This window comes from Gymnogyps californianus, chromosome 13 (genome assembly GCF_018139145.2).
Source record: "Gymnogyps californianus isolate 813 chromosome 13, ASM1813914v2, whole genome shotgun sequence".
Taxonomy (NCBI): Eukaryota; Metazoa; Chordata; class Aves; order Accipitriformes; family Cathartidae; genus Gymnogyps; species Gymnogyps californianus.
This window is the reverse complement of record NC_059483.1, coordinates 586,648-724,311: the sequence shown is the minus strand read 5'-3', so window position 1 is coordinate 724,311 and position 137,664 is coordinate 586,648. Positions and strand designations below refer to the sequence as shown.

Genomic DNA, 137,664 nt, shown 5'->3' with positions numbered 1-137,664 from the left:
CTTTTGATTTCCTTTCACAGTCTTCCTGTTAGGAAAAACAGGCCTTATTTCAAAAAGAAGACCAGGACAACTCAACTTGGTCCCAGCAGAGCATGGTTTGTGGGCTTTTTGCTACTCTCCCCTCTTCTGTTTAGTAATGAAGATATTATCGTCATCCACTTCATCTTAGAAACCTGCCATTCTTTACTATCAATTACTCAAGCTTCACTTAAGTTCTTGTCTAATGAATCACTCACATTTACAAACACAAGGGAAGTTAAGTGACTAGCCAGTGAGTCACTGCTGTCACTCTTAAGACCTAAATTGTTTGATTCCCTCCGTGTCAGAGGCAGTGCAAACTGTACACATCTCCACTAAACCGGCATGGCAGTGCTCTATCACCTCGTGGCATACGACTACACAAAATGTCAACCAAAGGAAATGTTTGTTCATTGCCCTCTACGAGGCCCAGTACTTCTCTGCTGCCAATTTGTTACTTCTGCTCTCTCATACCCTAATTAGTATTATTCCTATGTCAGACTTTCTCACTGTGCAGAATGTCCCCTTCTGTATTTTCATCTCCCCTCCACACTCCCAGTCTCACTGTGGGTATTATTATTGCTGTTGCTGTTGTTGCAGAGAACTTTCCTGTTCCCAATAAGCAGCTACATAAAAATTACTGATAGCAATGACTGAATGCACACCAAGGCTCTCCGCAGCCAAGGAAGGGATGGAAAGCACTGACAGGTTACATGAAATGTAAGGAACTAGAGTCCAGTAACATCCAGAATGTCCTTCTCCAAAACTGGCCCAGCTGTGTTCCCAAGTACTAGAAACATTTATGGATGTGAAGCAATAATCGAGTTTTTCCTCAGGTTTAAACTTGTAATCTGATCAGCTGCAGGAGCTCGAAGAAAGAAATCTCTCTGCCACGTGTCAGGGCCTGGCGATATATTCATATGGGGAATGAGAACAAACATTCTGCTGTTTCAGATGTTCCTCTGTATAGAAGATCTGAATTACCAGGGCCAATAACCTGATCCAGTATAAGGAATTCTGCAGTCTTAATCCAGGGGGTGGCTTTTCTGGCTGGAACATTCTCCTTTTTATATAAAATCACTCCTCCAGGAGATAACTTGGACTCTGCCCAGCAAGACACGAGAAAGAACTCTGCTCCAAAACTTTGGAAAGTAACATCAGGCACGCGCTGTATTTAACAGACCTATAAAATACTGGGTCCTTGTAAAAAAGCAGTAAGAATAATTAATCATGGGAGCAGTTTAACTTGCATGTGAAGGATTCTCTACCAGTTGATGGTTTTATGTAAAGCTCATTTTTTCAAAACTAAGCTATGGGTAAACAGAAGATACAGGCCGGATGCAGGAATTATTGAGTGAAGCTTCATGTAACAGACCTGACCAGAAGTCACAAAAATGGCTCCGTCCTTAAAACTGAAGTTCAAAGAATTTTACATTGTTTTTAACATAGTATGCCAAACCCACACAGTCGTAAAATATATCAACATCTCATCTCAGTAGTGAAGGAACTTAATTTTTGTCTAAAAGATCCCACACAGTTCTCATTCTCAGAGTCACTAAGGATCCCGATAAAAATAAATGGCTAAGGGATCTATTCTGTCAGAACACAAACTGGAAGAACCTATTCTCTTACATCCATACCTTGAACTGTCCTTCCAGCATTAGGCTGGTGTTAAAACCTACTTTCCAGCTAGCTAGCAAGAGCCCCAATTAGGCGGTTTGAGGAGGAGCACGCTGTGCCAGTTTCTGACGTCAGTAATGGACCAGTGTAGGTGTTGCTTTGAAACAATGAAAAGCCCAGCTCACACTACCTATTTAATAGCTTCAAGCTGTTAAAACATAAATATATTTTTAAAAAGCACCCTCTGGAGCCAGGAGACAGCCCTTTGAGACATCACATATGGCTTCAAGAGAACAAATTTGGAGCCACAGATGATCTACTCTGTATTTCTGAAAATTATCTCACTGAGGCCAATGGTTACAAGTCCTCAGAGATGGATTTGGTAGCACTGGAAATCAAACTCACCTTCTCCAAGTTCTTCTAAATTCCTGTGCTTGTTGAGGACTGAGCCCATAAACCAACAGCCAGAGCAGCTCAGCTCCTTCCTCAGGTCACAGGTTTATGGTGAGAGAGCACGCAGGCTGCCTGCAGTAGCAAGAAAGGAAAAACTGCTAGGAAGCAGAATACAATGTTTGGCATTAACATTTAGGAAAAGAAATCTACTAAATTACATTTGAAACCGCTGATCAAACCCCATTTCATTTCTGAAATTTCTTCCCTAACTGGTATTGTCGTGCTTTCCATTCCCAACAAAACAAGCCTGATCCAATTAAATCCAGTCCTATTACCAGCTAGTGTAATTTTCCCTAAGGGAAGTAGGAAGTATCCTTCCTCCTGTCAAAGCTGAATTCATCTCAGTGGGCTCTTCACCTGCTAATCATCAGATCCTTAGTGATGAATAAGTGGAGCAATTATCATCTGACGGCTGTTACATTAGCGTAATTGCTGAGTCTTGCTGTGGATGAGCCACTCACTGAGCACAGGGAAGTGCCACCGCCGCTGCTCCGGTGCAGATCCCAGGGATGGGTGTCCGTACAGACTCCAGCACCTCCTGAGAGGTCAGACGCTGTAGGGGCACAAGGATGACCCTGCAGTGCCTCCCCTCAGGGCACACCTCTCCTGGGGGAGGACTTCAGATCAGGGTTTAATATAAGGCTCTGCAAGAGCACGAGCTCAGTTAAACGCTCCAAGTGTCGTCCAGCCGAGGCGCCAGTGATTCGCTTGTAGCTTCAGACTGCACAGAAAGGTAGGACATGTGGAAATCATAGATGTTCACGGGAGAGACCCACGGCTGCTTTGCCCTAAATGCCAGCCATGGGTGGCCACCAGCTTGTTGGTTGAGTTTTATCAGGGTGCCTGGCATCTCTGGGCTGCTCAGGGTTCAAACACACAAAAGTTGCTGGTATAGTTCAAACACCTTTTTGCTCTCTTTCTCATGGGGTATTTATTTATTTACCACAGCATTTGCATGCCTCATAGTTTCACTGAATTTCTCACAACTCCTGAGGTAGAGGAGTGCTATCTGAGACATTTTGTCGCAGGTGGAGCACTGCGACAGAGAGGATAATATTTTCAAATAGGTCCAAATGGCATAAGAGGCTAGGCTCCATTTACAGTGTGTAATCACACTGGAGCTCAAGACTCTTTGAAAATCACTGGAATTTGGGCTTTAAGTAGCTTGCTTTATTACGGGGTGCGGTGTAAGTGCGCAGTGCTTTGCTGCTGGGGGGATCCACAGCTCAGACAGGGGCATGCAGACAGGTTCCTTCACGGTGCCACAATGGAGGGGAATGGTTAAATACTCAACAAGGGATCTAGAAAGCCATCTAAACCTAAGCTACCCAGCAGGAAATGCAGAGAGGGGAGGTATGGTTCAAGCCCTAAAGCAGTTAGACACTTCTGAGTTTTCACTTGAAATTCCCTGCCTAGCCTGTGGCATGTAAGACAAATTATCTTTTCCTGCAGAAAAATGGTTTTCCCCCCACCCCACGGGCTGGATTAGACCACCTTGCCCTGCCAGGTTTGGAGGTGGAGCTGGAATCCAGGTCAGCTTTGTCTCGGGGAAGCACCTCAGCTCCCAGGCCAGACAGTCAATGGCCCAGTAAGTACTGACACCAAGAGGTAACTGCAACAGCAGAGACTTAACCCCCATGCAGGCTGAACAAACAGCTAGGATACCCAAAAAGAAGACTTCTTCTCCAGGTCATGTGGAAGAGGAGCTTTGACGGACCCTCTCCCTCCACTCGATTGACAGGACAAAAGAGAGCCCATACAGCTAACCACAAAAGGTCTCAATATCTTTCTTTCAGGAGGGGTTGGGGTGGAGGGGAGATACGCTTTGATTTAAGCAAGAGATTGATATGTCTGCATCAGTTTCCATGGGAAAGTTGGAGAAAGAGAAGGTCTTGTCTGAGAATCCTCCCAGGCCTTGGGCACGAACTGATGAACAGCTTCAGGAATCAGCAGTTATGTTCACGTCTGCTGACAGAAATTTAGGTATCCGTGGCTTTCAGGTACCTACAAGATTAGGCAAGACTTTTCAGTTGCTGGAGGTACCTGACAACTGGATTCAGAAGCCTAACAACTGACTTGTGCACATTCACAGAGAAGGAAAACAGTTGCTCAAGAATTTGAGACCAAGTGGCTGGAGCTGGGAGCTACCACTGCCCTGTTCTTCTCTGAACAAAAGACCAGCCCAGAAGCAAAAAATACAATCGAGATCTGTATTAGCTGAAATAACAGGCAACTGTTATCACATCCTGAATGTGCTTTTCAAATAATTTAATTTTCTAAAATATATATTCATTCAAAATCAAAGGAAAACTTAACAATAATGGGATCTTGCTCGTCCATCCTCAAATAAGGCTTCAGGCTTGAGCTACCTGTGACTACAGCTTTTCAACCACCCCTCCTTTTTACCCTCTAACTGCCAAATGGAGCAATAGTCTACGAAAATCTGCACAAGTCTGGAATACCTTGGGAACTCGTTTTTAGCAACATTCAGCGTTACACGAATATTCATTTTGTTGGCATTTCTCTTAACAGCCATGCACACAGTGCGGTAATTTCCTGTCCATGTGCAAGACCCATATATAGTGCTTCATTGGTGGTTTGCAGTGCATCAGTTTTCATTAACGGTAAGCTGATATGATCTCTGATATGGAGATCTAAGCTCACCAGAGGGAGAATGCTTTATGAATGCAGGAAGAGATGTAAACAGAGCAAAAGACTACTATTTCTTGAGTTTCTTCTGATTTTGATTACCACAGTGAACACAGGATTACCTTGAGATGAGGCTCAAACGTGAAGCCGATGAGGTTATCCCAGAAATTAATTCGCTCTAGTATTTTCATATATATTTTAAAAGAAGCTATGGCTAAATAAGCAGAATATAGAAAGCCAGTCATTCTTACATAAATGTGTGATTTTCTTCATATCCACAAGAAAATGTGTGGAACTGTGGTTTTGCCATTCATGAATTTGGATCTAAAATGTTTTGTCACCACAACCAAGAGATAATCCTGCTCTGTCCTGCAGTGTGGCATGCTAGTACAAGGACAGAGAGACAGATGGAAAATGTTATGTATTTGTGACTTGCCAGAAACAAAAAAGGTCTCATGCAGCACTGAGTTGGAGGAAAAAACCCATGCAGAATAGACTTGTGCTGAATCCAGGTAAGATCTACACAGCTTCCACTGTAGCACTGAATAAAGGCAACAGCGTGGTGCTAGTGCTAGCAGTGCTGATTAGCATGCTGCTTCTACAGGATACAAAAAAGTCCTTTGCAGTTAGCTGGTAATTCCCAGAAAGACAAGAGTGCTGACTGTTTGGAGAGTCCTGATCCTACCTGAAGTCAGTACTTCTAATCTGTTTATGTTTTCCTTCCTCACTGTCTAACTGGCGTTGTTACTGTGGTTCCTTCTCAGCCGTTCTGCCAAAGAATCATTTCTAGGATGGTTGAAATGCTTCTTTCCATTCAAGGACATTTCAGGTAATCAACTCCAATTTGGATTAATGGTGATGTTTTTCAGTCCCAAGTAAAAGTTGAGATGGTCTGAAGCAAAATTCAGAGACTGAAAAAGATCAGCTGTCTCACTTCAAGGGTTTTCTTTGATGCGGATTTCCTAGGATGATATATCATGGATATTAGATCTTCCTATCCTCCAGCTTTTCCATGATGGCCTTGAATATTTAGGGATCCCAGCACTCCTTAATGCTTTCTTAAAAAACTGGGCTGCTCCAAGGAGCCCCACTTGTGATTTTCTCCTCGTGAAGACCAGTCTCCTCCTTAGGCATGTCTTAGGAGGCACAGGCTTTGCAGCTCTATGTTGAGGAGCTGATTTGGAAGAAAACATATTTCCTTGCTCAAAGAACTTTAACCCTTGCAAAACCAAATGCTGGATGGGATTTAGACAATACATTCCTGTTACTGCAAGACAAACCATACTGGCTCACTCCAAATGAATTCTACAGCTCCAAAATTAACTCAATATAAGCAGTTTCTGCAGGCAAGGCAGGTGCAGGCATAACTTTGCGCTTCATCATTGGAAATTCAATGCCACCTCTAAATTTGTTTATGCCCTACCAAATTAATTAAACCAATCCAAGAAGTTAATTTCAGTTACTCTGGTCCAAATTAAGCAAGATCTTTGAACACTTTTCACTGCTTTCATGAAACTGTTAGTGGTGTAAAGTTCTATGTGCGCATTAAGGTTCTTGCCAGATGAGGCTCCATCAGCAGAGTTTTCATTTAACAAACCTTACAGAGGACAAACCTTGGTTTCTCTGGGCAGACGTGTACGTGACCCAGTACTGAATGGCTTGATCGGTCCGACATTTTAAGCACATCTTTTACATTTTGTAGTATGAGCTTCTCATTCTTGTATCACCTTATCACTCATCTGACTTTCCAGAGCACGCAGCTCTGCAGCCACCCGTGCTGCCCATACAGAAGTTGCTAATTGTGGCTTATTTGTTCATGTGTGAAATCTACCGGGGACAGGAAAGGCGGGACGGTCCCCTTGTTAACAAAATACTTCCAGTAATAAGGGTTTGCGATACAATTTCTCACTTTAAGTTGTTAATCATTTGTCTTGGCTTATCACCTGCTAGCTTCAGTTCACACCTCTTCTGACTAAGGCACAGGGCTCAGCAGTGCTACAATAAATACTGACTATTTCTCCCCCATCCGGTAACCATTAAGTTGCCAATTCTCTTCTGATCTCTGGGTTTCGAAATAACATTACTGTATACTTCAGCTGGAGATGCCCAAACACTATACTATATTATCTTTGTCTCCCACAGATGGAACTAGTAAAACTCGAGAAAATTAAGTAACTCCATGAAGAACGCTGCTGCTGAACGGCTTACCAGTTCTGCCTCCCAGCCCACTGCTCTACCAGCCTTGTGTGAAGAGGAAGAAAAGCCCCGGGGCCTCAATACCCCAGACCATCGCTCTGTCTGCCGCACTGCCCACGACTCCTCTTCTCAAGAGCTGGCTCTTGCTCTGGCACACTAGAAGGCTGGCACTGCAGTTTCAAGCTGCTCCAAGGGTAAACTGAACTGTGCCAGCCCCTCACCACCGGCACAGAGGGGAAGCTGCTCTTGCAAGCTCTCTGACTGACAGCGGTTTGCAAACACACCGTCATTTCAATCCGTCACAGTCCATGCTAAAAACTCCTCCAGCCCCATGTTGCTTGCTGAAATTTGACTTGCTACAAGTGCATCTTGTCCCAACACAGTGCATCCTTCTCACATTGCCCTACAGCCAACCAAGGATTCATTTGCTCGATTTTTACTTTTGAAATTCAGGACTGTTCACCAAAGGACTCCAGAGACTTTCTGGAGAAAACTCTGATTCCTGCAAAATAGGGGAATGGTGCTACAAAACCAGTCCCAAAGTGGCAATGGAACTTTTGAGAAAGGAAAGTACTTGGCTGAGTTGTTTGAGGTTCTTGGGGTTTTTTGTTTGTTTGCTTGCTTCGCTATCTATAGTCAAACATCATTTTTGGAAAATCATACATTTCTGAAAGATTTGTCACCCGAGTTGCCTTATTTAGGTATGAAAGAATCCATCCTGTTGTCTAACAGGTCACCTTCAAAAAACCCCAAACACCCAAAAAGACAGAAACCCAGAATTTTCTCATGTGGAAAGCTAGTAACAAAAATTAAAAGAAATCCCCAACTCATCATATCCATCCAAACCATGCTTTTTAAAAACAAATTTGCAAATTATGCTTAAGCGACTCTTCCAAAATCACACAGCAAGTCAGTGGCAAACTAACCGTGTAGCTGCTGTGCAGTCATATGCCTATTCTGAGGCACATGACGACGCAAAATCCAGATTGTTCTTTTTTTAATATTCATCCTACGGTCCTAATTATAGGATAAGTTACTGGTTTTAGTAAGTTAAGTTTATTGTAAATGTTCCTCAGTTATGTGCCAGTATTATGAGACAAATACTTTACTCCAGTATAATATTAGCACACTTTCTTTAGTTGGATGATTGCTATTTCCATCATTCTGTTGATTAACCCCGAAGAGCAAGAGTGAAGAAAACCACAGTCTCCTCTGGGATACAGCCTGCTATTTGAAGCGTGCCTTCCAAATGGACAGACCCCATTCACCCGGCATACAAAACCTTCCAGACAAATGGACAGCGATGTTCTTCTTCAGGTATGTACTAAACCAGCCGTGAAATCGATGCTGCCAGCTCATCAGGAACTGCTATGGTCTGTAAACGAGTCTAACAGATCTACCCAGCCGGTACCTTCTCGCTTTAACTGAACGTTTCTTCTTCTGGGAACAAATTTGATTTCTTGGCTCTGGGAAAGGGGGTTCATAATGAAAATAGAACTCTGGTTTTGTCTTGAAGACAGTTTGTCATTTTTTCTCTCCTACGAAAACAAAGGTCCAATATTGTCTATATGGAAAAAATATATTGGCTGTTTGGATAAATGAGAATACGTATGCTACTACCAGTCTGACAACGTGCACTGACTCCCACAGAATAGCATGGCAAGAGTTCCTTTTTCCACCTAAATTTGCGACACTATGTCCCAGCTTACGTATTTATGCAGCACCAACTACCAGCATATCTATGGTCTGCTTCTACAGAAAGAGATACACATAAGATAATATACAGTTGAAAACCAGGGTTTTTTATCTCATAGTCACTCAAGAAGGCTTTGAAATACACAGGAGCCTTCTATAATCAAGGGTTGATCAAAGAATGAGAATTAAAATACTTAGATTCCATGGAAACCGTTCTGAGTTTTGCCAGGGTCAGCTCTCTTCTGTCTATCCATAAAGTGCTGAGCAGATGCCGTCACTGCAGTGCATCACCACGTTCCCACTGAAAGCAACTGCAAAATTCTCATAAGGGTTCAACAAATACAGCGATTTCAGTGGCAGCCAAGGACACTCAGAGACTCACACGGCTGAGTCTGCACCTTTCAGATCACATGAGAGGACTATCCTCCAATTCACTGTATGGGACCCTTCTCAAGATAAGATCTTAACAAAAATGTTAACGCAGTTTCATGTATTACACTGCCAGTGTGCCTCCCACATAGGAGGGTTTGTCCTGGATCCTTAGGTGACAATTTCTCCTTGCCCCCACTGTCACACATTGTGCCAGGCGGTGCTGGTCTAACTGGTTTTGCGTCTGTCGTTCATAAAGGTAACATCTCCACCTATTTAAACTGAAAGATGCTTCGGCTCTACTTTTACGGAGCACGTCAGGAGTTTTTAGGAGGAAAGCTGCAAGCGAAGTGTGGTGTTATTCTAAGAAGCAGTCTTGCATGGGTATTAGACAAACAGATGTCCTCAGCTACTGTAGGATCTGGCCACTGGCAGGAAATAATTCTGCGAGTGGTGCTTGGACAGGTTTCAAGAGCTGAAGCATAGCAGGCTGATTACCAGTTCTCACCTTTCAATCTGAGACCAACTGGGAAAGGTCAGAGCTGCTGCTGATAGGCCAGACATATGGAATTAATTTAAGTGTCTGGCAAACACCTTCACCAAAATATGCTCAAAATTCTGCTATTGAAAGTAGCTCAGCAAGCCGAGTTCATTATCCCACTTGAATCACAAAGCTCTCCCTTGCTATAGGCGTTGTTGCAGCACAGAGCTAAGCAAAATCTGTAAAATCGATGTGAGCAGCAAGACACACACCCGGGACCTGGCCGCTTGGGTTCCCTGCTGCTGCCAGCGAGATGACTGCCGGGAGCTGCACTAGCCAGGTCAGCGCTGCGCGCGGCATGCCCACGCTGCTCTGCAGGCACGGAGCCTGTGAGCGGGATGCTCTGTATTGCGCTAGCCGGCAAACCCCGCTACCTTTATCTTACAACTGAGAAAATACTGCGGTCAAGCTGTAGAGTCACGGGCTGCTTCAGCAGTCGCCAGGGGCATACCGCACGGGGATATAAGTTTGTGCAGCCACCATCACAGCCCGTATCGCAGCACCCTCACCGCACTGAAAAGATCTTGCAGGGTCCCAGCTATGGTTCAGAAGAAGATGCAAACGTGCCCCAGTGGTTCTCTCTGCTTTAGCTTATTTTTAAGTTCTCATCAAAGAAGCCACTTCACAGAAACTTTCTCCAGTATGTTTGTGACCCAAATTCCATGGTTTTACTTCTATATTTTCAGGCTTGAATCACAAGTTAAAAATAAACTGATGGTATAAAACCCACACCTTCCCTCACTGAGACACACTCTCACACACACTTCTCATGTGAAAGCAAAGCGATGCTTCAGAAGGCTTAATGGCAAGAGCAGCGCTCCAGGCATCCTGCTTGTTATTAAAATGTCACAGCGGAATCAGAACGTACGTAGGAAAACGAAAACAAACAGTGCTGCCGCCAGTACGCGCTGCAACTGCGGAAGGAGCTGCAGGGACAAGTTGTGTTTACATTTATAAATCCAATGCTGGGAAAAGGTAAAGACCATGGGATTGAGGAAGAGAGGAGGGGAAATAGTGCCTCTTCAGCTTCACGCAGTTCACACTTTTCCATATGGACACAGCCACGGTCATGGAAGACGTTTAGGGTGGCCTGTCTCCCTTTCTCTCTGTGCCTTCTGACAGAACATTTAGCAGCTAGTTTTTTATTTAAAAATGAGTTCTAGTGCTGGAAAGACGCCAAAGACAATAGCCACATCAAGGAAATTCAGTACTTTTTATAACAGGGGAAAAAAACCAAAAGGAAATGGCCACCCGTGGTTTGCCACCCAAAGGCAAACGAATTCTCGCGCCAGTCGCGGCTCACATGCCGGGTGGGTGAATTTTTCCTGGGCGACAGGCACCGGCACCGACACCGGCGACAGCTGCTCCGTTAACGAGCCTGGGCAGAAACAAGCGGCCGGCGGAGGGGCCACGGCGACCGGCTCCTCCGCGCCGCCGCAGTTCGCTCCTAAGGCGGCGGTCTGGGCCGTGGCCCCCGGCCGGGCCGAGCCCCCCCCCGCCCTCGCTCGCTGCCGCCGCCGCCGCCGCCGCGGGGCCGGGGCGCCGCCTCCCGGCCGCACCGAGCAGCGGCGCCGCGGCCGGCGGGGACGCCCCCGGCGGGCAGCAGGGGGCGCTGTCGCCCTGCCGCCAGCGCGCAGCCGCGGGCGCGGCGCCCGGCCCGGAAGCGGAAGGGGCCGGGCGGCGGCGGCGCGGCGCCGGTTGAGCGGCGGGAGGACTCGGCGCTGTCCCTGCGCGGCGGTCGCCGTCCGCCGGCGTCCCTCGGCGGCGGGGCATGGCGGAAGCGGAGGCGGCCGGCGGCGCGGGGGAGGGCGCGGAGGCGGGTCGGGGTCCGGCCCCGGTCCCGGCCGAGGAGGGCGCGGAGCTCGCGGCCGTTATCGGCGCCACCGTGCCCACCGGGTTCGAGCTGACGGCGGCCGAGGAGGTGCAGGAGAAGCTGGGCTCGGCCTCCCGGATCAGCAGGGACCGGGGGAAGATCTACTTCGAGGTCCCGGCCCGGGGCCTGCCGCAGGTCCGCGCGGGCTGCCCGCTCCCGCTCCCCGGCCCGCCGGCGGGGCCGTGGCTGGCGCCGGGCCGGCAGGGGCGGCTGTGTCCGCCGCCGTGCCCCGGCCCGGCCCCGCCCGGCGGCCTCGCTGCCCGCGCAGCTACGGCTGTGACTAGCGTAGCGGTGGTTTTAATGGGAAGGACGGGATCGCAGCGCGTCCCGCGCGAATGCTTTGGCTGTAAAGGCTTTCGGCAGGAAAAACGCTCGGGAATTCTGCTTCGGCTGGCTTGGTTTCAGGAGCTGTATCCAGATTTATTTTGGTTTTGCGAGGGTAGACGAAGTCAAAGATGGGGAGCGTAAATCAGTGCAAAGCAGCCTGCCTTCTGGCTTTGCACGTAAACTGATAACCCCCGTAGAAACAAAAGAAGTGGAAAAACGCGGTCTCTTAAACCCAGATGTAAGACGACAAAATTCTGATTACGAGGAACGCAGTCCCCTAGACATACACGGTTAGTAACCTGCCACCGTGGTTTCTCGTTTCTTCTAGGTCCATCGTCTAAGGTCAGTGGATAATTTATTTGTTGTTGTTCAGGAGTTCAAAGACTATCAATTTAAAGAAAACAAGGTGAGTTATTCCTCATTTTTCAATCAGTTCTGGGTTTTGGAGGGTTTTTTTTTAATTTAAGACTAGTTTCAGAAAGTATTCTGTCTCATGAACAAGGTTTGGGTTTTTTATTTTATTTATGGTAGTATCCCAGTCCCTCTTGGCTGGCTTGTAAAATGGAAGTGCAGTCGTGTTGCCTAACGTAATTTCTTCAGTTAAATACGTTGCATAGGCAAAATCCAGGATGAGAGCCGATACCGTGCTTGTAGGTCACACTTAGACACAGGACAGTAAAGTATCACTTTGGCCATTTAATTTGGTGTTAGCTGTTTATTTGACATGATAAATGATGAAATACTATGGGTCCTGTGACTTTAAGTGCAGTTCAGTTTAGTTATGGCAAAAATGACACAAAAAGCTGTAAGCTTTGCTTAAATGTGTAGTGGGTTACGTGTTTAGGAAAATAATTTGAGAGACTTAAAAAAAGGATAGTTTTTAAAGGGATGGAATGACTTCAAAGCACAACTTTTTTTGTCTTTTATAGGAAGATGCTCTAAAGGATTTGGAAGATTTGGTTAAAGAACTGCCATGGACCGATCCGTTGAAAGTTTGGGAGCTGAACAACAGCTTAAAAAAGAAAAAGACAAAACGCAAAAAACATAATCTGCAGAGTACTGCAAGCAAAGAGAAGTTGAATGACGATGGAGAAGAGGAAGGAACAGATCAAAAAGACGCTAGTAAACAGGAGGACTGTGCCCAGAATGCTGCAGGTGTAGAACCTGCTAGCAGCCAGGATACAGAAAAGACACCAGGAGTGGCATCCCGAAATGGTGGGGGGGAGGAGGAGGAGGAGGATAATGAACAATCAGATGCTAAAGATGAATTGCAGGCGGGTTCTGGGGGTGAGACCAAGGCTGGTGACGGTAAGACAAGCGAAGGAGAGGCGAAGGTGTTGAAGTTCCGTGTTACCTGCAATAGAGCAGGAGACAAGCACAGTTTCACGTCAAACGAGGCTGCAAGAGACTTCGGTGGAGCTGTGCAGGAGCACTTCCAGTGGAAAGCTGACATGACTAACTTTGATGTAGAGGTATAGTGTTGTGCCTTGGAAATACATACATTTCTATTGTAAAAATTCTCAGTTCTTAATTCTGATGCTTAGAGATCTCCAAAATGCCTTCAAAGGATTACTCTGGAACCAAAAACTGGTAATGCTGAAATCATGGCCTCCTCAGAAGCATTCCTTTCACTGGCACGTTATGTGCATCCTCAGATCCCACCGCTTGCTAGTGCTTTGGCTATCCGTAGCAATAATCTTTTTTGTGGCCCAGTGTGGGCACCTCTCCGCTTCCTCGGGTCCCTCTTTCGCTCTGCAAACACTCTTGTCTTCTCCTCAGGTTAGCTGATGAACATCACTGCACCCAGCGCAGCTGAGCTGGTGCTCAAAAGCTTTCCGCTCTCCCTCAACCACAGCAAAAGCTCTGGTACCGAGTGTTACCTCCTCCTATAGCATTTGGTCTCGTTCATATTTAAATATAATGTAGGTGCCTTCTGCTTTACTTTTACCCTCGTTAAATCTTTCCTTAATCTATTGTTTTACATCGGTGTAAGTTAACAGAAGATATTCCATCTAGAAGCTGTAGTTTTACGGGTGAAGGGGACAAAAAGGGTTAACTTTAACTGTCCAGTGTTTTTTTCTTATCCTAGGGAAAGCAGAGATGTGGAAAGGACGACCAACAGACATGGTCCATCAATGGTGCGGGACCGCCATTTTTGAGGGGCAGAAAAACTTAAGTTTTTCTTGCAAGTCTGTTAAGGGCTGGCCCACTGTCCTGTAACAATATTTTCACCTTCCAGATTAATAATGGTGGAGGGGACCAGGAATATGATTTTAATTGCTGCTTTGCAAATGCTTCAGTGTGACTTGCAGGCCTTACCTGACTTCTCCCCCGTACTTATAAGACAAAACTTTTTTGAAAGTCAGCATAATGGTTATAGCACTTTTTGAAGTCTTGTGTAAAAGATTCTGTGTGAATGAGAAAATGTGTGAATGCTCTCCTGAATTTTGTCCATTGTTGCCGTTAAAATGGTGCTTTGCTTTTCTGCCAAGAATGCTCTTTTATATGTAGTTCCTGGTTTTTAAATTACCATCTAAGATTCTCATAAATATTTACCAGGCATACTATGGAAAACTTCTGTTACTCCTGAAATTTAGTTCACGTTTTTTCTTCAGGTTCTTCTGAATATTCACAATAATGAAGTAGTTGTGGGTATTGCATTAACTGAAGAGAGTCTTCACAGAAGAAATATTACACATTTTGGACCCACAACTCTTCGTTCAACTCTCGCTTATGGCATGCTTAGGTCAGTGCGATTGCATAGTATTATATTATTCTCAGTTAAAAGTAATTTTGTTTCAGAAATTAGATCCTTTATCCCCCCCACTGCTTCCTCAAAAGCCATTTCTCTTAATTCTTAAGAAAAAGGAAAAAAAAGGGGGAAAAAAAGCGCATAGTTGCTGAAACAGTGTGCTTTGTAATTAACAGTGGATGTTTTCCAGCTAAGTAAATGTTTGCTGTGTTAGCCAATTTTCAAAATACTGTATCACATTCTTGAAAGTATTTCACTATATTGCTGCTTATAAAATGCTATAACGAATGGAAAAAATAATCACATAGAAGTTTTTTTGTTAGAAGGGTAGAATCAGAGTGATTAAAATAGTTCAGTTTTCCTTCCTTACAGAAATTCACGTTTTTAAGACTTTTCTCACCGTATCTTTTTTCTGTTCTTCAGACTCTGTGATCCACAGCCAACGGATATCATAGTTGATCCCATGTGTGGTACAGGTGCAATACCAATAGAGGTGATTCTTCCTTTATTTTTTAACTTAATGAAACTTGAGAGTATCTGCAGTTGAATGATACGTGTAAGTTTTCTTGCTAATAACTGAATAGCGAACTCCACAAGTATCTCACCAACTTTTAAACAGATACACTTTTTGTAAATGACCTCATTTTCCTTCCCAAAGCTGTAGCAGTAAGAAACTAAATCCACAAGTATTTTGAGCTTTGAAGGTGCATAATACCTATAACAGGTATCTGTTACAGAATTTTAAAATCATTGACATCCACTTCCAGTTGCTTTGTTGTATTCTGTCATATTTGAGTAATTCTTATGTTTGTTTTGTTTTAAATTAAGCAGTATTGATGCTAACGTTGTTTATTATCAATATTTCCCCCCAGGGAGCTACAGAATGGCCTAGCTGCTACCATATTGCTGGTGATAACAACCCACAAGCTGTAAAGAGAGCAGCAAACAACATCTGTTCTTTACTAAAGAAAAATGAGAATAAGGAAAGGTGAGGAGAGTACAAGTGATTTTCTTTTCCTGTTGTATTGTATGTAAAGAAATCCATTTTGCATTGATGCATTTGACTATCTTGTTCGTATTTTCCCATTTATTCTTTTGCTAACATTATAGACCTCCTCAATTAAAAAATATTCTCAGTAAACCATGTCTGAGATAAATGTCTTTGCACTTGCAGCAGTACTTCCCTGGGCATACCCTTAGACATCATTCAGTGGGATATTTGCAATCTCCCTTTGCGGACTGGTTCTGTGGACATTATTGTGACAGACATGCCATTTGGAAAAAGGTGAGGTATCACTGGTAAAGTTACTGTGCTTAACTGCCGCTACTGCATGTGCTTCCTGTCCAGGGTTTGGGTTCTCTCTAGTTAGTTATTTAACTGGGCCTAATTAAGAAGTATTGATGTACTCTATATAAAAAATGCAGGATGAAATTGTGGTCCTGAATGAGCTCACCCATGTCTGAAAGGCCAACAACAGTTAACTATTTTTCAGTGATCACAAAGGGGATCTTAATTTACTTTGCAGGATAGGGTCAAAGAAGAAGAACTGGGATCTCTATCCAGCCTGCCTTATGGAGATGGGCCGGATCTGCACACCGGGGACAGGCAGGGCTGTGCTGCTTACGCAGGACAAGAAGTGTTTTGCCAAGGTATGTTCTGTGAGAGAAAGTCAAACCTATTTACACTTGAAAATATCTTGAGGAAAAAATTGTAAGCTGGCTTCATTACAGAAGATGATCTGTTTTTATAGCAATAATTAGTAACATTTAAACGCAGTTTTGGACCTGAAGAGTCATTTGACGTTGCCATCAGGTGTGATTTAGAATAATCAAAAACAATTTCTAAAGCAAATTTACTCTTATTATCTTATCTTGAAGCCGCCACCACTCTTTGGCTGTTTTTTCGGATTGTAGGCCTTGTCACGAATGGGACACATCTGGCGCAAAGGTCAGACTGTATGGGTGAACGTAGGCGGACTTCATGCTGCAGTGTATCTTCTGAAACGCACCTGGGAAAGAGCAGAAGAAAAAAGATCATTCTGGTAACCTGCGTGGAAGATAAGAGACACCTCCAGAATTTGTTGAATAGCAGTCTGGTAAAGCAGACACCTGGGAGCACAGGTCTGTCAATTCCTGAGGGGAAAAAAAAAACCAAACAACCTATGTAGAAATTGTGTAACACAAATATTAAACCAAGGATCAACTTGAGAGCTACCAGTTGTACTATGTGTTCTGAAACCTTGTTATTTAAATCACCTCTTTCCTCTCTGCCACCCAAACTGAAATTCAGTAGTGGAATTAGTAATGCTTTCCTTTGCCTGAGTCTTCTCTACCGTGTCCATTGTATTTTTCAGTTAAATGTTTATTTCCTCTGCTTATAGTAGAAAACATGTTGAGGCAGCTTTGGAGGTAACAGTTAATTTATTTCCCAAATCGTGTATGTGTCTTAAAATGACTAACAGGACTACTAAGACTGTCATCTTGAAGGGTTTAGAGGTAGTATCTCTAACGTAGGATTTTTCCAAATTGAAGTTTTCTAATTTATACTACTGCCCAAATGTAAACTAAGATGATAAACCAGTATCTGTTTTTTATGGTCTGATAAGCAAATGCCAATTAGTAAACAATAAGCTGATGCTGCTGGTTTTTTTTACCTGTTACCTCAACTTAGTGCTTATTATTAGTAAGTATCTAATCCACATTTTAATGTACCACTGCCGTGGGTGAGGGGGGTAACACACACGCAGCCTTAGCAAACTGTCTGTAGTTACTATTTGACAACAGAGATACTTTTAGCAATTATATTAAAAAGTTCATGTTTCAGTGTCTGCTGTAGACACATCAATGTGGCAATATGTTTAAATTTATTAGGTGATTTAATTGCTGTAGTTATGCCACAGTATTTACAAAAATATTACCTGTTGAATAACTTGAAGTTGCAAATATTTTTTTCTTCTGTGAATGTACTGCGATTTCTCAAGCCTCTTACTCTTTGCCTATCAGAGGCTGAAAACACTAGTTACCAGTTTGCCCTTTTCATTATTAAAGTGTATTCATGCTAAGTATGTGTAAGTGTTTAGAGGTGAATTAACAAGTATTAAAGTTTTAGAAGTTTTGCATAGGAGAGAAGTCTTAATTGTGTTCTTTTTCTGGTCCGTGTCCAGTAAAGGATAATGCAGCCCTTTATTTACAACACAGTTGTCTTTCTGGATAAAATAGTGCCATAGGAAACCGTAAGTTTGAAATCATTAAAGAATGCAGGAATGGGAAGATGTACAGTGATATATGTGTATCTCTGCTCTCTTGTAAATGTAAATGTACAATTTAAAGCAGTTTCTCTTAAAGATTGTACTTCTGCTTTTATGGAAGATTGGTGCCAGACACTGAGGAATAACAGCTTTTTTCAAGTCAGACAAGCAGCCTCATTGTTTATATGTGCTGTGTAATCCCACAATCCTGCACACAGTTCCTTACAGTATCAGTAAGTATCTGAAATACGTGCCCCTTCCACGATGTGAATTTACTGTTTTCCTCTCGTAGAAGGAAAGCTGGGGAAGGGCCAGCAAGCAAGCCTCCCCGACAGTTCTGACATGTGGAAAAAAAAATGTAACTGATAGATGATGGCTTCTCTTGTGCCATGCTCTACCAGTTTACATACTGGTCCCTCAAAGGCTGCTGGAGGGACAGCACAGAAATTACAAAAGTCTCGTTGCAGAACGTTAAGTATTCTAAAAGGAAAAGCTGGTAAGAAGTGTTGAGACATACAAGTAAAAGGCACTGTCTTCATACTTCCAGCGCTGTAACCTGCAACGACTGTGGAGAAAAATGTGCCGAAATTGCTGCTTTGAGGAGTGTCTGTTGTCACACACTTGAAAAAGCAAAACATCATCTGAGGAAGTTTACCCATCCTTCCAGAAAGGCTGAAGGCCTTTGGGGTATAGGAGACTTAAAGCCCTCGGTGCTTCAAGTCAGATATTTGTTAAAACGGTTTGGCAAAAAACTCCGGCCCTGGCTTTCCTCGCAGAATGCCTGGGATCGCGTCTGTGAAGGAAAGATCGGGCCTCATAAGGATTTTCTAGCTCTAACTGACGTGCTATAAGCACGTCTCCCTCTTCTCCAACGTGGAACAAAATTCCCCCGCTAAAAAACAGCATTAAGGAAGCAAATCAAGGCCCTTGAACGCCGCACCGGCAGCCCTGCAGCTGTGTAACCGACCTGCCGCGTTTCCCGCCACACCGGGGTTGGCTCCCCGCCGCGGCCGCCCGGCGACGCGCATGCGCGAGGGCGCGGGCCCGCGCCCTCGCGCATGCGCGTCGCCGGGCGGCCGCGGCGGGGAGCGCCATCGAAGGGATGTCGCCACCGGGACCGGGACCGGAGGGCGGTGGGCCGTGCCTGCGTTCCGCTAACACGCGCGAACTCTCCGAGGTCGTTTTCAACAACCGTAGCCCCCGTTCCGTCCTCCCGATCTGGGTGGATTTTGAGGGCAGGCCGCGTTACTACCCGGTTCTACAGCCTCGCACCGGGAGGATCATGCACAGTTACCGGGGTGGGTGCGGACACCTGGGCCGGGCTGGGGCGGGGAGGGGGGGGATCCGCGGCCTGCCTTCAGCCTGCGGGCACCGGTCGGGTGAGCTGGCGGTGGCGGCGGGCCTCCCCGTGGGTGCGGGGATGAAACGCCGGCCTTCGGGATCACGGCACGGTAGTCCCCGGAGAGGTTGTCCGGGAAGCAGAGGCCTACTTTCCGTGACCGGGGGTAGCAGCTCAGCTCGGTTCTGGAGGCGAGGAGAGAGCAACGGTTTCCTTTCCTCTCCGCCCCCCCCTCCTCGGTGACTTCCCCCGGTCGCTCAGGTGGTCAGGGCCGCGGCAGCGGTGGTCTCTAAACGGGGAGCTCGGCTGGAGAGCAGATCGGTTCCTTACGGTTGCCCCTCAAAACCGCTGGTTAAAAAGGGCGATAACTGCTGCATTTCCACCTTGTTCTCTCCCAGGTCACCTCTGGCTGTTCCGGGACGCGGGGACAAACGATGGACTCCTTGTCAACCAGCAGGAGCTGTTTATAGCGGCTCCCAACGTGAATAAAGCAGACATCACGCTGCCAGGTAAAACAGAACAGGACTGTGTATGCTGTGGAAACGGATGAATTTTGTACTTGATCTCTTTGGACTTCAGCATAAGGATCTAGTTAGAAATCAAGTACTTGAATCATAAAATGTGCCTCAAAAATAGGAAGAGATCGTGAGGGTTTCTAGATAGAGCTGTGTTGTTGTGTTGAACAGAGCTATTGACAGACCTCTCATTTTAAAGATGTCTCTGACAGGTTTCGTAGGGTGCCTCGCGACAGGAAACAGCAAGTTCTTTTCCTCTCTTTCTAGTGAGTCTAGCGTGTTGTGAATAACGCTGCTGTGTGTTACGTTCTGTATGCGCGTACTTGGAGCCATACTGTCTGTGTTAGAGGCAGCAGCTAATGAGAGCCCGTGTGATGAGGTCATGTGTGTGTGTGTTTGTTTTTAACCTCAGTGTTCACCCTGAAAGAGAGATGTCTCCAGGTTGTTCGCAGTCTGGTCAAACCGATGGACTACAGGAAACTGGACATTGTTCGATCGTTATATGAAGAGCTGGAAGATCATCCTGATATTAGGAAGGATCTTCAGCGGCTTTCTCTGGAGAGAAGTGAAACATTGAGGAATGGAATTCTGGAATAACATGATTACATGATTACACTCCCGACTCTTTAAGTAGCAAACCACTGAGTTTAAGCAGGGACGGTCACCGCGAAACATGCCAAGAACTAATGTCTGCATTTTGAGTTCTGAAACACAAACTCAGTTAAATTGTGGAAAACTTGCTGTGATGGTAAGTCAGATCCAAAAGACTAACCAGCACGTAGAAGTGCGCCAGGTTCCTGATGGTTCAGTTCTGTTCTTCGTTGCGCATGTTGCAAACCGATGACTCTAGAGGCCCTGCACGGGTGAAGCTCAGAGAAGTTTTATTTGGAACACTGCACAGGGGCGGAATATGTGTTTGTACTAGAAAGTAAATTACACCGAGGATTAATTTAATCCAGACTCTAATGATTGTAAGTGGCAGACCAACACCAGTTTTGCTTGAATAATTTTCTTTTGATGGAATTTCACTCTCATGCTTAGTCTAGATTTGCCTGTGAATTGCAAAGCGTGGGGCGTGTTTGTGTATGCGAGGGTTTCCATCACCACCTTATGAGGACCTGACCTGAAACGTTGTGTTGGTGGACAGATGACATGCCTAAATGCTTGGGTTTTTTCTGCCTTTTACATTTGCATTTATAAACCCATGTCATATCAACTCTGAGGCTGACACATTTTTACACAGATCATACCCGGAATGCCTTATTTGTCCTTCATGATTGAATGCCTAGTTGATCTCAAGGTGATCCAACCTAGCCAGCCATATAGACTGGATCCCAGTTTTGGGACACCTTTCTCCTCCGCAGCTGCTTCCCCAGCTGCCTATGCAGGCATACCAAGTAGCGTTCCTAGAAGGTAGATGCTCCAAGTCCTGCCTTTTCCATCACAGTGCAGTAGTTCAGGTCGTAGTGGGAGGCCTTTTTGGGGAGCATGGACCACTCAAGCTGCGTGTGTCTCCTAAGGAACAGACAGCAGACTGTATCAGCTCCTACGGGCCTGTTGCTAGATCCAGCTCACAGACAGATCCGTGCTTTATTACAGGCCAGACAAGCAGAGAAAATATTTCTTTACCTATATTCTGTTCCCCCCGTACCTCAGTTAGAATGTGTATTTGTGTGAATGTACACATGTAATTCAAAGCAGCATAGTTTTTGGCAGGTACATGAATTGTCCAGCAAGTAACAGATGTAGTGCCGTTCAATGTTAGAGGCAGATCGATAGGAGATTATAGCAGGTTATTTCTGTGGCATACGTTTCTTTCCAGTTTTACATTCTAAGAAACACAGCTGTGAAACTGAGAATATCAACGTATTCTGTAAGTATGAAATGTCTCCCCTTTTTGTAGACTTGTTTTTCTTACATATTTGAAGTGTATGAATTGATCTTTGTCATAAAAATGTAAGTCCATGCTAACTTTTTTACTCTAATTCTGTCAAATAACTTCACAGTGCTTGTGACTGTATGCTTGTATTCCTGCAATACTCCTGAAAGTTGTTCTAGTTGATCAGTAACAGATACTTTTACAGTATCAGCAACAGACTGAGTTTACAAACTGTTCAGCCCCCTGTTGCTGCAGGACTGCATTGTGGCTAACGCTGCACTGTTATCACAACTTCAGGCAGTGTCTGTGCGCAAACGTAGCTACATTACAATTTCTGCTTTTGCCACCTTTTGCAGATCTCTGTCAGAGAAAAGTGAGCCCGTGCAGGCCTCGGGAGCAGACATCGGGAAGTCACCCAGCTCCTAGGGAGCCCTTTGGTTAGAGGGTGCTGCACTGTGCTCCTGCAGGTGGGGCTCCTGCAGGTACCTGAGAGGAGTTTCTCTCCTGACATCCTTGTGATGCTGAGCGTTACGATTGACGTGGCAGTACTGCCCGCCAGTTGCAGAAAACTGGCCTGCTTGACTCGGTAGTTTTTCTTTTAATGTAGTAGGTATTAGGTTTAACAGATCTGTACATATCACGAACGTTCTGTATATTTCCGGTTTGTGTGGGATCTGTAATCTCTTGTGTTGCTTATTAGAATGATTTAAATCTATTCCATTAGTCTGTGACTTCTTCCAATATACAGCCAGTCGGTGATACCTCCTTAGTACAATGTTTATCACTGCTAATGGATCAGATTCCTTGGATTCCTGCGTGTTAGCAGACAGAAAAGCATGCTTACGTATCCGTGACTTGCCAAAAACAAACATGTGAAAACTACCTCACGATCTCATCGCCCATAGGAGTATCCTGTCTTTGCTTAACTTTTAGTAACATCTGCTGAATTCCAAGGCAACTTAAATCCTTAGCTAAAGAGCAGCTCCTGATGGGCAACAATTAGTTGTGGCTGCTTTGTGTTAATTTGCTGTGGTTCAGCCCATTTTCTAAGGGACATTTTCTTTCCACTCTTTCGAAGATTGACTTGAGGGTGGTTTGTTACCATGTAGAAATGAACCAAAGATCCATCAGTCCCTGGACAGCCTGACTGATGAGGCTACACCCAAAGCAGGGAGCGTTGGATTGTTCCTCAATGACTGTTCCATTTAAATTGCATAAAAATGCAGAAACAATTGTCAGGGTAGAGACCATCCTTCAACTATGTGCTGTCGTCTGCAGTCACATATCTACACAGTCTGTCTACCACCTTTCCCTCATCAATTTGCATTTTAAAATTGAAACTTACTTAATTCTTTGCAAGACTGTGTGCATTTACCCACGAATCTCAAGTAGAAGGTGGCATTTCCCTGAATCCTTGAGGTATGAGAGTCCTAGGACAGGAATTTTACAAACCCTGCTTCAGTTCTTTAGCTTTAGCATTTCATTTCAGCACAGATGCTGTCCTTGCACAGCTGGCCGGCTGCTCTCGATCCCCTCCTGAGGTGGCAAATGCCTCATTCACAGAACAGAGGCCAGACAGGGACTTTTGGATTCCACACCAGGCAGCTGTCTCTAAGTTAGGCACTGTAGCATCTGATTTTTAGTACCAAAGTACGTTATTTGGATCTAGCTTCGCAACTTTATACTATCATTTCATTCTGCCAACAGTAGCTGACTACTCTTTGCATGGCCACTAAAAGTGGGAAGTGCTTTATTTTTAGAATGATGATTGCCTCTTGCTTAATGTATAGCAAGAGGCAATCCATGCTTGAAATCTTATACTTTCCCTAGACAAGATAACAAAGGAAATTCTGCTTCCATTTTGCAGATGAAATGGAGTTTTCCAAAGTTATGCAAGAAGCCTGGGAGAGGAAGGGACTGAACACAAATATAAAGTCCGATGCAGAACCTTGTTCACGCAGCTGCCTCCCCTATTCCTCCCACAGCTATTTTCTTGCAATGTGGATACATTTTCTTGCGATATGAATTCTGTAACTACTTAGCTAATTTTAGCTCTCACATATCATCTAAGTGTTGATTTTCCTGTTGACAAATCATGAAATACCTTTTTTTTTTCCCCCATACATCAGGTTTAAAAACTTACCAACTTCCTCTCTAAGATGAGCAGCACTTAAAGACATCTCTCACAAATGGCTGACGAGGCTTTGTTTTTACAGACCGCTGTGTCACACCTGATGTTACATTTGATCCTCTTGACACAGTCTGACGGTACTGTTACAGGTCTTGCTGGTTCCGTCTTGTCTTTTTAACCAACATGGCAGTGATTGTGAGCATGTTAAATAACACTTCCATTTAGCTGGGCTAGTTGTAAGAGTCCAATTATCAAATGCTCACAAGACCCTACCATGGACTGGTTTAGTAATAACATCAGCCCAGCTGCATATCTTATTTTTTTTACTTAGAGGCGTTCTGGCATAAAAACAATTTGATTACATATTTTCTGTCACTGGAATGCAATAGCCCATAATATTTCTGGTATCATTTGGTTTTCATTCTTCAGCCAAACCCACGGCACAAGTATTTATTCGAATTGCAAGGCACTGACAGATGTAGGGAAGTAATTGACATAAAAGCCCCTTCAATTAGAATTGTTAAAGCAGGTGCATAAATGCTGTACTAGAAATTTTTGGTCAGTAAAGAACTCCTATTGATAAAATATGTTTTAAAAAAAATAAACAACAAACCCAGGTGTTATGGATAGGTAAAATTCTGGAGAAATGCTCAGCATATGCAAGAAAGTGTATTTCTTCTGTTCTGGAGTGCTCCTTTGGGTCAGAATAAAAGACTAGAGAAAACCCCAGCTGGCTCTAAGATAGGAACATTGGAAAATGGAGCCTCCTACTTGTTACTCAGCTAGATGAGTAATAAGTGAAAGTTGTCATTTACTTGTGACAACTACATTAAAAATTTGGGTAGTTTTCAGTCGGAGTCATAGCACTGTCTCATTTGACAGTCACGGGAGCAGCAGTAAGTTGAGCGAGAGAGGTCAGGACCAGACTGAAAGTTCCCGCTCCGCACAAGTGCTGAGTGGGGGGCGGTGGGAACGCGCTGCTGCAGGAAGTGGCTGGTCACAGCTGAAGGTGAAAAACAGAAATACCAGAGAAATAACCAATTATTCTGACATTCGTTTAGTGTCCGAGGCCTCAAGGAGAGCACGCAGCAGTACAGAGTCCTGCCTGATACCTCATTATTTGGAAGTGAAGGCTGAACAATGGGAATATATAGGATCATTCTAGTCTCTGTTTGAAAAAGTAAATTTCAGTTCCCTTGTAAAACCTTTTATTACAGATAATGTTTAGTGCGAAACTGAAGCCGTACGCAGAGTTAGATGCATTCTTTCCCCTCGTTTTCCCATGAGGCAAATAGTCCAAGAGGTTGCACAGGTTTTTTCCCAGTACCCAAGGGAAAGAAGTGTCCTTTCTTCCTGCTTTTATCCAATTCTTTGCAACACAAATTTTAGTCTCATCTTACGTGACTGTCAGAGATGCTCTGATCATCTTCCCATGACAGAGAATTTAGGTATGTGTCAGAGGGACAGTAAGCAGGGAAAAGGGAGGGGAAAAAAACCATAAATTTAACTATTATTGTTGAAATAGTGCTGCTGCTAAAACAGCTAGGTCCCAAGGCAATCTTTGAATTGTGACATTTTAAATAATAATATGCTTTGGATATTTTTGTTTAGGTTTTTTTCTGTCTTTTGACCTTGTAGCTACATTAATATCACATTTTTCAGCTTTTCCTTGCCACAGTGGGGGTAAGAAATTCATTGTTACTTTAATGGTACCTGACAGTTTCGTGATTTCTGAGGCAAGAAGTATAGAAAATGCCAAAGCGTGAAAGTTTGATACTGAAAACAAGAGTTAGCTGTACTGTAAAATATATGCAGATTATAAAGAAATAGTAAATTAAAAGCTCTCGAAACTTACAGTACTGTTTGCAATTAATACAAAAGACCTAGGGCTAAATATGAACAAAAAGAACAGAAAGAGGAATGGGTTACAAATATGTATTGCAAACTGTCCCATGATGGCAGAGGTACAGCCATAAGGCTCTCCAAGTAGATCATTTTGCCAGAAGTACTTGTAGTATGTGCACTGGCAAATTAATTAATTATACATTTTTATCAAAAGCAGGTTAAATACAAAAAAAGGGAAAAACTAAAAATTTAGAAAACAGGTTGACTTTAAGAACATATTTTAAACCTAATCCTTGACTAGCGAGACCTGGCCATCTGACCACTTTTGGTGGTTTTTACTTCTCGCTCCCTGCATCTGCTACCGTACTACATAGAATAAGTGAAATCCTGTATGCTGCAATGATTGTAAAATCCTGGCAACAGTCAGACTGGCAGCAGGATCACTGCTCAGTATTACCTGGCCGTGCTTTTTGCTGCCCTCTCTGTTGGCACGCGTTTCTTCCTTAGATCTTGTGCGATCTTTGAAAAACCTTCTCGATCCCCAGTTGTACAGCACCCAACACGGTGGGGAGCATGGCTGGTGTAGCTCTTAGGGGATCTACGTTTAAACACGCACACCCCATCTGTGCCCATATGGGTGAACAAACCACTAGCTGACTGCCCTGGCGATGTGGCCAACGTCTGGGCTGAGCAGGCAAGCCGGCTCTGCCGGGCGCTGCTCCTGACCTGCACACATCTGGCTTCGTAAGCAGCTGTTGCACAGCCTGTCGGCAATAGCAGCTGGGCGTAACATGCAGGAAAGCATCTTTCACCTCCGTCACGTGAAACTTGTAATTTGGCAACCAGGCTGGAGCAATAAGCACTCATGGAAAGGAAAATCTGATTTGCATTTGGGGCCGGGGCCTGACGTCAGCCGGAGCAGGAAGCAGCGGAGTGTGGTCTGACCCTGCCAAGAAACGCCTGCCTGTGTCACTCGGCTCTTCCCCCGGCAAAGAGCAAGTCGGCCCGGGCTGGGGACAGGCTGCCAAGGCCAGCCCCTTTGAGAAGAGGAAGCTTTTGGAGAAAATCAACCCTCCGCAGCACGCAGAGGAGGCAGAGACCGGTGAGCGTCACTGCCTGTAGCCGTAGTCCCTGCCCCAGGCGTGCACCATGCGTAGCCGCTGCTGATGGCTGCAGTGGGGACAAAGGACTCTCCGGAGAAGGACTGCGAAGCAATGACCCTGCAGCAGCCGTCCCTCCCCCTGAAAGGGGGCTCCCCCCGGGCTCTCTACATTCACAGCATGCCTGCCTGGGTGCTGGAGGATTTCTGCCAGAAGATGGACTGCCTGAGTGACTACGACTGGATGCGATTCGGTGAGAGGGGGACGGCGGGGCAGGTGGGCTGGCAGCAGGGCTGGCACTCCCCGGGCCGATGGGGTGGCGATGGGGGCACAGGGAGCAGCAGCGCCTTTAGGACGTGTGGTGGAAGGGCACGAGGTTCGGCCGAGGTACGCAGCCGTCCCCAGGCAGGGCCTCTGGCCGCGTCGTTCCCCAGCGCTCAGAAGAGCACATCCTGTAGACAGGGAATTCCCGTGCACCGATCTGTTTTCGGGATTAAGCGAAACTTCTGATTAATAGGTGGAATTCCAGACTTCCGTGTTCCCTTGGCTTCTTCTGGGCAGCCAGGCTCCCTCCCCTCGCTCTCCGCTATCTTTCACACTCCCGTCTCCGTTTGCACTTTATCTTCTGCTACTTGCTTGCCTGTTTTCACATCCCTCACGTGTGCTTAGATGTTCTATTTTTTTCTTTCTTCCTTCACTTCATGTATATTCCCTCATTCTTACTGCCCCTATTTTTCTCGGTCCTGGCCGTGTCCAGTTAATAAGTATAGAAAATGTAGTCCCCGAGTTTTTTATTCTTTTTTTCTGTATCCCAGTCCCAACAATTCTAACCTGAATCTTTTCTTAGTTGGCCTACTTTCCTTTAACATGATTTAATTTCATTCGAGTCTTCACTAACTCTGCTGAGTAAACTCTTACCGCAGTTAAACTTGATGACTTAGAGTGGGATTCATCTCCGCTGTCTTCAGATGCATAAAGCTGTACATCTGATGTCCTTCTGAAGCCAGCTGAGGTGTGAACTCGGGAATCTTTGTTTCCACACGCACACCCCGCGGTCCCCAAGCCTCTCTCCTTCAGGCTAAGCAAGCAGCACATCAGGTGCGGGTCAGCTGAGAGGGGCTGACTCAGACAGGCACTTTTGCTGGGTATCTCCACCGGCCCCCAGAGACCACAAATGAGCACAGCTGAATTTACACAAAATCCCAGGACGGAGTGACAAGGTAACCGTGTGTCACAAACCGCTGTTTCAGTGCACTTCGTCCTGGCTTCTCTCCCCCGACCCTCTGCCCTAAGGAGCTGGGGCTGCCGCCTCCGGTCCCGCAGACCGCAGCAGGCAGCGAGGGGGCTCCCCGGGGCGGGCAAAGCCTGCTGCTGCCGTCCGGCAGGCACTGACGGATGGGGAAGCTGTGACGTAACCCCATCCCAAATACGGGGCCGTTCTTAGACACGTTTGTTGTTGTGCCATTCTTGCTACCTCGCCCCCCTCCAGCCCGTGGTGCTGGAACTAGCGCTTATGCTGTGGCCAGGCGCGTCGGATTTAGCGGGAGCTAAATCAGGGGAGGTGGATTACGTGCTGGTGAGCCAGCCGAGAAGAGTACAGAGGGGTAACCAGCATGCTGGGCGCGTTCAGGAATCGGTACAAGTTATATAGGGTCAGCTTTAGCGCGGTATCTCCTGCTCTTAAAAATAGCTGCGTTTCACCGATAGGTTTATCTGACTGTAAATAACACCCAGGTGATGCAGTTACTATTTGGCTTACCATAATACTGGTATTTAGTAATGTAGACAGGAGGGAAGTCTCACCACTGACTTCTGTTACCTGTTTTGGGAGAATCATACCAGGAATTTAATCTGAACTTATTTTGGTACAAAGTATTAAGGTGAAGGAGGATTATGGAGAAAATACGCTGAAAAGTGTGGCTGGGTTTTCTTTTTGGGTCTCTGATATGACAACATTTTTTCCAGAATAGTCAAAGGAATAAAAGGAGTATCTTACTTCAGGAACAGAATTCTCTTTATGTCCACATAGATAATGTATTGTGATCCTTCCTTTTAAAAGTATGCAAATGAAAAAGCAAAGTGTGTCTTGCACCTTAGCTTTCCCTGCTTGCACTCGCTTGTTTTTTCTAATTTCTAAACAGAAATATCCATTGTCTCCCACTAGCCTCCTACGTGATAACTGATCAAACAGAGCTACGGAAAATCAAGTGCATGGAGAAGACCGGGATCAGCATAACAAGAGAGCTCATGTGGTGGTGGGGAGTGAGGCTGGCGACGGTGCAGCAGCTCCTGGACCTGCTGCAAGGACTGCAGCTCTACCGAGCGGCTCAAGTCATTCTGGACTGTGAGTAGCTGCTCCTTCCTCCTGCGGGGAGTCTGTGCTGCTTCTCTGAGCACCCAGACCCAATCCAGTAAATCTGTCTTGCTAGCTGAGGAAACTTTTTGCTGGGAGTCTCATGTTCAAATTCTAAAATTTCTCCACTGATTCTGATTTTCTGCTCTCTCAAATAAAATTTGTGGTGGGAAAGGAAGAGGTGACGTAGAGGAGGAATCCCTGGTCCCTCTAGTTCATCATCCCACCATTGTAGTAGCCATCTTAGATGCTTCGAGAGGTGCCAAAGAGAGACTGGCTGTGCTCTGAACCAGGGGTGGTACTTTCATGCATCAGACAGGGTTTCAAAACAGAGCTTAATTATGAATGTTTTAATTCTTCATACATTCTTGTTTCTCCATGAAATTTTGTCATTATACTCTAGTTGTGAACAAACTCAGAGTAGAAGAACATATAATCAGTTTTGCCTATGCAGCCTGCTTTCCTGCACCATAAGAAAAAGGTTATGAAAAGGAGAAATGGTTTATCGACTCCCTATGTTACTATTTCTTTATCCCACTTTGTATTTTCTCTATTCCTATCATATGTTCTCCTCGATCCCTCCATAAATTAAACAGCTGTAGTCTTTTCTAACTCTTTGCATGTAATTCTTCTCACGTATCTCCAGTTTGCTCTAGTTCAGATTTGTCTTTTTTGAGGTAGGATGACTAGCGTTTGAACTCAGTGTGCCTAGTTAAGGTAAACCATTGCCTTATAGAAATCACAACACTTTTAAATACAGTTTTCCTTTCCCTTTTTCTCCATTGAAAATTACATTTAAATTGCAGCTGTCCATTTTTGTAAGCCGAATTGTACCGTAATCCAGTTCTACCACCAAATCTGTTGAACCCTGGACAACATGCTGTCTTTCTGTATTGAGTTGCCCCAAAAAGTTGAGTGGACCACGTTCCCCTTTTCACACATATTCCCACCCAAAATCTACTTTCTGGAAATCAGGTGTTTGTATGAATTTTGCCAGTTCTCCATAGACAATTACTAGAAAGAAAAATTACGGATTTTTTGTTATGTGGCCAGAAATGCTCGGAGAAGTGCTGTCCGGGTGCAGATGGGAAACGGGCAAAGCTTATGAGGACGTACGCTTCCACAGGTGGAAAATGTGCGGGAGCACCGTCCGCTCTTCACCTTCTGTGACGGGGAAGCTGTCGGCGCCGGGCGGTTTTGAGTTACGTGGTGAGCGGCTGTTGCGAAAGAGCAGCCTGCCTCCCCAGGGCCAGCGCCAGCAGGCAGAGGTGCAGCTGGCACTGGCCGCACGGCAGCTAGAGGCGTTTCTCATGGAAAGTCCGATAATGCATCACGGGTTTCTTGGCCCAGCATTTCTTTGTGCAGCGCTGCTGTTTTTCTGTAGTTTCCTGGCATTAGCGTGACTTTTAACCTTCATTTTGGTATGGCAGAAAAAAAAAATCTTTAACGATGGTATTCTAAATTTCTATTTTCTTTTTTTGAAAAAAAGGACTATTAAGTACTACAGCACAAGCAGCCGTCAAGCAAATTCTGTCTCAGTACACCAAACACAATAACCACAGACCCCAACGAGAGCGTTGCTCAGTTAAAATAAGTGATTTTGGCATCACCCGTATGCGGCCTTTTGATTCAGCAGATCCACTTCCTGACTGAATTCAGTCACAGCACTCAGGTTAGGAGCCTGTAACAATCCTTACTCCTCATTCCTCAGCAAAGCAAACAGAGCTACAGGAAAGTGAACTCAAATCTGTTTTAATTTGTGTATCAGTAATCCAAGTGTTAATTTAGTCACCGTGACTGTGACTTCGAGGGTCCAGTCTGAGTGGGCAGGATTGAAAACAAAATCTTGATGTATTTTTTTTTTTTAATCTATACATTGAATAAATCTGATCTAGATATCACCAATGCAATAAGCCTGGCTCCCTGATAATGGTATTTTTATGGATACTCTGGAGTAGAGGGTGACTTCCCTGATGTGATGACACTTTTGCTCTGTGCCTGTTCAGTATTTAACACAGTTGATTCCTAGTCCATAAAGAGAGTTTCTGGGTGCTCTTATATAACACAGTATAAACTACCACACCTTAAACTCGAATTAGTTACAGTCCTTGCCTTCTTTCCCCGTGACAGCACATTCTGGGGCCCACCTTTTTTTGCGTCTGGCTTATTTCAGGGCATTCCCTTACAGAGTTCATTGACATTTCTGTAATCCTGCTTTATACATTGTGATTTAATTTAAAAAAGCCTGCTTTCTCCTTCCGGGAAACAAAAACTGAAATTGAAAAATTACTGAATGTTTTTACTACTACATAATATCAGCAACAATTTTCAACATAATTTTTATCTGTCATGGAAAAGGCTGGTTTTGTTCAGTTAGGTATGATGCCTGTTCTTTCCCATGTGGGTTAATTTTGCCATTTTTGCAAAAGCTGAGTTCAGAGAGCTTAGAAAAATTACTTGTTATAACAACTGAGATGCTGCTGCTTTTACCCCAAGGTAGAAGGTCTTCTCTTCTCTTACAGGCCTTTAAAACAAGACGATGAGTAGATTTAAAACTGAGGTTAGTTCAGCACATGGCAGTGGTGAATCACTCCAAGAGAAGCATTATATATTTAATTTCAGAGAGCTATTGCTTGCAAACCACAACATTGTTTGATTCAAGCTGATGTATAGCACATTCAGTAAAACGACCCCCTGGAAACCCAGAGGCTGCACAGAGGATCTCTGATCATCTGTGTGCAAGGGCCAGAATATGGCACTGGATCAAATCCTGAGAGGCAGCATTTTAAAGCCCCTGACAAGATTGCTTACACAAGAACCAAATAAGATTTGTCTCTCTGATTATGTAAAATGCAAAGAATCAGGCTTCCAGTCCAATCCAAGAGCAGCTTCCAGCAATATCGCCGTTAAAAATAAAGGTACAACACAGACAAAAGTAATCATCATCACTGCACAGAAACATTCATCGTCCTTCTGTTTGGCTGACTGGTCTTCTTTTAAGTGGTATGTCAATATCGCTGTAGCTCGCGCACTACACCTGACTTCAGCCTCTGGTACAAGAGGGGGTTACCTGCTTTCTCTTGTGCTGCTGTGATTGACCTTTTTTTTTTTTTTTGTGAGCTTTCTCAAAAACATTTCTGAGACTTTTTGGACTTCACTTGCCACAAGCTGCAAATACTCAGGGCTTTCCCCCTGTTAAAAATAAAACCCAATCAACTTTCTCCGGGCTGGAGGAGTACACTTTGTGATTTCTAAGGAAAAGCTTGGTTTCTAAAAATTGCAGTTGGCTGATGCAAGTAAACAGGGGTCTTTATAATGAGTTCTGCAGGCTAGATAGTAAATAGGGAAAGTAAATATTAAGAGATCATGGCAAGAAATGGATATACTCAATTCAGCTCATTAAGACACTGAACTGATGTAATAGATCTAACATACCTTTGTTTCTCTGATTTCCTTTGTGACAATGGGTGAACTATGATACTGGACTGTCCATGAAGGGCTTCATAAAGAGTAAGAAGTGATTTCGGTTTTGAGACTGAATTCTGTAAAGCAACGTGAAGGCTAGATAAAGACGGTTTAAAAGAGGATGGAAGAGACAAATCCTGTGGAGTGATCAATTTTTAGTTATGTTTCTGGATGATCAATATTAATTTTTGTCCCAGATCAATTCAAATGCAATAAATTACAAAACTACAATGAAATTATCTTTTTAAAAAACTTCTAATAGTTGTCTTTTATATTGAAGTCCATAGCAAAACTCCATACTAATTTAAGTGGCATAAAGTCTGGATTATTTTGTTGTTCTGCCATGTGGAAGTAGTTAATGTTTTCTGGAATTAACCCAACACAGGCATTCCACTGTGTGCTCAGTCATAAGCAGAAGTGATTTCTAGCAGGGTCCTTTCAGGTTTAGACAAATCTTTGAAGTCTTTACCCTCTATTTCTGCTTTTTTATCTATATCTGAATATGCTTACTCAGGCGATTCCTCTTGGGCAGATATGGAGAATACATTGCTTGTTCTGTTGGGCACTTTAGAAAACTAAGTGGTCCTTATATCACCATAATTCTATACATTCTGACTTAAAGGAATCAGATGCAACAGACGAGTAGATGTTTTGCTGGCAGATTACTTCCAGAAGAGTTCTACCTCCCTTCAACAATTTCTTGCAATACTCTGGTCCCACTTCCGCATGTCCATAATAATTTTTTTTTTTTATGTCAGTCCTTTAGCTTCAGTAGTGACCTGTTTGTCTGATGTGCAGAAAGTTGCAAAATTCATGAAAAACCCTGAAAAACAGGTTGAAAGAGAGAAGTGATTCTAATTTTAGAGACTTCTATGTTAAAGTACAGGAGGGAAAAGCCACCAACTGCAAAATACAGGGACTGTCAGTTTTGACTAAAGGCCTGCAGACTGTTTGATAGCTAATTTCAAAAACACATAAAATTTGGGATTTCATAGCATTCTGACACAGTAATAAAGAAACATACCTGATTTTTCTGAGGTTTAGTTTGAAGACCTAGTTTCATTCAAACCTGCATTCATAGGTGACATTGAAGAAAGTGGGTACAAACCCCAAACAGAGGCCAAAGGAAAAAACTTGCCTGACATGAACATGCCCACTTCTACCATTATCGCTTTTCATATACTCCTACTCTTCAACCTTTAGTACACTGAAACTGTTATAGCTTGTCTTCTCTTAAGCAGTTCTACTGAATCTTGGTTTATTGTAAGGAGCACAGATTATAAATGAAACATATCGCTTCCTGCGTGTTTCAGATGCTCCCAATGCTTTGTTTGTACAAAAAAAAGAACACAAAGCTATTGTCTGATTTCAAATGCAAACAGAGGCTTGCGGCTTTTGATTCCAAGATCACCACCATGCTTAAGATACAAAGCTGATAAAACAGCGTGACAAAAACCCCTTGTACTAATACTTGTGCTTATTTTCTTTTATATAAAAATAAAACATTAATTTTGATTTTTAAGAAAATGCTGAATGTACTGCTGATAAAAGGTGCCAGGTAAAACCAAAAGTTAAGAACTACAACCAGGAAAATGTTGTTATCAGGCAGGAGAAAGTCCTTATATCAGCCCTACTGCACCCTGGGCATTTCCAAGCTCCTTTTCAACCTCAGTTTTAACTGTGTTCACAGATAAGAATTCAGCTGCTTCTTCAGGAGATTTTGAGAGCCTTGTATATCACAGTATCTTGAACTTTTTTACTTTATTTTTCTCCTATCCTAACTGCAGCCTCATCTAATTTCAATAATTCCCTCTAAGATGTACATATTTTTCAAGTCCCTGTACGCTAAAAGCATCTTTGTACTTCATCTAACCAGACTTCAAGCTGCTTTTTCAGGCCTGATTCTGAGATTTTGCCAAGCTGTATACAACATAAGATCTTTTAGAGCTGTAGTGAATCAATAATTTGGCTTTTAGTTTTTCCTTATATATCAGTAAGTCTTGACCTTCAACCATTTTTATGTTTTCCCTAGATTGTCTCCAGTTTGTTTCTTTCTGTTCATAAGTATGATTCTTTATTGCAAATAGTTCTATATAGGAAGGTGTTTTCTGGGAATGAGCATGGTCATGACACTAAAGCCACACAATTGAAAATAGTCCTAAAATATTTAACTGACTAAAACCAATACTATTCTGTCAAACTTCCTCTCAGTCCCATGACAATTAACAAAGAACTAGATGCCTTCTTTAGGCTGGGAGATATTTGTGATTTGAGATCATTGGCTGAAGGATGTTTTATAGAAAATGACAAAATAAATATAATATTATTGCTAATTTCTTATTGTAAGAGACTATATCTTTTGCGTAGTCATCACTGGTATTTGTTGGAAGCTATCACTTCTTATTAATTTTCAGTAGTAGTTAATGTCATGAATATGGTCTGAATTTAAGTACCAATAGTATTCCAGGAATTTAACAATAAATTGCTTGAATGTTCATTTTAATGTTCATGTTAATTTACGGTCTGTTTTCCTGACTAGGATTATGTCCTGGTAACTGATTAGAGTCAGACTCTGTTTTCCCTGGTTAATCTTCATCCTTCCTTTGTTCTCTTTTGAAGGGACATCAGCCTCTAATATTACCCACTCTGGAAAAGAAGAGCTGGTAGAGCTGCCTAAGCAGGAGAACATATCTTTAACTCCCACAGAAAACAAAAAGAGAGAGAGAGAAAATGAGATAAGTCTGTTGCCATCACCAGACTCTTCACATGTGGGAGTATCACCAGCAGGCAGTAAGTAAAGTAATAGATTCTGAATTTGCTCTAACATTGAAATGACCCTATGGACAAGACTGCTTCCCGTTTGCTTTCAGTGTAGTATAATGAATATATTGCTCTTCAGAATGGCCACATTTTAATATTTGCCTTTTTCCTAGCACTGTTGTCTCCTGAGCTGTTTATTCCTAACTTTAGCACATGGCCTCCTGTTCCTCCTTCCTATAGCTCTCTTGGCCTTGAGAGACGCTGGCTATGTCTATCCTGTGGGATCTCAAGGCGTTTCCCAGGTCTCTGTGAACACCCTGGTCCCATCCTGGCTCCATACTAAGACTAGATCAGTGCATACATTTCTTGCCCCACATCCCTCTCTCCATGCAAAATAAATCTAGGCCAGAAGAGAGCCGTGCGCGGGTCAGCAGGCCCCTCTGCCTGGGAAAGGGAGGGAGCAGAACCACAGGACATACTGAGGAGAGCATCTGACCAACAGTATAGGCATAGGGAGCTCTGTGTCCCCAAGCCAGGACTGGAGAGGTCTGCGTAGTCATCTTGCAAAGAGGAACCAGGAAAACAGCTCCCCATCTTCACGCAGTATTTTACATTTTGACAGCTTGTCACAGATTATCCCTGGTTAGGAAATTCAACAAAATACCCCAGACATTCATAATTAGTCACAAGCTGTGGTATTACAAAAATAAGGTGTATTTTCAATGCCGTTATTTCAATTTCAGGTGCTGTTTCTGAAGGAGCCTTGTATTCACTCCCCTCTCCACCACCTCCCCCAAGAGACCTTTTGAAATCCTTACAGTCAAATCCTCCTGTCTCGTCAAGTGTGAAGGTAAATCCCTTTAGTACTCATTGATTATAACAGTGAAAATTGTCTTTATGACATTCTGTGTTTTTTCAGTTAAAGTTTAGCCCTCTACTTGTATAAATTATAGACCTAGTGAAAAAGTGGGGCTTGATTACAATTTGTTTGGACTGAATATAATACTAATGCTTCAGTTAGATTACTTACGGCTTACATCACTTTTTTTGCCAGTGAAGGACCAGTGAGGGAAGAAATTAACAATATTGCATACTGCATAGCTCAGCATGGATAACATGCCCATAAATAGCAATTCATTTTGAAGGAATTTCCAGTATAGATTTTGCAGAGGACATTTCTGGTGTGATCGTAGGACAGTGCAATATATACCACTGACTAGTCAGAATGGCATACTTCTTTTAGTTAATTTTATACTTAAAATGTGGTTTCTGCTCAAAACTGGGCTACTATCAAATTTAAGTCAGGTTGCCCAGAGCCTTGTGTAGCTGACAATTGAAAATCTCCAAGGATGGCGGTCCCATCACCTCTCTGAGCCCCTGTTCCAGTGCTTAACCATCTCACTGTGAAAAGTTTTTCTCATGTTCCTAATGATTTCAGCACACAATCTCCTGTTCCTTCCTCCCTATAGCTCTCTTGTCTTTAAGATAGTCCAGCTAGATCTGTCCTGTGGGTTCTCAGAGTGTTTCCCAGATCCATGTGCACACTCTAGTCCCATCATGGTTCTGTCTTGGCTCGTTTTCTTTGGTTTATTTTGTTTGATTTTTTTAAAGAATATTGTGTTTTAAGACTTTAAACTTTTCCAAAATAACATGGTTCAAGAGTACCAGCCAAAAGAGGAGATTGTACAAAGAATGCGGTAGTTTCAGAGTTTCTTGAGAGGGAGTTAGTGTTTTGTTTTCTCAAGTCTGGAGCACATTAAGGTTGTGAAAGCTGCATGATTAGGTTACAGTGGAACTGTAATAACAATTAGCATTAGGGCTTGCCACACTGGAAGCGACAAATTCTTGTGCAACCGACACCAGGTGCTTCAGAAGTAGATGTGAAGTTCCTACTGGAACATAAATACATTATGAGGGACTCTGCTTTCTGATCCAACTGTTTCTTAATATGTGCCCCAGCCATAAAGATTAGTATTTTTTGTAACTTAAACTAACATCACTTCAAATAAATATATGGACTTTTAAACAAAACTAAATCCCTAATCTGGGAAAGGTGGAAATGCAAATTGGTAATTGTTTGCAAGTGTCTTCTACTATGCAAAATTTTTTGCATCAGCAAAACACATCAAGACAGGTATTACAAAGGGAAACCCTAACGAGTGATTGCACAGTACCTTTCACAGTTTCTTTCAACAATCACAGTGATTGCTTAAATCATGGAAAAGAAAACATGACACCTGAAAGAAGGAAAAAGCATAGGAATTTTCATGAGATAAACTTGTTTCTTCTACAAATGTGTAGCCTTGCAGCTCTTCTACTCCTCAGCAGGAGACAATGACTGATCTCCCCAGCGGGAGTCTTTTGTGGACCCAGAGGGAAGTTATTAATGCCACAAACGGTTTCAGTGACCAGAGCAGAATTTGTGAAGGTACTTTTGCGGATGTCTACAAAGGTCAGAGGAACAACATAGTGTATGTCATCAAAAGACTGAAAGAGGCAAGTACTCCACCTTTTCTTTTTCTTTGAAGGAGGTATGTTATTAGTATCTCTTGAACTTTAGCAGTTGTTGTTTAATGTTGTATGGGCAAGGAACCAGACCGGCTACACAAGAGGAGAGGTAAAAAGGAAATGATGTAAAGTAAGTAAACCTAGATTCAGCAAACACATATGAGAGCTACTTTACTCATGTGAGTAGTTTTATTAACTCTATCCATGGGAGTAGCCTGCAATGTAGCTACCTGCATTGATGATTGGATCAGAGGTGTCTTTACACTGTTTTTTGTTCTAATTTTCAATTAATTGTTGCCGTTGACACAAAGTTGCCATCAGTGATACTTGCTTATTTTCTAAAGTCACTCGTCGTCTAGAGACTGAAAGATCTGTATAAATGCAACATCTTAATAATTATTATTGACATTCTATTGCATGTTTTCGTTTTTCAGATGGAATGCACAAGCCCAAATTCCACCCAAAGATTCTTTCACACAGAAGTACAGATTTGCTTTCGGTAAGTGGTTGGCTTTCAAATGCAGCCTGTGCGTATCCTGCGTGTGGCCTGTTGCCCGTGCGTTTTGTTTAAGACCCATGTGTCTGTCTCCCAGGCACTGCGCTGTTCTGGGGACGAGGGGGTTATGCGCTGCCTTTGCAGGAGCCCTGGGGAAACAGCGTGCTTCCTGGTGGTGCTGCAGGTCCCTGCTGAGCAAACGCAGCCGCTCTGCCAGTCCTTGAGATGGTGAGGAAGCCGTGCCTTCTGGAGCTTTGTACCCCTCCTACCTGCTCAGAACCGGGCTGCGCTATAACGATCTCTCTCTTTGCTGCTAGGTTAGTTAGCCTTCTGCGGTTCCTGCTCAGGGCCATTCTGTGTTTCCAGCTGCAGGACACAATCCCCAGTTGCCTTGAATTTAGGAATTTATTCCAGCTCAGGAGTGTGTTTTTCTGTGTTGCTCTTACTTCATTTGCAAATCGTTGTTGATCTGTGCCTGCAGGTGTTGTCATGTCAACATTTTGCAGCTGCTGGGTTTCTCAGTAGAAGCCGGATTGCACTGTCTGATATATCCATACCTGCCTAATGGATCACTACAGAACAAACTTCAGTGTCAAGTAAGCAAATAACGTGGGTCTATTATCTGTCTGTGATTACAAGTCCTGTCCTGTTATTGTATGAAAAGCAAGTATATCTCTTTGAATTCTGAGAAACAGCCAACAACAACAACAACAAAGTGCCCAAATATCTTGACTGCAAGTACTAGAAAGGCTGCAGCTCTTTTCCAGTTTTTCTACTGCAGAGCAGATCAGGTCAACAGGAAGTTTCTGCTGTGCAGCCTTCAGATTTTTAAAGTAACAAGGAGTCTGCAAAATGTGTCTATTCATATTGTAATATTTCATTGGATTTGGGAATGTGTTTCTGTAGAATCCATCATCGTATTCATTGGCATAATGTGCTATGAAGTTTTACAAGGGCTTAAGAGGGAACAGCTTGAGATGTTCACACCTACTGAAAGAGCATTTGCAGAGGAGATCTTAGGGCAGACAAACTTCAGGAAAGCCATCCGTCAAAACCAGTGCTATGCCTCAGTAATGGCCAGTACTTGATGCTTTGGACAAGCGTGATCCTTGCTGTAGCCTTATCTCACTGTGTCCTATGGCAGACAAAATGTGCAGCACAATATATAAGAATAGGTTCCTTCCTTGGCCTAAAATCATCAGTTTCTGCCTTAGACCAAACTTTTGATTTAGGTCAGCAGGAGTTTTGCTGGGGACTAAAACTAAGTCTTTGGTTTTCAAAACTACTAATGTCTTACAGTTTTTTATTCTATAAAATACCATTTTTTTCCTCGCTTCCTTGCAGGATGATTCTGCTCCACTGACCTGGGAGATGCGAATTAGCATTTCTATAGGACTCATCCGAGCTGTAGAGTATTTACATAATTTTGGAATTCTTCATGGGAATATCAAAAGGTGAGGGGTTTGGCATATCAGCACTTCCTTGGTCACCTGTTAATTCCAGGATTTCTTTAAGAATAATGGCTGAAAGCTTACACAATTTTGAAATCCATTTGCAGTATCTTTCTGCTGTCTCTTCTTCTGTAGGGTGTTTACCATTTTATGCTCAATCTGTCTCTTTTCTAAGTGATGGAAGTATATTCTTTTGAAGTAATTTTTGGAGTGCTTGTTCTTCCCCCTCCCCCTTCCTACCATTCTTTCATTCATACACAGCAGGCCAAATGCTGGAAACTTTCAGCGCTTAACTTTAAAAGTGTAAAACTGTAATTCTTTACCTCAAATTAAAGTAATTGCTTGACCAATATTGTTATTTGTCTTTCTTTATCACAGCTCAAATGTCTTGTTGGATGAAAACTTTACACCAAAGCTTGGACATTCAGGCCTGCGATTGTATTCTGTTGATAAAAAATCAGAATATGCTATGATGAAAACCAAAGTCCTACAAGCTTCTCTTACTTATCTGCCGGAAGATTTTATCAGGCATGGGCAGTTAACAGAAAAAGTTGATATATTCAGCTGTGGTGTGGTACGTTGCCTTTTTTCCATGTTCTGTTGCATTCTTTGGCACTTCTAGACAGGAAATTGGATATAAGAGCATGTGCCTCATACAGTTGTTTCGCCGGCAATTTCATATCATAGTTGCTGACTATATGATGTGTTGAAATCCTGTTTTTAATTATGTTCACACTCCAAATATACTTCAGTTTGTGGCAAAGTGAGGTGAATCTTTTGAACAACAGAAACAAAATTGTTTCTTGTTGCAAAAAAATTATTACTGCTGATCGTTTTTAAAAAAAACCCAAAGAGTAGCAGAAAGACTGCAGTTAGGTTCTCAGAATCCTTGCAGATTTGCTACATGAACTGCTACAAACATCACCTGTTAATTTGGAATTTCAGCTAAAATAATTGATTGTCTGTGATGTCACCTGTCTCCAGGTGTCTCCATTTAAATAGGAAGTTACTGTGTTCAGTGTGATTTCTTACCTAGATTTAGAATGACTTTCTTCTCATCCTTTGTTTCAACAATATCTGTTGTACCTAACTATAAAATTTGGACTTGGCTCTGGAGGTAGATCTGAAGTGTCATAAAGATTGCCCAGATCTGGCATTGTTAAGCCATCTGAAGTAAAAATATAATTTCAAAATGTCCTGGTCGTTCAATATTTCTTTAGTTACAAAACTAATTTTTAAAAATTGAATTAATTCTGAACAAATGGTTTTGTCTTTCAAATATACTTTCTAGGTCTTAGCAGAGATACTGACAGGGATTAAGGCACTGGATGAAGGAAGACACCCTATTTATCTGGTAAGAAAAAGCAGGAATAATGAATACCAACACGAGTGAATAGGGTTGCTGTCATAGAATGAATTTTCATTTTATATAAATACAGTTTGTTATTTGCAGTCTGCTGTACACATCCTGAATGTTTAGAAGCCATATCCTGGTTCCATTAACATCAGTAGCCTGCCTGCCTTTAGATAGAAGCAGAATATTTATTCCTGTTTCACATACCACACTCATGAGTGCTGGCCCGATTATTTTAGGAGATACTCCAGAATAATTGGTGTTTAAATATATGCTTATTTAAGAGACAAGGCTTTGTGCTGAAATGCTGCTGCCTGCTTTTTATGTGCCAGAAAGAGGTGTTATGAGGCAAACTGAATGGGGAAACCTGGGTAGGCGGTAACTGCAGTTGCTCATCATGATCTTTATCAGGCGTTGATGTATTGCACTAGAGTCTGGAATTTATATCCTGGCCAATTTGCCCAAGCTGTGGTTAGAACTACACAAACTACTTTCACAAGCAACCAGAACTGGCCAGGCTCACTGGATGCCATTAACACCATCTCCATGAGAACAGACTCCACCTATATTCCTTCTGTGGGATACGCTCCCTCTGATTTTCCATCTTGTTGAAGCCTTTGAGAGGAGAACGATAGTATTCTTACTTAGTATTTACAAGCAATTCAGCAATGTTCAAGTGGGTTTGGAAAATAAAGGATCCTAGGTTTCTGATTTCTTTAACAAATGTTTGAAAAGTCCTGTGCAAGAATGCTGCTATATACAGTGTTGATTATTTTTCATTCCTATAAATGGGCATAAGCCTAGAAGAGCTGGATCTGCTTCAGTGAATTTGACATTAGACATGCAGAGAAAACCTTTGGCCTTTTCTCTCCTGTGAAAATTAACATTTCTGTCAGTTGCATGAATGGAGATTCTTAAAGCTTTTAGGCCTGTAAACCAGCCATTAAGGAGCAATAACAACAAATATATGGCAAGACTCACATTCTCAGTGATTCAGCTAGAAATAAATGTTTGTGTTAATTTTGCCTTCACTAATTGTATCTCTTTCCTTTGAACAGAAAGATGTGATTGCTGATGAAATTCAAATAGCAAAAGAAAGCTCATACCCCAAAGTAAAAGATTTTGAAAAGCTAGCTGCCAAGGAAATATGCTGTAAATATCTAGACAGGAAAGCAGGACACTTGCTGGAAGAGGTTGCCCTTGATTTTGCCTCAGCCATCTGCCTTTTTCTGAGAAAGAAGAATTCCAACATAGCAGAGGTAATATTTTAAATACATGACCAAGATTTTAGTCTTCTTGACAGCAGGGTCTGAAGCTACAACATTCATGCCTTACTTTTGAGTGTTGACATAGGAGAATATGTGTAAGCAGGGGTATAGCAATTATTCTGCATTCACAGGTTTTGTTGTTAAAAACAGGTGCTTGAAATTATGGAAATGGCTGAAAATAAATTAAGAGAGCATTACATCTGTGGAGGCAGCACTTCTGGGTTCTCCATGAACACTCCAGAAGAAACTGATGATGAGACAACTAGTCTCAGCATGGATGTGCCTTCTGCGGGGGAGAATAAAGAGGACAGCACACAGCCAGTGAGCCTGACCAGTGCCGGTCCGTGCACACGTTTAACAGGAGTTGTGTCACCTGACCTTTACTGCGGACAAATGTCAAGGATCCCTTGTGAATCGGATGAATCAAGTAGTTTTATATGGAATCCTTCAGAAAGATCTACAGATGATCTATCTAGCAACAGCTGTAACAATTCAGAAAACATGGCAGCCTGTGATTACAGGATCAAGCAGGAAAAACCTGCAAACGGACTCCAGGAAAGAAATGCGGCATGCGCCAAAAGTGATGACGTCTTGGAAACAGCGTCTACTGCACAGAGCACCTTTCAACAAAAAAATGCAGACCTTGACTCTTCATGTTCTTCACAAGGTAAATCGAGAGAAATCTGAAGGGTGCACACAGAACACTCGAATGCACATGATCCTCAAGCTGTTTTGGCAAAACTGCCCGTGCTCCTGTTATGATAACCGGTGTAAAAGTGCTCTAATATTATAATAGTAGGGACAAATTACTCTCTTCTCCAGAATTGCTTAGGTTCTTCTTCCTACTTCTAAACACATTTCAGTAAATCTTTTCTCCTTGGTAATGATTTTACCAATCTACAAAATGTTTTCTGGTTTCTATCAGATTTTTTTCCTAAGCCAGGTTTGATGGTTTTGGGGTTTTTTAATTTTAAATTATCATCTATTCCTTAAACAATGGATGGATTTTTTTCTCAATATTTGGGCTTTTTTGTTTTTCAGCATTAGCCAGAGAGACATCATGGAAAATAAAGATAAATGATCAAAAAAAGAAGCTCATGGAAAATATTTTGCTGTATGAAGAAGACAAATTAAACAGTTCTGAACTTTTTGAATCATAAATTGGATGGATTTATTAGCAGTGGCCAGCTCAGGAGAAGAAACAAGGACTGTCTCTTCATTAGAAAGATGGGAAAAGTCTACCTTTCATCTAAGGTTAAGTAGCAGATTTGGATCAGAAACATTAGCCCTGACTGAAGAAAACAAAAGTGATCACGCTGAGAAGAAACAGAAAATATCTGTTCTAAAGTAGATTAAAGCACGGTGCCACTCTGTAAACAGAAATGCCGCCTTCCTTTTCATCTGCAGTGTAAAAAGATATGGCAAACACAAACAACTGCCAAAATAATTTAGGATCCTTTTGCAGTGTGTTTCAGAAAGCATCTACATATAACGTATGTCGTATTAAAAAACACAGTCCTAGAAGTGATGGGGCAAGCACTGATCAGCAGCCAGTTAGCAATACCCTTCATTGTTATCCCACTGTGTACAAGCAGACAGAAACCTTCAGAGATTGGAGTAGGTTTCAGTTTCCAAATGAATCTATCCTGTTCCATATAATCTTAGTCCACATACTCAGAAGCACTGCGTTACCAGAGAGGGGAATTTTTATGCAAGTTCTCAGACGTATTCTGCATGACTCAATCTCAATTTGAATTGCACTGAACATAGTCGTAAGTAAATAATTTAAGCCACGTTAGTCTACTCTATGAGCTGCTCTACTACATATATACATGTGACACCATTTGAAGTCTAACCTTTAAGTTTCACTGTCAGGAGCTCTAACGCAGTGTTTAATACTTCATAAGAGTATTTTTGGAAGTTAATTTTTTCTAAGTGTCATTTACATGTTGTTAAGGTTTCTCATTGTGTTTCACATGATAACTGTTGTATATTTTGGATTAGGGACAAGATTTTAATTTAAAATATCTTTAATGTTGTCATAGGTCACTTGAAATTTGATTTGTTGTATTTATTTTGGCAAAAGGTTAAAGAATCGGTGAAAGATGAGCTCGTAAGTGGACCTGTTCACGGTGCCACGCTCACCATGTGTTCTCAGAGAGGAATTGTTTTGTGTGTCCCTTGGCTTACCCAGCATTAGCAGGCTTGGGGTCAGCCTCGGTGATCACGCTTAAAAGAAAAAAAATAGAAACTTGTATGCTGTCATATTTATTATCAAGTGAAAGCCCCCTTAAGAAAGTGTCACTTTTATTGTTATGACTATTTATTATTTGTAATATTGTTAGCATATTCCACGCTTGTGCAGTCTTAAGGAAATACAGGTTTATTATAAACAAAAAGAACTATCAGAACATGTAGCTCAGCTTATGGACAGGTGACTGCTGCCTCCTTAGCATAGGTAATAGGGCGTGATGCACAGAAATGGCTAAAATTCACAATGGACTTCAGGGAATATTTAAAAAACCCATGAATTTATATGCAATTCTTTTCACTGGAATTGTGTAATGGTATAGTTTTCCTAGCTTTACACGAAGGTCTCCGAGTAAGGCCTCATATCTTCTATATTTGTACAGTACCTAGTTCATTGTAGGTACTATTACGAGCAAGTAAAAGTATTTTAACTAAAGACCTGAGTATTAGAATCATCGACACATTTATCACATTGATTTCTACACTAAAAACTGGTAAAATTCCTTAATTATAAGTGCCTTGGATACTGTCTGTATATTTGCCAGTGTCACTTTTTTTATTTTACCAGAATCAAACCAAGAAAACATTGGTACTGACATAAGAAACATTGAGTATATTCAGATTGGTCAATAACTGCTTAATTCTACATGAGGTTTAATTGACATACTTTATGGTGCTGAAAATTTAATATTAATTGTTTTTCATGGGTATATTTTGGGAGATCAGTGGTAAATACCTCAGGTCTCCTCCAGGAAGAAATGCACGTAGACACAGCCCAGAGCTGACTGGAAAACCTAAGTTTTTTTAAATTGAGAAACATAATTTAGACACAGTTCTGTTTCACAAAAATGCTTTAAAGGTTTTGTTCTCCTGTAGTCACAAAATGAAATTGCTATTCTTTGCCTTGTTCCATGTTAGTTGTAAAATATTCTGAGGTGATATACGTGGTCTTGTAGTGTTACATAAGTATATAATGTAACATATATAAGACACTGCGTAGTCTTACAATAATGGTACTCTGTTACATAACTTGGCTATTCAGTATAATGTATGTTCTAATCTCAACTTGGCAAATTTATACATTACCATTTACTAATACCTTTGTGAATAAAAAAACTGAAAAAAATTCCTTTATAGCCTGCTTTTTCATGATTTATGGCACAGAAAAACGTGTCTCAATCCACCCTATTTAGGTAAATTTGTGTTCATAGGGAAGCAATTCAAGGTCTCTTTGCACACACTTAATCATTAGTAATTCTTAGTACAATCATGTTTACTCAGTCTTCATTCACTGTTAAATAGCTGATTTAATAGCTGAGAAAAGGCTTGGTACAAAAGCCCACAGGAGACCCCCGGCCGCTCCTCGAGCGCCTTCTCTGCGCTTCCCGCCCCGCGGCAGAGGCTGGAGGCCGCGCCTCACAGCTGCGGGCCGGGCCGGGCTCCTCAGAGGGCCGAGCCCGGAGCCCGCGGGTGGCCCGGGTGCCGCAGCCCACCGCCCAGTGTATTTCTGCCCGTCCCGTTGCCACCGACTCTTTCCTGCGGAGCCGCCTGAGCACGGCCGGCCGCGGGCCGGGGATGGCCGCGGTGGGGCTGAGAGGAGCGAACGGCGGAGCGGGGCGGGGCGCCCTTCCCGCCCTTCCCGGGGTGCCCGGCACAGCCAATCGACGCCAGCGGTGGCTGGAGGCTGCCCAATCGACGCCAGGGCTGGACTCGAGGTCCCGCCTTCGGGGGCGGGGCTGTCTCCTAAGAGGCAGCGTCCCCGCTCGCCCCTGAGGTGGTGCGGGGTGGGGTTGGCTCCGGTGTCCCACAGCTATGGCCGGGGAGCGGCTGCGGAGCGGCGGTGCTGCAGCCCCCGGGAGCCGGGCCGGCGGCGTGAGGGGTGCAGGGCACCTAGCTGGGCCCAGGGCTCCCCGCCCAAGCATCGCCAGCTGCCCGGGGCGGGGGGGGCCACCCTCGGGGCGCGCCCTGGGGTTGCGCAGTGAGCCCGTGGGGCTCAGCCCCGCAGCAGGGGCTGCACGCCGCGATGCGTGGGGTGTCCCTCTGCCTCCGCGGCTCTGGGGAGCACGGGTAGCTGATCTGAAGGGCTTCTTCCAGAAGCGCACTTAGGATTTGAGGATGAGAGAGCGAGCTGCTTTAAAAGGCAAATGCTCGTCGTGGCTGGAGGAGCCAGGGTGTAGGAGGTGAGTGCAGGAATCCTACTGCTACAACAGCATTAGTAAAAGCACCTGATTATTTTTTTTTATTTATTTCCCCCAGGCTTGGGTTGGGATGGAGTGACAGAGGTTTGTCCTATAACAATATGCTGTTTCTTGGCTGTGTTTTAATGTAGTCGTCTGAAGTGGGACATCTGTTGAAAGCAAATGAAAGTTGTTTGCGTCCTGTTTCACAAGGAAATTTTAAATGTGTGGCTGTCATGTTTCTAGCACTTCTTATAGAGTACTGGCAAGTGTTGGTTCTAAAAATAACTTGTGAAGTGTGGGAATGGGTTCACGTTCTTCTTTATTCCCTTATGATGAATAAAGTTGTTTCTGTAAGAGCAGAAAAGGGAATCTGACGCTGCTTACGTTCTCCCTGGGAATTGCTAAGACCAAAGGAAGAGCCATGGTCAGATTGCCTTGCCTGACATCCTCATGCCAACAGTAAAGAACGCTAATGCTTTAAATTTTTGTCTGTGACTCAAACTTCTTGCTAAACCCTGTCAGTTAATGGTTGCCTGTGTCTAAAAGCACAAAGATTTAGTCATAGTCTTTAAACATATATATGTATACAATTATGTAGTGTCATTGTTTGCCATCATTCAGGCCCGCAAAACTTCTGTTATCGGTGATATCTTGTAGTCTTGAGTTCTGTTATTGAAAACAAGCCTGTAGGTGCACATGTAAATGAAAATTTCAGGTTTCAGACATCACTTCCTTTTTTCCAGTTAATAACTCTTGGAGGGCAATCTAATGTCATTTGTTCACTTACTTTAAAGACTTCTAGTGTTGTTCCTGTCACTCCTGTTTCTAGTTATGAAGTAATGTTTCATTGTGGAAGTCTTTCAAATCTTGACTTCCTGTTCTTGTAACAAACTGCAAGAATGAACATAACGGATTGAGAAAGTACTTCACTTCATAATTACAAAGCTGATGTAAAAATCCTTTGTTGCAGCACAGCTTTTTTTTTTTTTTTTTGCTTTGCTTACTGTAGTTGGTTGGTTTTTATAGACCCTCAAGCTTTCTAAAAGGCAGATTTTATCTTAACAAGTGAGGCTATGAAACCGTAACATTCATTGAGTTTGTGTTTTGTGTTGACCAAGACCAATTGTATTCTCTTTAACTATTTACCCTTTTTTAATCTGTATAATTCAATAATGTTGTCTGAACCTCATTTAGTATCCTGTGATGTCTGATGGTCATTTAATACTTCCATTCAGGTAGACAAATACTGACGTGTTTTATTGTAAGCGTGTGATGAGAGCAAAACTGTAGGGAATCCGACTACTCCATTTCCAGTTATCGTACTGGCTAGCTGCAGGGTTTTGTAGCACCTTCCCCTTTCTTGGGAGGGGGGGAAGTTCTCATCCTTTAGGTTGTTCTTCTCCCCTAACTCACATACTATCTGTTAAGTTGTTCAAAACTGCTTAAACAAGTTACTAACAAATAGACTTTTTTGTTTATTATCTAGCTTGAAAGTAAACCTGAGTGTGATGAGGTAAATATCGTGCAAAGAACAGAAAATAAGTGTGAGTTGAGAGAACAACAGACTGGAGATCACAGGAAGAAGAAGAAAAAGCATCGGTGATCTACAGTAATACGTTTTAAGGCACTCCCAAGTGTGTTCCGAAAGTCTGTAGGGGGAACGGTCAGAAAGGAGGTGTCTCCACCAAGTGAAGTTGAGGCTGATAGCCCGCAGTGTAGAAGTAGTCTTGTAAGATGGGTTGCGCCTCAAGAAGCATCTGTGTCGTTCCAAAACTTGAAGAAGGCCGATAATTGCAGTTGTGTTCAGACAGACAGAAAACAAAAGCAGGTGAACGAACCTGCAGCTGTCCAGTTGTTCAGCATGACTCTGAAGGACACGCTGTGACTTGTCGAAGCACAGCCACAGAAGCAGCCTCTCCAAGTCTGCATTTGTGGATGAACCAAAAAAAAAAAAAGATGGTGAGTATGTCTTTGTTGAATGGATGTCTTGAAATATTTGTGGGATCTTAATGGTTAGAATCTTCTTGAAAAATTTTAAATTAAGAGGATGAAATGTTTTTAGTCTGTTTCTTACTTCAGGAGTTTCCTGGTTTTGTAAAGCCCAGTCTAGTGATGTACCATTACAGAGGGGGGGGGGGGAAAAAAAAAAAGAAAAGCATTAGATCATTCTTTAGATTGAGGAACTATTACAACTGAAGTGACCGGATATATCTAGATCTAAATCTATAAAGAATTAAACACTTAAAGTCATTATAAAATACTAGCTGCTTATTTTGAGGGACTCTTGATTGTTATTTCTCTAATGTGATGTTACTATCAATTTTTTTTAATTGCATAGGAACTGGGTTGATTATAGCTTAATTAGTCACCTTATTTCATTTTCACAATTGAATAATCATTTCAAATTAGTGGAGGAAGACAACTTTTACTTAAAGGTGTTGGAAAACAAAAGTAATACTGCATTCTCTTCAATGTAGGGAGATTGATTACAGCTGAAGGTGAGTCCCATGGTAGCTGCATTTGCCTTTTCCTAATGTGATTTTTTTTTTTGTTTATATATTTTTTTTTTTTTTCATTCATTACCTCAAATTATTAGTAAGAACGAACCACAAAGAAATAAGCAGATTCAGCACTTAAGTAATACTGGAATGGTGACTGATCCCAAAATAGCTTCTGGTTAGGGAAGTCCGGGTGAATGACTTGGGACTAACACAGAAGTGCACTCTTCCCTTTCCTCCTCCCCTGCCGCCCTCCTATCCAAATAAAATTTAAGGACATAATCAAATATTTGTGTAACTTTGTGGATGGCTCCAGGTCACGTAAGAGTGCTTTGTCATAGTGTTACTGAGTGCATAAAGGAATATTGTTTTAGGCGTTGTTTTGCTTTTCAACGCTGCGAGAATCCATTCCTTTTGGTTGCTGAAATCTGAGGAGAAAGATGAGTATGGTGAAGTTCTTGACTTTATTGGAAACATTATTACCAAGTGAATAGAAACTGGATCTGGGTTGGCAGGGAAAAAAAAAATGCTTTTACTTTGGCTTTTGATTGTGAGGGGTTTTGTTGTTGTTAAATAATTCCTTGCATCTTGGCTAGGTCGCCTTGGCATTCATTGTGTGCAGTATTTGGGTTAGGACAAACAGTTGTCGTGAATACCCAGGTAATTACCCAGCTTCTGTTAGATGTTTTTACCTCAATGGCATTGCTCAGAAATAAGATAACGAGAATGCCAGTTTTGACATTATCTGTACTGTGTCAGAGGGTAGAGATCTAGCTTATTTTTTCAAATAGATTGCGTAGCTGTTCTGGAAAAAACCTAGAGCAGATATCGTAGGAGTAACAGGTTATTTTATACTACCCTCTTGAGGCTGATGTCATATTTGCAAAGGAGAAAATACTGCACACATTTATATGTCCAAAGTTTTTTCTCTAGATCACCAGGAAACATTGGGGTGTTTTTTGTGTTGCCTGCCCCTTCCCCCCCCCCCCTTTTTTTTTTTTAAGACAACCTTAGAATGTTCTGCTCAATAAGCTGCATAAGCAATACAGCATAATAGCCTGTGCCTCAATTTTTATTCTGTAGACTAGCTTAGCCATATTTTTTCTTCTCGGTGAGTAGACTGCATCCTACACAACTCCGTCAGAATTTTAGAAAGAGCGATCCTAACTACAGTGCTTCTTATTTTAGGAAAGGATTTATGCAGTATCTCTGGCTGACAGTTTCCTGCCTGTACTGTTGAGCAGCTTGTTGGCTGACTATTTGCGTGGAATATGCTTGGAAAACATTAAGTATAAAAAGAACACAAGCAGTAGATCTGTTGTGGAAGTGATGATTAGGGTTCAGCATAATAAATGTGACTTCAGTGCTCTTTCTGACTCTTTCTGTTCATAACACTTCTGTAGGTTTCAAAAAGTACATGTCCACATCCTTATCCTGGGCTAGTCTCCTACGAATTGTTTACTCCTTTTTAATCCGCTTCCCCCTTCACTTCTAATTCTCATTTGCCTTCTGGATAGTATAGATCAAAGGGATCACTTCATTTAGGTGATTAATTCTGTGACAGGAAAAGAGAACGTGTCTAATAAAAATTGCAGTTGTATTTACATTTACCGCATTAGCCTGTTAAAGAGTACTTCATAGAATGTCTTCAGGAGGAAATTCTAGAAAATATTCATGGATTATCAGGTGTCCATATGGGCTGAGGTACAGAAAAGAACATGTACTGCATTGGGGCACACTGGTTTATGCATTTGAAGGCATGAAAAATTACCTTGTACCTCTGATGTATGCATCAGTATGGATATGGTTCTGAATCCAAGCAAGTTAACTGGAAAACTAATTTTCTGTTGTTTTTTTGTTGTTTGTTTTTGTTTTTTTAACTGGAAGAGATATTAGATTGTTTCCTTGATAAGATCAGTATTAACAAATCCCTTGGCAATTAAGCTAATTTGGCAACTGAAAGTTGAGTCCTTGTCCATCTAGTTTGTGTAGTTTATTACAGGAACTATCTAGTTTGAGCTACTCTTAAACAAAAAACAACCCCACAAGCAACTGCAGTTTAAGCATAAGCTTTATTCTCTATTATAGATGTGTATAGAAGTGTAAGAAGAGGTTTCCACCAGTTTTAGAAGTATTCATATAGCCTTCAAATACATCATTTAGAGTAATCACTATATTTACTAAGGAAAAGAGATAAAATAAGAAAATAAGCCTACATGTCAGCCTGTGATTTGCCCTTTATTTTTGGCTCTAGGTCTCGTATTCTTCCTTAAAAAGTAATCCGTTCCAAAGTCTGTCAGGGCAAACTGTTCAGGTTCACACACTTCTTTCTTCTTTAGAGTTGTGAAATCAGTAATAATTTAATTTTAAAGTAAAATTTAAAACAAATCAGGCCATCTAGTGCTGTCTTTGTCCTTCACCTTGTCTCAGTTTTTCATCTGAGTTTCTAAAAAGGCAAAAGATACAGATTATTTTGATAGTCTTAATATTTTTCTGAAAATCCTGTTTTGATAATCTGTCTAAAAGTTCTGCAAGTGCTCAGCTGAAGGCAGAAGATAAGGTGGCTTTCACATAGTTACACGTATGTTCCCTTATAAAATGTAAGACTGTCTTATTTGTGAAATGGCCATAGAAGTAGCCCTTCAGAAGGTATTATGGAGGGAGGAGCTTGGGAGAAATCTTAGGAGCCTGAAAAGCAGGGTGAAAGCAGAAGCATGAAGCGATTTGTAGTTGGAATGTGTAACACAGATGTTAAGTCTGACATAAACATTAAAACAGAAGATTCATAAAGATCAGTTTAACATGGGTGAGTGCAAATGAAGTATGACAGGCTGTAAAGGTAAAAACCAGACAGCTTGTGGTGGGAGCTGGTCATTAGAACTTTAGTTACCAGTGAACCAGCTAGAACTATCTTAGTTACAGTAATGTTTTTAATACTTTTCACCATGAAAATTGTGAAGGCCTTAGCTGAGAAAACAAGGAAATGCTGGGATGTGAGGGCAAGGGGGAAAAAAAAAGATTGGTAGGGTAAGGAAAGGAAGCCTTCCCCTTCTGCCTAATATACTTTAATGTGATTTTTTTTTCAAAGTTCAGCTAGCCGTTTCTGAACATCAGATACTGTAGTGGTTCTCTTAGTGGTAACTTAGTCCCAATCACTTCTGAAATGATGCTCTGAATGTCTTACATGACAAATTAGATGATGAGAGTTGTTTGGTTTGTGGTGTTGGTGTTTTTGTTTGGTGGTTTGTTGTTGGTTTTGGTTTTTTTTTTTTTTTAAAAGCTCTGCTTTTATGACTTTGACTTGGTTGGCAGTACCTTTAGCATTCTCTTCAAGCATGTCCCCTAGCATCTTCTCCAGCGCTTGTCCATATTCTTGATACTCTTCTTCTGTTATCTTGACACTGATTTCAAAGGGAACATTAAACTATAAAAACATTAAAAGACAGAGTTTAACAGATGAGTTGTGGATAAGGACACTGCAAGTTAATTTTATTCATGGGAATGATGATAAGCAAGAGGTATAAAAAGTATTTCCATCTATTCATGTACTAGTGCTGAGACATGTAATCAAAATCTCAGAAACAGGATGTATAGCTACTGCAGACCAAACTGCACAATAAACTGGAGGAAAGAAAACTTTACAAGAAATTTGCATTATTATATGTTAGTTCTGAAATGTAAGTGAATCCTAAATAGGAGACTGTGATCTGAATTACTGCAGCTAATTTTAAATCATTTCATACCATCAATGCTGGCAGTTTTCATGTGCCCTTTCCTATTTGCGTTTCAAGTTAAATATGATTGTAGTTTTAATTTGTACTGCCTCCTGTGACAGAAATTGTGTTACCCAACCCCACCCCTTAAACTTGTATGGGAGCATGAAGAATAAATACAAACCTTAATTTCAATACTGTTTCTGTCATCTTCTGCTCCTGCTTCATCTGTATCCCAAAAGCCTTCTGTGCCTCGACGATGTAATTGTGCTGTGGGTTTTTTTGGATCCCTTTGCTAGAAAGCAAGCAAAATTATATCTATATATTCTTTCCATAATCAAACTAGTCTGTAGTGGGGAAATTAGAACCTATAATTAACACAGATGCAGCAAAACAGCTGAAGGCATCATACACTTATGTACGTATGATATGTAGCTCTATAATAATTGTACTACTATTGCTGTATTCACTTTAATAGGTATTTGGTTTAAGGGTTCATTAAAGAACAAGCACCTTACAGTTAACTTCCAAAGAAGATGCCAACAAATTATTTCAATTAATGCTTTCTCTTCAATTGTTCTTTTTTTCAGATTCTTAATTCTTAGTGAATGAGATTAGATACATATTCTCATAGCATGAATACAATGCTAATGGTTTGTTACAGAAGTTCTCTGGAATAACTCCTTCCTCTTCCAGAACCTGTATCTTCTAAAAGCTTCTCTGAATGCTGTAAAGAATATTGGTTTTAAGGACTTACAGAGGAGGATAATCTTGAGAAATTATTTTTCTGAATTTTTTACCTGTGTTTTTTTATATTCAGGGCTTAAAAAACTAGAGCCAGCCAGAGTAGTTTCTGTCCAGAGGATGCTGAACAGAATAATTCCCAGCAGAGTACTTCTGAGAAACATGATTATCTTCCTGAGGCAGGATGTTGAACCTGAAAACATAGGTTGAAAAATTAAACATATTTTACAACCTCTGCATTTAATTGAATCCAGATGCAGTGAAAATATTTCTCCTGACTTGAATGACCTGAAATTATTTCTGAAGATGCATATAAAAATTATGTTTGCTTTATACATACTAAAGGTAAAATATCCTGTTCAAAAGAGACTATTGATTACTGTGTTTTCTTCTATAACTAAGATATAGTAACTGGAACAGACAGGTTAGTGGAGAGGAATTACACAGGAAAACCGGCAAAAGCTGAAAATGCTCTGAAACTTTACCTGGTTAGTTTCGTGGCTTCACCAAACAGCCTCTTTCTGAAGCACTTTATATATTGAGTGGAATATTTGTTCTGCGCTACAGTATTCCTGGAAATGCAATCTGATATGTATTTAAATTCCTTGGAAACTTGGGCTGCTTGTAAGATAACAAAATCAACAAAAAAGTGAAAACAGTGCATAGATCTGTTGCTGTGCTTATTTTTATGTGTAATGAAATTGTGTAGGAAATTAAGTAAGAGTTTCCTTTTTTCCTGTGGCACTAACAGTGTTCCTTTTAAAAATTAATTAATAGCTGTAACATGTATTTTTCAAAATTTTCATGTTGTGGCTTTCTGGTTGAGTATTTCAAATATTGTGCAGTCCTGCTGTAAATCAGATTTGTGAAAGGATCCAAATATTAAAAGAAAATCACTTCTGAAATGTGTCTGGTATCAGCTGAATTGGTAAAACTGAGGAAGCTAGTAACTGTGATAAGGGAGCTGAAAACAAATGGAGGTGTTGGGCCAAAAAGCCCTCTAGCAACAAAGCTAGGTTAAGAAACTCTGATAGAGTTAATCTTCATCTTGGCTTTTATCTGAGGGCTTGTTAATAAAAACATTCGATAGCACAAAGAAAGCAGGCAGAGCTTCTGGATCCTACCAGAAACAGTAAGGAAGCAGAAGCCCCTTGCATTTTCATAGTACACTGTGTTTTGTTCTGGGCTGGCCCCAGAATCAAGCTATTTCTGCATTCCCAACACAACAGGGAGATGTGTCCCCTGTAGCTTCCAGGAGCTTGGTCTTTGGATCAGCATCTTCTGCTTTATTAGGGCCTGTCAGCACTCCAAGTAGTGTGGAAAATAGAAGTGTAGGATATGAATTTAGATAGGCTGTTGTACAAAACAGTAGTTTTTGTTTGTTTTGTAAGTTTCAAGTGACCATGTTTGCCATTAAAGACAGCCTAGTTACCAGTGTATCAGTAGGAGAGATGCCAGAAACTTCCTAAACTTAACCATGCAGATTGTATGTTAGAACTTTTTCTTATGTGGAAACTCCTTTCACAGGACACAAACTTTTCTTCTCAGGCTAGATAGTGAAAGAGAAGAACGATAGTGCACTGTGGGCATGGGAGAGACCATGTTGGCATTAGTCAGACTGAGTAGCAATTTTAAGTTCTTCAGTGTGAAACAACATGTTGAGTATATTCTTCTTCTCTCTTTCTTTTCCCCAGTCCTGATCCCAAGTATGAGAAGGAGGGGATTAGAGATACAAAAACATGAAGCTCATTCTCAAGAGCAACTGAAAAAATTTCACCTAATGCTTATATTTGCAATGAATAAACTCTGTAACTCTTAAATAATCTTTTATCAATTGTAATTACTGGGGATACTTTGATCAGTACTTGGAACCTTTTTTAATACATTTCATCTTAAGTATAGAGGAATAACAGGCTGAACTGGGACTTGCTGCTAAGTACGTTTAAATTCTTAAGTATTAAAACTCATAAAATATAAGGATAACTTTTAACATGGTGAATTGTGAAACCTAATACCCCCACAGGCAAAAACTTTTCTTGTGTACTTAAGGAGTTAGTGCCCTTTTTCCTTAGAATGAAGTGTGGTAAAAGCTAACTAAGAATGAGGTGTCATTTTTGAGCCTTTTCATTGGAGCTAATGTGCTTGATTTCAAGTTTGTATAGTTTCCACAGCAGTTAAAGCCAACCCAAAAGCCTCGTAGGTGACCAGGTACTCTGTATCAAAGAATAAGAAGTGGGTATGGTACTGGGAATGAAAGGCTGCCTGTTCAGCTTAGCGGTTATGATTATGATCTTAGTAGAAATGGAAGACAGCTTGAAAGAAAACAGTGCTTTGCTGCATAATTTGAAATGGAACTGTTTGAATGTAATGCTAATTTCTAGATGAGTTGATTCATTTTTTGGGGGGTAAGGCTACAGTGCATTTAAACAAGAACAGGAATGTTGCATACTTCTGTTGGTATATAGAGAGGTAATTCATTTACGTGTCTCTGTGACAGCAACTAGGATATTATTTGGTTAGTATAGATAACTATCATAAAATGAGGTTTGTTTTTCTAGAAAAGGGGGCATATTACCTTGACTATGCCAAAACAAAGAGCATGCCTAGGTTCTGCTACCTTGTAGAAGGAGGAAGGCTCTGAATTGTTCACTTCTGTTGCTTCAGTGCAACAGAATAAAGGGAAAATGTGACCTTTCCCTCTTGTAGGAGAGGAAGAGTGCTTCAGCTTTTAGCTGAAGGCATACTGAAATGTGGTTTGTTTGAGCCCAATCTACTTGCCTGAAGTGCAATGGCACATAAGTTTAACTGAAGGCAAAACTTTGTTCTTTCTTACACTATATACAGTGTTAGTCTCTAGCGGACTAATACCTTCCCAGCTATTGCAAAGCTGCTACCATGGATGGGAGGACAATGTGACTGTGGCTTGACTGAAGGTAGACTGTAGGCAGCCTTGACAAGGCCCCTGTAAAAAGATTATTAAATACAGCACACCAGGCTTTAATCAATAGGACTTTATTCTGTTGGTATCTCAACAAAAAAAACCTGAGGTACAGTACAGAAGTGTGGCTAAAAAAAATAATCTTCAAATTATGGTTTGATTTATTGATGTTGGTTAAATAACCAAGTTTGAGATTATTAAAGCAAAAGACATATGCATTCCACTACTCCTTTTCATCTTCAGGAAAGCACAGAGACTTTCACCTATCCAAGCACATTATTTTCAGGAAGATGTAAGCACCACTTCACTGCTATCAGAAGGTCATGCTGTCATCTAATGCCAAAAACTCCACCAGCCCTTCCCCTCACCTGAAACAAAGTTCTGGCCTTTGAAGGGACAGAGTATTTGTCCCTTTGCACAAAGGAGTTCACACCTCACCACTTTAATAGCCTCCTCCTGTTCTTACTCAAGTGCCTGAAGACTGACCACAGCACATCTAATTAAATTTGATCCCTAAACCAGGAAAGCAGGGTACTATTTCTGCAGCATCAAGGAGTAGTATAAGGCACAGTACTTTGCTATGCTTTTTACCTTAAATTTAAGGGAATGTCAATTAAGGCTGATTATCAACATATTGTAGCCTCTCAGTAATAGTTATAGAGTGCTCATAAAATTGGATAATTGTTTCACATGTTCATGTCCAGTTTAGATAAAATCAGTTCTCGTCCGGTTCAAGAAACATTGCAAATCAGGTATGGCAATCACTTCTTGCAGCTGGAACATTCACTGATGCATCACTGCTCATTCTGCTGCCCCTCGGTAACGGCAGACACCCCTCCTTGGCCCTTGTTGACATCGCTGATACATGCCCACAGTCCGTCTACTGATTCCTTCCATAGCGTGACCTCAAAAACAGACCAGGAGGAAGTTTCAGCCTTAATACACTCTCAGTTTCCCATTTCCTCGCAACTGTCACATCACTAGTTTGGTGATGGTCTACAGTTACAGAAGTCAAGTGTGGCAGCATTGTTCTAAGTATCAAGTTAGTTGTTGCTGTATACTGAATAATCATCCAGTGGTAAAGGGAGAGTATGTGAATTCTGCTGTTAGTACCCTACAAAATAAAGTCAAGCCTGCATTTCTAATCTCCAGTGAGGACCAAGAATGCAGCGCAAGTAGTTTGCCAAAGGTGAAGGTCCTCCTCCCCTCTTGATAAGTAAACAGAAAAAAATTCACTATTGCAGCAAAGGAGAATCTACAACAGTCTTAACTTAAACAAAAGTGACAATAGCCTATCTCATCTCTTCTGAAGATATGGCATGCAGGAGTAAAAGCCAAGGCAGCAGTACTCACTTTATTGTCTCCTCCAGACACTGCAAGAATATTTGCAGTAATGGACCAACTCACATGCCAGACAACATCATTGAACTTGTGCAGCAACTTTGGTGACCATGAATTTCCAGAGGCATCATCACATGTCCAGATAAACACTCTGCCATCCTACAAAAGCAAGCAGACCGAGTTGGTTGGACCACAAGTTACAACACAGAAAAAACAACCTTGATTGCACTTAGAGCTACACTTCCAAATCACAGCTCCGACATGAACCCTAGATGCGTTTACATGCATTTTTGCTCAACACAGCAAAGGGGCTGTTTTCTTACTATAGCTAAAAGCAAGACAGGAGTACAGCTCTCTGATGAGAAAAACTACACACAAAAGGTGACTTGCAAACACCAGAGAAAAGCTCCCAAAATACATATATATATCAGCTGAAATTTTTTCCCCAGAATGAGATTGTGCTTCCCAGTCACATGACAGCAAGTTAGGAGCTTACTGAGTAGTCTTCTTGATATATATTAAAAAAAAAAAGCATTTACACAATTATTAGCAACAAGAACACTACAGTCAATATGAAGGTTGAGGACATCAGAGCTGATTAAGAATGCCAGTTATTAGGAAACAGTATTTTTAGCTGGAAGTTCAGTGAATTTGATCCAGAGACATTAAAATACGACATTAGTTTGAAGGTCTTCCTCATGGTGAGACCATCCTGCTCATGATTCTCAAAATAAAAGATAGTCTTTGGTACAGACCCACACACGCACAAACCTTTGTCCAGAAATGCTTCTATTGGGCTTCTGAGTTTGGGAGGAACAGGAATCAAAGGCTCTTATGCACAGACCCAGATACAGCAAAGGATTGCCAAGAGGACCTGTTACCGCAGTTCTATCCTTACTATTCCTTTACTAAAGGCGAAGGAAGTAAATGGAAGCAAGGGCATTGAGAGCCTGCCTCCATCGCTCCAACAGAAGCCTCACCTGTGAGCAGCTAGCAATGGTACTTGTTGGCAAACCTATGGATGGAGCCCAGGCTACATCTCGAACCCAGTCACTATGAGCCTCCAGCTTCTGCTCTTCTTTCCACTGACCATCTTCTTCCCTGAAAACACATTTATACAGTCAGAAGGGTGGCAGCAGCAGCCATATTTCTCATCTCCTGCTCTGAAAGGCTTTCGTTTTGTAGCTTTCAGACTCCTGGTTTATCCAGATAACAGAAAGCACAAGCATTCCCCACTCTTCTCCAAAAAGCTTAAACTGACAAAATCCCTTCCAAGGGACAGAAAGCAGCATTGGCAAAGAGTGTTTGATGTTCAGTTACTGTGCAGAAATCTGCTATTGTCCAAGTGACAGTGGTAATCAAAGACAATTAGAAAGCCACTTTCCACGACAAGATGAAGCAGAGCTGACACAAATTGCTATAACCATGTGAGAGACTGTACATCACTAAGATGTTTCCATTTTTAAAGCACTTCTCTAAAACGATAATTCAAAGATGAAAGCATAGAGATGCTGAAAATATTACTTGAGATACTAACAGGGACATTCAAAGACTATGAAGGGTATCAGGTTTTGTAAATTCTTAAGTCTGGCAACAGAGCACTTACTTCCAGATCTTGACAAGGTTGTCACAGCCACCAGATGCAAATCTTTTGATGTAGTTTGGTTTTTGACCAGATGGTTGTTCTATAAGGCTTCCTGGTACAACAGCAGGAGCCCAGCTAACTGCATTACATCCAATCTATTTAATGAAAAAATATCATTATTAGAAGTTGCTTACTTTAAATAAATAAAAGCTGCTGAGGGGGCAAAGGACACCTAGCATACTCTCTATTGGGGGCAGGGGGAATAAGCCCATCTTAGCAAAACAGGAGTCTTGCACAATGCGGGATGGATATCAGATGAATAAGAAATCCAGATACGGTGTAATCTCAATGAGGCGCTTATTCAGAAAGCCTTAGGTAGCTAAGTAACTGCTTTCTGTGCAAATATAATCTTGTATATGTAAACAGTGGAGACAGAGATATAAACTGAAAAGACACAAGACATACACAGTTGCTAAGATTTAGGAATGCAGGAGCAGAAGGAACCTTTGGTCCGGAGCCCAGTTCCCTTTTACTGAGAGCCACTGCCATTAGCTTATGAAGTTCTGCTTAAGCAAAAATCCCCACTAATTTGGGAAAAACATGACTCCTGCAGTTTTTCCAGCTTCAGCTTATTCACAGTCAGTTTGTACAGGTGTTCTTAGTACCAAAGCCATTTCCTACCAGGTAACTTCCAGCACTGTGTTTAACAATAATGCTTAATAAACAGGTATTATTAGTGCTGTTTAGTAACCTTCACATGTCTTGTTTTCTACTTCATTTTAGTGACTACAAAGTATACCTTCCCACTCTGGATTAATTTAAACCAAGTTATTCTTGATTCCGGAAACTATGTCACATCATTCCATTGTATTTCAGTATTTATCTAGTCTACAAGTTCTTTGAGGCGTCAACTCCATGTTTATCTGTAGCTCCAAGAACTCTGTGCTGCTCCAAAGGAGCAGACTTACCGTATGCGCATTGCTGATCTTTTTGACTTCCCATTGTCCGTCACCCGTGTAGCTCAATAACGAAATGGCCCCATCAGAGCTCCCGCAGGCCAGGATCAATCCATAGTCGTGTGGTGCCCAGCAGACAGAATTCACTGTGAAGGGTGAGACAGACTGGATTACAACACAGTGACTACCTAAAATTGGCTAACCAAATCACTGACTAATATTAGTGGAATAGTCCCTAGAAGCGAGCAGCTCTGAAAGCGAAGAATAAGAGTCTTAGCATTCGTGAATTTCAGCAAAGCCAGTCAATTAACATTGTTTACTGAATGACAGAAAACTGCCTTTATTTGTGGCACCGTTTTAGAATGAGCGCACCAAAAGACCACTCTTAATGAGAGATTAAAGACTCTGACTATCCCCTGCAACAGCGAAGAGTATCGCTGACTCTAGAACAAAAGCTGAATGGCAGGCATAGTATTTAAAGTCTAGATTAGTAACACAACAAAGCTGGAGACTTCTCAGATCTGCATGTAGGAGGACCAGTCATCTGAACAAAATGGTTTCCATTGTGAAACAAAACACAGCATGCTCAAATCCACCTTTTTCCTTTCCTCCTGTAGTGGACACACACGATATTTTCCTCAAGGATTCAGTACCCTACCATCTTGTTTATTTGAAAGCTGATTTATTTGTAAAACAACTCCTACGCAAACGTCATATGAATCAGGACAGGAGGTTATACAGCAATATGACATTACATAAACGTTCTGTTTGTGCTGACTAGACTTACTGTCTCTCTACTAATTTATCCCTATCTGTTTGATACAGGCTTTCTTCCTGAACACTGATGGATTTATTCCAATCTTACCGAATCCTCTCATATCCCCAGTCTCTCTTCCCAGCTCCAGACCCCACATACCTGAGGAATCATGCCCTGTGTACTCATATGTCTTTTCCCAAGTGCCATTTTCTTCCTTCCAGATAATAACCTTCCTGTCATAGGAACAGGAAGCCAAGATATTTCCATACATAGGATGAGCCCAGGCAACCTGCCACACGGGACCTTCATGCCTGCAAGAAACAATGTTACTTGGAAAAGCTGAGAGACCCATTCCAGCTGCGGCTGTTTCACAGCCATCATCATTGTAAATCGGTGTTCTGTAAGTGATTAACGCAGTGAGATGAAGAATGAGTAATGCCAAGATGAAAAACAGCATACAGGACCGTCAGACAAAGCCACTGCCATCGAAAACAGTTCCAAACACTTATCCTCATCTTAGCAATTAAGATTGTGAGCTTACTTCTTGAAAATTGTAGGTGTCAAGTATTTAATGAATGAAAAAGTCCCAGTGTTATTTCTAACTGGCTCTCTGTCCCCCCTCACAGCTCTGAAGAGTTGTTTAGCAACAGCCAGCCAGAGTAATTATTACCTTGGAGGAATTTACTATGCATCTTACATTACCAAAAGGCAAAATGACAAGATATTAAGATTTTCCAGAGAATAAAATCTTCCGTTTACGACACTTTACCCTCTCAGGTCCGCAATGAGGATTTGCCCTCCATTCCGAACATCAAAGATTTTCACGGATCTGTCTGAAGAACAGGTCGCTAACCGCGTGCCATAGTAATCCATCTGAGCATCGTGCTGCAAGGCGACGGAAAAGCTGCTGTCAGCGTGTGCGAGTTCTGCTTTGTTAACAAATCTTACTGCATTTTAGAAGTGGCTGTAAGGATTGTGAACAGATGACTGAGTCCCAGCATGACAGGTTAAAAAGGATAGTTTTTAAACAGTCCAGACAAGCCACTTAAGTCATTTATTTCCCCAGCTGTTGTTTTTGCTAACTACACAAACGTTACACAGAAATAATCTAGGGAATGCAGAGCAGTAATGCACAGCATTTCCAGGAGAGGACAGGAAATTAGTGCCACTGACTATAAAACCTTGACCAGTTACGTATTTTTGTTTCTTAACGTGTAAAGTGGGTGTAAGAGTACTGACACCTCTTGTTTATGTTCAAAACTTCATTATCTAACTGGGCTCCTTGCTTCTACAAATTACTTGGAAATGTTTCCTCCTACCCATACGTATACATCTGCTCCCGGAAACATCCACGTAAAGGAAAATCAGTTCCATCTGCTGAAGCTCTGTGCCAGTTAGTATAGGCATACATACTGTTTCACAGAAACGAGCAGAAACAAGCCTAGGCATGAAAACTAAAGTTTTAAATCATTTCCCCTTCGCCCGGTAGCTACGTTTTCCTGTCCACACAGTACAAAACAGCGCTATCAGAATTTCAGCCAGCATTCTCCACCTAATATCCTACATGCATCGTATTATACAGGTGGGTACATTGTACTCTTTGTCACCCCTCATGAGAAAGCGCCGTAACATGGTTCTGTCAAAACTGGAGCGCCAACAGAGCCGAGCGGTGGTTTTGTTACAGAACAACAGCCCCCAGCACACTTACTATCATGTCCTCGTGGGAGGTGTCCACCGTGTTAATTACCGAGACCTGCGGGGGGGGGGAAGGGGAAACAAGAACAAGTACACCGCACGTCAAAGCCTGGCGACTGAAACGGCAACGCGCGGCCGAAGGCGGAGAGCCTGCCTCTCACACACGGCGCAGCAGGCCAGCCCCGGACCCCGGAGCTCCCGGGCCGCCTCCGGTCGGCCCGGCCCCACCAGGCCGCCGGAGGAGGAGGCGGCGCTGGCCGGGGCTGCCAGGCAGCAGCAGCCGGGCGCGTTACGGTTTGTGCCATGCCCAGGTGCGGCGCGGGATCCACCCGGCCCGGGAGGCCGAACCCGGCTGCGCTCGGGCCGAGCACCGGGGACACCGCCGGTTCTCCTCCGCGCTGCCCCCGCCACTGCTCCCTCCCGCTCCGACGGGCGCCGCGGGGAGGGGCAGGGCGGCCCGGAGCCCCTCCAGCGGCCGCCCCACGGAGCTGGGCCTGAGCCTGGCCTGCCCCCCCCGCCTCCGCCCCGGGCCTACCATGGCGGCGGCAGCGGCGGACCCCGCGGCGCTCCCCGGCAGCGAGCGGCCCGGCTTGGCCTCCGGCCGCGCTCCTCAGACGTGGCACGGCGGTCCGACACCCAAACGGCCCCGCCGCGGTGCGCGCCCCGCCCGCCTGCGCGCCGAGGTTCCGCCCGCGCCGAGGTTCCGGGGGGGGGGCCGGGGCGGGCTGCGCCCTCGCTCCGCCGGCAGCGGGCCCGTGCCTCCGCACACCCCCGCTCGCTTTGCGTTCCGCGGAGCGCCTCGCCATGCCTTGCGGGCAGGGAACGGAGGGCTGGCGGGAGGCGGCCCCAGCGCCGGCTGTGCCGCAGGCCTTCCCCGGCGGCCCGCTCCCGCCTGGGACACCCATACCGGCACACCCGCGGCCGGACCGGGCCGTGCCGCCCCTTCTCCGTGCGTGATCCCTAAGCTGCCCCCGCAGTGCGGGGGACCCGGCGTCTCCCCGCGGGGCCAGGGCGAAGCGCAGGGGGCTGCCCCGTCCCGCCCCGCCCGCCGGTGCGCAGCCCACTGCCGGGCCGGGCCTTGTGCAGCGGGGCAGCCCGCGGCAGCGGGGAGAGGCGGCGGCCGAGCCCGCGGACACAACCTGCGGGCTGCCGCGGGCCCCGCCGGCAGGGGCCGCCTCAGCCCCGCGCCGCCGCCCCGGCCCGCCCCCGGCCGGCGGGGCCCCTCGAGGCCGCCGCCCTCCGTCCCGGCCCGCCGCCTCGGGGGGGCGCCCGGCCGGCGGCGGCGGCGGCAGCCCTGAGGGGAGCGGGCGAGCGGGCGGCGGCGCGACCCCGGCCCCTGCGCCCGCCGCCATCTTCCCGCGCAGCCCCGGCGCCGCCGCGATGGCCAGCGTCTCCTACCACATCTCCAGCCTGCTGGAGAAGATGACCTCCACGGACAAGGACTTCAGGTGCGGGGCCCGCCGCCCCCGGCACGGCACGGCACGGCACGGGCCATGCGGGCGGCAGCCACCCCGGGACGGCGCCTTGGGGCCCTGGGGGCCTGCACGGGTGGGGGGCCTCCCACTGCGGGGCGGGGGGGGGGTGTCCCTTCGCACTTGGGGGGTCCTTCTGCGTCGGGAGCAGGCAGGGTGCCCCCGACCCTGCTGGCAGGTAAAACCCAACTGCAGGTGCGCGGGATGTTTCTAGATCAGAGGAATTAATCCTTTTTATATACGCTATCTGAAGCCAACTGCGTTCTTCTGGCTGAGGGGGGGAAGCGTAGAGAAACCAGCAACGTTCCCCTCCCTTGCCGAGATTGCTGCATCATGGAAGTGAAGGAGCAAAGTGGAAGGGGGAATAAAAGTCTTGACAGCTAGACTTTAAATTCTTATTTGTTTTGCAAATGAAGAACGTCGTAGCAAAAATGCTGAAATACTTCTTAGTTTGTTTTTCCGCTAGAAGGTGAGATGGTCAGTGCATTAGAAAGGCTCAGGGACACCAGTCTGAGCAGCCGTGTCACCCGGGTGATGGACGCTGTGGATACTGGCTGTGCTCAGATTGCTTTAAGAACTATTGCTGTGCAGTGGGAAAATATGCCTCCCTAACAGGAGTAAGATGCTTTTATTCTCTTTATGTCAGCAGAAAAAATTGACATCTTTTTAGGGTTGGAGCCGGTGGCTTGATACTTAAGGTGCTCTATAAAAAATTGTTAAAACTAACAAGCATGAAAGATTTCACCCATGGGCATATCATTCTCTCAATATCAACCTGGAAGGTAACATTTGTGCCAGACTTGATATTTTGAGGTCTTTTAGAAGAGAGGGGTTAGTAATATCTTGAAAGTAGATTGATTTTTGCAGAGGCTGCTGCTGTTTTTCTGATGTTAAAATAGGTACTTCTTTTAAAAGAAGTCAGTGATGGAGCAGTTGCACAAACAGTTTGTTCAAAGAATTTACGGTTAATACTCCAAACAAGATGTGCCCAACACAGGGCATGTGTCATGTTACAGAGGTATTCCAGGGCCGTTTCCTCCCAGCACCCGGTCAAACGTGAGCCTGTTGTCTGTCTTCAGCTGCACGACCAGTTATAGGACCAGGTTTCACGTGCTTCCCTCTCACAAGTGGATCTGTGTGCCAGTTTCCGAGGTCCTGTGGGCAGGATGGCAGCAGGTCGCGAGTCGAAAGCTGGATGTGTTGCTGTAGAAGACTCTGCTCAGCCTGTGGCCATAATTGGTCATGCTTGTTCTACGCAGACGTTGAACTGCAAGTGCAGCTTAATAGCTCTTGCAGAATCAAAAACAGATTGCATACTGTTAACGTTGCAGGGCAGAGTCCCTCTTTTTTTCTCATTTTGGATTTCAGGCTGGCTATCTAACACCACAGCAGTCCCCCGTTCCAGACGTACCTAGCTGCTACTCAAGAACGGGCTTGCAGATTGAGGACACAAATGTTGCCCTGGTACATGAGGGCTCTTACATGCTGAATGAATTACATCACAGCCTAATTTAAAATGGAGGTGTCATTTGGTAAATGAGAGCAAAGAGCTTCTCTGTGGTCCCTTTTAGACATCCGTCCCTGTGCTGGGGCTAACATTAGAAAGCTGCTAATATGCGATAACCACACTTGTATTTCTCAGAGCCTCAGACTTCTATACTAGTACCCTTTACATTTCCTGCTCCCAGGAAAATAGATAGTTCCCAGAACTTCTCAATATCCATTTTGACATTGTCCCTGTTGGAAAATTATATTGACTAACAGTCAGCTGGGAGTTTGTTTTTCCTTCTAAGCTGGAATGATAAATACTTGCTTGGTTTTGCTCATAGCAATCTAAATATAGCCTAGGGAACTTCTAAGGTATAGTTTGCATGGATTCATGACTTTATTTTTCATTTTTGAGCTTGATAGGCATTCTCCATGTGTGGGATCATACTATCAGTGCTAAATAAGCCAGAAAGAACAGAGCCAGGTGCGTTCTTAGACCCTGGACTGGTTTTCCTAGGCCGGGCAATTCGTGAAAAAAAACCACCATGATTTTTTCTAGCACAGTTAACCATCTTGATTTAGTCACTGAGAAAAAATGCACAAGCTGGATTCCAATTTTAGAGTTTTAGTTTACCCCATCTCTGTTATAGATTTTAAGGAGAGGAGAGAACCTATATTTCTCATTTTCAGAGATTCCTTAGCTAAAGCCTTTTCACCAGCTACCTCTGAGCTTTCCACTTGTAAGATAGTCGTAATTCTTTGTACCTTATTTTTCAGGACAGTGTAAAGGGTTGTGAGTTACTCTTTGAAAGTGTGTTTTCATACAAGCACTAATTGTCAAGTTTTGTTGTCCAAAGTGATGCGAAGGAAATGTATTTGTGTCTGTATATCAGCCAATCCACTTTTGCTCTATGTTCTTTCAGGTTTATGGCCACCAACGACCTGATGATGGAACTGCAGAAAGATTCAATAAAGCTAGATGAAGACAGCGAGAAAAAAGTTGTGAAAATGCTTCTGAAATTGCTGGAGGACAAAAATGGGGAAGTACAGAACCTCGCTGTTAAGTGGTAAGAGCCTCGGCAGTAATTACCATATTCCTTGGCAATAATAAAGCTGCCGCAGACTGCAGAGAGCGCGTTAGAGTGGAGCCTGGCCCTGCAGCGTTGGCACCTTAGTCAAACCTCCCTTTGTAGGGGCTTTCCCTCTCATGCCAGGCACAGCAGTTTCTTTCTCTGTTGGTATTCAGAAAGGGTGAGGATACAGCTATCTTTGTAGAAGCAGTAGGTCATTTTGGAAGTAGTTCAGTGTTTATATTATGAATCTTACCATACTAAAAGTAGCATGCCTAAGATTTTATTCCTTCAGAGGGAAGCCCAGTTTAAAATTTTGGTCATCAAGTTCCTCTCCTTTCTTGGGCTTTGAAATCCAGTGCTGAATTTCCCAGTGGTCCGGTCTTTGATAGAGACAGTACTAAACATGTATAGCCCTTCAAAAATGGCATTTGAGTTTCAGGTCCGAGTCCTACTCTTCAAGGGCATTTTCGTTAAAGTTTATAATGCACTCAGGTTTTTTCCCTGCTTTGACTCGAAGCGTAGCCTGTGCTGTTGCTTTATGTTTGACCATTTCAATATTTTTTTTTAATCCAAATGAAAAAGGCAGAAGGTTCCTTTATTACTGAATCATCTGATGAAGCAATCCTACTGCTGACATGTTCTTTCCTGTCTCTTTCCCCCAGCATGTCTAAATGGGAGTGTTCATTCTAGAAATGAAATTGAATGGGTCAGTTCACGCACAGGGCTCCAGAAAGGTGGGCCATTTAAAGACAACTTTGGGTTCCTGTATTTTTCCTACTGTGAATCTTACTCATATTCCCTTCTTTTTAACCATATATTGCTTCTGTCCCTGTACTTTCCCTGTGACCTTTGGCCCTTTCTTTTTGATTCCCACTGTCCTGACTTTTTCTGGCCCTATTCCTGTCTCTGCCTGCTTTGGGTTTGTTTATTCTGTTTTTTAAAGCAAAACGGTTGGGCACTGAACAGAGTACAAATTTCTTTGCCTGTTTATCTATGGTTGCGTTACCAATAAGTCCATACTCGTTACAATCTCTAATTCATCCAGAATGTGATAATGAGAAGGCCTCAAAATGGAACCGGTAATAATTCCTTTTCACACTTGAGGAGGTGCTTATAACAGTTAATGTCCAGTCAGTTATTCCCAGCCAGGTGGCAAGGATCTCTAAGAAGGAGAAATGTGACGGTTTAAAGGACACTGGCAGTTGGATTAGGCCCAAGTGTGGATCTGTGCAGCCCACATCAGGATTCAGGAGTAAGTTAGGAAACTACTGAGAAGTCTTGCAGTTCATTTTATCATCTAAAACCATGATCTTATTTCTTCAGAGGAATGCTGAAATCATACTTCACACCCAAAAAACTCACAAATTTGAAATCCATATAGAAACTTGCCCTGTTTCTTGTTCTGTGATTTTTTTTTTTTCTTTTTTCAATTTAGATGAGTTCCTTAGCTTCTCTGTGCCCCAGTGTCCCGGCCTGTAAAAGAGGGATAACCATTGGTTCTTTTCTGCATGTTGAGGTGTAAGATTGAACACTACTTGCACTTGCACAAAGTCTTACTATTTAGTAGTTCTTTTCTAATTCTTGTGTTTCAGAGTAGCTGCTCAGACTGTAAACAGCTATTATTGTCCTGATTGTTGAATTTAGGAATAGTCTTACACAGAACAGGCTGAGCGTGAGTTTGCTTTGTGTACTCTGGGAAACACGGCGCCTGTAGCGTTTGTTAAGCATGCTGTCGGGGTAATTGTGGTGTGCCAGCAGGGAGACAACTACCTGTGCATAGATGTTCCACACAGTTTGCATTACTGGAGCTATGCCAAAAGGAAGAGAGAAAAAGAAGACAGAAAACGCATTTTTGTACAAGGATTTTATAAACTGTGTCCAGCAGTAAACATTGTAGAGTGCTAGCACCATGTCTTCTCATACAAGCTCTTAAGAAAATGTAAATCATCGAGGCCGATGTTTTGACAGTCCTGTTCAGCTCCCACTGAAGTCAGGGACTTTTACCACTGACTGTCAGGAGCAGAACCTCTCCTGTGTGTAAACTGCAGTGAAAGAAGGGTATGTTGAAAGCCCTACACGTCTCTCTGTCTCTTTTTTGTACTCTATAGGCAACTGGTAGCCTTTCCTTTTGAGCTGTATGGACATGTAGCACTGATGCTAGTCCCCAGGGATCAGGGACTATGCCCTAGTATTATGCGGCATACAGAGCCAAAACCTCTAGTCCCTCTTTTCTGTATAACATGTAAAAAAAAAAGAAAAAACAAAACTCCGAAGAGGCAGATTAGTCCTTTCCTTCACTCCATTTTCTGTTTTCACCTGGCTGTGTGGACAGCCTACTGAGAGAGGGGAAAAAAAGAACTGTGAAACCTTCAGGAACTGGTTATTTCAATATATTTTTGCTCTGGAACAGCAGCATGATGGTATTTTTAAAACTCTAGAACCCTGTTTAGAAAAATGGTTGTGCTGCACATGAATCACAGGGAGCTGTTCAACTCTCATATGGTTTTTGAACCAAAAGGAAAAGATCTATGTTAGTCAGCTCAAATCATTCAGTTTTGACTAGTCCCCACAAGAAAGGGAACAAGGAAGCAGCGACTAACATTTTGTACCTGGCACAGAAATTGCAGCACAGCCACATGACTGCTACAGCAAGGAGCTGCTTCTCTGCAAGGTGGTATCGAGTCATGGGAAATAGAAAAGTACCTATAGCGTCTGTCAGGAGTCTCTGCTCAGGCCCAAATCCTTCCAAAGTAATTTCTGGATTTGGGCATGAAGAATTACCTGGTGGTGTTAATCTGCAAGCTCGGGCCCCAGTTCTTCATCTGGGCAGACCCTTCAGTGAGAGAGGAGGGGTGGCATAACCGCGGGGGTTTGGGCATGGATCTCTGCCACTGGTGGGTCACGGAGCCGTGGGCAAGCTCACTCAACCTGTACAAGAGTGACACGGTGTTAGCACTGAAATTGGGCTCAAAGTATTTTCTGTGGATGTTCACTAAAACAAGAAGATGGAATTTTCTATGCAGTATGATGTTTCCACTCATCTGTGTTTGCCTCTCATGAAAATTCTAGCAACCAGATTCGTCAGCTAGCAATTTCTTAGTAAGGGATACAGAATATTTATGGGAAACAAATGCATTTTGAATTCATTAGCTTAATTCAAAGAGTTAAGTGCAGCTGGTTAGGGAAGGAAAGCCGTAAGAAGTGACTTGCTGAAATACAGTTAATACTTTACATTTTAACTAGTGACCTTGTAAAGATGCAAAAATAAATAGTCGCAAACAAATGCTGACAAACGCTCTGTGCACAATTTTGAATACAAATTTACCAGCAGGAAACATAGGTTGTTAACAGAAAGTTTTTTATAATAATAATAATAATAATAGTTAAAAAAAAGTGCAGGGGAAAGGGAGCGGTCTTCCCTCTGCTGTAATTCTGAGCCTTGGCTCAGGTAGAGGTTTTCACACATGTTGCAGAGGGCAATAGGTAGCTAATTGCTTGTGAAAATTCATTTGGCATTTCCTCATGAAAGTCAGTTTTTGATGGTTGGGTTGGTTTTGGGTTTTTTCCCAAAACCTGACTGTAGATTTTACCATTACTCTGTGTAACATGGTTACTTTGGTTCAAATTCATTGTCTCGTAATCTCTGAGCTGCTCTGTCCAGAAAGATCTTAACTGGCCTGATGTTTGCAGTAGCTGATGTGAAATGTCCTCCTACAAATCTGATCTCAAATCCACTGAAGTCTGATACAGAGTTAACTGAGGCAACAGTGCAGGGTACGTAAACCTGGGGACACAACGTGCTGCAGGATATTGGTACTCGATAGTGATGTTTTGGTAATATTTGCGCTTGTGGCTGAGCTGCCTTTAAGGAAGAGTGAGCCTGAGCGTGCCTTTTGATGGTGGAAAGCACCCCTCTTCCTCTTCATTCTGACTGGCTTCTCCTCCCGCAGTCTGGGCCCGCTGGTTGGCAAAGTGAAGGAGTACCAGGTGGAAACCATTGTGGATACGCTGTGTACAAACATGTTATCGGACAAGGAGCAGCTGCGGGATATCTCCAGCATTGGACTGAAAACAGTTATCTCCGAGCTGCCGCCAGCTTCTACAGGTAAAATGTCTGTCCCTGTTTGTCAGGCTGAGGCAATAGGGAATCACAGCCTTTGGGAAGCAGAGGAAAATGTGCAGTTCAGAGCCTAAAAGTTACAGATTCCTTATTCGCCTGCTAGAGGACGACTAATGAAATAAGGAGGAGAGACAGTAGAAGCTGAGACACCAATGTGATTAAAGGTGGGATGAAATGAAAGCTTGAGCGGGTCACCCTGAGGATACTTAAGTCTGAAACTGCATCTGAGTTCTTGGAGAAATCCATTGTTGTTTACGGCAATCCTAAAGCATTCGGTGTGCGTCAAGATATTGCTGTTCGGGCAGTCTGGCAGGGCCGTTGGTCTCCACGTCAGCAATGCCACTACCCTCTGCGAGCTCAGCAGTGCCAGCACTGCACCACCTCCTGTCCGCAGCCCGGCTGGACCGAGTCTTCCAACTGCCACAGCTACCCTGGCTGCTTCTGCTGCGTTTGGAACTACGTATCCCAAAAATGCAGCAGCTATTCAGGAGATACCCGAGGCTCCCAGAGATTTAAGTTTCCTCTGCAGCCATCTCATGTAACTGTTGTTCCTTCATGGCGGGTGGCTGTGGCAGCGCTGTCAGGCTGCTGGATTTTAGGCTGGGAGGAGAACTAGAATTAGTATGCAAATACTTGCTGAACTCCTCTCTCAATTTCTGCAAAATGTTAAGCTCCTGCAAGCCGTCCTTTCAGAATTCTTTATTTAACATAGATCACATGAAATGAAACTGTTTTAGGGTAGCAACAGATAAGTCATCTCCTTAAGGGTTGGGATTGACACTGTGTGGGTAGAAGGCAGCAAAAGCAGCGTGGGTTTGCTGCAAAATGGAGAGGGTGGACATCTCCCCCTGTGCTTTCTTCACCCTAAGGCCCACTCCGTGTGGTTGCTGTTGCTGTGGTGCTGTCTGGAGCAAAGGGAAGGTTTGAAATAATAGTCCAAGAAACAGCGTGTGCCTGAGGCAGACTCCTTTCTCAGTGTTGTACAGCAGTTAATGATGCTCCTAGGATGCTCCGCTTCTGCTTTGGCTCTCTTGCACCACGGAGGCTGTTCAGAATGGTGTGGGAAGCAATTGTCCCTTCCTTTGAAAGTTTTGTGGAATTTGAAGCTGCTTATGCTTTGCACTGAACCAACTGGGAAAAAAACCACAACAAAAATCAGTGTTGGGACAGGCACACCCCAGCGTGAAGACTAAACTGGTATCTAGACGTTGATCTGGACTGTAGGAGATTGAGGTTCTAGACTCAACACGGTTGTAATCTCAACACGTTCTTGAACCTGGGTTATGTGTGTTGAGACAGATTTATCTACTTCTACCCTTAAATTTCATCATGGAGCTGAGAAACAGTTTCTGTCGAGACTGCTCTGCCTACCTTGATTTGTTGAAACTGAACATTTTCGAGTTAAAAACAGGAAAAAACATGCCAGAAACTTCCCACCCAGCTCTGCTCCCTGCATTGCATGGGCCTGGGAGCTGCCTGGGAGACAGCCAGGGCGTTTTAGGGTAAAAGACACTCTCCGAGAAGAGAAGCTTCTTCAAATAGTTCATGCATCGTATCGCAGGGGGAGATACCTCACTGTTTGCAGTGTGTATCCACCATCTCAAACAAAAGCTAGTTGACTGCTCTTCTGGTTAGGTCTCCCAGTGGTGATTTCTTTTTTTAATGTAGGAGGGATTGAATGGTTCTTAGCAGTAAAAAGACTTCTTTTTAACTGACAGTGGGGAAAAATCTCTCTCTTGCAGGCTCCACCATGACAGCAAATGTGTGCAAAAAGATCACAGCCCAGCTGACAGGAGCCATTGGCAAGCAGGAGGATGTGTCTGTGCAGCTGGAGGCTCTTGACATTCTGTCAGATATGCTGAGCAGGTACGAAAGGATTTCCTTCTGGCAGCTATGTATGGCAGGGGCTGCGTGTATGTGTTTGCTTTTGATTTCTGTATTTCCCTAATCCTACTATGAGGACTTAAAAATAAAAGATTTGGGTTGGCTGCCGTGGGGGAATATCTCAGCAGAGCAGATTCCCCAGCAGGGATGAGAGACGACATGCTGAGCCTTTCTGTGCTCGGGAATAGCGGTAACGTTGGTGATGGATCCCACAGAGGCTCAGTTCAAACAAACGTAGGGAGGGAGAGGGCAAAGCAGGGAAGTTTATTTTAGCCCTGCGATCTGATCGCACATGCATTTTTTTTCCTGGCTGCCTCTTTCTCTTGTTACATAAGTCAGAGTGACAGTGTCATATGTCAACTGCATGCAGGAAATCATTGACAAACCCCCAGGTCATCCAGAAGGACACAGTCAAAATCAAACTCCTCCATGATGGAGACAGATAACCTCTCCCTGGGTTTTACAGAAGTCAGTGTTCAGACCAAAATGACATACCCACCCTTTTCCTCTCCCTCCCCACAACACGCATGAAGTCTTCATAGCTGAAGGATTTTTACATTTTTTTGCTGGCAAGAGGGCTTTTTCTCTGAGGCTTTGACTTTCAACTTCTGCGTTGTTCTGTTGATTGCAGGCTAGGGGGAACACTCTACTCTTTCCATTCCTCCATCCTGAACTGCCTCCTGCCCCAGCTGACAAGCCCCAGGCTGGCAGTACGTAAAAGGGCCATCATTGCCTTGGGTCATCTTGTCTTGACCTGCAGCGGAAACATCTTCTCAGAGCTCACAGAGCATCTGCTTGCTGAGCTGAAGAGGAATGAGTCTACTTCTACTACCAGGACGTACATTCAATGTGTCGCTGGCATCAGTAGGCAGGCTGGACACCGCATAGGTAGGATGAGTAGCTTGAAATGAAGCTGGGAAACGTGCATGAATTTTAGAGCAGCTCCTTTTAGTCGTAAAAGAAGCGTGCTCACTCTGTTCCTAACGTATTAGCGGCTTGTGCTTTGTGATTCCCTCTGTGGTCCTGACCTGGCTCTCTGATCCCCACTTGGAAGGGAGGAGACACACCAGAGTAACTCTCTGGCTGCCCTTCTGTAGTGATTTCATCTCAAGGTCTTGCAGCGCTTCCCTGGTCTGAATTAACACCTCTGTGAATTAGGTCAGTGGATTCACCCCATTTTAAATGAGAGGAGAAATGGAGGGCAGCATATTGTATTACTTGTCTAAAAGATCTGCCAGAGCTGAGATTAGGTCCTAGAAGATCTCTAATCACAGCTCTTTCCATGACTGAAATGCCAACAAGGGGCTGAAGACGGGGAGCAGGGGTCGCCTGCTGAAAATCCCTGCAAGGCTGGTCTTTGGTGGGCTGCTGGCTCCTTGCCGATGAGGTCCAGGGGAGGAATGCTCTGCCAGACACACGAATGAAGTGGCGGATGGCTGAGCTGTTCGCTGCTCGGATGAGTGAAGGCTGGAGTGATATTTCACTGCTGCTTACTTTGTCTTTCCCAGGAGAACATCTGGAGAAGATAATTCCTCTGATTGTTCAGTACTGTAACGTGGAAGATGACGAGCTGAGAGAGTACTGCTTTCAGGCCTTCGAGTCTTTTGTGAGAAGGTGTGTGCCCTTGAGGAACAACTGTGCACCATCCTGTGCATCAGTGTGCTCCTGGTGTAAATATCTATACGTTCCTACATGCATTCCTGTCGGGAAAGACAGTTCACAAATGAAATCTCTTCTTCACATGCAGAGTTGGGCTTGAGATATGAGCTATTTTACTTCAACGTGTGAGAGTGTGTTTCTGTATTAGTTTTGCAGGAGTGGGAGTTTTCCTTGTCCTTGGAGGATTCCTCAGCAAGAGGGAGCTGCCTCGCTCCTGGTGCATGGAGGGAGCGGGAGGCAGGAAGGGGCTCAGGGAGAAGAGCTGCTGAGCTGCAGCTCTCCTGTTGTTTGGTCAAACGTTTACTGCTTGTCTTGGAAAAGGAGCCCTGCAGAGCTGCTGAGGTTTTCTCCCATGAAGGGAGGATTCAACCAGGTGGTGAAGGCAATTTATTTATTTTTTTTCCTTATAGAAATCATTGCATCCTCCTCAGGGGAATGTGGTCTTACTTCGTGCACAGCAGGAAGGAGCAGCTCTGGTTTAACTCATGTTAACAAAATGTTCATATAGTCTGTGAAGCATTTTGGGATCCTTTTGAGATTAATTATATTATTTGGATGTTTAAAATAGCTTAGTCTTTAATTTATTAACTCTTAGGATTTTTATTTGTCGTGATAGGTGCCCAAAGGAAATTGACCCTCACATCCCTAACGTGATGGGGTTATGTTTGAAGTACATCACCTTTGACCCAAACTACAACTATGATAATGAGGAGGAGGAGGAAGAGGAAGAGATGATGGAAACTGAAAATGGGGAGGATGAAGAGCAAGGTGCCTGCTTGTGAGGATGGCTGTGCTCAGCAGAACACTGGGTTAACATTTCTCCCCTTCCTGCTTTCTCACTCTCTGTGATGTTACTTTTCAGATCTGCTTCAAGACAGTCAGTGCTTTTAAATGGGTTATTTTAACTTACCAATAGTAATAACATAGCTGTACGTGCCAAGTTCCAGCAGTAATTCTGAGTTTGTTAGTTTTATTTTTTTCTGACAAGGTCCTCAGATCTCTGCCTGCCTTAGGCGACTGTGAAAGCACTGAAAATTGAACTCTGAACTAGTTCAGAGGAGAGCTAGACCGAGGAAGCACTGTTTTTCCTGTGCCTGCTGACTGCAGGAGTTCCTTAGAGCACAGCCAGCAAGCAGCCAGGCTTAACGCCTGTTAATCCTGAGGAGCAGCCGCTCTGCCATCCTGATTGTTGGAAGCGCTCCCTTGTGCTCCCAAAGGTGCCGGTGCTGCTTGCAGCCTGCCAGGCAGACCTCAGACCCCTGCTCCAAGCAGTTGACTTCATATGCATGGGTTGTTCTTCAAGGGGAGGCGTGAATGCTGTTGTTCTTGCATGCTTTCTGGCTTGTCCAAACTTCAGTTGGTGGCACCAAGCGTTTCAATGCAGCTGTAACACCGATTCCTGTCTGTCCTCATAGTTTAGCTCTAGTAGGCTTAGGCTCGTGTGAGAGAGATGGCTCCTTATGGGGTCCTGACAACATTTCTTGAAAAGGAAGCTGTTACAGGCAGATCTAGAAATTGCAGTTAAACAGTTGCCCTCTTACTGCATCTCCCTGGGGTGTTACGCAGCGTGACCTTTTTTAACTGGGCAGCTAGCCAGCATTTGTAGCCTACTCTGGTTAGAAAAGGAATCAGAAATCTTTGATGTGGTCTCACTTATTTACAAGACTGGACAAGCAGGGGGTCGGCCGCAGGGGAGGTCAGGCAAGCAAGCAGCACTTCCAGGCTGTGGCAGCCAGCACCCCTGCCAGGGTGTGTCAGAACGATGCTGCTTTGTCAGGCTGGAGCTTTCTCTTGGTTTCTGCGCTGCTTCCTCTTATCTCTCCATCTCCTAGGCTGTTTGCCACACATACACACTGTTCCTGGGCACAACAGCCAGCCAAAGCTCGTCTTTGCAGTCACCTAGAGGCTGCAGAGCCTGTACTTCTGCGCTGGTGCCCCTATTTGCCAGGCGGGTTGCTTTTTTTTGCAGGAAGAGGTATATGCTTGACTGCTGTTTTAAATGAAAGCCTGCAATTTTGATGTAACAGTTTCAGGGCAACGTAACTCAGCCTACAAACATAGTAGTCACACAATTACATTTTTAGTATAAGGTAGCTATTTTTTACTACTTTGTAGCAGAAGAGAGCAAAGCTACCAGCCTGAAAGTGCCACCATTAAAAGCATCTTGGTCCACCACTAAAAACATCTTAGTCATCAGTGAAAGCAATCTGGTACTGTCTTCAAAAGAGGCCTTTCATTTATTTTCTGAATCGTGTTTACTTTGAGGTGAATGTTGAGCCTTGGTCAGATAGGAGAGGTACCTTTAATGCCTGTTAGCTCCAGACAACATTTCATAATGTCTCTATTTATAGCTGCATACAGTGTGGCAGCTAAGGGCAAAAGTTAGAACAAGTTCCTTGGAAGAAAGGCATTTTTGTTTACTTTCATACTAATTGGGGTAAGATCCTGGCCGGCTTCCTGGAGAATATGTTAAATGTTCTGCCAGTAACAGTAAATTGTTACGCTGTTTGTGCCATTCAGGAATTGCTAAGACAAATATTTACATATTTCTGGCTTTAAAATCTGGGAACCTCATTCTCCCTTCAAAACAAAAGCCTTGATGCCTGAGCTGAAGCGGCCAGTAAGGGTGGTAACATTAAGGTTTATCCTCTGTCAGCTCTTACTTGGAACAGAAGAATCTGACACAGGGCAGCCCTGGGTCATATTGGCTGGTAATGACGTCTGTAGGGACAGGCTATTCTGGACAATTCCGTGTTCCCAGATATGTGTGAGTTACTGGCGTCTCTTTGTCTGGTCAGCTGGAGAGGGAAGCTCTGAGGATCGAGTGATCCTCTAGCTCTGGTTTTCTCATAATGTTTCATCTTGTTTTCCCTTGTCTTCTTTCCAGAAAGCGATGATGAGTACAGCGACGATGATGACATCAGCTGGAAAGTCCGCAGGTCTGCAGCGAAGTGCCTGGAGGCCATTGTCAGCAGCAGGCATGATCTTCTTCAGGACTTCTACAAAACTCTTTCCCCGGTCTTGATAAGCAGATTCAAAGAGAGGGAGGAGAATGTCAAAGCTGACATCTTCAGCGCTTATATCTCCTTGCTGAAGCAAACGCTGCCCATCCAGAGCTGGCTGCATGCTTCAGATGCCTCTGGCAAAGATGACGTTCCCCTGACAATGCTTCAGAACCAGGTGTGTGAGAAGATGGCGGGCTGGATTAAATCAGAAAGCAATGAAGGGAAGTAGGTACCGTGCCACCGATGAATATGCCTAGTAGTTAAGCTTGAGAACATAGCTAGCTGAAGGAGCCCTGGGGCACGCAACCAGAGGGGACCAAATCCTGCGGCTGACCGTTTACTGCTTGTCTCCCGCCGTTCCCGGGGAGAGAGCGCTGAGCCAGTGCAGGAGCGCGGAGGTATAACCTGCGTTGCCCCCCTCCGCTAGCCTCTGGCACGTGTCTGCAGACTGTGCCTTTGGGTGGAGTGTCAGTCTGTTGCCTTACAGTTACTCCAGCTGCTGCTCAGGAAACTCAGTGAATAAATTGGGGTAGAAAAGTACCGGAGTAAGCCATTGGAAGCTCAGAAAGGTTTGGATCTGGTCAGTAGGCGTAGGAGAGCATGCAGCTGGGTTCATTATGGGAGAACAGCCAGTGGCTTCCAGGGTAGCTTGCTGTGGTTGTGCACAGTCTGCACATCACTGCTGAGCAAACAAACAATAGTGGAAGCAATTTTTCTGATGCACTGCTTTAATTCAGAAATATGCTGGAGTAATTACAGTCAGAATAATTTAGCCACGCATGCTGATCAGGACTCTGCCTAGCCCAGGATCCTTGCTAACGCTGTGGTCCACACATGCCATTTTAGAAGAAGACAAAAGAAACATTGGCAATAACCATGTTGTTATAGAATAGCATGACCATGAGAGCAGCTTTTTCTGGCTGATGCTGCTACTGACTGGTGAGTCCTTGAAGCAGGAGGGTTAAAATCCCTGCCAAAATGTAATTACATCACTGATTAATCATCTTATATGTATAAGATATTTATTTAAGTAACTTGCACCTCAGCCCTGTGATTTGTTTTTTCATTTCACTGAAACTTTTTTGATTTCACTGAAACACTGGCAGGGTGTCCAAGTTTAAATATGGTGATGGGGCTAGATCCTTAAACAGCAGACCAGGAAGGAATCATACAACTCTAAGCTCCTTTAGCAGTGTGTCCTGGTCTGATCATTATGTTGTGTTTCTTTAAGCTTCTGTGTTAGGGGATAACGCCAGCTTCAGGAGTCTGTTTGTAGAATATGGAAAAGAAGAACTTCCCCTCCCGCTCTTCTGTTCATGTATCTTTTCTTCCCGTGCACTGTCTTGCAATCTATCCCAAGTCCGTTCTCCTCTGGTGAACGGGTGTGCTGTTGCTTGCTGTCCCCCTGTTAGTTCTCTTGCCGTGCTGTTCGTGCCTCCGGCCCAGCTGAGCAGGCTGCTTTGGTAGCGTAGCTCTGTGCCCTGGAAGCTGGGATGACTGATGTGTCTCTTTCTGGTTTTCTTTTCCAAACTGCAGGTCCCCAAGATCGTCAAGGCCTTGCACAAGCAGCTCAAAGAAAAGAGCATCAAATCCAGACAGGGTTGTTTCAGCCTCCTGACAGAACTGGCCAATGTTCTTCCCGGTTGCCTGGCAGATCACATCCCTGCACTCGTCCCTGGTAAACTTGTCCGTGGTCTGGGGATGAAGGAGCAGGGTTGGCTCAGTCCATTCCTAACACGTGTGCTCCTTGCCTGCGTGTTCCAGTTTTATTCCTGTGTATTATTCTGCTCAGCATCAGGACGTACGCATCAAGTTCTGCTCTGTGTTGATGTGCTAAACAGCTCCCGGATTCTGTCTACCACTGAAAGCCAGGATAAGAATATCAAGTTGATTTCCACAGTCCCCTGAAGAGATGCTTTTAGGAAGGCCTATTCCAGCCTCCTTTGAAACTAGCTGGAATTATGCTGTTAGCCCGCTGAGATCAGTAACACGAGTGACATTTTCTTTTACAAAATGCAGTGGCATTTTAAAAAATTATTTGTATTGACTGGTTATTTAATTTGCACCGCCACATTTTTCTCTGAGCTTTCCTGCCTGTAGGCTCATGAAACATCCCACTGCTGAAAGGCTCATAATACTAAGGCCCTGCCTTTGCTTTTGGTGTGGCTGTATAGTAAATATAAAAAAAGCCTCCTGTGGTTGTCCCTGGGCCAGATCCATGCACCTCCCTCTGACGAATTAACAGATTGGAAAAAAAACATTCAAACCAAGAGTCAGGCGTGACTTTAGGGGTGGCAAGCAGTACTGTTGTAAATGTTTCTCATTAAGTCTTCTGGGAAACATACATATGTGCCACAGAAATGGGACTTGGAAGTACCTCCCTTCTGCAAAGGCAGTCCATCTTTAATGGTCCACAGTTACGTTCCAAACAATACTAACAGAAGTTGTAAAACTAGATAGACATAGAGCCCCTGCTGCTGCTTTTTTTTTTTTTTTTTTTTTAAAGACTTCTGACAGAAGAATGAAGGAAAAACTCATGAAGGGGCATTCCTGCTGCCTGCAGTGCCTGTTGTTGAGACTAGGCTTTCCCAGTATTCATTTCATGCCATTTTGTCATACTTATTTGCACTTGAGTAACCGTCCCATCTCGTCTCAGCCCAGGATGACTTTTCGAATTAACTTCTTAAAAAGTTTTCGTAGCCAGCCGTCCAGGACTGCTACAAAGACCAGTTATGTCTGAATTGCCACTTCTGGAAAGCAGAAAGACAGCAAGGAGAGTAGCTCTCTCTAACGGCATGTATCTTTTGGGTGGGGAGAGGAAAGAAAGAAAACCAATTCCAATTGTGTCCTTCTTTGAGGGGGAGAGGGCTGTGATAAAAACCACTTGATGAAATGAGACGGCAGTCATTCTTGTCTCTTCTGCACAGGTATTGTTTTCTCCTTGGCCGATAAGTCCAGCTCCTCCAACATGAGGATTGATACGCTGTCTTTCCTTCATGTTCTTCTTTGCAACCACCAGCCGGAGGTATTCCATCCTCATATCAAAAGCCTGTTACCTCCTGTTGTGACCTGTATTGGAGACCCCTTTTATAAGATCACTTCAGAAGCTCTGCTGGTTACTCAGCAACTTGTGAAAGTTATCAGGCCTTTGGACAAATCTTGCACTTTTGATGCCAAGCCCTATGTGAAGGACCTTTTCCCAGGTACTCTGAAGCGCCTGAAGGCAGCTGACATCGACCAGGAGGTGAAAGAGCGTGCTATCTCCTGCATGGGACAAATTATTTACAATCTGGGAGACCATTTAAGCACTGATCTCCAGCCAACCTTGAAGATATTTCTGGAGAGGCTCAAAAATGAAATCACCAGATTGACAACAGTCAAAGCATTAACCTTAATTGCTAGTTCTCCCCTTAAAATAGATTTGAGACCCATTCTAGGGGAAGGTTTCCCCATTCTAGCTTCCTTCTTGAGAAAGAATCAACGTGCCTTGAAACTGAGCACTCTGACTGCTCTGGACATCCTGGTGAAGAACTACAGTGACAGCCTCAAGCCCGCCATGATAGAGTCTGTCCTAACGGAGCTCCCTGCTTTAATTACTGAGAATGACATGCATGTTTCCCAGGTGGCTATCATGTTCCTTACTACTTTGGCTAAGGTTTATCCATCCTGCATCTCTAAGATCAGCGGTTCAGTTCTCGCTGAAATCTTTCAGCTTGTCCACTCGCCTTTGCTTCAAGGAGGGGCGCTGAACGCCATCATAGACTTCTTCCAGGCTCTGGTTCTGACGAAGACGGCCACCATGGGTTACTCGGAGCTGATGAAGCAGCTGACTGCGCCTATTTACTCCTCGGGTTCAGGCGGAGCATCAGTGACGTTACACAAACAGGCGTATTACTCTGTCGCAAAGTGCGTGGCAGCCCTTTCCTCAGCCTGCCCGAAGGAAGCCCCTGCGATAGTGAACCAGTTTATCCAGGATGTAAAAAACCCCAAGTCCAGCTCTGCTGTTAAAGTGCTAGCTTTCCTTTCACTGGCAGAGATGGGGCGCACCACGAACCTCAGTGCTCAGAGAGAGCTCAAAACCGTCATCCTGGAAGCATTCACTTCCCCCAGCGAAGAGGTGAAATCCGCCGCTTCCTACGCGCTGGGGAACATCAGCGTTGGGAATCTTAAGGAGTATCTTCCCTTCATGCTGAAAGAGATCGGAAGCCAGCCCAAGAGACAGTACCTCCTGCTGCACTCCCTAAAAGAAGTCATCAGCTCCTCCCCGGCCGATGGCCTCAAACCTTACGTGGAGGATATCTGGGCTCTGCTTTTCAAGCACTGTGAGTGCACAGAGGAAGGGACGCGCAATGTGGTGGCTGAATGCTTGGGGAAGCTGACTTTGGTGAATCCTTCTGAGCTGCTGCCCCGCTTGAAAAAACAGCTGTCGTCAGGTAACGGGAAGGGCGATGGTGAGAGTGGGAAATACCTTCTTTTGCTGGCAGGTCCTCTCGTAAACTGCTGGTGGATACAACAGGGAGCAAGGCCAGGCTGCAGAGGCGAGAAGGAAACAAAAGGGATCTCTGCAAGGGGGGGTCAGAGGAGCACGGGTTTGCACGGGGGGCAGGAGGGTGTTAGGAACAGGGACTGCACATGGAGATTGTGCGGGAGCAGGATTTAAACAAGGAGGGTGTTAAGACAAATCCTCTGTTCTCTTATCTCTTCAATGCGTAATGTGACCAAGAGCAGAATCTGTACTACAAAGTTACAGCAATGGTTTTGTCTCTTGATCTTTCACTGTTTTTTCTTTCCCTCTTCATCGCAGGCTCTCCACATGCCCGCAGCACGGTGGTAACTGCAATCAAATTCACAATTGCAGACCAGCCTCAGCCTATTGATGCTCTCCTGAAAGGCTGCATAGGTAGGCTACTACAAACAGCAGCGTGAGCTGGGACCGTGAGATGTTAGGTGTCATTAGCAGCTCAGGGATTTTTCACACCTCTGTGAACCCCATCTAATCCCTTTAGTTTTTATCTGTGTTTCTCTGCTTAAAGAGCAGCACTGTCACGTGAGTCCTTGTTAAACGCTCAGATGCCTTCCTCTTGGGCATGTTCCATTGGTGACAGAGTTTTTTAGAGAGCGTAAGTTCCTTCTGCATTTAAACTTATGATTCCAGCATCTCACGACAAGGAGCTTGGAAAATATAACCTACATTAAAAGGGTCTTATGTCTGAGCCTACCTCTTATGATATGAGCCTACATCTCAGATCGGTTGCATAAAACTGGGCCTTCTGTTTCAGGGAAGTCTGAGCAGATGAGATCTGAGCGAGAAAAAAACAAAACCCAACTTCCTTGAATACCAAAGCTTCTCATTTGACTTTACGATGGGGTAGCTAGAATCATACGGTTTGTTTTTATGCCCAAATGCAGGAAAGTCATGTTTCTTCCATTTACTATATCCCAAATGAAGGGAGGGAAAGCGTCTCGAATGCCTCTGTTAGACTGTGCCCCTAGTTATTTTACCATAGGTGCTTTCATAACCAGGCCCCTTGAAATACACTGCGATATACTTTCAAAATGCTTTAAAAACACTGCGGCAGGACTGACTGGTGTGTTCTTATCCCACAGGTGACTTCTTAAAAACTCTTCAGGATCCAGACCTGAACGTTCGACGTGTGGCTTTAGCCATGTTTAATTCTGCTGCTCACAACAAACCTTCTTTAATCCGAGATTTGCTAAACGCGGTTCTCCCCAGCCTGTATAATGAAACGAAGGTCAGGAGGGAACTCATCCGGGAGGTATGTCATTAGTTCGGCTTGGGTGCAATACGGCAGCGACTCAGTGCGTGTGGAGCTGAGATGAAGCTGTCACCCTGCCTGCTGTTAGGTGACAGCTGTGGTTTGGTTTTTTTTTCCCTTGTTTAAGGTAGAAATGGGGCCATTCAAGCACACAGTGGATGACGGCCTTGACGTGAGGAAAGCTGCTTTTGAATGCATGTATACACTGCTGGAAAGCTGCCTTGACCGCCTGGATATCTACGAGTACCTGAACCATGTGGAGGATGGACTGAAGGATCACTATGACATTCGGGTAGATGCTGGGCCTTAACTGCTGGAGGGTGGTGACGTCACTGATGTCACTCGTTCTCTGGGGGCCTGGGCTTGGCCTGCGCTGGTGTGTCACCACAGCACTGTCCCTGCCGTGCCGTTTCCTGTCCTCTGCAGCTGCTGCAGCCTTTCATCTGACATTGTCTAGCTCGAATTTGACCGTGGTGGCCTTGAAAACGCAACCCTGGTGTAGCTGGTTTTACAGGAAATTTACCAAAGTCTAAAATAAGTCCCTTCCACCTTTAAACTTAGGATTGTCCCTTGCTCAGTGGGGCCAGTGACACTGTATTAAAAAAATATTAGCATTGTCATTGTCGATGGCCTCATAGCTTAATAGGAAGAGCTACATCCTTGTCATACGATTATTTGATTTACCTCCACTTAGACGTGGGTACAGCGGTGGCACGGTCCCTGGGCTGAACGCCGCTGTTCCTCTCCAAGGCTGTCAGCCCTTTACAGACACCCGAGAGCAGGGCACCACGCGCGCCTGGGACCAGAGCCCAGCTGGGCAACTCTCGGCCGCTGGCTGCCAGCGGGCGCATTTCTAACACGACCAAAGCTCTTGCTAAAACCCCTTGCACAAGCGTGAAGAACCTCACCCCCGTGGGTGCAGCACAACACCGCGGGGCGAACGACCAGGCGGGCTTCAGCAGAGAGGATCCACGCTCTAAGCCTGGGGGGTCGGAGGGTGCGGCAAAGCAACTCCTCTTTTGTCTTTCCTCCTTTGTCTAGATGCTGACTTTCATAATGTTGGCTCGGCTGTCCACACTCTGTCCCAACGCTGTGCTGCAACGGCTCGAGCGACTGATTGAGCCGCTCCGGGCGACTTGCTCCACAAAGGTAAGATCAGGCAGAGAGCGTGACGCACTGGGGCTGGGTTCTGCCACCAAGCCACCTCTGCCGTTAGCCTTCGCTGTCACTGCTGCTGAGCAGCCCGCTCCCCACTCCCCACACTCCTCCGGCTAGAAAATAATCTGCTCGTCTCCGTCTCTGGCGTGTCCGACTCTTTGTGCCTGCACCGTCTTTTCTAAACGCCAACTAAAAGTGGTGCTTTGGGTTTGTAGGTAAAAGCTGGTTCCGTGAAACAGGAGTTTGAGAAGCAGGATGAACTGAAGCGGTCCGCCATGAGAGCAGTAGCTGCTCTCCTGACCATCCCTGAAGTAGAGAAAAGTCCGGTGATGGCCGAGTTTTCATCTCAGATCAGATCCAATCCTGAAATGGCGTCGCTTTTTGAGAGCATTCAGAAAGATTCCGCTTCCCTACCCACCTCAGAGTCGATGGACATGAGCTAAGAAAGATCTGCCCCTTTACTCCGCCACCTTCCTGCCCTCGCAACGCATTAACCGAATGGAGACGCCACAGACGGGCCAAGGAAGAACGTCATCGAGCTGGTCTCTGCTGCAACGGCCGCTTGCAAGTCACTGGGCGCCGGCAGGAGAAAAGGGCTGGTTCCAGCTGCGCTTGCAAGCATCAGACACCTCGCTGAACTGCAGCGCTATGTCAGATACGGGAAACGCGTCCTTACGTAGGGGAGGGCTTGGAAGACGAGTATTCTGATTTTTCAGCAAGTTTTTAAGGGGCGTACAAAGCAATCAAAATTGAGTGTGGTTCCATGAAAAATGGAAACCACTGCCTATTTCCTTACTGCAGTACAAAGAAAAATAGTTCTAAAATGGGTTTTTTTAACCACTGCACATGCACTTTCTACCCCAAATTGCCTGAAGAATATATTTATATTGTTTCACTAAGTGACATGGCTAAAAACTAGGAGTCACGTACTTCGTTAGTGATGAGCATCATACCCATAGGCCCCGTTTCAGAACGAGGAGACGCGCACTGCCCGAGCTGCCGGAGCGGCCCGGGGCTGCCGGGCTGCCCAGACTCCCCGGCTTTCCACCTGGGGCTCAACTCACCGAACGGGCACCGACAGTTTGGTGTTTCTGCGGTGCCTGGGCGATACGGCGCTATCTTGCTTGACTTCCCTTTTTACGGTTTTGACTGCAAAATACCTCAACCAGCCGTCTTCCAAAAGAGGTGATTACTTGATTGCATTACAGTAACAAACCTTACACTATGCTTTTCTTTGCATTTAACTCTGGCTTGTCTTTCCCCCTTCGAGCCGCTCGGTGTTTGTGTTGAGCGGCCAGCCAGAAGGCACCGATCTGCGCTCAGCTCTGGTCACTGAACAGCAGCAGACGGTTGCAGGAAAGCTGCCATTCAGTATTTCAGTGTCACACAAGTAAGAGGTGAAAGTCACCGGCTGGAGGTGTAAGCACACAAGCAGCCCACACTAACCCTTCTGTCATTTGAAAACTCACCCTGTAGTGGCTGTTGTGTTCAAATCCTGCTTTGCATAGGGGGAAAAAAAGCCTTAAGAGACAGAGGGGATGTAACAGCACATTGGAGAACGAGGCCACCATGACACACTTCTTGTAGCCATGGAGCTGTAATAAGCTTTCATTTCTCCTTTTTTGACAGAGTGGTTGATGTGAAAAATATTTACAGTGCTGTGTGAAAGAACATCCGTTGTTTGAGTGGTATAAAAAATAAAAATATCCTTGTGAAGCTGCGTGCACTCCTGAATTCATTAGCTATCACGGTGACACTGCAAATCACTACCACAAGCAAGCGCGCTGCTTCAAGTCCACCCTTGGAGAGCTGGGCTCACGCAGTGGCTGCACCGGAGCCACACCACCGGCTGCTGAACCCCAGCAGCAGGCAGCCGCCCCACCTGCCCACAGGCACCAAGCCAAAGCCCTTCCCTTTGGCCATTCAGAGCATCCACCTGGGTTTGTTTTTACACTTTATTAAATACATCTCGGATGTAGAAGCTGGTTTATTCATTCTCCTCGCTGCGCAGTCTGGCGTTGGGATTGGTGATCTTGATGGCGAGCTGAGCGGCTCTCTCCACGATCACCTTCCGGTTCTTAGAAGACACGTTGTGAGCAATCTCCGCACAGTACGACCTGTCGGAAAGGGACCGCGCGTCAGGCTCAGCACCGACAGCAGCCGAGGCAACGCAGCCCGGAGCCGTCCCGCCGGCAGCACGCAGCGGCAGCAGAGCACGGAAGCGTCAGCGCACAGGAGCTGAACCACGCCGCTCCCACCCCGGCTGCCAAGCCCGACCCGTTCTGGCCTGGGGCAGGAGCTCGCCTCCACAACAGCTCGACCCTCCCGCTTCCTTTCTTCCGAATGAAGACTCAGTAAGAGGTAGTTTTTAAACAGTGTTAATAATTACTCTTACTACTTTGTTTTGAAAGAAAGTGCTACCAGTAGATTTAGACCTGTGTCTGAGCAGATACAAAGCCACACTCCTGATCGCTGTTTTATCAAAGCGGTGTAGGTACAGTGCTGTTTACCACCACTCTAACGCCATATTTTTGCCAAAGGTACGAGTTTGCCCGCCCCGAGACACCCTCTGCGCCCTCCCGCACAAAGGAAACCAAGACGACCTTCGTGCTCTTGCAAGCAAGAGCGTCCCTCGTCTCCCGCCTACATCTCACCCCGACTGCGCTGACTTTTTGTCTGCCCGGCCCCAGCGCGGGCGGCAGAGCTGCCAGCGACCGCTCCGCACGCGGCAGGGAGCACGCAGGCCCCGCAGACTTACTTGTTGCTCATCATGAGCACCTCCAGCTCTTTGACGTTGTGGACCAGGAACTTCCTGAACCCCGTGGGCAGCATGTGCTTTGTCTTCTTATTGCTGCCGTAGCCAATGTTGGGCATCAGGATCTGGCCCTTGAACCGCCGGCGAACTCTGTTATCAATACCTCTCGGTTTACGCCAGTTACGCTGAAGAAACGCAGAAAATATTTAACAGTTACAAAACGAGATCGGTCTGAAAACGCCTGCCTCGAGGTAACAGCTCTAGCCAAAACCAATCTCCAAAAACATCCACCGTGCCAGGCTGTTACAGCACGGCCCGCTGTTTCACCACTGACCCTTTATGCTTTAATTCCCCATCAACCCTAAAGGCAACCATGTCCGACTGCCCCAGAATCCGTTTTCTAATGAACTGACAATGACTTTTTACCTTGATCTTGACATAGCGATCGGACTGATGGCGGATGAACTTCTTGGTCCTCTTCTTGACGATTTTAGGTTTCACGAGAGGTCTGAGGGCAGGCATGGTGTCTAAGATAAACAGAACCGCTATGAGAAGGGAAACCCGGCACAAAGGCGATGCGTTATTCCGCTTGCAGCACGTGTAGCAGACTATCTTCCACTCACTGGCCACGCTGGAGGCTAGCGAGGGAATGGGTATTCATCTGCAGCCTCTCTCCCTCCCGCCTCCGAAGCTGGAAGAGCACTGAAAGCTCTCCAGATGCGATCCTGGGAGGTCACGCATTGCTCAGACGACTTCTGCAGGCATTAGGTTCCCCACCCATTATTCTCCTGCCCTAACGCCTTCAGAGCCCTTCCAAGCCCGAAAATCCAGGCTTCTGCAGCGCAGACAGACAGACTGACAAGAGTGCCACTTCTGTTCTCAGAGACTAAGAGCGACTGAGACTCACCTAACGCCAACCTCCCGCAGACTCACCTGCAACCGCCTCGCCGGTCGGCACCCCCGTGGGACGGGGCAGCCCCCTCAGCACTAACACTAACAGCGACGATTTGGGCTCACGCTCTCCGGTTCCTCTGCACTACAAACGAGACGCGCAGCGCCGACCGCGCTCCCTGCCCCGGGCCCGGTCCTGCACCGCCCCGCCATCGTCCTGCGACTGAACGCCTGCACCGTGAGCGTGGCCGAGCCGGCTCCGCCGCGGGCTCCCCGCCGCCCGTGGAAGGGGCGCGGGTCAGGCCTCAGCGCTCCCCAGCCCACGCACGGTCCCGCCCCGCGGGTGGGAGCGCGCAGCCCGCCGGGGGTCGCTCCCGCCGCGGCCTCAGAGGAGACCCCCTTACCCGGCCGCGGCTTTTCCTCGCCCGCGCCCCGGCAGGCAGAGGCCGAGGCCCGCCCGGCCCCGAGAGGCCGCCATGGAGGCCCCGGCCCTGCGGCCCGCCGGCTCCCCGCGGAAAACGGGTGGCGGAGGGAAGGGGGGGCGGCCGCGCCGGGCCAGCGGCCCCCGGGGCGCGGATGGCAGCGGATGGACGCGGATGGGGACTCACCGGGTGCGCGATGGCGCCTTCCGCGGCAGGCCCCGCCGAGAGAGGGAGGCGGCCCCGCGCGCAGGGGCTTATGGGATACGCGGGAGGTCCTGACAGGTCCGTGCGGCGCCGCGGCTGCGCACAGCGGGGCACCGGGCCCGCGCGGAGCTCCAGGCCGCCGCCGGGAGGTGACGCCGGGCGGGTTGTGTCCGGCGGGAACGTCCCGAGAGAACGGATCGGTGCTTCCCCCCCCCCCCCCCCCGCCTCGAACCGTGCGTTCGGTACAAGGCTGCCAGGACCTGCCCGACGTCACTTCCGCCAGGCTGTGCCCGGGCTGGCGGCTGCTTCCGCCAGTCCCTAGGGGCGAGCGGGCGCCACCTGGCGGTGGGGCGGTGCGCCCCGCCCGGCCCTTACGCCTGCCCCGGTACCGCCGGCTCCGCGGCGGGAGCCCCAGCCCGATCCGCCCGGGCACGGGCACGGCCGGCGCTCGGGCACGGCGGCGGCTTTGCTCTTAGCCCCGTTGTACCGCCGCCCGCAGCTGGCGCCAGGCATGGCGGGAGCAGAGCGGCCTCGCCTCTGGGCCCGCTGCTGCTGCTGCCGCCGCCACGCTCAAGAAGAAGGGAAACCGTCTGCCCTGGTCCCCGAGGCTCCACGCCGCAGCGAGGACGCCCAGGACACCGCTCCTGGATCCGCCTGCCCGGGCACACGCAGGCACCCAGGGTGGGCGAAGAGCGAAGGCTGAGGTGGTGACGTCCCCGAAGCAGGCCCCGGCCTCAGCCTTGGGGAGCCTCAACTCCCTGGTTCGCTGCTCCCCCGAGACCGGAGCGGAGGCTCAGTGATGCCGGGCTGAGGACACAGCCTGAGCCCTGCCAGGCGTCTGCGCCTGTGTCACTGCTGCGCGGTGGAGGCCCCGGCAGCCGCGGGGCCGTCACCGGATGGGTGACGGGAGCTGGCAGTGCCAGAGGCACCAAGGGAAGAGCAGGAGCCGGAGCCCGGCAGCGGGCGCTGAGCGGGGTGTCCCTCTGCCACCCGCTCCATGCACTCGCTTTACCTACAGCTCCCGCGCTTAGCTTACGCCCAGGGAGCAGGGAGATCGTTGCCTTTCACAAAACACCTCGGCTGTCGCTGGACAAGCAGAGAGGCCCCAGCTGAGAAGCGTATTTTGTTGCCTGTCCAGCTCCTCCGCCTTTAACCTGAATATACAGTTTGATACCTTCGTTTTCTCCATCAGCAGGGCCCAGATCCCGCGAGCTGACTGACGGATCACAAAGCCGTGCTCACATCTCGCACTGCTGAGAGAACAACTTCAGAAGGAACGGGTCTGTCTGAATACAGCGTCTCCGTAGGTTGAGCGCCCTTCCTCCCCAGAGTCAGCTCCGGTCAGGGCTGTAGAGGCCAGGACAGACAGGCTTGCTTGAACGGACGTAGCTGAACAAGGCGTGTGCCCTGCCAGGCTCCATCTCGGGTAGGTAAAGGCGTATCTTGTCCAGAAGATGACCTGGCCAGAAGTTATTGTCATTTGACTTGCTCATGTGCGCAAACTTCATTTGCATTTTATTCCTTTGAAACTGCCTAAAAAAAAAAAAAAAATAAGGTAAGAGATAATAATGTGTTTTACAGAAATAAAATTCTGGGCAGTTTCACTGCTGCTGCTACAAATGGCAAAAGCGAGACTGGCACGAACGGCTACCGGGGCTTCCAGGCTCTGGGAAGCTCTGCCAGACCTGTGCCCTTTCTGGTACTTTCAAGATTAGAGTTACGAACGGTTTTGTTTGAACAGACTGAGATGATGATCCCCAGTATTTCCTCAATGGCATATTCAACCTGCCAACCTTTCAAACTGGGCTGCCAAATGACCTTTTTGAAGAGAACTTTAATCCAGCTTTCCTTGTGTTAGATCCAAATATTTGCTGCATAAATCGGGTATGTCTGTCATTGTTATACATTATTTACACTAGAAATGCCAACTTGCAAAGCTGTCTTAAGAGTTGATACATTGCCCATCCCTGCAGTATCTAAACACTCTTAAACTGAGATAACAAAGAAAATTGTGCTCTACTTTGCTGTATTTTTTCCCTCTAAAAGTTTCTCCACCAATCCAAACAGTTTGGATTGTTCAGTTTTTGGAAGGAGAAAGTTCTTTGCCGCTTTGGCAGCCCTGGTCTGCCAGGAGGAAGGTGGGACCACGCTGCTTGCCTCTGAGAAACGATTCTTGTACTCCTGTAACATTCAGGGTAAACTCAGAACAAAGGCGTCACTTCTTAAATGGGCATCCCAGTCATTTAAGACCTGAGCAGAGCTTTTGTTTTCAAAGTGCTCTTTACTGTTTTCTGAAAAAAATCAACCCATGCAAACGGCCGTGAGAAGTTCTGAGGTTAGGTTTAACGACTGAAATGCAGTGTTTTCAGTGTCACAGGAGAAGGGTAGCTGCAGCTGTAAGGCCACCCAAGATCAGAGAGTAAAGCTCGATTCTTTGGGGTTGTCTTTCTTCCACAAGAATATTCTCTGAGTGGATTTCAGACAGTGTAGGGTCAGACTGAGGAGGACCTTCTGAGGGGAGAAGATTGTCACCTCTGTAGCTCTCTGCAAGTTCAGGGTGCAGAACCAGACCCAACTAGACCGTAATGCTCCCGCCAGGCACCACAAACTGCTCACCGGCACCACCGCAACCCGATGGCTTCACTGAAATACACAAGCGGCCGTGCGGCCGAGGGGAGAACCTGCCTCTTCCCTGTCACTGGCTGCTCCCTTGCAGCACCCTGACTTCCACTCCAGCACCTCGGCACCGCCTCCGATGCGGTGGGGACCGAGCACAGAGGAGTGACGCACAGGAGGAGGAGAGCCTAAACCCTCTTTGAACAAACCTATTTTCCGCCTCTTCAGCCCGCTTTCTGGCTGCAGTTCTTGATCTGGATGTGCTCACAGGCGATGGAGCGGGATCACGTGCTGTGGTGTAGGATCCTCCAGGCTGCCTGATCTGCCTTATATCTTCTCCCTCTTTGATGATCTTGTCTCCCGGGTGCAGCAGGGCTGTTGGCAAAGTGCACAGTGAAAAGAAAACAGTCATGCCTCGCCCCGCCCAGCAATGGGGCGAGGACAGAAGATGCTGAATGCATTTACCCAAGAAAACCCTTGAATTCCGCTGCTGCCCCTCCCCATCCAATCCAGACCATCTGCTGCCCAGGAGGGGATACAGCCACAGCGCAAAGGAGGAAGGTGTGAGGGCCCCAAGTGCACTAACAGGACTTAATGGCCCTGACCGGCTCCACTCAGGACCCTTCCCACAGGCCCAGGACCCCATCTCAGCCCAGCCCTCGCCCTTCAGTCCCACTGAGCTACGCAGTAGGTGTAGCAGTCTCCAGCTCAGCCACAGCCGTGTCTGTGCCTGGTCAGGGACCCCGCTGACCCTGACCCACGGACTGACTTCCCGGCTTGACCTTGGACCTGCCACATCACCATGAACTTGACTGATGATGTGGACTCTTGGTTGAACCTGCCTACCAACCCAGGGGCACCGGGACAGGGCCCTGGCTGCCAGGCTCCTGCCCAGCCAGCCGTGGTATCGCACTGGGCCATTGCTGCGCCCAGATGCCAATCTGTAGCGCCCAGAGGCCAATCTGTAGCGCCCTTTGCTATCTCAGCCCTGCTCTGGCCCTAATGATTGTTTTCTGATCCTAACCAGCAGCATCCCATTGCCCTGCAGGGCTGCAAACGTGCTTCAGCAGCAGCCCCTCCTACACGAGCCCTGTTTCTGAGCTTGGGAAGAGACACGAACATGTCAGATTTACTACATTCACGTCAAGCCTTTGGCCTCTGCCTCACCTTTTTGCAGCGTTAGCTCCGTGAGACGACTGTTGTGTTCCCTGCACAGCTTGAGGCTCTTCAGATAGCTCAGGAAGCAATCCCTGCGGTACTGGTCCACCAGTGCTCCCATGTCACCCTCTGCAGTTGATGGCAGGCAGTGCTCATCAACGGCTGCATCCCCGGATCTCACCAGCCGACACTTTTCTTTCCATTCTAGCGGGCTGTCTTTGTCCTGCAAGTCAAGGACAGGTCCCGGTTAGCGCTGCTGGGCACGTGCATCTATGCACTTGCCAAGATGCTCCAAATAAAGTGTTTTGGGGTGAATGAATCAGTGTTATATTTTTATTTGATCATCTTGCACTGACCCTGATAACTGAATAGGACAAAGTGCGTATCAGCATCTTGCGGGACAAATCATAGTCCGGTGGGCACATCAACTCAGTGATCAGGCAGACTCCATCCGCAGACATAAAAATTGTTTCAATATCATCTTTTTCTTGCCATTTACCCATAAAAAATATCAGTCTCACCAAATGTCATGGTTTAACCCCAGCCAGCAACTAAGCACTCCACCCAGTGGGATGGGGAGGAGGAAAAAAAAGGTAAAACTCGTGGGCTGAGATAAGAACAGTTTAATAACTAAAGTAAAATAAAATATAATTGTCCTGGTTATATAAAATATAATTGTCGGGTCAGCTGTCCTGGCCGTGCTCCCTCCCAGTTTCTTGTGCCCCTGCTTGCTGGCAGAGTATGGGAAACTGAAAAGTCCTTGACTTAGGATAAGCGTTACTGAGCAACAACTAAACCATCAGCGTGTTATCAACATTATTCTCACACTGAATCCAAAACACAGCACTGTACCAGCTACTGAGAAGAGAATTAACTCTATCCCAGCTGAAACCAGGGCACCAAAGTGTTCAGAAGCTAAACCAATTGTTTTAGAGGGCTTCTAACACCTCAGCTGCAAGTCCCATGTGGTCAAGGAACTACTAAGAGGTTAACATTCACAACAGCTCCCCATCCTTTCCTTTCCTGCTGTACTGTCCTCTAAACCACCCCACACCCGCCAAGGCATGCAGGTCCCCTCGTTTTCCTGCCTCACACAGGGAGTACCTTCTTCCATCGCCTCCTGTCTCTGAACTGTTTTCCGGTCTCTTCCATTTCATCGTAGCTTAGATATCTGCGTTCTGGCTCGGTGTTGGCTGGGGGAACTTCTAACAGCATTAACTGTGTTTCAGGCTTGGCAGGAGCACAAGGCTTCATCTCTTCGGCTTTGCCCCCAGCAGAAGTCACGCAACTGACAGTTGTGCAAGTGGTTTTATGGAACTGCGCTTGTACACCTATGATAGATCAAAAAAACAAACAAACAGGAAGCCCAGAGAAACTGTGTTACAAACTAGCAGAAACACCAGGGCTGATCAACATTTAAGACAAGGGGCTTCTGCTTTTCATGCAAATTGGAACTCCCAGCAGACTCAGATCTTTGAACAGAAACATCCTTTAGCTTTTGATCCAGACACACATATTACAGAGCGCCCCATCTCTGCTTTGCAGTTTCCCAAAGTGTTTTGCTGTCCACGCTCAGTTCTGTGCTTCATCCTTACAAAGTCTGTTTAATCTGCAAAACAGTTAGTGCAACGCAACAGCAGCAAAATGCCTCTTATCTCACAGATGTGAAAACTGCAGCTTAAGATGACACGGGTACCGTGAGAAGCCTTCCGGTTTGGGTTAGGTTTTGAAAGATAACCTCTTCTGAATCTGTGTTTTCCAGCTGCCACCAACAGCTGGAGGAAGCGTCTGCTTTTGATCAGCTGGATGATCAATGCTAACTAACAAAATCCAGTGCAGTACGTTAAAACCTCAGGGTTCAGATTTTAAGCCAGACCCAAAAGACTGGATAATCTGTCTCCTGCAGCCGGGGTGACTACACTATTGCACACCTCCTGGACTCTTCAGCTTCTCCCCAGAGAAGTCTCCTTCTCTCCACTCTGATACAGGGCAGTGACCCCAGGGAACCATATTCTGGATGCAGTTCGGTATTCCCTGTCAGTAAGGATACAGAGCCGCTTTTGCGGCACAGTGCTCTCCTCTCACCTGTTTTGGTCTCTCTGGATTGTCCTTTCATCATTTCCAGCCACTGCTTTTGACATTCAATCAGATCTTCATTGCTTATAAAATCCCCCCTCTTTGAGGAAGCCAGGAAGATGATCACAGTCTCCAGGTCCTTGTCGCTGATGGGAACTTCGGTCTGGCAACCAAAACCAAAATGACAGAGCCATCACAAAAACATCAAGGCTTGGCCCAGAGTTAGGAGGGGCAAACTCTGCAGTTGTTCCAGACGCTTTTGCAGGGAAGGATGGCACAGAGAAAACCTGGCGAGGTTTACTTGGGTTTGTCAAGTATTAACAACGTTACTGGACCTTTGCTGCAGAGCTCTCAGCTGTCACCATGCCGAACCTCCAAGCCCTCGGGGTTTTGAGAATATACTTTGGCTGGGACTATACTATCAGATTACATCTGAACTGCCAAACCCGAACAGACCTGGAAGTGCTCTTCAGAGCTCTGAACCGCTGCAGCCTGTGGAAAGTGAGGCTCAGCACGAGCGGTGCTGTGCAGACATGAGCTGGGGGTGTACGTGAGACCGGCGGGGACAGGTCAAGTATCGACAGCAGGAGACCCGATGCCAGTTCAGCACCTACAGCAGGATCCCAACAGCCACGGTACTGCGCAGGGACTCTCTTTAGAGACCGTGAGGCAACGGTTTCACTCCCTCCTGGGACTCGCTCTAGCTGACATCCAGCTTCTCTGCACCTCTCCCCTCCCTTTCCCCTTCAGCTTTCCCCAGCGTGACAGCCATTCTCTGAGGGTAAGACAAGAGAAAATGCCCCTTGCTGAAGCTCTACCGTTTGCTCCACAGAAACCTCTCTGGGTTTGCATGCAGGAAAATACAGCAGAGTTGCAGCAGTTCATTCCTTTTCGGTTCCCTACGTACCGCTTTGATGACTCGAATGAAGTCTGCTCTCGTGATCTTCCTCCTGTCCATACCAGCCCTCTTGAACGCATCCACCATCGTCAGCTTCTGCTTGCGCAGGAGGTTATGCAGCCTGACAAGCGCCGTGGGGTACAGTGCACGAATAAGGGGAGGGTGACCTCCCTGCCAGGGCTGGCCGCTCGCTGGCGCTGAGCACTGAAAAAGAGTGGAAAATACGTCGGGACCACCGTTACCCACAATCACCACGCCGGCAGGGGCTGAGGCTGTGGCAGGGCCCCGGGAGACGCGGTGCAACGATCCCAAGGACAGACTAGCACCACAGACACTTACGCCCAGGCTGCGGGTTGCAGCTGATTTGCTTTCAGCCCTCCTGTCTGCTCTGCACGCCTTTATTCTTTCCCAGACTCTTTCTTCCTGACTGCTAAGGGAAGGCTTTCCCATCAGCCATTTTTCTACGTCCGCAACGCTCTCCAGCTGAGATCGGAGCCTCTTCCTCTCCTCAATCCAAGCCTCCAGCTTCTGCGGGTCACCTTCTGCATCGGGGGCAATTTCTGGAGACCCGAGGCTGTCTCCTCCCTCCGGGGGCAGCCGCAAGGCAGGCGGGCGGCAGGAACCTGTGGCCCAGGTTGGCTTGGAAAAGGGAGCAGCTGCTTTTGCCATAGGTGGAACAAAAATAATACGCCGCCTGGATTCGGGCGGGCGAAGCCTGCTTGCTTTCAACCGAGAGCAGAGATTTAGGTATCTATGTTTTGGATGACGTGGTCTGAAGCAATGATCCAAGGCTCGACATCGGTCAAACCCTCGCCGGTCGTGTGGGCGCTGTGGGTGACAACAGACGCACTCGGCCAGACAGCGACAGCGCTCGCTCGCTCCTCGGGCCCGGCTCTGGCGCAGAGGGCAGGCAATGGCGGGCGGCGGTTTCTGGGGATCCCGCCGTGCCGAGCAGGGCTGAGGCAGAGAGCAGCGGGGAGGGACGGCAGCGGGGAGGGACGGCAGCGGCCCGGCCCGCGGCTTCCCCTGGAGACGGCCTGCCTCCCGCCCCTTGACCCCTGACCCCCGACCCCACCGCGCCGTTTCCGCGGCGCAGCTGACCGTCGCCGCCACAACGGTGCGGCCCGGCCCCGGCCGGGACCCCGCCCCCTAGCCAAGACTCCACCCTACTGGCCTAGGCCCCGCCCCCTCAGGACGAGGCCCCGCCCCCTCGGGCCGCCCACCGGGCCGGGCCAGGCCGGTCGATCCCGCCGGAGGAACGGAGGCCGCGTCAGGCGGCTCCACCGAAACGGGGGCTCAGCAAACATCCCCCCCGCCCCCCGCTGCGCTTACCCCCCCCCCAGCCCCGAGGCCCGCGCAGCCTGGCATGAACAGACGCCACAAAAATGGGAATGCATTTATTAAAAAAAGTAGGGATTTTAAACATTTCATGACGACGACCCGAGCCGGGTGCGTCACACAAATACTTCAATTAAGAACTGCGCGGTCAGAGCAACACCGCAAGGACACCCACCGCACTGAGAGCACGCCGGCGAGGACCGAGAGACGGGGCGCGCTCGCGGCTGTGCTCAGTCGATGCTCAGTCTCTCCCGGTTCTCCCAGAGCCACGCGTGGTACACGTTTAACTTGTGGTCCTGCGGCTGCACCTGAAACGCACAGAAAGCGTTCAACATTTACTAAAATACCTTCTCTTACACCACCTCGCCGCTCTGACGTACTTCCCCTCCCAGCTCGGGACCCCTCCGTACCTCGCGGGGAGCAGTGAAACACCATGCTGCGGCAGGCCGGCCTCCGCCTACGTAAACCAAGGAAGACAGCCCTTGGTCGGCCCCGAAACCACCCACCCCCCTGTGAATTGGGAGGGGGGCCCTATGTCAGGGAGCAAAACGGCCTCTCGAGTGCCCCTCACAGCCACGCGCCACGAGAGGACCCCCAGCGCGGCAAAGGCCCCACCAACACCGACCTCGGAGGGATGCCAGGAAACATAGGGAACCCGGTTCTTAACCGGAGCAGGGAAGAGACTCTCACTCCCGCATCAAGGAAATAAGAAAAACAACACCATGAAAGTGGAGAATTACAGAGGGGAGGGGGGGGGGGGGGGAAATCAAGGTGACGCATGTCATCATTTACAGGTTTAGACTTACAAAAGGTACATTCTGGGAATTCAGCCTACTGAGGATATAAAAATTGCTATCTTTTTGGTTTTTAATCCACGGGAGTCCGTAGGTACAAGCCCAAGGACGCCAAAGGACAGAGCCCGGCTGCCGGCAGCGTGCTGCAGACCAAGCCCTGGCAGCGCGGCCGCACCACCCACCTCCTTCCATTCGTTGACACAGAAGATTCTGTAGGAGTCGTTCCCGTACTTGCCGATCCCGTGCAGCTCGATGGGGTACTTCCACTGCTTGCTCAGGTACTCATCTGCAACGTACAGTCACAGACTTCGCTGCCTGCAGGCAGGCAGGGTGCAGAAAGCAACTCTGGACAAACTCCCGGTTCTCTGCTAGTGCAACACATCTCCACTTTGGAACATTTTAAATGAAAACCGCAAGTTTTAGCTGTTTCCTGGTGAAAGTAGGTGATGAATCCCTATGGGGTATATCTTAAACACCCTTTAAACAAATCACTGAGGGCGAGTTTTAATTACACCCGTCTCCTCAGAACCCACAGAGGAATACTTTTATTCTAAGCATGGAAAATATCAGAATCATAGAAAAATTCAGGCTGGAAGGGCCTTCTGGAGGTCACCTGATGCAAAACAGAGCAGAGCCACCTTATCACAGTGCTGCAAAACACAAAATCAGTCTGGCAGGTGTGCCTATCTTTTTCCACTCAAAGAAGCCTCCTGGACAATTGTCTCTTGCAGAACTCATGCGTACGTTATTTTATTCTCAGTTAAGACAACAGGATCAGCAGCTTTGCATATGTAAGACCAACATATCCCAAAGCTGCACAAAATAAACCACCACCAATATTTGCCAAACAGAAAGAGAAGTCACAGAGCACTGTTTGAAAATAACGCTGTTTGTCTTGCTGTAATTTAGACCCTTCCACAGACATATTCAGGAAAACCTACCTGAGAACTTGATGATAGTTTTCGCTCTGAGTTCGTAGAGACCTAGAGGTTTGAGCAGCTCTGACATTTCTTTCCAGTCTGCAGTCCTGGTTATTTCAGGAGAAGGATACTTCTTAAGGAACTCCCAGAGCACAGGAATTGCCATTTTACCTAGTGAAAGAAACCTTCATGAACAGAAGGCTGTGCGGGTAGTTCTCTTTTTTGATTATCTATGCATGCTTTTTGAAGCGAGCTTTCCCAGAGGCAAGAGTTACAAATTAAATATTCTTTTTTTTTTTTTAAACACTGACACAAGTTAATACACATTTATTCTTTCATTAATACCATTAAAAATGGCAGCTGTTCTGATCCTGTAACACCACCCCAACATTTATACAACATGAAATTGCATTACTCTATTTACCTGAAGTTTTATTGAGAAATATGGTTGCAATGAGAAGTTTCCATGGATCATGGAAAAGTGTTTCTTGGACCAGATTAAAAGGAGAACGTGGAGGAGTCCATTTTCTGAAGGCCTTCCTTCTAGGTTGGCTGGGAGCTGTACACAAAGGCAACACAGAAAAATTTATTGGGCAGTAAAGAATGGATTTACCTATTTAAATGAAAATAATAATTTAAAAAAATGAAGACCTTTTGAAACAGATTCATCCTTGTGGGGACACTGTATGTGGATGGAGCAATGGCAATCCCCACACAAATTTTACAGAACTGCAAGGGACTATGCGTCCCCGGGCACAGACTGCAGCAAGAACCACGGCTGCCTGCGCGTGCCGCCGTGTTCCATGTTACACATATTTTCCGAGGAGGGAGGTCCTCCCCAGCTACCGCCACGCTCCTGTGTAGGTACAGAGCAGCAGCCACAGGGTACAGGGGAAACACCTCAGCGGCGTGAAGAGAACTTCCCCGAAGCCATTCACCCCATCACCTCACAGCTGCTGAAAGAGCTGCCGAGGCATTTGATACTAGCCTTAACGGTGGTTTGCAAGATACAAACCACTGAGGTTTAAAATGGGACAAGATCAGCACTAGTGCAGTACGCCGAGCTCTCGGATGCCACCTAAGCATGGCCAGCCTAAAACTGGAAGAAATTTTCTGTAACATCACTTGATCTTGAGCCATCCTATTCCTCCCCCCATAAAAAAAGATTTATTTCCCTAAAGAATATTATACCTTCTTTACTGTATTTACTTGAAAAATACGGACTCGTTTTCCTCCTATCCACTTGTGTTCGTGGGATAGACTCTTCTGTAAAGAAGTAATAATTTAGCATTAAAAAGAAAAAAACCCAAGTATTTTGCTGTCACATTTCATACGCCATTTCCACTTCAAGTTGTGATGGAAATACAAGGATTTCTTGTAGGTGTACAGAACATAAATGTGCTTTAGATTCACTCCAGTACTCCTCTCTATTTCAACTCCATGAAAAATCCTCAGAAGATAAACCATTACTTTGCCACAGTCTGAGGAAACAGGCTCAAAGTACAACCAAGGATTAAATGTTGTCCACACACTCTAGCACATGAAACAAGCTAAAACTAGCCTTTTTTATGAATCAAACTGACCAACTGTGCAACAGCATTAAAAGAGTCAGTGCAGCGAAGGTAATGAACATTATTATATTATACTATACAGCTAAAGAGATTGGTAGAGTAAGATCCAGTTGTGAATAAATCTGGATTAAGTTAAATGCTGTTGGATAAAGAAATGAGACAGATTCAGATGTCGAAGCAGCTTGACCTGAAACAGAATACTTTGTTCGTGTAGTTAGGAGAACCCCTGGCAGAACGTTAGGATCATATTCTGCTCAAAACCACACATATACCTGGCGGCATTTTAACTGCTGTGAAGCTTGCCTTGTCACACAGCTGCAAGATGTCAGCATCTGTTTCAGTGTCAGATTTAAAATCCTGGTTACCTGGATTCCCTCGATCTGTCTCTTTCCCTATTTTCAATCCATTGGTTTTCTCCTCAGATTTTGCAGCAGATGCGTCATTAGAACCTGTCTCCACGCACTCCTCCTCTGCTAGGCTCTCCAACTCCCTTTGCGAGCGAGCCGTCGCTGACCTTAGCCGTGTGTCTGACCGTGACCTGGACATTCTTAACAGAGTTCTTCCTGCATCCATAGGGTCTGCATTCTGATCATCTACGCCCTGACTATCGGCAACACACGTGTCTGTCTTTCTACAGGATTTCTTCTTTTGAACGCACTCAGTTTCCTCTTTGTTACACACTCTTCTCTGTCTTTTGTTTTGGGTATTATCTCGATTCCTCTTTTCCGAGCTCTTCCCAGTTTTCTTCTTCTGAATGCTTTTTCCACCTGCCCCCTTTTTTTTGGTTTTCAAACAGTCCTCTGGGTGTATGCCTTTCACGATCAAATCTTCACTTTCCAGAGCGGATGTAACATCTTCCAGGTGTTCATTTCCAGTCTGAACGCTTCGAATTCTATCCTCTGCACCATTTTGCATACTGAGGCCTTGCACTTGACTGTGACAACCCTCATTCTCTAAAACAGTTCCCGCAGCTTTTGTGCTGTATCTTGTCACCCTCAAACGGGTACTCCTCCCATAAGGAGCTGTAAAATCAAAATCTTCTGCTTTTAGCGTCGTCTCCCCAGTCTTCCGAAAATACTCCACAAGCGCACTTTTCGATCTGAGCTTATTTCCTTCAGGGCTGTGGTATGAAAAAAAAAGTAAATCAGTGATGACTTCTTCATTCTCTCGCTCTTCACTTAAAAAAACTGTTCTAGTGTGTAAAAAAAACCAAATGACAAAAACAGTTGGCAGGGTGACGTCTAGGCAAGCTCCTCTGACTGGAGCAAAGAAGGGTTACACAAGGAGTTTACAGATAACCCTACACGTATGAGGCACTGCACCTCATAAAATCCGTGCACGGCATGCACGCGTGTTCACGTGCGAGTGCAAGCTTGTACTACCGGGAGGGGGAGAAGCGGTTTGCCCGAAGGCGGGCGGCGGCTTCACCCGGGAAGCGGCCCGCCGGCTCCGCCGCGCCCCGGCCTCACCTGACAAAGTACACGTCGATCCTCCCCGCCGTCCTGCCCGACTGCCTCCGCCTGGTCACCTTCTGCCAGCCGCCGGCGACGGCGCTGGGCCCGGCCGCCGCCGCTTTTCTCGCAAGCCCCCTCTCCGCCGCTGCGCCGGTGCCCCCGCCGCTGGAGCCGGGACGCTCCGCCGCCTCCACCGCCGCCCCGTCTCGGCTACCGCCCGGGAGGCTGCACGGGGAAGGAGACGCCCGGGTGGGGCCCTACTCCGAGCGGGGGGCTCCGGGGCGCGGCGGGGCGGGCCCGGACCCCCACACGGCCCCGGGGGCCAGCCCGGCCTCGGGCCCGCCACCGCCCCACGGGAGTCACCGGCCGCCATCGCCCCCGCCCCTCTGACAAGCCCTGCGCTTCATCTCCGGACCGGACCGGACCGGACCGCTCCGCCACCATCCCGCCCGTCGCCGCAGACGCCTACCCGCTGACCGGCGCCTCTGCCGCTTCCGGCGCCGCCATCTCGGGCGCCTCGACCACGTGATGCCCCGCGGCACCGCCCCCCCGTGCCCCGCCGCTCCTCCCGCGTTCACTCCTGCGCAAGCGCACGCATCCCGGCCCCGCTAGCGGGCGCCCCCTGCCGTGGTGGCGGGCCGGCGGGCCCCCACGCGCATGCGCGTTGCCCGTGGCACCGGCGGGGCGGGTGTAAACAAGCGCTCGGCGGCGGCGCTGAGGCGGGACGGGCTGTGGGGCCGTGAGGGGCGGCCCGGCCCGGCCCGGCCCCGGGGATGCGGGCCGCGCTCACCTGGCGCGACAAGGCCGAGCAGTGGTGAGCGGCCCTGGGGGAGAGCCGGGCCGCTACGGCCCTGCTCCGCAGTGAGGCGGCCGGGGGCGCGTTCCTTCCCCCCCCTATTCCCCTCCCGCCTTCCCGTGCGGCCTGTGAGGAGCCGTGACGGCGGCCCGGCGGTGGGGCTGCGGGCTGGGAGCAGGCTGGCAGGCCGCGGCCTGGCTACCGGGGCAGCCCCCGGAGCGGTGCCGGGCCCGGCGGCGGTGCCTACCCGCGGCTGGGTGGGCGGCCCGCGCGGGAGCGGCGGCCCGGGGCAGCTCGTTCAGGCCGCGCTTGGCTCGCCGGCAGCGCCCCGGGCTCTGCCTCGCCGCCGCACGGCACATAGGCTACGGGAGTCCTGGGCTGGGTGTCCTCTCTCCAGCCAGCTGTTCTCCTTCCCCTCGGCAGGCCAGCTGCGGGCAGGGGCAGCCGGGTTCCTGCGGCCTCTTGGTTGATACCGGTGATCCAGTAAGGCAGAGCCTTTTGGGGGGTTGTTTTTGCCTTTTTTCACTTTACGTTTAGCCAAAGGCCAGCAGCCTGCGTCTGTATGTGCGTGCTTCTGCCTACAAGGTGGTACCGCTGCGGGCTTCTTCCAAACTTCCCATCCGTGTATGTGCAGGCCTGGAGCCTGGATGGTGGCCAGTGCTTGGGCTTCTTCCTGAGTGCGGGGAGATGATCGCAGAGGGTTCTTTTTGTTTGGGGAATTTTCTCAGGAATCAGATATACTCTCAAGTATGCAATTAACAGTTTTTGTTGTGTGGCATCTTTGACGTTAAAGGAAATGTATTTTCTGCCTACTAATACGGGGTTTTCTTGGGGGGGGGGGGGTGTTCTTTGGTTTTTTTTCTCTAGTATTTATGATCTTGCATTCAAACCGGATGGGACTCAATTGATAATTGCTGCTGGAAATAGACTGCTGGTAGGGAAACTTTTTTCCTCTTGCATTTACAGCTGTATGAATATGATTTCTTTCACATCAACTTATGAATGTAACCTATCAGAAATCCTCTTATCTCTACTAGTCCAGCCTCATATCTACATACATATTAATGCAGGCTAACTGTAAAGTGTTTTGAAGCTTTTTAATGTTTCTTACCAAGTTCTAAGCTCTATTTCCAAAAGTAATGAGATTTAAGTTACTTGCGTCATCTCATCCTCTCGCACCTCACCTGGTGGTTTGAAATCCATTAACCTGCAACCAAACTTAGCACCATGGCATGGTATACAGATACTGCATTGTTATAAGTTTCATGCAAATCTCTGTGAAAAGGGGAAAGAAATTCAAATTGATGTCCCTACTTTCTGAGAATCTTCAGCTAGAGCCTTTGGCGGTTGCCTGGGTCCGCTTGCCTGCTGCTAACCCATCAGCAAGAGCAGCTCAGGACCACGCTTCTCACGGTTCCTGCAAAACTTTCAGATGGGGCAGGTGTAGAAACTGCAGGGATGGATGGATGGATGGATGGCACGATTACAGAGATGCAGTCCAGAACTGCAGGACAGCAGGCTTTACTATTTTCAGTGCTTGCAGAATGGTATATTTAGTGATGGTCCTTTCCAGTAATTTATTATGTTTAAACATCTAATCTAGGGAAAGAAGTAAAACAAGCTGGCCAAATGAGGTGTTTGGAAATTTCTTTTGTGTATGGAATTTTCTAATACTGAGTGTTCTTTCATTCCGAGAAGCATTACCTTAAGGAAAGCTGCTTCTACACTTTAAAACGTTTTGTCTTGCATGGACTGTATGCTATGCAAAAAAGCAAACACAAAAGAAAGTATATAATCTAGTTGGCCTTCAGTAATTTTATATCCTAGTCCTCACTGGAAGATTTTTTTATATATGGTTTTTTGTTCGTATGTTTGTGTTGTTCCCCCGCTCCCCTGCTGTTTAAATAGGTATATGATACTTCTGATGGAACCTTAATTCAGCCTTTGAAAGGACATAAGGACACTGTATACTGTGTGGCTTATGCTAAAGATGGTGAGTATCACTTTGGGGGGCTTTGTTACTCTGGTTTGTCAAGTGCCTTTCTTCCATTTCTTATTGCTAATAAATAGAGAAATCAGGGTTGTTTCAGTAACAGTATTCTGAACATGTGTGTGAGTGCCGGTGTTTTGTTTGTTCGGTTTTTAATGGAGAATTTGAACTGCCATACAAATGCTATATGCAGAAGTACTGTATTTTTACATGTAAGGCTACCTGTTAATTCAACAACTGTAGTCCCCGCTTCCCCTCCCCTTCTACTTCAGTGACGGTTAAGTTTATATTTGTGGGGTAATGCGAGGAGAAGGCTTACCCCAGAGATCCCTCTTTCTAGTACTCCACCTGCCTCTGAGTTTTATTCCCATAGTTCCTCTATCCCAAAGCTTCCCGATCTTCTGATCCTTCACACATTACCATGCTCACTGCAGACCTTATTCTGCTTCCAATTCTTTCGTTGCCTCTGATTCTCATTCTGTAGGGACTTACTGTCTGTGGACTCAAAGGACTTCCTCTCAAATACTACTGTTTCAGTTACAGGTGATACCTGTGAAAAGGTACCATTTTTCCCTTGACACTGTTAACATAAATCTCCAGCCTGTGACTGACGGTGTTGGAAAGACTGGCTACTTGCTTGCGTTGCTGGGCTCTAATGAGGCGCGCTCTGTAGGAATAACAAAATAAAGTCATCAGAGTTTCATGAAGTTGGAGAAGCGCATCAAGACACTTGCAGTGTTAGGCCCTTTATTACTTGAGCCTTGTCAAGTTCAAGAACTTCTTGCTCTCTCTCTGATTATTTGGAGTGAAAGTGATTCTTGTATGTGTGGGATTTAAATTATATTTAATTCCTAGGCAAACGTTTCGCATCTGGCTCTGCTGATAAAAGTGTGATAATTTGGACTTCAAAGTTAGAAGGAATTCTGAAATACACGTAAGTGATGCCTTTCAATTCTGTGCCTCTCAAAAGCAGACTTTGATTATGCACTTCTGCTGTCAAAGGGGATGTGCCGTTAGATTTGGAAGAAGGTTGACTAAGGTCAGAGAAAATGCCAGGGGGTAATAGGAGAGGGAGGAGGAAAAGAACAGTCAAAGTATCTGAATGAGGCAGGAAAGCAATTACAGGCATAAAAGAGGGTGGGAAGTCTAGATAAATCTCTGAATTTAGAGGGCTGGCAGAGAACTGGGGAAACTCTGTACAGATCAAAATAAAACGACACAGAATATGACTCTGATCTTGTATAATAAACAGAATTAATATAATTCTGGTTCAAAGACCAAATTAAAGATAAGGTTTGGTACTTTCGGTATATTTCCATCTTTCTTCTGGCTTTGTTTTTATGTCATCCCTCTTAAGCGACATCTTCAAATTCTGTTTCTGAATGTGTGTGTACATTTATTACTAGTTAGTATGCACAAGCTAGTGTACTACTAGGACCATACACAAACATACTTGTTTTAGAATTTGGATATAACCCTTAATCATATTTCACAAACCACCATCTACGTACATTTTTAGCTAATCTTGATGAAATACAGTGAATCCTGCCACTTAGAGACAATTTTTTAAAGGTTTATTACTGATTTAGTTTACAGTAATTGCAGATTAATTTGATGTAATGTAAACTGATCGAATTATTTCTGGCATCTGGTAAACATTTCAGCTATCTTGCTGAAAGTCAGAAAAAGGGGCGTTTAAGAATGATTTATTGAAATATGACTGTAACTTCATTCTAGGCATAATGACTCTATACAGTGCGTTTCATACAATCCTCTTACTCATCAGTTGGCATCCTGCTCTTCCAGTGATTTTGGTATGTCTTCTTCCTCTAACTTTTCCATTAAGCCAGTAAATTCTATTAAGTTGTATAGCTAAGCTAACTACAGATAGGTACAGTTCTTTATATCCAGAAGAGATGAGATATAAAGCTACCTAAAGTTAAGTAACATTAGATGCTCATTTAAATCACTTAAACTCAGTTGGAAAGGACTATGTAGTGAGGTGCCACAGGGTAAAATATGCTACTTTGTTACTATGATTTTTTGCAGAGACATCCTCTGTGTTATTTAGATGGATTTTTTTCCCCATTTACCGATAAACAATATGTATTTAAATATCCTTCTAGCAGTGGATGAGACTTTGATCCCTCTGAAGTCCCAACTGAGTTTTCTGACAATATTAGTTTCTAATCTGAACACTAGTAAATGCTTACTTGTAATTTACTTTGGCTTTTTGTTTGCTTTAATCAAGGCTTGTGGTCTCCTGAACAGAAGTCAGTCTCTAAACATAAAACTAGCAGTAAGATTACTTGCTGTAGGTAAGTATTAAGGATTACATGTGTCATTTAAGTTAGTTTCAATACAAACCATTCAAAATAATATGCAAGCTTAAAGAAAAAAATGTTCAAGTGAAACAGTTCAATGTATGCAGAGACAGTACCTAGTAGTATGAGACAAGCTCTCCTACCTTGCTGTTCAGTAGCATTGTGTACTTTATGCCACTTTGCCATTCTCATCATTAAAATACCTGAGTACCATTTATAATGCTGCGGTAGGAATATGACTAATATTTATCAAAGGTGATTTGTTCTTTCTTGTGTAGTCTTCTCAGAGAGTGCTTCCCTCCTCCCCCCCCGCCCTTCTTTTTTAACAGCAAAGGGTTTTGGGTTTTATTTGGTACTGTTTATAACTGAATTCTTCTGAAAGTATCAGAGAGGTGTTCCAGTTTTGAGCAAGTATCTTAACTTCTCTCTCCCTCTGTTTAGCCATCTTGTGCAATAACAATAAAATGAGGAAAAATAATTAAACTTTTTGTTTGTAGAGCTGTTCATCTCCTGCGTTGTTGGTATTTTCAGTAGGAGGAGATATTGCCATTATGGGGAACCTGAAGCAAGAGTACCTTAATTTGTGTAAAGGCATCCATCTAACTACAGTAGAGACAAGAATAGAAACCAGGTCTCCTCTGTCCCGCACCATGCAGTTTTATCTGATCAGTGTTCTAAATGTGGCTTTTAAAACAGTCTGGTCTACTGCCAACGCTGTCATCCCCAAAAATGTATCTGTTACTTAGCACATGTTAGAAGTATTGCGAGCAGATGATAGCTTTAATTTTTTTTTTATTTCTACGTTTTTTTATTTCTGTGTGTATTATAAAATGTTCTTGCTGTAGTGCATGCTGTTGCCATAAATGTGGATTTAGATGCATAAACAAACTGTAGGATTACTGGCTACCTCCCAGAACTCCCTCTTAGAAGTATATGTCGAGCTATCATCCCTATTTGAGTATGCTGTACCATCCTACCTTCCTGCTGCTTGTTTTTAGTAGTTTGCTCTTCAGCATGTGTGTGTTTTATCAGCTGGACAAATGATGGCCAGTACCTTGCTTTGGGGATGTTCAACGGCATTGTCAGCATAAGGAATAAAAATGGTGAAGAGAAAGTTAAAATAGAGCGTACAGGGGGTGCTTCATCTCCAATATGGTCAATTTGTTGGAATCCATCCAGGTAAATCATTTCATCCTTCCTTTTTTTCATGCTGAATAGATAATTCTTGGTTTATTGATTGCAGAAAGGCTTGACTTTTATCCCTGCTGAAACAGATTAATGTCATGTATGTTACCTTTTTTTAAGTGATTATGTATTGGGGTTTTGGCTTTGCTGCCAGTCTTCAATTGAATCGAGAAACTGGGAACAAGTTCCACTTAGATCATAGAATCATTTAGGTTGGAAAAGACATTTAAGATCGAGTCCAACCATTAACCTAGCACTGCCAAGTCCCACTAAACTATGTCCCTAAGCGCCACATCTTTTAAATACCTCCAGGGATGGTGACTCAACCGCTTCCCTGGGCAGCCAGTTCCAGTGCTTGATAACCCTTACAGTGAAGAAATTTTACCTAATATCCAATCTAAACCTCCCCGGCGCAACTTGAGGCTGTTTCCTCTCGTCCTATTGCTTGTTACTTGGGAGAAGAGACCGACCCCCACCTCCCTACAACCTCCTTTCAGGTAGTTGTAGAGAGCGATGAGGTCTCCCCTGAGCCTCCTTGTCTCCAGACTAAACAACTGCAATTCCCTCAGCCGCTCCTCATAAGACCTGTTCTCTAGACCCTTCACCAGCTTTGTTGCCCTTCTTTGGATGCGCTCCAGCACCTCAGTGTCTTTCTTGTAGCGAGGGGCCCAAAACTGAACACGGTATTTGAGGGGTGGCCTCACCAGATCTCAAGAAACATTTCTTTTTTTCTTTTGTATTGTTTTGGGGGGTTTTTGGGGAGTGGGTGGGGGCAGGTTCTGTTTGGTTTGGGGAGAGAGAGAGGAGCTGTTTTTTCACTTTAATTCAGGGGGAATATTGTCCCAAATATGTGAATAAACAATTGCTATTGCAGTAGGTGGGAGAATTTTTGGAGTAGAGCAGATGAACCAGAGGAGTCAGTTCACAGCTGTTTAGACGAGATACCAGTGCTGAAATCCAGGCCTGGCAGTAGGCAGTGTAGTCAGACAGAGGGAGAAGACCATGAGGAAGAAGAGACCTCTATGGATTTCAACTTGTGAGTGAAATTTCAAAGGAACATATATATCTATATTATCTAGAACAGTAATTTACAAAAAGGACCAAGGGCAGAGAGTATTATGCAGGGTACAAAATCAGATATTCAAAAGTTAGGAAATTCTAGATTAATAGTTGCCTGTATGGTGTTAATTTATTCTGCTAGTATGTGTTCATTATCACATACTATCAAGTATGTGATAGCATGTTGCTTTTCCCCCCAGGTGCATGCATCATGCATTGAGCAAAGGGAGGGTGCTTACTAAACAGTTAACTTTTCATTAGGTTTTTTGTCTGTTTCCTTTTTGTTCAGTTTATGGCTAGAGGCATTATTTGCAGCAGAATGTTCAGATTACCGTCTCCCTTCTTCCTAGGCAAGAGCTGTGGAGAAGGTGACTCTCATGTTTTCCTCCAAGCTGAACAGATCATGTCACAGTAACAAAGTTAACAGATTTGAGACCTGAAGCCTTTCCTTGGTCTGCTGCTGGTCTCACCCAAACAATTTCCCCCCCCCCCCGCCTTACGCTGATAATTGTAGTTCACTCTTGCTCAGCTGTATTGACTTTGATGTTATGGTGGCTTTGTACTACTGTAGCTAAGATCAGAATCCGGGCCCAGGTGCTTCATCTGTTTAAGGGACCATTAGCTTCACTGTACCCACTGCTTATATAGCTGTATGTGAAGTGATACATCAAGCTTTGCAGTTATTCCTGTAGAGGAGACTGATTTTTCTTTTGTGTCCCAAGCTGTCTTCCTCAGTTTTAAATGGCAAGATGTATTCGCTGTCCTTTCAGTTTGTGGTTTTTTAAAGAGTAATATGAAGTAAATTCTGCAATCCTATTACTCTAAGAAATTTATTAATAAATCACTGTAGAATTACTACATAATTTTTTCTTTTTTTTTTTTTTTTTTTTTTTTTTGTTAGAGATGAACGCAATGATATTTTAGCTGTGGCAGACTGGGGTCAGAAACTTTCCTTTTACCAGCTCAGTGGCAAACAGGTATGTTTTAGAAAGTGCATTCAAGAGTGGCACGGTATTTCTGATTCTGTTTTGTGTCCTATATTCAAAGTGTTTGTATACTAGTGCTTTATTAGCTACATTAAATGTTTTCTGTTTTCCCAACCTTTTATGAGTCTGCTTTTTTTAAACCATCTTTTCCTTCAGCTCTTGTTTCTCCCATGGCAACTCAGCTGCTGTCTTACAATTCTTGTATTAAAGCCCTTACAACTTTGCTGACTTCTGTGATATGGTTTACTGGTCTGTAGAGGACATCTTTGTATTTTTTTCAACTGGTTAAAGGGGGTTTTGTGAGTTGCTTGCATTCTGAGTAGACCGGTTTGGGACTGGAGGGGTTCTTGGATGTATTTTAGAACTGCCTTTGGGAATCTTAATATAGCCAGTGGTTCTGGGGTATTGAAAAGTTGTGCATGGCTGGAGAGATGAGAAGAATGGTATCAGTGATGGCACTTGTTGCCTTGGGAAAATACGAAATGATCCTTTTATAATGTTATTGATTTTTTTTTTTTTTTTTAATTTTCCCTTGTAGATTGGGAAGGACAGAATGCTTAATTTTGATCCTTGCTGCGTTAGCTATTTTACTAAAGGAGAGTATATTTTACTGGGAGGTTCAGATAAACAAGTTTCCCTCTTCACGAAGGATGGCGTGCGTCTTGGTACCATAGGAGAGCAAAGCAGTTGGGTGTGGACATGCAAAGTTAAACCAGACTCCAACTATGTGGTGAGTAGCAACATTCCTCTGACATTTTCACAGACAATTTGTCATATGAGGTAAGACCATAAATTTCAAACTCGGTTGCTTAGTCTAGACATTCTTACTGAGGCAGCAGAACCTAAGCAGTGTCTAGTGAGGTCCTAGAACTACCACTGAAATTAAAAATATCCTGCAGAAGTAAAACCTGGGCTGCAAGAAGGCTGTAAGTGAGCGTAACACCTGTTTTCAGATGGTAAGGCATTTGTTGCATTTTGGTTAAAAAAGAGGAGGGAAGAGAAGAAAAAATGGCAGCTAATAACTTCTAGGTTGACCAAACCTAATTCCACGATGGGAAGAAAATGTTCAGATCTGTTTGAGTTTCTAGCATTACACCTTGTGGAAAATGCCTACAAGGCAACTGTTAGCCATAAATGCTGCACTCTGTGTCGTTGTACAAATGTGAAGAGATACAGAACGAATTTAAAAACAAACACACCCCACCCCACCCCCCAAAAAACCCACAAAAAAAACAACAACAAAATAAAACCAAAACCAAACCCAACCCCACCCACCCAACATGGTGGTCTCCACGCTCTATGATGAGATCAGTCCTCATTTTGCATTACACTTTTACCACTGTTTAAGTACAGGTAGGCTGTATTTGGTATCAATCTATACATTATGCAGGAAGAGGAACATAATGTTCATATAAATACTACACATTTTGCCAATTCTCACCTACATGTACCGATTAACTAAAATTATTTTCTTCTTGTGTTCAGGCAGTAGGATGCCAAGATGGAACAATATCCTTTTATCAGTTGATTTTCAGCACTGTTCATGGCCTTTATAAAGATCGCTATGCTTACAGAGACAGCATGACTGATGTTATTGTCCAGCACCTCATCACTGAACAAAAAGGTAACTTCACGCTTGCAGTCAAGCCAAAGCTTCACTCTCATGCTGTTTTGTTTTGATTTTTTAATTAATACCCATCAGAACACTTGGAATATATGCTGCATGTACCAGACAGATTGTTGTCACTTTGACAGTAAAACTGAGGAATACTGTTTGCAGGATGAGAGCGCAAACTTGGATTCTGGAGGATCAGTGCTGACAAGCTTAAGGAAAGGTGTGGGGATTTGAAAGGACATTGGGAGGGGCAGAAGATTTTAAGATAAGGTTTTAATCTCTGCGAATGAGATAAAAATACTATACATCATATTTAGCTTTTTTTTTTTTCTTTCTTACTTGTAGCCTCAAGGGTTTGTGCTAATTTTGTTTCTTCGTATCCACTGGCTTTTTATGGCAAGGAATCAAAGTATTGCTCCAGAATGTGCTGTTGACAAATAATAGAGGGTGATAAATTGTGACAGGGATAGTAGATTACACCGATGCAGAACAACAAACATATCTGAGCAGGAATCTGCTTTTAATTTTAGAGGTGCTTTCGAAAGATTCAATTTTAATGTATTAGTAAGTTTTCTGATTTCTGTATCCGTTATTTTCGTGTCAGCCTATACTGTATTGGTTTTGTATTTTTTTCTCTCTAGTTAGAATAAAAGGCAGAGAGCTTGTAAAGAAAATTGCAATCTACAAAAACAGATTAGCAATCCAGATGCCAGAGAAAATCTTGATTTATGAGTTGTACTCGGATGATTCTTCAGATATGTATTATCGGGTGAAGGAAAAGATAGTAAAAAAATTTGAATGCAACTTGCTGGTTGTATGTTCCGATCACATTATTTTATGCCAGGTACGTGCCTTAAAATCTAGAGTAGTCTTGGGGTGCATTCAGACTTTAAGATAGCTGTCCAAATAGCTGGTAGGAAAAGATTGTACTGTATAATCTAGTACAGTTTTTCCCCAAGGTACCAATGTGTAGTGCTGTTGTAATGTGCAGCGCTGACATCCTTCTAAGCAATAGCTGTGGCATGCCACAGGTGGCTCTGTTTCAGTAAAACAGTCTTTGTAGTGAATTTGATAAATTAGCACAAAATCCAGGGGAACTTTTGGGTGGGGGTGAACTACTAGAAAAAAGTGGGGGTTTTTTGTTTCTGTTTGTTTGTTCATCACATTGGAAAACCTTAAAGAATTCACCCTGTTAAATTGACTATTTGACTTTATGATTTTTATATGTAAAAGTAGGCACACATGCTAATCTACGTATAAACATAGCACATCAAAGACACAGGGTTTTATCTTTACCTCCATGCAGTATTTTGTATGTTATTGTGTCTTTAGGAGAAAAGATTGCAGTGCCTCTCATTTAGTGGCATTAAAGAACGAGAATGGCTGATGGAATCTCTTATTCGTTATATTAAAGTAATTGGAGGACCTCCAGGAAGAGAAGGCCTCTTAGTTGGTCTAAAGAATGGTCAGGTAACACATAATGTCTGGTATGTGTCTTTTCACTACAAATAAAATCTGTTCTGTGCTCTTAGGGGGAGACCTTCGGAGCAGCATGCTCTTTTACAACCTAGAGTTTTATTTGACAGAGCCTCATCTTGTGATTAAAAACTAATTACTTCTATCTTTCACATTCTCTGGCTGTAAAATTCATACAAACATGTTTAACTTTGTCTGAAGTCCATAAGTTGTTGGGAACAACTGACAGAAATGGAGTTCTTGGTGAACTGAGAGAGGGTTTGTCTTTGGTGGGGGTTGAGGGGGGTGTGTGTACACTTCTCCTGATGACCACTTGTGAAGGTGTGGATGTGCTAGAGTGAAATTGCTGTCTATTTCACAAGCCAGTTAGCAGCTGAAAATTTCAAACTGGAGCCCAGAGGTATTGATATAGAGAACAGGAATAGAGAGGAAGTTGAGATCCTTTGTGCCCTCTGTATCTATGCTATATATTCCTGTAGTATTATATTAATGTAATTGTTTAACTAGTGGAGCATTAAAAAATCCAGGATGTATAGCATATGATTTATTTGTATAGGCTTGCAACCTAGAGTATATCGTGGAAACAAGTCTTTTCAAGATACCCCAAACTGAAAGCATTTCTTTAATTTTAATGCACAGCTTCTCTCTGAAAAAAAAATTCCAATTGCATGCTTTAAACAGCATTAAAGTTTGTACCTGCTACGCTATTTCTAGTTTTAGGAACAAAAATGGATGGACTGACTTTGGTTTCAAATATGTCTAGATTCTGAAGATATTTGTCGATAATGTCTTCGCAATCGTCCTGTTGAAGCAATCCACAGCTGTGCGCTGTCTGGATATGAGTGCATCCCGAAACAAGCTGGCAGTGGTTGATGAAAACGATACCTGCCTAGTATATGATATTCATACCAAAGAGTTGTTGTTTCAGGTAAAATTCAGAGGGTTTGTTGTTGGTTTTTTTTTTTAAAGGGGGGGGGGGGGGCGGTGGAATGGGCAGGAAGTGATTTGGAGCACAGAACATACCAAAAGTGTTGCTGTGCAGAAATTCATATAATTGTCATTTAAGCCATTAATCACATTTTGTAGGACTTAACTGTGATCTATTTCTCTATCAAAACTACCCTTTTAGAGATGGTAGACAAGGAATTAGAAGACAGGAGATATATGTGAGCAACAGCTGAATAAAGAGCACTTAAACATGTGACCTTTTCAGTTTAATTTAGAGCTCTGTCCTGGTTCCCTTTGAAGCATTACAGTTAATGAGCATTTTGGCTTTATCATTAGTACGAACAGAATTAAAGCCTAAACTACTTTGTTCATCGTGTATTCCCAGACTATAAAATGAATAATGATAATTCTCTTTTCATTGGCAGTTTAGCAGTCACTCTAAGGGTTCACACATTAATGCTCATGAAATGTTTTCAGAGAACACTGGATAGAAAGTATGAAGTGCTACAAAGATAGGGTCTGTAACTTTATTTTTGTGACGGGCAGAAAAATGAACAATTAAATGTACTAGCTAACTAACAGTGTATTATTGTGGAATTTTATATTATGTTCTACAGTTTTTGATAGTATAGATCATTAATAAATACAAAACAAAGGAAAGACAATTACAGCTGTTTATTAAAATGTAAAATGTGTCCCTGTAAATCTGTTTAGGAATATACTAGGCTTTAGAATATTACAAACGTAAATAATAATTGTGTGTGTACACATCCGGGCTGTAATAGGTCAAATGTTCTAGCTGAAGGATGCATGTTTCTTAGGAAAGAAGATGTGATTGCATCTGTTGTAATCATCAGTTATTTTGCTCATTAGGAACCCAATGCTAATAGTGTGGCTTGGAATACACAGTGTGAGGATATGCTTTGCTTTTCTGGAGGGGGTTACCTCAATATCAAAGCTAGTAACTTCCCTGTCCATCAGCAAAAACTTCAAGGCTTTGTTGTGGGTTACAACGGCTCCAAGATCTTCTGTCTTCATGTTTTCTCGATGTCAGCTGTTGAAGTTCCGCAGGTAATCCTTTAATCTCATTAAGTGTTGCTTTACATTTCATAAACATCAATATTTAAGAAGTGAAGCAGCTTTTCTGAGATCTACTCGTATTCCATTACCAAAATGATTGCAGTTCAGTTTCTTCATCGTTATTTAAGTTATATTGCATGATCTATTTTATTTTTCTTTATTTGGCATTAATTAAGCTAACTTCATTTTTGCTGTTGTTGATTGTTGTTTCTAATTATCCCTTTCTACTTGCAAATGCACATAATCTAAAAGCAAAGATGCAGATATGGTGCGGGTGTTACCTCTTCCTGTATTTTTACTGTAGTCTCTCTGTGTACATTTTCTCAAGTTGTAATTTCATTTTTCTTACGAGTACATCAAATACTGTCTTATTGTTGCTTCATCTAGATGTGTTTAGGCAATATTTAAGCTGTATATTTTAGTCTGAATGTATAGTACATGTGTAATCTTTATATTCTAAATTTAGAGATTGCCTTCCACAAAATGCCGGTTTCTGCGTTATGGGAAGCAATGGGAGAGTCTAAAACAGTCCAAGAAACAAAACAAAAAAAGGAAAAGGAAAGGAAAAAAGAGTCTGACTTATGCACCCAAGTGTGGGCAGGATTTGAAACTGAGTCAATGAAGAAGGCAGAAGTGCCGTGTGTTTTTATTAACTAACGGATACCTGTGTTACAGACCCCTGTCTGTTCCTCCGAGGCATTATGCAGATCCTTAATTAGGCTCTGGGTTGTCCAGTGTGGTTGACAGCCATGCGATCAACCAGCCTAGTACACTCTTTGTCTGGCTTTGGCATGCTGTAGGCACCAGTATGCCACAAAATTATTGTGAAGTATCACAGAGGCAGCTTTTTCAAAGCTACTCTTTTGGAGGGAGGGAGTATCAAAAAGTATACAATTTTCAGATAAATTGATAAAAATAACATAGAAATCAATCTGCATACTGTCGTTGGTTGCAAACCCAGAGTTAAAGGTAATCCAGCTGCAGTGCTCCCTGTTCGTTCAAAGGGTTCGAGCTGTAGCTGCAGATCCTGAGCCTTAGTCTGTCTGTGTCAGCCTGCAGCTGACAGTTTCTCTCTTTAATTCCGTTCTAGGGCTGGTTCTTGAGGTCAGTGTCTTTTGGGCTTAATAGTCGCAGTCTTGGTAAAACAGCTTTGTCATCAGGGTTGGCACAGAAGAGTTACTTCCTCATGATACCTCTTCCTGTTGTGTCTGAGTATTTCCAGGGATGCTTTACACTGGGCTGTTGTGCCACTTTTCATGCTTTTAGCCTTTGAGAACAAACTACCCCCCTCCTTTGCTCTGCTTCCATAGTATTTAAAAAAAAAAAAGCTCATTGTACATAATATTTAGCATGTGCAATGCTCAGAAGAATTCATATTCTTAACTACTTCCTAATATGCTAGGAACTGAAGATTTCAAGATGGATGAGTTTGGAATATAATTAACCCAGCTTGTCAAGATACAATAATAATCACCCCAGAATGTTGTTCTGTCTATTATACAAAAAACATACATTTATTCTCTGTGGAGCTTGTAATGGTTGTGATTAGAATTTTTCCCCCCCCGCCAATGTATGTAGAGAATTTCCCTAATATATCTCAGTATTATGCTTTCTAATACATGTTTTTTAATGGAAATCCTCAGTCTGCACCCATGTATCAATATCTGGAACGAAAAATGTTTAAAGAAGCCTATCAAATTGCGTGTTTAGGAGTAACTGATACTGACTGGAAAGAACTGGCCATGGAAGCCTTAGAAGGGCTGGAGTTTGAAACTGCTAAAAAGGTAAATCAGTTATTTACTTATTTAGTAGAAAGCTTGTTTTATATTTTTTTAATATATATATTGTGTGTCTGTGTATAATGTATGTTTTATGGCTGGAATGCAAAGTGGTGTTCCTGGGTTACTATCTTGCTTGTCTTTAGTGTATGTATGTTATTCCACATACAAAGAAAATGTTGGTTTGTTATATACTCAGGATCTTGAGATGAGGTTTTAAACTGAAATCTAATTTAGCTCTCTAGATAGATGCCATGTTCTAAATCAAAGTGTTAAATGCAAAGAAAATGGTTTCTTTCATCCGCTGGAAAATGCGTTAGTGGATTTGAGGGAAATAGAACTGGAAAGTTGCTCAGTGGTGCTGGTGACCACCGGGTGGCAGCAAAGAATGCCTTAGCTGGCTTCCCCCCCTCCCCACTGCGATGAACTTACTCTTTTTCCCCCTAAGTATTTAATATAGCCTCAGTTCCAATGAGGAGGTTTCATATTCTTTGTTATCTACACATTAATGTAGTGCCTTCTTTGAAGGCAGTGGTGATGGGATGTCATCGTTTTAGTCATTTTCTATCTGGAATGCCTTGGGTTTGGGAGTGGTCTATAAATGGGCATATACAGAAGAACAGAGTTTCCTTGGGCATAAAATACTTCCCTATTGTCTTTCACCACGTTTTCTCAAATAAGAGAGGGCGAACTGAGTTCAATGTCATGAATATTGTATGAAAGACAAAACATTCTAAAAATATGCAGGGAATGGCCTGTAATGACAAGCATCTTTTAATAACAGATTTTTTTTTTAAAGAAATTAAATGCTTTATTTTTCCCTTTTTCTTAAGTGGAGGCATCAGAACAATTCCAGTTTCATGGACAGCTTTATGCAAATAGAAGAAGTTTTCAGTGCCTCCTTGGAATTTTAAAGTAGTGCCCTCTTAGGATTAGAGCGGATTAATTTGAACAAAAGCAGCTTCTTGACATTAAAGGCTCTCATAGTTCCTAGTCCAATCTGGTGTAAGCAGAATATTCTATGCCCTCTTAAGCATTAGTTTGGTTAGAAGTCTTGAACGTGCGGTCTAAAGAGTTAAATTTCTATTTTTTGGTGCATATCAAGAATAAGTGGTAAGCTGCTGTAACTCGCACGTGACTTTGCCACTTGAGACTTTGGGTTGCACATTTATCTCCATTTGCAAAAGATATTACACTGTCTTGCAGTACTTTTATCTTATCGTTTTCTTACTTCCTTTCCTCTCTCTGCGCTACTTCCATACTGGATTTTCAGGATGGTATAAAAACTATAAGCATATGCAGTATGCGTTGGCAATATGATCAATTATATGTTCTACCTTGTAATAGTTGCCTTCAATTTCCTTGTCTGTATCATGCCTCACATCAAAGTGGAAAAGCTATAAAATAGCCAGAATAAAAGTATGTAATATTTTAAATGGCATTTTGTATTTCTTGGGGGACTGACATACATACACCTACTAGTCCCTGCCTTTGCTGTTTATTTTCAGTGATAAGCTGTTTGGATTGTACCCTTGTCTTATTTACTGTAATGCCTCAGGGGCTGCAGTTGTAGTCAGAGCCCGTCAGGTTAGGGACTACACAAACCCCGGCATATTTCTGTCTGTCCTGTTTGCATGAAGACAGCTTGATTTATGCATAACAATATTTTGATTTTTTTCTGGCTTTTCAAGTTAATTCCTTTTATTCTTTTCAATAGGCATTTACCAGGGTACGAGACCTTCGATATTTAGAATTGATCAGCAGCATAGAGGTAAGAGAGCGTTAAAGATAGTGTATTTTCTTACACTTAGTACTATGCCAAAATCAGTACTTTCTATTTTGGAGGCACTTTTGTTCAGATAGTGCTTCTGACTGTTGGAGATATGTTTAGAGTGAAAAATCCTGATGAGCAGAAGTGACTCAAATTCTAGTCATATGACTGAAACTTCATGGAAAAAAAATAAAGCTGTGGGACAACGAGAACTTCTGAAACTGTCTTCAGGAAAACTGGAAAAACGTTTAGTATTCAATTAATAATTGGTAGAATACTACTGTGCTAACAGAGCTTAGTACAGAATACTTCACAAACATGAGTTAATTAAGCCTTTCCTTACCCCCTGGAGGTAGGTAATTACTATTATCTCCTCTTTGCAGAGCCAGAAACAGGCCAAGAGAAATAAAATGACAAACTCAAGGTCTCATGACAAGTCTGTGACAACTGGAAATGGAATTTGGGATTCCTTACTTCCATACTGTGCTCTAACCACTAGTTCTTGTTCTTTTCACACTTCTTGATAGAATTTCACAAGACAATAACTGTCTGTCATGAGCACATTAAAAGACATGGTATCACCCTTGTCCTTCTACAAAGACTGCATGATAATGCTTAATCTAAAGATCTGTGTTGAGGTGGCATAAAGGGAATTCCTCTTTCTCATGCCAATTAGATTTACACCTTCTCTGAAAGAATACATTCCTTGTCTTCCATTTCTGCAGAGCTGTCCTGGTTCTGTCAAAATGCCAGATGGTTGCAGTTAACTTTTCTTGGTGTCTAACATGGGACAAAGTTCTGTGTTAGGAGCCCCTCTTTTTTTTTTTTTTTTTTTTTTTTTTTTAGAGGGTAGCTAGGTAGATGAGAGCATTCTCTCACCACTACTAACATTCTTTTCCACATGTGCTTCTCCAGATCTGTGGCTATTGAGGACATTCTGGAATTGTCATGTTATATTCTGTTTGATGAGAAAGATTCCCTTTGTAAATAGGTATAAACTTACTTTCAGACTTCTTGAAAATGCTCCTTCTGAAGTGAGAGTTCTACATCATTGCTTACTCTTGCTTGTGGTGTATCGGATTCCTTTTAAGGCTTGTAAGGGTGTAACTAAGCACATATGTTCCATTAATATGATGGTTTTCTCTCAGTAATGACACTTTTTTTTTCTAATTGATGACAGCAGGAAACATAACTGCCAGATCTCTATATCTGGCAAGATTCTGTGAAGTCTTTAAAAATATGGTGTAACAATTTGTCTGATTATTCTTTTAAGCAAATTTTTAAACAGAACTTTCAACACCAGTCCAGTATGAGCCTTGTCAATAATTGTGACCAGAAGGAGTGATGGCTGAGTCTCCTTTGCCAGTAGAGAATTTAATTTGTACACTCGTGGAATGCTTTTCCCCCTTTCGTGCAGTTTTTTTTAAATTCAGTTCACATCTATATATTTCCATATGAGGTGGGCTAATAGCAGTAATAATTTTATCCAAAGCAGGGTAGTAATATGTTTCCGAGACATAGGACAAATATAAACATACACATTAAAACACGCAGATGCACACATATGCACGTGTGTGTGCATATATATGGCATTGGTGCCTTGAAGTCAGTGTACCTCTATGGGTCTGATTCACGTAAAGGGTTTCTCTGTGGCACTGCACGCACTTTGCCTCTGTGGTCCCTTCCCACACAATCAGTGTGAGCAGTTCCAGTGAGCAGGGGAGTGTGTGCCCGTGCTCTGGAAGCGCCTGCTCCCTACCTGAAATCAGGATGTGGGGACAGTGGTGGTGACACTGTTTTTTTGGGTTTTTTTTTTTTATTCAGAGGCAGGTTAACATACTTCTTGAATCTGCTTATTGCTAGCAATTATTTTCATGTTTGTCATCCCACCCGCACATATTGTTAATTTAGCCAAATTATATGCTATTGAGTTTCTACAGGAGCAAATAAGGAACCCATCAGATGCCGTTTTTAAAATAGCATGGCATAATGATAGCATGTGTTCATTTTCCTGTGTGAAATCAAGAGAAGTGATTTTTCATCACTTTGGTTTGTATAGTGACATTTAATTTTGCTCTTCCTAATTTTAATTAAGAAGGGATTTAATCCTTTAATTATAAATTCACCAGAAATGTAGGAGAGGCATAATTATGATGCCCTGTTAGAGGTTTTTATTAACAGTTAAAATCTAAGCCTGAAAAATCTAATTCTTCAATGGCTATTTCTCACTTAGATCCTGATCATCTACAGTATTTTCTACATCTCTCTTGGCTTTTTTTCCAGGAGCGGAAGAAGCGTGGAGAGAACAACAATGAACTGTTCCTGGCAGATGTTTATGCCTACCAGGGAAAATTCCATGAAGCAGCGAAGTTGTACAAAAAGAGTGGACATGAAAACCTAGCTCTCGATATGTACTCTGATTTACGCATGTTTGACTATGCAAAGGTAATAGTTTGCAACTGAATATTTTGCAGAAATACTAACGTACCTGTAACTGTTTTCAAAGGATAATCCTACAAAAGGATTGGATGAAATGTGGGCTTTGAATTCCAACTTTATTTTCTCAGTTAATTGGTTGAAGTTCGTTTGGCTTATAAGGGGAAAAATGGCTATCTTCTGTGTCTAGATGTAATGGTAGCCTTTTTCTTCAGAGTCTCCTACTGAGGTAGCAGATTGTTTTTTATAGTCTCAAATGTGTCTGTGGAATTCATGGCTTTTCAGTGGATTTTTTTTGTTGGACACCACCGAAGGCAACTCTTTCATTGTGATTATATAGTATTATCCATAGTAATTTTCCTTTTTTTGAAAACCTAAAAATTTTGGTTTTATGACTGTTTCTTCCCTGTTATAGCGCTCGAGTCCCTTTTTATTATTTTGTCTTCCAAAGATAATAAGGTAGTACACATGCAAAGTGGAGGTGAATGCACCGTGCATTTAATTCACTTCCGTATTATAATAAAAATATTTTTCTTTCAGAGTTTGAACTTAAATAGGTATGTTACTTCTATGTTAATGTATTTTATAAAGTGTATCATATACTAACCTAGTACATTTTTGTTTACTAGAGAATTTTCTTCCAAAGATTCAATATGTCTTGGCTTTTTTTTTTTTAAATTCTGTTTCCATGTAGAAATAAATTGAACATGATTTTAAAAAGTGATGTTTTTATATGGTGATAAGAAAGCATTACTTGGCTTTTAAGTCTTCTATGGTGTTTTCTTATCAAAATCCCTGAGAATGCATGCACTGTTTAGTTTCATTCATCACTCATCAGAGCCTTATTCAGCCCAATACAGGACAAAGACTTTACCATGACATGCATATAAACTGTTTTAGCATAGATTCCACAAACTGTGCTACAGAGAGATCTTTTTCTTCTAAGAGCTTAATATAAATACTTCGGGGCTTTGCTGATGTAAGTCTGACTTCCACTATTTTTGGCTGATGAGTCTTTGTTAGCTTCAGTGTTTTGGCTCCTCTTGAACATAAATGTAATTCATAGATGAAAATTTTCCCATAAGTCTTCATAAGAATCTTTTAATTCTTGGCTGTAGTCATGTCTATATTTAACTAGCAGAGAGCAAAAGGTCTTGTGTCTCCTTGAGAGTAACTCCATGCAGAGGAAATTAAAGGTACTTCATAGCATATGAAGGAAGCTTCTTGTGCAGGGAGTGCACAATACCTGGAAGAATATGTAAGCCCCCCTTGTTTGCCAGTTATTTCTCTGGCAAAAAACACCAGAGGGGGGTGTGGGGTGTTTTTGTGTTGGATGTTGTTGTTGTTTTTTTGATGCTGGCGGAATTATGCAAAGGGACCCTTACAGAATCTGATTTCTTGTGCTTGTGCTTGACTTTGATTAGCTCTGGCTAGAGAGTCCACACTGGAGGCAGAGGTCAGGAAGCCCTTTGATATCTGGTCATAGGCTTGTTATCGCAGTACCAGATCGCAAATTACTGAGAACTCACAAAAACCTCTTTATACTGTAAGAAGCTGAGCTTTTGATTTTGGACTTATTTTGGTGACCTAAGCTGGAAAACAAGTTGTGTCAAAGATATTGTTCAACTTGATTCTTTCACTTCAGTTTTTCATATTCAAAGATTATCATGACATCTTTATAGTTATTCACTTGAATCAGGGCTGTGTTGCAGTAGATAATGCTAGAGCAAAATCCTACGTGGAGCTCATTTAAGAGCTGAGATAGAGATGGGGTATAGTTCTGTACCTGTCGACTGGCTGCATCAGGGAAACTGCTGAATTGTGGTAGAGGAACAGATCTGTTGTGTGGGTGCTTTGTGTGGGTGTTTTTCGCTTGTTTGTTGTTTTGTTTTGTTTTTTTAAACCTGAATCAGAATTTACTAGAAACACAAAGGATAAGGTCATTTTCCACTCTCTTCTCACCTTGCCGTTTCTCCTCTGTTCTAATTTGTCACTTGATAGAAGCTGTTTTAATGGACAGTATCCTGTTCTGTTAACAGACAAAATTGCCCTTAATCGATCTTCTGGTGTTGAAGTTTTTTGTTGGGGTGGTTTTTTGTTGTTTTTTTTTTTTTTTCTCCCTTCCCCTGGTGCATGATGTCAACAGATGTGAGCCATATGGTGCCAGGGCTTTGGTATTGGCAGAAGAAGCTGAACAAACTATTAGAAATATTTCCAAAATGGTCATCATCACAGCATCCAGACTTGGTGTTTGCATTCCTTGCAGCAGTCTAACCAGTACTTCAGAGTCACTCTCACTTTTGAGCAGCTGTCATTCCGTCCTTACAAAAGAACTTCTTTGATATATTGTAATATAAGTATCAAGTGTCTTTGCAGAAAACAAAATTTCAGCCTTTAATTGATTTGTGGCTGGGCATCCTGATGCTAACATATGATTAAGTGGGTACGCTATTGTTAACTAAGCATGGGGTGGGGCTGGGTCATGTTTGAGAGTCAGACCATACCTTCTTGGCTTGCAAAACAAAATCTGAAACTTGGAATTGATCTATTACAGTTTTTGAGATCAGTATTTTGTTTTGGAAAGGCATGTTCCTGAAAAGCATGCAGAAATCATAATTTGTATCCACTTAAACAGGATCAACAGAGAGCAAGCGTGCCAAGAAATCAAGTGGGGACATATTTATTACCTCTGAGCCATCTGTATCATCCTTCTCCTGGCCCTCCCAGAATCTCCCACTTTTTTTATTTTATTTTATTTTAATTGAAAACTATCTAAATGGGAGACTTGCCATTGTTTCCTACTGAACATTGGGCCTTGATGATTAGTTGCTGAAGGCTGGATCAGTTCATGTTGCTCTGCATGCAGTATTTCTTTTCTTAGGAGGCATAACGATATTCATTAAAAAAGGCTTTATGTATTTTATAATTTGCACTGTAACAATGTTTGTGACCAGAAGGTAATGCAAACTTTTGTGTTGCACTATTTCAGGATTTTCTGGGATCTGGAGACCCCAAAGACACAAAGATGCTAATAAAAAAACAAGCAGATTGGGCCAAGAATATCAATGAACCAAAAGCAGCAGTGGAGATGTACCTGTCTGCAGGCGAGCACATGAAGGCCATAGAAATCAGTGGGGACCATGGCTGGGTTGATATGTAGGTTTTAGTTCCATCTCAGAGATAATATATAATAAAAACTTGAATGAGTTGTTATGAATTCTGCATAACTTTAAAATAAGACAAAACTTGTTTGATATGTGCCTTTCAAATTGAGTATTTGAAGCACATCTACAATTAAAAATGTTTTAAAAGTTACATATGTTTAGAGGGTAGGGACATAAGTATGTTACAAAAACAAGTGCATTACAACAGTAAAGAGTATGAATGGGTTCATCTGTAGTATGAGACTGTCTTTTTAAAATATGCATGCCTTAAGCTTTTCAGAGTAATCACAGCAATGCTTGTGTGTGATAGCTTGTTTCTGTTGTTTTAAGCTGTTAAGGATAATCATTTAGTGGGTAAAGACGACAACTGGAGCACAGGATCCCTAGAAATTCCGGGGCTACTCCTGTCACTGGTAGAATTCTCCTTGGTTTGCAATAGGTGACACTTTGGGTCATTTGCTGAGTTGCTGTAAGATCTTGGACAGGTCACTCAGCCTTCCCTTGCCTCAGTTTTGCTGTGTGGCAAATAGGGTAATGTTTATTCAGGAGTCTTTTGTTTTGGTCAGGGTTGAGGAAGTGTGTCCCATGTCAGTCATGTAGGACCTACTCCCTCCCTCCATCTTCACGACTGTGCAAAGAGTCTGAGATATGGAATTGCATGTATGAGTAAAGACTGAAGGAATGAGTTTCGAGTTTGTAAAAGCAAAAAAAAAGAATTTGGATCGTTTACTAAAAACTGTTTAAACAGTGTTGCATGGTACAGCTATTATGATATTTATTAAATAATAACTGATTAAAGGTGAAGATATTGCAATAATTAAACAAAAGGCAAAACAACAAGGCAGAACCTGAAACATCTGGCTTCTTTTTACTGGGTCTAGGTTAATTGAAATTGCTCGAAAACTGGATAAAGCTGAGCGTGAGCCTTTGTCAAAATGTGCCTTCTATTTTAAGAAACTTGATAGCCCTGGCTATGCAGCAGAAACCTACATGAAGGTTGGTGACCTGAAAGCATTGGTCCATCTCCACGTGGAGACTCATCGCTGGGAAGAAGTAAGCGTGCCCTTTATTTCTGTGTTTAAAACCACTACTTCTTACTGTCTGTGGATGCAAGAAAGGGAGACAAATGTCTGGCTCTCCCACCACTGTAGTGAAGGGAGAGGCAGGGAGGGAGGCTTCTGTAGAATGTGATTCAGAGTATTTAAGTTAATTTTGTATGCTCAGTGTTTGTTTGGTGGTGGGTTTTTCTTTTTTTTTTTTTTCTTTTTTTTTTTTTTAAGTTTCCTGGCTGAATATTTCTTGGTCTCACTTCTGAGCACCTTTTTTGCCTGTTGAGTTATAGTTGCCCACTTCCTGTGGTAATCCATGGGATGCTTCTAGTCCATCAGAAAGAATAAATAGTAATTATATCATGGGAAATTCTGGTTTGAACTGTATTATTTATAATTTGGACACAACCGAGTGAGAATACCATGCGCACAATTTAGATCTGATGAATGTGTGCTGTGGTAGTGTGGACCCCGCTCTATAACTGGATTTATGCTTTTGATTAGGTAAAGTTCTGACTTCACTGGGTTTTTCCAGAAAAACATGGGTCTGCCAGTACCACCCACTTCACAGTAGGGGTCACCATTAATTTTATTCTTGTTTCTTCACATTAAGTTTTTGGTAGGTGTAGTTTTTTAAGGAAATGTTTTCAAAGTGCTGCTGGAATTGATAAACCCCTTCCCCCAATTATATGAGTGCTTTGGAAAATTGTAGACTTAGTCCTTTATTAGTTAGTGAGTTTAGAAAGTGAATCTAAACTGCATTTATAGTGTTACTTCAATTTTGTTAGAAGAGATATTCAGTAAAAATAAAAATATTTTTTGTCTCTGGCTATGAAATCTACTAAATTTCCTAGATAATCACTTTCAAGTTTCCCTGATTCAATAACCAGACTGTTACTATGCTTAGCTTTTTTTCTTCTGTTGTTGATTGCTTTTTATTTTAAAATACATTAGTTTCATACTGGAGAAAATACGGATTACGCTCTCTATTCTGTGTATGTATTTTTATTGTGAATTTACTTAGAGCTAAAGGATTGATCCCATGGAATATTCTAAACCCTTTAACTGTTTAAATCATGCAGTATTCTAAAAATGAATTTTTTTTATTTACCTCAGGCATTTGCTTTGAGTGAAAAGCATCCTGAATTCAGAGATGATGTCTATGTCCCTTATGCTCAGTGGCTAGCAGAGAATGATAGATTTGAAGAAGCCCAAAAAGGTAAGAATGTCACTGACAGATCACTGGTCACTCAAAATTTACTCCATACTTTTCCAATACAGAATATGCTGTCTCTGCCCTGGAGAGTTTCTTATCAGTGGGATTCAAAACCAAATAGAATCTGTGTTTTCATACTGGTCTTAAAGTAGCTGGAGGTCTCCTTATTTGATAAGAAAATGTGATGGATTTATCAAAAATGATGGCATCTAAATACAGGTCCAGATTTCCCATCTCGTCGTATATCTGAGTGTGGCATGTGGCAACAGTATTTGGCATATAAGCTGAATTGTCTTTATTAATATTTTTATCACAATAGCATTCAAAATATGGTGGCCACCTTACAAACCTGAGTGGAAAGCATAGTTTTTCCTTATATTTAGGTAATGTTGGGTTTGTACTATAAAATTTTCCTGTTTCTTTAAGAATTTTCATGTGTTTTGTTAGACTCATAAAATTATCTTTAAAGAGAACTGTCAACCTTCCATCATGTGGACAGGCTTCAAAATTTAATTCATAAACTGTTCCAGGGACAAGGAGATGTTGAAGCAAGCTCCATGTGGAGCCAGCACATTCTTAGTATAGTTACTTTTCTCAGGTGCCGCTCCATGTGACTGTTGCATCTGCTGTTTCCAGAGCCAGCTCAGATCTACATGTATAACTGCATTTGCTTATAAGGGCCAAGCTAGTGAACATGCCAGACGTGATCTGTCTCCACACAAAACTAGTTTGTGTGTCTCGGCACCAAACCTTTTTGCACCTGGTTTTAGGGCAGTTTGGTAGTTTGCGCATAGAACGCTGTGAATATGCGTACGTTGTTCCCAGTTTGTTCCACAAAGCTCTATGCTGCTGTGGCTCAGCAAATATAAATGCCCCAGAATTGGGTAAGCGAGAGATCATTGTGTAGCTATGTGAGAATTTGGTTATATCTGAGCTAGCTGAAGTCAGAAGGCAATTGTGCTGTGCGGTTGGGTTTTTTGGGGGTTGGTTCCCCCCGCCCCATCCCCATTACCCCATATGAAGACTCTCTTTGTCAAGTGCGTGTTTACCAAGTGAGAATTCGGGATCTTACTTTATACTGGCTTCTGAGCATCAAATAAAGAAATGCTGTTAATAAATGATAGAAGGATATAATAAATGCTGTACTCTTTCAAAATATTCAGTGTTACAAACCAGAGCACTAACTTCAAACATTAATTTATTGTAGTTTTGAATGAAGTTGTGATTTGCAGTGTTTAGAGATTGCCATTGTTTGTATAGAGATCTAATCATCATAGCATTTTTGCTCTTTTCTGTATTTAAAAAAAAGCAACCAGCGTTGTAAAAAATCAATGAGCTCAAGAGCCACTGAGACACTGCAAAAGCCACAAAATACCTAGAGATGCTTCTCATGTTCCATTAGTGTCACTGCTTTCAAGGAGAAAAATACCAGTGTATAATCCTTTTTATCCTGCCCTGGATAGACTATTTGATATTGGCTGAATAGAATGCTCTTAATTTAAAAACATTAATTTCAGTTAATTGATGTAATCGCACTGTAAAATCCTCTTTGTTTTGGCCTTCTGTGTAGCATTTCACAAGGCTGGCAGGCAGAGTGAAGCTGTAAGAGTGCTGGAGCAGCTAACGCACAATGCTGTGGTTGAAAGCCGATTTAACGATGCAGCCTATTATTATTGGATGCTTTCCATGCAGTGTTTAGATATAGCCCAAGGTAAGTAACTGAAAGGAAGCTTATATTTATTACCTTCTTTGCATGTAGACAAACAGTTACTGAATTGTGATAGCATTGCTGCAACTACTTCACTGTTGTGTGGCTTTGTTTTGGTTTTTTTAATGCTGTGCATAACTCTGGCTTGTGCTATTTTTGTAGTCCCCCTAGTTTTCCCATGTGCTTATTTAAAACAAATAAGCAAAACAGCAACATCAGCATGCGTAGGCCTCCTTTTGAAATCTGACTAGAATCAAAATCGTGTCTCCTGGGACCGTGTATCCTCATGTACCTTCCCACAACACACATTAACTAGAGAAGTGATTGGAGGTTTAACGTACTAGTAAATAAAATATGATCTTGGAGTGTAAGATACATCTAGTATTTGAACATAGGTTGGAGAGGTACTTTACAAATTATTTCTGCCAACAGAGATAAAACTGATTGTTTGTTACTATCATCTTGTCTTCTGAATGTATTTCACTGGGAGAGAGGTGGAGCCAGTAGTTAATAGGTGTAATTTAGTAATAATGAATACAAAAGATTGATAACACTGCCTTTTGCCTGGTGCTATAAGTACCTTTTTTTTTTAGTTCAGCTGATGCATGATAGTGCTGATCTGTTACCCCTCAGGTATTTTATAGAGATGCAAATTTTCCAAGTGGCTTACTAGTGTATTTAGTATTTATGAAACAAATGTTTCAAAACTAATTTTATTTGTAAACTCTGAAGTTATGGATGAGGTTTCCAGTGATGCAGACCTACTATTTTCTACCTTTAACTGAGCTATAGCCTCTAGCTATGTTAAAACCATTGCCTCAACTGTTTTGTGTTTTACCATGCTTGTTTTAGACCAGAAATTTGCTCAGAAAAATGGCAAGTCTGTATAATGTGTGGTTTGCACAGGTAGGTGGGACACACTTGAAGTGGTACATACCTCTGTTGGAAGTGCTGGAGCTGAAATCATAATATGCTGTTTTCTTCCAGCTGAGTCTCATAGACTCATCTTGGAGACTTATACTAACGCCTTTGCCTCCCGCAGAGAATGAACAACAGAAGACTGAAATGTTACAGAAGTTTCATCACTTCCAGCATTTGGCAGAAGTTTACCATGTCTATCACTCTATTCAAAGATACACTGTAAGATATTCACTTTAGAAGTTGTGTATTTATGCTTCCTGAGCATTTTTCTTTAGGGAGTCCAGAAATAACTAGGAATAATTAATGACTGTTCAGGCAATTAAATATTGAGTTTAGTGATACTGTATAGTAACTTTATTTCTTTAACTATCTTTTATTTTATTATACAGCTTCTGCTGTACTGTACAAGAACTTCTGTTGTCTTAGTTCCTAAAAACTTTAGTGCAGTTTTAGCAGATCTGTGCTTGTCTTGGTTTGAGTAGACAATACGACGATGACCAACTTCCCATCCCCAGCCCTTTTTTGCTAGTTGTATCAGTTTGGTTCCACAGTGACCTGAGCCTCTGGTCCTACACAGGCTACGGTCGGCTTTTCCTTTAATCATGGGAAAACAACATTGAACAGAAGAAGGCACCCTAGCTTAGGGATTCCCACAGTGTGGTACGTGTATCAGTAGTGATGTGTGTAAACTACTCCAAAATGATAAGCAGTCATGAGTGAGGAGCTCCTGCTACTTCCAGCAATTGTAGTAACGTTGCCACCACTGTTAGTGAAAGTATCTTTTGTAAAACATTGGAGAGCCCTTGATCTGTGCCCTTGCCCAAAAGAAGACTCTGTGCTAGGGAGGTCTTTGCTGGTCAGACTGCTTCAGACCTTACAGTGGTGGAGACTCTACACTATTGCTGGCCAGTCTGCCCTCATTTTTAAACAGTCTGTTAAAGATTCTGTTTTAGGTACATGGATCTCTCTCTCTCTTTTTCTGCATGTAGCAGGCATGAGCTTTGGTGATAAAGACATGCAAAATCCACTTGCTATATTCTGTCAGCACCTCTTCTTTTTGCAAGTGTATGAAAGAAACACAGTACTTGAGATACCTAGTGCTGTGATGCTTAGTGACATGAGTTGTTGGTTTTCCAGCTTAGAAATATGTGTCTGTATTTTTAATACTACAGGAGGAGCCTTTCAGTTTCCACTTGCCTGAAACCCTCTTCAATATTTCCAGGTTTCTGCTTCACAGCTTAACAAAGGAGACTCCTTTGGGGATCTCAAAAGTGTATCCTTCCAATACAGTACAAAATCCAGAGGTTATCTTGTGAGATACATGAAAGGAATAATTGATGTTGATCGACAATGCAGAGATCTCCTGTAGGGTATCTTCAGTTTCAGCTGTTGGTTATAGTTAATGGAAACTGACTTTTGTCCCTAAGGAAGTAATCAGCATCTTCAAACTGTTGTGTGTTTAACACTGCGCTACTTTTTTTTTTTAATAGTTTTGGAGAGCTGTACAAATCAACTAACATGTAATTCTCAAAACCACCCAGCCAGTCTGGTGTACCACCTTTGTCAGAGAAGCAAGTTCTAGGATACCAGTCACTGCAACAGGATGTTGGCTCTGAATCTTGACAGTGTTGTTGCAAGGAGACTGAACTGAGACAGGAGGGGGGGGAAAAAACCCAGGAGCTTTTGCTTCACATGAGGATGGTATAGCTGTGTAGTGTCTGTCAGGCTAACATTTGCACAGCTTTGTTAGTGCATATTGCATCTTTGGAGAGTACTTCATAAACGGTCTGTGTGAACCCTGTGAAAATGCACCTGTCTGTAAAAGATAAAAAGAAGGGTCACCGGATGCCACAGGGAGGCGTGATTTTCTTGTTTTCACTTCATTTATGGCTTTGGATGGGATGTTAGCTTTCCTTTTCATAACTTCCTCACTTACAAATGTATAATCTTTCATAAAGTCTTTCATAACGTGCGTTGTGATCAGTAGCTTTCTAAACAGCAGTTGCTGTTATACACTGATGAAAGGGAAAGACAACCATTGGTCAATGGCACAGAGCATATGCTTTATTTCCAATAAGATCATGTGTATTTAGTTGGTGTCAGTGGGTTGTTGGTGGTGTAAGATTTTTTTTTTTTTTTTTTTTGGTTGGGGGAAAATCCATTCACCCTAAAATTACTGAAATTTTGTAAATGGCATCAGAATATTTAACCAAAGCAATGTTCATGTAGGGTCAATTCCTTACCTTGCTAATAATTGCCCACAGCCGTTTTGATAGTCCTTTCACACTTGTTTTTAAATGGAGTTATGTAAATAGATTTCTCTTGTTAAAGCCTGTTTAAAGTACCAGTGTTGGATGTGCTTCATTGCACAACTTCTCTGATTAGGAGTATTGCAGTTTTTCCTAAATGCCATATGTATTTTTATTCCTTAATTAAATTGTAGCAATACATTATTTGCCCTGGCAAAACAGAGTAAAGCTCTTGGTGCATATAAACTGGCTCGTCATGCCTATGACAAGTTACAGGGACTGCAGATCCCAGCTAGGTTCCAGAAATCAATTGAGCTGGGCAGCCTGACAATCCGATCCAAGCCATTCCATGACAGTGAAGTAAGTTGCAATGTGTTTCATGTTAATCATTAATATGTGGCTTAATCCAAGAATCTGAGTTGCTGTATGCACAAAAAAATCTGAAATATATTATGCATAGCTCTGTGATATAATTATATTTCTGCTGGAAACACGGTCCTTTTATTGTTATTCTTCAGGTCAGACTTCCTTTTGCTCCTGAGAACAAATTAAAATCAGTCCTTTCTTTATGGGCAGCTTCCATCCTCCCTCTCCTGTCTTGCATCTACCTTCCTCTCTGCCTATTAATTCTTTCAAGCCTTTTTCTCTCTGATCCACATGCAATTACTCCACAGTCTTTGTCTCGCTGTCCAGCTGGAGGTCACTTTCATTTGTCCCACTCCTAGCACTCCTTCCCTCCTCCCCCTATCCCTTGAATGACCTTCCTTCCTTAAGTCTTATTTTAACACCTTTTCTTCTTTAACTGAAGTCTGACTTTCTGCAGTGTTCTATAAAGCCATGTCTCATGGAGTACTCACTAAAAATAAATTGTATTGTGCAAGTGAACATGCACCTGGCCACCTGAAATAATAGAAACACAATCTTAAGAACTGCCTAAAATAACTGTGCTCTTGAAGAGAGATGAATTAATTGGAGAAATTCAATTTGACCAAACCTTAGAGCAAAAAACTTTGCTTCGGTAACCTTGTCTTTGACTTCTTTTGTCACTGTGTATTTGCAGAATTCTGCTTCAAAGGCAAGGTGAAAATTTAATTGTTAGAATGGTGAAGACAGCTATTTTTAATGTGAAAACTTGCTGGTTTATTAAAAAGGGAAAGCATTTTCAGATGTTAAAGATCTGATTTCACAGCAGTATTTCTCCAGATTAGCGCTGATATAATATCAGTGGTGTAAACCTAAGGAGCCCATATTTAATTGAAAACAAAGAGTTCAGGATGTGCTGATCTGTTTACGATTACTGTGCTCTGTATGTGTCTTTGCAGGAGCTTGTGCCCTTGTGTTACAGGTGCTCTACCAACAACCCTTTGCTAAATAACTTGGGGAACGTCTGCATTAACTGCAGACAGCCTTTCGTCTTCTCTGCTTCCTCCTATGGTGCGTTGGAATATCACATTTGGTTGTGCTTTTCAAGTAGATAAATGTTAACTGAACAGAGTAGGTTAGTACTTAATTTGTTCTCTCTGCAATGTTATTTGGACAAACAAATCTTTCCTTTTAATGTTGTTAGATTTGACTAAGTGGCTGCCTCTTGTCCCAGGGATTGTTGGATTTCATGGCAAGATCGCAGCAGCAGTAAAGCATTGCTTTATTATGAGACACTGAATGTATAAAGTGTTTCATTAACACGGATGCAATCCTTTGAGAAGTTGAAGGGGTTTTGGTTTGTTTTATTTTATTTAACTTGCTTCATGAGAACTTGTGGGCGGAACACCACCGTCATAGAAGCCAGAGGGTGTTCATTTCTCAAGGGGCACAGTATCTTCTAGGAGGCATTTTCTGAGTTCTTGCAGGTCAAATGCTCCTTGCTTTTCACACCCCTTTAGAAGTACTGCATCTGGTTGAGTTCTATTTGGAAGATGGCATCACGGATGAAGAAGCTGTAGCTCTCATTGATCTTGAAGCTCCAAGATTGAATAAAAGAGAGAATAAATGGCAAGAGATGATGAGTGACCGTATCCTTTTGATTAAAATTGGTTTCCAGTCCTTTTCTTAGGAGAAAAAAGCAACAATTTTGAATTTTTTTTTTTCTCCTTAGATTTCAATTTTTCTTTTTGTCATATGACTGATGTGAGTACAATTGCATCGTGTTTCCTTTTCAAGTTAGTATAACAATCAAAGTGGTGTTTTAACTAAACCTAATATTTTTGTCAAGCTTTTTTGTCAGGACAATTTGTTTCTAATCATGTGAAATAATTCTTTTTAACAATGGAATGCCATGCTTTACCTATTCTGTTTTAACTGCTTTCTGTAAAGAATGGGGAGAATCTGAAGTGTGTTATTCACTTCCAATAACAGCTTGCTTTAGAGGCTGCCTTCTCTTAGCCAAGGGAAACCAGCATGGACTTCCTTCATAACCATTCCTGTTGGAATCTGTTTTGTAATACTTTGGCATCCAGAGCTCCCGGTTGCTGTGGGGGCCATATAATATTAGGTGCAGGGTAATGCACAAGAAAACACAATCTCTGACTAAAACTGCTCAAAAAAGTACTTTAAATAGGTTGCTTCATTTGCTTTTTGTCATCTGTCAGAAGGGGGCAGAGAGGGAAACAAGGCAGAGCTGATGTCATACTTGGTTGTGGTCAGTTTTGCCGTTCTACAGCAGCTGCAATGATAAATTTCCCCAGTCACTGTGACTCACAGCAAGCCCTTCTCTAGTACTTTCTATAATAATCTAGGCACTGTAGCAGTTTGAGAATACTCTGGAGCAACGAGGTTACCAGTCCTGCTGGTATGCTTTCATATTTATTCTGTGAGTGCTAGCTACTGTGAGGACAGCTAATTTTATAGGAACTCTTTTTCTTCCTTAAGAAACACGCCTAGATGCACAGAGTTTGAGGCTTGATGACAATACAGATACTACTGAAGATGATGATCCCTTTACAGCAAAACTGAGCTTTGAGGTAAGAGCCTTACCTGTGTCTTCCAGGTGTTTCTTTCTTGCTACCAACAGAAATGAATAGAAAATTTTAACTTGCAATCCATGCCGCTCTTCTGGTGTGAATGTGTTACAAAGACTACCACAAGAGAGATACAAAGCAGGGGACTGGAAGAGAGGGATGGCGCTTGAGAGGGAAAGGGATTTACCAGTTAACTCCTCTCTGAAAAAAAACAAACAAAAAACCCAAAAACCACAAACCAACAAATATCTTGAAGTAAATGTTCCTGGAATTTGGTTTTATCATCATACAATGATACAATGGGGCTGTCCCCCAGGGTGTTTCTGTGTCTAGGCAGTATACCTATAAAACAGTCGTTACTGTGAGGTTTTAATAAAGACTGTGGGCGTGGGTGTTATTTACAAGGAATTGTGTTAAAATGAATAATGGAAGCTCACTGAAACCAAGTTAGAGATGTGGCTGGATGCTGCTGTTGCTGAAGGCATTGATAAGACTGACAGTGAGTTTGGTGGGACTACACTCAGGCCAATTCTATATTAGCTTTTTCTACTGAATTTTACTTTGCTTCTTACAACATCTTATTAATCCTCAAAGGGCTTTGCAGTTGGTAACAGTAATTCTTTCTAAACCTGCTCTCCTGCAGCAAGGAGGCTCAGAATTTGTTCCAGTGATTGTGAATCGTGCTGTTCTCCAGTCAATGAGCCGGAGGGACGTCCTGATTAAACGCTGGCCAAAGCCATTGCGGTGGCAGTACTACCGTTCCCTGCTACCGGATGCCTCCATTACCATGTGTCCATCATGTTTTCAGGTAGTGTTTTCATGGAGAGGTTTAAAAAAAAAAACACAACCCTACTGAGAACCCTATGGCTGAAACAATTCTAATCATTGAAACTTCACACTTTGAAATGTATTCAACAAAGTCCTGAATGATGTAGAGAGAGAAGGCAATGAAAACCAAAAACTAAGCTGTGTGATGCACAGAGGAACAGCTGCCTTCTGAAAACTTTGAGGTAGCTCAATTTGAGAAGTTGCACTGACAGCAAGTCAGAGCCTCTCGAGCAAACCTTGGCTGAACAACAAATGCTGATTTGTATTTATTTCTTTCTGCTCTGTCTTTCTGACTTTCAGCCTGGTCTAGCAGGGAAAATCAGTCAGTAACTAAGTTAGCTTGTGGTTCGGTCCCTCTCACTCTCCTCTCAGGAATGGCTTTTTGAAATACTGGAATTCAGTCACGTTTGCTTACACAGAAACTGTCTAACTTTTGTCCTTCCTTCTGCAAAAGTAATTAATTGGTTTGTGCCTCTTCAGCAATATTGGCAGTGGTCTGTGAAATGCTTGCTGCTCTATTCCAGGTTATAGCTCTCTCAAGCGATTGGAAGTAAGAGGACCAATTCTCTTGTAATGGTAGCTTCAGAATGTCTGTGCCGTAGAGAAGCCGTTGAGCTCAGTTTGCATTTTCTTTGAGCTAGTCACAGGCTAACTTGTCCCTAAATCTGTTCCTAATTAACAGATGTTTCACACAGAAGACTATGAGCTTCTCGTACTCCAGCATAATTGTTGTCCGTTCTGTCGACGGAGGATAGATGAGTCAAACCAATGAAGAAAAACAATCTTATACCTCAACTGACAGACTCCCCTGTTGGCTTGGTAAAACACTTCTTAGATTCATAGAGTTTTCCTAACAACTTAGTTAAGTCATCTTGTTCCGTTTTGTACATAAGAGTGGAAATGAGTTGAAGAAATGTAACTATTTTTCTTAAATGCAAATGTCTGTGCTTTGTGAATGTCCTCTACATTTCCCAGGCAAGCAGCTGAAGTGCCACAGATTTTTACAGGAATGTTTCTAGCGTCAAGTTCAACCTTGGAGTAAAACCAACGGTTACTTCAGCTTGTGTTAGGACTTGATTTGCTCCTTAATATGTACCCGTTACTGACAGATCTTCAAATAAACGGGACTATTTTTCACTACTCTTTGTCTCGGAATTTGCTATAATGCTGCAGCTTCTAAGCTTGAATTTTTTTTTTTCTTTCTATTCCATTTAGTCAAGAACAGCATTAGAGTTTAGAGCACTCTAAGTGTGACCTTAAGAGTTACACTGATCTTGGCATCGAGGACCATCTCTCACAGCCACACTGAGAGGAGGGAGGGCGAAGCTTTTAATCTGTGTAGAATTCACCATCGTTAAAATGCAAAATGCCAGGTTGTGCATGGAAGTATGCATTTCATGTTAACCGAGCTACCCAGCCATAAGTACCTCAACTGCCCACTGCCGCATATGTAATCCTAGTAACAGTAGTTACTAATGAAAGAAACACCACTGACCTGATGGGCTAAACTGAATATATTTGCACGCTTACAAATATGCCAGGGTGCCAGGCAGGAATACCAAAGCAGTTGAGGGCTCACAGTCAGCCAGTGGTTTCCCACAGCACTCTCCTCTGTACCTCCTCAAGATAGGAGAGTTCTTCATTGTCTGCTGAGAAAATGGTGTGTGATGTAACTTGCTGTGGTACTGAAATCACAGGATGGTTCCCACGACTCCTGTCATCCTGTCAATTCTTGTGGCGTTTGTGATCTGAGCGTACCTTTGTGGTGTGGGCGCTCACGCAGGTCCCTTGGCCGTCGTGCTGACCAGCGGAGTGATGTGCTAAAGGAGTCTTTCTGAGCAGTATTTCCCCAGCATTGTTTCAGTCCAGAGCTGTGGGCAAACAATGTGTAGAGGTGAGAGGAGATGGACCTGCCGCCTTCTGCTTCAGCCTCTTGCTGAGGCTGAGGGGATTTTAATGATGCAGCTGCTTGACCAAACATGGTGGGTCAGTCCCAGGCAGCAACTAAGCCCCCACACAGTAGTTTGCTCGCTCCCCCCCACCTCCCCGCAGGACTGGGGAGAAAATCAGAAGAGCAAAAGCAAAGAAGCTCACGGGTTGAGATAAAGACAGTGTAATAAGTGAAGCAAAGCTGTGCGTGCAAGCAAAGCAATAAGGAATTTATTCACTGCTTCCCAGTGGCAGGCAGATGTCCAGCCTGCTTCCTGGAGAGCAGGGCCTCAGCATGAGTAACGGTTACTTGGGAAGGCAAACCCCACAAACACAACATCCTCCCTTCTTCCTCCTTTCCCTGAGCTTCTATTTCTGAGCATGACATCATCTGGTGTGGAATACCCCTTTGGCCAGCTGTCCCAGCTCTGTCCCCTCCCCACTTCTTGCCCAGCTCTGGCCTATCTCTGCGGGGGGACAGAGCGGGGAAGAAGAAAACCTCAGCGCTGTGCAAGCGCTGCTCAGCTATAGCTACAACTCTGGTGTGTTATCAACACCGGTTTAGACGCAAATCCAAAACACAGCACCACACGGCTGCTACGAG

At 44.0% G+C, this 137,664-nt stretch overlaps 10 protein-coding genes and 1 non-coding gene across 20 annotated transcripts; 5 read left to right on the top strand and 6 right to left on the bottom strand.

Annotated features, from left to right (window-relative positions):
- Positions 1-11,276: 11,276 nt before the first annotated feature.
- On the top strand, positions 11,277-17,614 carry THUMPD3 (THUMP domain containing 3). 2 transcript variants are annotated; one of them, XM_050904487.1, is made up of 10 exons: positions 11,277-11,549; positions 12,070-12,147; positions 12,671-12,940; positions 12,980-13,213; positions 14,357-14,487; positions 14,917-14,986; positions 15,366-15,481; positions 15,668-15,778; positions 16,020-16,143; positions 16,408-17,614. In XM_050904487.1, exons 1-10 carry the CDS (start codon positions 11,313-11,315, stop codon positions 16,537-16,539), a joined length of 1,503 nt encoding a protein of 500 aa, XP_050760444.1. In that variant the 5' UTR covers positions 11,277-11,312; the 3' UTR covers positions 16,540-17,614. The 2 variants fall into 2 exon arrangements, with proteins under 2 accessions (XP_050760444.1, XP_050760443.1); XM_050904486.1 differs by having other exon boundaries at positions 12,671-13,213.
- Positions 17,615-18,843: 1,229 nt separating this feature from the next.
- Positions 18,844-22,189, top strand: VHL (von Hippel-Lindau tumor suppressor). The gene is made up of 3 exons (XM_050904488.1): positions 18,844-19,039; positions 19,479-19,589; positions 20,008-22,189. Exons 1-3 carry the CDS (start codon positions 18,844-18,846, stop codon positions 20,190-20,192), a joined length of 492 nt encoding a protein of 163 aa, XP_050760445.1. The 3' UTR covers positions 20,193-22,189.
- A 4,422-nt stretch (positions 22,190-26,611) lies between these two features.
- IRAK2 (interleukin 1 receptor associated kinase 2) lies at positions 26,612-45,558 on the top strand. The gene is made up of 13 exons (XM_050904944.1): positions 26,612-26,803; positions 28,715-28,894; positions 34,988-35,158; positions 35,872-35,978; positions 37,430-37,624; positions 38,071-38,135; positions 38,614-38,728; positions 39,477-39,586; positions 39,962-40,157; positions 40,875-40,937; positions 41,996-42,196; positions 42,356-42,872; positions 43,247-45,558. Exons 1-13 carry the CDS (start codon positions 26,617-26,619, stop codon positions 43,363-43,365), a joined length of 2,226 nt encoding a protein of 741 aa, XP_050760901.1. The 5' UTR covers positions 26,612-26,616; the 3' UTR covers positions 43,366-45,558.
- Positions 45,559-51,241: 5,683 nt separating this feature from the next.
- Positions 51,242-53,754, bottom strand: GHRL (ghrelin and obestatin prepropeptide). Its single transcript, XM_050904800.1, has 4 exons — positions 53,647-53,754; positions 53,031-53,141; positions 52,449-52,557; positions 51,242-51,579 (listed from the first exon to the last, which is right to left on the bottom strand). Exons 1-4 carry the CDS (start codon positions 53,752-53,754, stop codon positions 51,560-51,562), a joined length of 348 nt encoding a protein of 115 aa, XP_050760757.1. The 3' UTR covers positions 51,242-51,559.
- Positions 53,755-56,586: 2,832 nt separating this feature from the next.
- On the bottom strand, positions 56,587-63,475 carry SEC13 (SEC13 homolog, nuclear pore and COPII coat complex component). Its single transcript, XM_050904784.1, has 9 exons — positions 63,398-63,475; positions 62,876-62,920; positions 61,937-62,052; positions 61,327-61,478; positions 60,423-60,556; positions 59,476-59,609; positions 58,850-58,970; positions 57,882-58,028; positions 56,587-57,433 (listed from the first exon to the last, which is right to left on the bottom strand). The coding sequence occupies exons 1-9, from the start codon at positions 63,398-63,400 to the stop codon at positions 57,323-57,325; spliced, it is 963 nt and encodes a 320-aa protein (XP_050760741.1). The 5' UTR covers positions 63,401-63,475; the 3' UTR covers positions 56,587-57,322.
- A 727-nt stretch (positions 63,476-64,202) lies between these two features.
- Positions 64,203-86,218, top strand: LOC127021383 (cullin-associated NEDD8-dissociated protein 1-like). Of its 3 annotated transcripts, XM_050904368.1 has the most exons (15): positions 64,203-64,310; positions 66,746-66,889; positions 70,846-71,000; positions 72,758-72,881; positions 73,531-73,787; positions 74,408-74,513; positions 75,175-75,326; positions 77,446-77,738; positions 79,100-79,241; positions 80,491-81,996; positions 82,368-82,463; positions 83,171-83,340; positions 83,468-83,632; positions 84,382-84,489; positions 84,714-86,218. In XM_050904368.1, the coding sequence occupies exons 1-15, from the start codon at positions 64,243-64,245 to the stop codon at positions 84,939-84,941; spliced, it is 3,714 nt and encodes a 1,237-aa protein (XP_050760325.1). In that variant the 5' UTR covers positions 64,203-64,242; the 3' UTR covers positions 84,942-86,218. The 3 variants fall into 3 exon arrangements, with proteins under 3 accessions (XP_050760325.1, XP_050760327.1, XP_050760326.1); XM_050904369.1 differs by lacking the exons at positions 64,203-64,310; positions 66,746-66,889 and adding an exon at positions 67,571-67,629; XM_050904370.1 differs by lacking the exons at positions 70,846-71,000; positions 72,758-72,881 and having other exon boundaries at positions 83,228-83,340.
- A 217-nt stretch (positions 86,219-86,435) lies between these two features.
- Positions 86,436-88,798, bottom strand: RPL32 (ribosomal protein L32). Its single transcript, XM_050904372.1, has 4 exons — positions 88,753-88,798; positions 87,680-87,780; positions 87,257-87,438; positions 86,436-86,615 (listed from the first exon to the last, which is right to left on the bottom strand). Exons 2-4 carry the CDS (start codon positions 87,773-87,775, stop codon positions 86,486-86,488), a joined length of 408 nt encoding a protein of 135 aa, XP_050760329.1. The 5' UTR covers positions 87,776-87,780; positions 88,753-88,798; the 3' UTR covers positions 86,436-86,485.
- On the bottom strand, positions 87,850-87,988 carry LOC127021777 (small nucleolar RNA SNORA7). The gene has a single exon (XR_007767265.1). It is a non-coding gene; the product is annotated as a small nucleolar RNA SNORA7 (small nucleolar RNA).
- A 1,152-nt stretch (positions 88,799-89,950) lies between the features above and the next one.
- Positions 89,951-96,314, bottom strand: EFCAB12 (EF-hand calcium binding domain 12). Its single transcript, XM_050904371.1, has 7 exons — positions 95,858-96,314; positions 95,528-95,722; positions 94,630-94,783; positions 93,649-93,875; positions 92,554-92,767; positions 91,596-91,761; positions 89,951-90,303 (listed from the first exon to the last, which is right to left on the bottom strand). The coding sequence occupies exons 1-7, from the start codon at positions 96,185-96,187 to the stop codon at positions 90,102-90,104; spliced, it is 1,488 nt and encodes a 495-aa protein (XP_050760328.1). The 5' UTR covers positions 96,188-96,314; the 3' UTR covers positions 89,951-90,101.
- Positions 96,315-96,900: 586 nt separating this feature from the next.
- Positions 96,901-102,102, bottom strand: MBD4 (methyl-CpG binding domain 4, DNA glycosylase). Its single transcript, XM_050904922.1, has 8 exons — positions 102,065-102,102; positions 101,611-101,820; positions 100,414-101,261; positions 99,762-99,836; positions 98,995-99,129; positions 98,592-98,741; positions 97,833-97,936; positions 96,901-97,164 (listed from the first exon to the last, which is right to left on the bottom strand). The coding sequence occupies exons 1-8, from the start codon at positions 102,100-102,102 to the stop codon at positions 97,087-97,089; spliced, it is 1,638 nt and encodes a 545-aa protein (XP_050760879.1). The 3' UTR covers positions 96,901-97,086.
- A 265-nt stretch (positions 102,103-102,367) lies between these two features.
- Positions 102,368-136,252, top strand: IFT122 (intraflagellar transport 122). Of its 7 annotated transcripts, XM_050904990.1 has the most exons (30): positions 102,368-102,409; positions 103,259-103,325; positions 104,300-104,384; positions 105,237-105,315; positions 106,119-106,195; positions 106,633-106,699; positions 107,738-107,884; positions 108,765-108,926; positions 109,851-109,926; positions 110,474-110,669; positions 111,425-111,559; positions 112,192-112,394; positions 112,883-113,020; positions 113,790-113,954; positions 114,848-115,045; positions 116,698-116,838; positions 118,550-118,603; positions 120,887-121,048; positions 124,029-124,195; positions 125,085-125,256; positions 126,369-126,471; positions 128,039-128,179; positions 129,219-129,316; positions 130,270-130,370; positions 131,541-131,706; positions 132,669-132,780; positions 133,230-133,358; positions 134,227-134,306; positions 134,947-135,111; positions 135,814-136,252. In XM_050904990.1, exons 1-30 carry the CDS (start codon positions 102,369-102,371, stop codon positions 135,901-135,903), a joined length of 3,717 nt encoding a protein of 1,238 aa, XP_050760947.1. In that variant the 5' UTR covers position 102,368; the 3' UTR covers positions 135,904-136,252. The 7 variants fall into 7 exon arrangements, with proteins under 7 accessions (XP_050760947.1, XP_050760949.1, XP_050760950.1 ...); XM_050904992.1 differs by lacking the exon at positions 108,765-108,926 and having other exon boundaries at positions 110,474-110,665; positions 111,421-111,559; XM_050904993.1 differs by lacking the exon at positions 108,765-108,926.
- Positions 136,253-137,664: the final 1,412 nt, after the last annotated feature.

What these genes read in the sequence shown, in the direction of transcription:
- THUMPD3 (XM_050904486.1), top strand. Translation starts at nt 11,313, where the DNA reads ATGGCGGAAGCGGAGGCGGCCGGCGGCGCGGGGGAGGGCGCGGAGGCG. An exon ending in ATCAATTTAAAGAAAACAAG is followed by an intron (nt 12,148 to 12,670) that starts GTGAGTTATTCC and finishes TGTCTTTTATAG; the next exon opens with GAAGATGCTCTAAAGGATTT. An exon ending in TGACTAACTTTGATGTAGAG is followed by an intron (nt 13,214 to 14,356) that starts GTATAGTGTTGT and finishes TTTTTTCTTCAG; the next exon opens with GTTCTTCTGAATATTCACAA.
- VHL (XM_050904488.1), top strand. Translation starts at nt 18,844, where the DNA reads ATGTCGCCACCGGGACCGGGACCGGAGGGCGGTGGGCCGTGCCTGCGT. An exon ending in GATCATGCACAGTTACCGGG is followed by an intron (nt 19,040 to 19,478) that starts GTGGGTGCGGAC and finishes GTTCTCTCCCAG; the next exon opens with GTCACCTCTGGCTGTTCCGG. An exon ending in AGCAGACATCACGCTGCCAG is followed by an intron (nt 19,590 to 20,007) that starts GTAAAACAGAAC and finishes TTTTAACCTCAG; the next exon opens with TGTTCACCCTGAAAGAGAGA.
- IRAK2 (XM_050904944.1), top strand. Translation starts at nt 26,617, where the DNA reads ATGGCTGCAGTGGGGACAAAGGACTCTCCGGAGAAGGACTGCGAAGCA. An exon ending in GGCTCAAGTCATTCTGGACT is followed by an intron (nt 28,895 to 34,987) that starts GTGAGTAGCTGC and finishes TCTCTTTTGAAG; the next exon opens with GGACATCAGCCTCTAATATT. An exon ending in GAAGACACCCTATTTATCTG is followed by an intron (nt 40,938 to 41,995) that starts GTAAGAAAAAGC and finishes TCCTTTGAACAG; the next exon opens with AAAGATGTGATTGCTGATGA.
- GHRL (XM_050904800.1), bottom strand. Translation starts at nt 53,754, where the DNA reads ATGTTTCTCAGAAGTACTCTGCTGGGAATTATTCTGTTCAGCATCCTC. An exon ending in CTGAATATAAAAAAACACAG is followed by an intron (nt 53,142 to 53,646) that starts GTAAAAAATTCA and finishes CTTGCTTTCTAG; the next exon opens with CAAAGGGATCCAAAAAAACC. An exon ending in GAAACAGTATTGAAATTAAG is followed by an intron (nt 52,558 to 53,030) that starts GTTTGTATTTAT and finishes ATGTTTTTATAG; the next exon opens with TTTAATGTTCCCTTTGAAAT.
- SEC13 (XM_050904784.1), bottom strand. An exon ending in CTCATTGCGGACCTGAGAGG is followed by an intron (nt 61,479 to 61,936) that starts GTAAAGTGTCGT and finishes TGTTTCTTGCAG; the next exon opens with GCATGAAGGTCCCGTGTGGC. An exon ending in CACAGGGCATGATTCCTCAG is followed by an intron (nt 60,557 to 61,326) that starts GTATGTGGGGTC and finishes CACCCTTCACAG; the next exon opens with TGAATTCTGTCTGCTGGGCA.
- LOC127021383 (XM_050904368.1), top strand. Translation starts at nt 64,243, where the DNA reads ATGGCCAGCGTCTCCTACCACATCTCCAGCCTGCTGGAGAAGATGACC. An exon ending in TGGGGAGGATGAAGAGCAAG is followed by an intron (nt 75,327 to 77,445) that starts GTGCCTGCTTGT and finishes TCTTCTTTCCAG; the next exon opens with AAAGCGATGATGAGTACAGC. An exon ending in GAAAAAACAGCTGTCGTCAG is followed by an intron (nt 81,997 to 82,367) that starts GTAACGGGAAGG and finishes TCTTCATCGCAG; the next exon opens with GCTCTCCACATGCCCGCAGC.
- RPL32 (XM_050904372.1), bottom strand. Translation starts at nt 87,775, where the DNA reads ATGCCTGCCCTCAGACCTCTCGTGAAACCTAAAATCGTCAAGAAGAGG. An exon ending in ATCGCTATGTCAAGATCAAG is followed by an intron (nt 87,439 to 87,679) that starts GTAAAAAGTCAT and finishes GCGTTTCTTCAG; the next exon opens with CGTAACTGGCGTAAACCGAG. An exon ending in GTGCTCATGATGAGCAACAA is followed by an intron (nt 86,616 to 87,256) that starts GTAAGTCTGCGG and finishes CCTTTCCGACAG; the next exon opens with GTCGTACTGTGCGGAGATTG.
- EFCAB12 (XM_050904371.1), bottom strand. Translation starts at nt 96,187, where the DNA reads ATGGCAAAAGCAGCTGCTCCCTTTTCCAAGCCAACCTGGGCCACAGGT. An exon ending in TCATTCGAGTCATCAAAGCG is followed by an intron (nt 94,784 to 95,527) that starts GTACGTAGGGAA and finishes TTTGGTTGCCAG; the next exon opens with ACCGAAGTTCCCATCAGCGA. An exon ending in GCTGAAGAGGCGGAAAATAG is followed by an intron (nt 90,304 to 91,595) that starts GTTTGTTCAAAG and finishes TTTTTTTTTTAG; the next exon opens with GCAGTTTCAAAGGAATAAAA.
- MBD4 (XM_050904922.1), bottom strand. Translation starts at nt 102,102, where the DNA reads ATGGCGGCGCCGGAAGCGGCAGAGGCGCCGGTCAGCGG. An exon ending in AGCAGTTAAAATGCCGCCAG is followed by an intron (nt 99,837 to 100,413) that starts GTATATGTGTGG and finishes ACTTCTTTACAG; the next exon opens with AAGAGTCTATCCCACGAACA. An exon ending in AACTATCATCAAGTTCTCAG is followed by an intron (nt 97,937 to 98,591) that starts GTAGGTTTTCCT and finishes TGTACGTTGCAG; the next exon opens with ATGAGTACCTGAGCAAGCAG.
- IFT122 (XM_050904990.1), top strand. Translation starts at nt 102,369, where the DNA reads ATGCGGGCCGCGCTCACCTGGCGCGACAAGGCCGAGCAGTG. An exon ending in GCATGTTTGACTATGCAAAG is followed by an intron (nt 121,049 to 124,028) that starts GTAATAGTTTGC and finishes GCACTATTTCAG; the next exon opens with GATTTTCTGGGATCTGGAGA. An exon ending in AGACTCATCGCTGGGAAGAA is followed by an intron (nt 125,257 to 126,368) that starts GTAAGCGTGCCC and finishes TATTTACCTCAG; the next exon opens with GCATTTGCTTTGAGTGAAAA.